General features: G+C 32.5%; 4 protein-coding genes, 1 long non-coding RNA gene and 1 pseudogene across 21 annotated transcripts; 2 read left to right on the plus strand and 4 right to left on the minus strand.

Moving 5' to 3' along the window:
* Window positions 1-15,863: 15,863 nt before the first annotated feature.
* Window positions 15,864-21,937, minus strand: LOC121219062 (uncharacterized). Of its 3 annotated transcripts, none has more exons than XR_005915647.1 (5): window positions 21,677-21,921; window positions 20,443-20,499; window positions 17,973-19,588; window positions 17,804-17,883; window positions 15,864-16,236 (listed from the first exon to the last, which is right to left on the minus strand). It is a non-coding gene; the product is annotated as an uncharacterized lncRNA (long non-coding RNA). The 3 variants fall into 3 exon arrangements; XR_005915648.1 differs by having other exon boundaries at window positions 15,930-16,236; window positions 17,818-17,883; XR_005915646.1 differs by lacking the exon at window positions 15,864-16,236 and having other exon boundaries at window positions 17,568-17,883; window positions 21,677-21,937.
* Window positions 21,938-40,587: 18,650 nt separating this feature from the next.
* LOC121219063 (protein transport protein SFT2) lies at window positions 40,588-43,457 on the minus strand. Of its 2 annotated transcripts, XM_041096569.1 has the most exons (6): window positions 43,137-43,277; window positions 42,713-42,915; window positions 42,504-42,603; window positions 41,575-41,842; window positions 41,328-41,432; window positions 40,588-40,868 (listed from the first exon to the last, which is right to left on the minus strand). In XM_041096569.1, the coding sequence occupies exons 3-6, from the start codon at window positions 42,527-42,529 to the stop codon at window positions 40,758-40,760; spliced, it is 510 nt and encodes a 169-aa protein (XP_040952503.1). In that variant the 5' UTR covers window positions 42,530-42,603; window positions 42,713-42,915; window positions 43,137-43,277; the 3' UTR covers window positions 40,588-40,757. The 2 variants fall into 2 exon arrangements, with proteins under 2 accessions (XP_040952503.1, XP_040952502.1); XM_041096568.1 differs by lacking the exons at window positions 42,504-42,603; window positions 42,713-42,915 and having other exon boundaries at window positions 43,137-43,457.
* Window positions 43,458-63,865: 20,408 nt separating this feature from the next.
* On the plus strand, window positions 63,866-68,889 carry LOC107954736 (zinc finger protein CONSTANS-LIKE 9). Of its 5 annotated transcripts, XR_005915650.1 has the most exons (7): window positions 63,870-64,004; window positions 64,722-65,441; window positions 66,200-66,403; window positions 67,306-67,610; window positions 67,742-67,818; window positions 68,018-68,149; window positions 68,313-68,889. XR_005915650.1 is itself a non-coding variant. In XM_016890386.2 (6 exons), exons 2-5 carry the CDS (start codon window positions 64,854-64,856, stop codon window positions 68,145-68,147), a joined length of 1,227 nt encoding a protein of 408 aa, XP_016745875.1. In that variant the 5' UTR covers window positions 63,866-64,004; window positions 64,722-64,853; the 3' UTR covers window positions 68,148-68,149; window positions 68,313-68,889. The 5 variants fall into 5 exon arrangements, 3 of the variants coding, with proteins under 3 accessions (XP_016745875.1, XP_016745876.1, XP_040952504.1); XM_016890386.2 differs by lacking the exon at window positions 67,742-67,818 and having other exon boundaries at window positions 63,866-64,004; XR_005915649.1 differs by lacking the exon at window positions 67,742-67,818 and having other exon boundaries at window positions 67,820-68,149; window positions 68,313-68,350.
* An 830-nt stretch (window positions 68,890-69,719) lies between these two features.
* LOC107954735 (RRP15-like protein) lies at window positions 69,720-72,380 on the minus strand. Its single transcript, XM_016890385.2, has 8 exons — window positions 71,811-72,380; window positions 71,603-71,704; window positions 71,433-71,514; window positions 71,310-71,329; window positions 71,108-71,168; window positions 70,497-70,567; window positions 70,163-70,270; window positions 69,720-70,031 (listed from the first exon to the last, which is right to left on the minus strand). Exons 1-8 carry the CDS (start codon window positions 72,192-72,194, stop codon window positions 69,969-69,971), a joined length of 891 nt encoding a protein of 296 aa, XP_016745874.1. The 5' UTR covers window positions 72,195-72,380; the 3' UTR covers window positions 69,720-69,968.
* A 3,053-nt stretch (window positions 72,381-75,433) lies between these two features.
* LOC107956187 (LRR receptor-like serine/threonine-protein kinase RGI5) lies at window positions 75,434-84,421 on the minus strand (annotated as a pseudogene).
* A 10,435-nt stretch (window positions 84,422-94,856) lies between these two features.
* On the plus strand, window positions 94,857-97,896 carry LOC107954733 (ubiquitin carboxyl-terminal hydrolase 20). Of its 10 annotated transcripts, XR_001699665.2 has the most exons (7): window positions 94,857-95,018; window positions 95,159-95,347; window positions 95,705-95,805; window positions 96,192-96,453; window positions 96,595-96,817; window positions 97,097-97,219; window positions 97,547-97,896. XR_001699665.2 is itself a non-coding variant. In XM_016890384.2 (3 exons), exons 2-3 carry the CDS (start codon window positions 97,193-97,195, stop codon window positions 97,817-97,819), a joined length of 300 nt encoding a protein of 99 aa, XP_016745873.1. In that variant the 5' UTR covers window positions 96,595-96,817; window positions 97,097-97,192; the 3' UTR covers window positions 97,820-97,896. The 10 variants fall into 10 exon arrangements, 1 of the variants encoding a protein (XP_016745873.1); XR_001699664.2 differs by having other exon boundaries at window positions 95,159-95,805; XR_001699670.2 differs by having other exon boundaries at window positions 95,159-95,805; window positions 97,125-97,219.
* Window positions 97,897-131,648: the final 33,752 nt, after the last annotated feature.

The raw sequence follows: 131,648 nt of genomic DNA on the forward strand, positions 1-131,648 counted from the left end.
ATGTTTTATGATAGAATATGAAGCTTGAAATTATGTTAAATAACTTTTTCTAGCCGATTTTAAGTGAAAACGAGTAAATTGACATAATCGGTAAAAATACCTAATGTTCATAAGTAACTGTTAGAGTGAGAATTTGATGTTTCCATAGAAGGAAAAAATGTTCAGCATGTTATAAAACATAAGAAAAAGGAATAAAGTTTAATTTCCGAGCCTAGGGGCAAAATCATAATTTTGTGAAACTTTAAGGGCAAAAATGTAATTTTTCCAAAATGTGATTTTTGGACTGGATTGAATAATGTGAGTGTTAAATAAGTTAAATGTGTTATTATAAGTCAAGAAAGACAAGGAATTGACTTTGATTAGTGAAAAAGGAAAAAATGAGAAAAAGTGATAAATTTCCCAATTGAACATTCGAAATAAAAAGGGATACGAATGAAGTGACAGAAATGATCACATGTGTGGCATGGACTGTGTGTAGGCCACTATGTAAAAGTGAAAGTGATGGTCACGTGTGTAGTACTATGTGCAGGCTACTATGCGTACTGGATAGCTTTGATCACGTGTGTAGTACTATGTGCAGGCTACTACGTGTATCGGATAGTGATGGTCACATGTGTAGTACTATGTGCAGGCTACTATGTGAACTGATATCATTAATTATAAGGTGTTTGCTATGTGCTAAACCTACCGGATATCATTGATTACAAAGGGTGGTTGACGTGTGCTGAATCCACCTTGTATCTATTATTATTCCGAAGTGTTCATCGGAAAATTGACTAAGTGAAAAGACATGAGATCATGTAACGATTAAGTGTGATTGAATGATGAATATATGTGTGGAATTGAATTGAATAATGATTGAAAGTGAAAAAGTGAAATTATGAAAAAGTAAAATTAGCAACAAAACAGTTTTGGACAGTAACAATAGTGTGACTTTGAAAAACCACAAAAAATGGTAGAAATTTAATTAGAGAGTTAATAAGATATGAAATGAAATCTTAATGAGTTTATTTTTACATAAAAGAAACAGAGAAAGCAAAAGAGTTATATATTTTGAGATATTTGAATTTTAGTGAGGTAGGGTCGGATTGATTTCGGAATCCCCTGTTCTGACTTTGAAAAATAATTAAAAATTTTAAAAAAATAATTATGAGTTATAATTTATATTATTAGAATCCTTAATGAATCTATTTTCAAAGGAAATAAACAGAAATATCATCTAAATTTTGTACAATGAGATAATTCATTTTTAGTGAAGAGATGTCAGAGATGTTGAGAAGTGAAACAGGGGTGACTTTAAAGAATAAACTGTACTAATTTGATAATCCAAAAATTCTGAAAATTTTATGGTAAGAAGATATGTGAGTATATTTTCAGGGAAAATTAACAAAACTTAATTTGGAGCTCTATAGCTCCAGATAAAAATAATTTAGTGACTGTAACTTGACTGGACAGCTTTGAATTTAAATATAAGTGAATAGTGAAATTATGTATAATGCTATTTAAGCATGTTATATACATAAAGGATGTGGGATGGAGAGGGGGAGGAGGATAATAAAGTATATGAATGAATTGTGTATAATTAGCTAAATTTTTTATTATAATCGATAAATGTTGAAATAGGAGTGATGCTTATATTGGTGCATTACTAGTCATGGTAAGCTCATGAGAGAAAATAAAGTTTCATAGCATATGCGTGCGGTATATTTGGCATGAAATGATGTCATGAGTGACTCATGAATTAACTCATATTGGTAAGTTGATGCATAATTATAGTATTCAAATAAATACATATTTGTAATATTTTGCTATGCGATTCGGAAAAAGGGGAATAAATAGCATACTGAAAATTCGGCCATAATGCTAGTTTATGTAAAGAAGTGTTTTATGGCATATCTTAAGTAATGGAATGTTATGAATTTTGAGATTAATTTGCTAGTCAAATAAATGACAAATGAATTGATTACGTATTCGTAATTTTGACATATGTTTGGTATATGAAACGTAATAATATATGCTTAAATAAACTTTAAGTATTCGAATGACATAGATTTGATGGTGATAAGATTCGAACATTAATTCATGAAGCACAGGTGATGTATTATTGTTGTGTGATAGCTTGGTTTGAGAAATTTGTTAGGTAAATGGTAAGTGAAAGCATTTATAGATATAGAAGAAAATTTGGAGTGAATATGAAATTTAGCTCAATTAAATGATTTCATCAATTAAACATTGTTTATACCAGAATGTGTTAGTGAATTACATATTTGTAAATTGGCAATCAAAGTTCAGTTAGTGATATATGAAAATAACATGAAAAGATTTATGGTTGTGATTAATATTGATTCTGACTTAAAGTGGATTCTTCAATATTGGATTGATTTAACGGATATATTGAGCATATAAATAGGTATGTATTGGACCTCGTAAACCCTAATTAGCGACTCGAAGGTAATAATTTGAAAGTTTTTAATTTGGATGAAATTTTATAACTCGGTTTAATATGTTTATAAGTGTATTTATTCTGGTAATGCCTTGTACCCTATTCCAGCGTAGAATACGGGTAAGGGGTGTTACAATGTGACATCACCAGATTCGGCCCTAATGTTTAGGTCGGGTTTGGGGTGTTACATTCTCCATGTTAGAATAAAAAAATATGATATAAATTTTAATAAATTAAGATATCTCATATCAAATCACTAAAAACAAAAATTAAATACGAAAGTGTACCTAAATTCATTGATGTGTTTAAATCTTTGAGTCTTGAAGTTTGATCTTCCAAATTAATACACAAGTATTTTAAAAAAGGTAACTCTCTAGTTTTTGAAGATGGGATATCAAAAAAATTACATATGTGTAATTTGAAAATCATAACCTTAATATATAAATTGTGCACATTAATTTCTAATCAACCCATCATCAATTATAAATTAGTTGCTAGAGCACCTAAACATATTTAACTCATGATTTATTGAAGGCTAAATTCTACTATTAGTCATTGTACTTTTTAAAAGTTGTGGATTTAATTCTTGTACATTTATTTGGTCATTTTTAGTCCATGTACTTTTCAAATTTTAAAATTTCAATCCTCACCAAACACTAATTGTTAAATTCATTAAGTAAAATTCTTCTATTTCTGAAATCTAATGCACCAAACATATTATCATGTGTAATGTCATGTCAGATTATTATTTCCACATATTACACACAAAACATTTAGTTAATCGATTATTGATTGTCATTTGCATTAAAACTAAAATTTCAAAATTCAAAAAGTATGGGGACTTAAAATGATCTTATTGGAGAAAATGGACTATATCTACAATTGTATGCATAGCATAGGACTAGTACTTGAATTTAACCAAACGGATTTAATTGCTACTATTTGGGTAAAGACTAAAATTTTAATTTTTGAAAAGTAAAGGGACTAAAATTTATCAATTCAAAAAGTACAAGGACTAAAATTGATCAAATAAAAGTACAGGGACTAAATTTGTAACTTTTGCAAAGTATAGGGACTAATAGCACAATTTAACCTTTATTTAATAACTGAAGCCCAATAAGCCTTAACCAAATTAGATCACTTTTAATTTGGGCCTACCTTTTATAATAATAAATAATATGTAATTATTTTTATTATATATGTAATGTTCAAATTATTCAACAATCTCTCGTGTGAATCATATATATGTATATATACTAATTACATTATAATCACATGTCATTATATAATTTTATGAGCTCAAAATTTTACAATCATATCCAAAAGGTATTCCAAACAATCTCGTCCATTAATTATGTTAACATAGTACCAAGACGACTTTTGTTACATATATCGTAACTAAAATTCATCCCTCACATATATTAGTACAACCAAATGATATAGATCAAGTATGGACTTGTAGCATAGAAATCACATGTAATGTGATCTAAACATGTCTATTTCCAATTGGTCCTCTTTAAACTTGAGAGAAATCAAATCTTACCAAAATCAAAGTGCGAGTAAACCAAATAAACCTTATTTCTACCAAAAAAAACCTTAATTTTCATAAACTAAAATAATTGAAAATGCATCTATAACAAAAACGTAATTAAAATTACAAATTTCCACTAAAACTAAGTACCCTGAAAAGGTATTCCACCCATCTAAGCAGTGTGCTCATAAAAACCTTGGGTGGTAGTCCTTTAGTAAGCAGATCTGCAACTATGAAGTTCGTCCCAATATGTTTTATAAACACCTAACCACTATAAACTCTAAACTCTTACTTTAACAACCATGAATTTAAAGTCTATGTGCTTTGACTTTGATGTGCTCCTATTGTTATTGGAATAAAATATTTCCATTTATTGTCACAATTTGCTCCATAGTGACAAAATTTGGCATCCATATTTCATCAAAATTGGAGTTTGTATACTGGACAATCTCTAACTTATCAGACATCTGATATGTGAGTATGTAATGTTTTGTTTTCTAAAGATAAAATATAAAACAATTGGTTGCTTTCCAATAAACCATAACTGAATTGTTCAAATATCTGCACATCCTAACAATGTACACAATATTCTAATGCGTACATACCTGAACATACATTAGACGCCCCACTACTAAAGCATAGGGAATCTTTTGCATTTCCTTAATCTCAAAATAATTTTTGGGCCATTGATTAAGACTTGACTTATTATTGGTAAACAATATGTCATCAATATATAAAACCAAATATAGAACCTTACTCCCACTAAACTTGTAGTATAAACAATTATCAACCAGATTCATCTCAAAACTGAATGAGATAATCACTTGGTAAAATTTATAATACCATCGACAAAAAGCCTATTTAAGCTCATTAATGTATTTATTTAATTTGCAAACCATTGACTTTGCATCGCTAGATACAAATGTCTCGTCAATGTCACTATTGAGAAATGCAGTCTATGTTGGAAAAATTCGGTTAAGAAAATGGTTTACAATTATTACAGAAGTTTAAATTTTTTTTCAAAATCGATTAGGTTTGTGATATTTATAGCAATAAAATTTTATTAAACGTACTTGTGCTTTGTGTGAAACAGATTCAAGTCAAACTTGACTTTCAATTGAACAACCTTCTTCGATATCCTCGTACCACGAATTACGCCGAGTGTGGGCTTGAGCAACATGAACCAAACACAAAACAAGAAACAATACTAGTACTTTCAGTAGAAAAGTGATTCTCTCAATAGAAACTGATAAAGAACGTAATTCCTAGAAAATAGAACTTTTTTTAAGTAAATAAATTACCACTCTTTTCTGGCAGAATAACGATAACTAAATACTCAAGAAGTTTATTTTTTAGGTTAGCTGGTGTCATCTATTTATAGGATAGAAGAATTCTTGTTGAATAAGACTTAAACAAATGATATTATTTTAACAGAAAAAGAACTCTTACTCTAAGTCGAGTAGGGGTGGGTGGCACACCCTAGATAATAATAGGGTCACCACCCCTCTCGTCTATTATAAGAAGTTTTGGGCATCTCATGTATTGAGTCCAATTATATGTGCTTCATAAACTTTTGACCCAACAGTTTATAATTTAATCAAACACAATATTTTTTCTATTTTCCAAAATATATATTATTTATTTTGTTTAATTTAATTTAATTAATCTTCCAATTAAATAATTGTCTAAACCCAATTCTAATTCTGTTAAAATCATGAAAACTTTATTGTATAGAATCTATGAGGAAATATATTTAATTTTTTTATTCAACGGATTCATAATGACTAATTAATTTCATTTTATTTTTGAACTCTAATTTTTTAATTATAATTAATTAAATAATAAATCAAAAACCTTAAATTAATTCTCAAGTCATTTCTATACTTAGTGAGAAAACACATTCATTTGTGAATACGACCCATTTCTCTAACTTCATCATTTCAATTAAATTATGTTCATTTGGTTCTACAAGCAACTAATTTTTTGTTTTAATGAGCTAGTGGATGGACCGATTGGACATATATAATTAGGGCTTGAATAATTTATAATTAAGTTTCAGTTTTTTTCCTATTAATTATAAACTTATTTAGTCACAAAATCATTCCATTACAAAATCATTCCTTTATTATATATCATTACCAAAGCAACTTAATAAGTGTTCGTCCAATGACTTTGTCATAAGTGTGTTACCCTCATAGGATATCCTTAATCTCTTGTTCACAATGCCCATTTTCAAAATCGTAATAAAATTTGTCTTTCATCTTCTTCTTTTTCTTTTCTTTACCTTATTCTTCTCTCAATTGTTCCTACTTTCTTTTGTTTGCACCACCGCAATCTTCACCATCTTTAAACCATCAATTTTCTATTGCATTGTCGAATCATAATCCAATCATCCGTTATCTTTGTCGAAGGTCGGTAAGTACACTTAGTTTCAATAATTAGATATTGTATTTCTGTAATATCATTATCCCATATTAATCTTTTGGTTTGATTAATTAATCTTGTTCGAATCTTATCAAAATCTTTGATACCAATCATAATTTGTGTGTATTTGTCTTTTAATGATCGAATCTAGGTGAATTAGATCAAACTTGTTTGTGAATAGCGTCAATCAAACTTGTGGTGAAAGGTATGTGCCTTTTCCAAGTGAATCGGTGGCAATCGTGCGCGTTTTTAGGGCCACACGGTCTCCCACATGAGCGTGTGGACCACACGGTAATGTGCACTTGTAAATCGTAGGATAGTTCATGATCCACATGGCCACAGCCTGTTACACGGTCGTGTCCTTATCGTAGGGAATTTTATCATTTTTCACACTACCTCAGGTTGTTCCACGATTGTGTACCCCCTTCCACAAGGCCTCAGCCTCTCACACGACCTAGCCACATGGCCGTATGACCTCTATTTTGTCATTTTTCCCACAATTTTGTGATATGATCAATTTAGTCCTTATATCAACCCCAACCTGTTTCCCAAGATTTCCTTAATTCAATTAAGCCTCTGATAATATGACTGTTTGGAAATTTAAGATCCTATAGACTAAATTAAGACTATATTGTCTGTATGATTTGGGAAACTACTCATGCCTGCTGTCACTATATTTTTTATAAACTATTATTGTTATTACTATTTCTATATTACTGATTGTGTGTTTAGCATACCTACTGTTACTATTAAATTGATTGCATGATAAACATGAATATTATTTCTATATTGTACTATTATGAGCATGTCATATTGCATAGCATAGGGATTGAGACGATATGAAAGGAGGAAGTACTGGAAGTCTTAAATCTACAAACATTAGTGGTTTATCCATAACTTACTAGCAATTTATCTGCAATCTTTTTATCTAAAAATTTTGGTTTAGCAACTATTTTTACTGGCAGTTTATCTACAATTACTAATGGTTCATCCATAATGTGGTGTGTAGGGATGGATGAGTTCTAAGGAACTCTTACTGTGGTGTGTAGCGGAATATGGGTAGGAACTTTTCTCCTAAACATGAATTACATTGACATTCTTAAGCATGCTCAAATAAACTGTCAAATTCGGTTTTACTATACAATTGTGTTTACTTCGTGGACTGTTATTTTGAATAACATGTCTATTATTTTACACTGATTTTCTTTTGTTTAGACTCACACTGAGCTCTTTAAGCTCACCCCTAGTATTTCAATCTTCACAGACAACCCGCAGGGTTATTACACAAACTTGGCATTCGAAGGTCTCAGCTCGAATTATTTTTGTTAAAAGTATTTTAGACATAATATTATAACTTTTTTTATTTGGGAACTGTATTGTTTTATTTGAACTATGCTATGGGATAAGTTTTGGGTTAATTTTGGCATACATGGCACTTAAGTTAGTTAGGCTATTGAATTTCAGAATTTAATTAAAGATGCATGAAATTTGGTTTTAAAATCAAAACCCTGTCGAGTATCACTTTTTTGCTACAGTATCATGGATGAATGTTAGAGTAGAAAATAAATCAGAAACCAACTAAGTTTTCAAAAATAGTCACCATTAGATAGAAAATGTTAAAATCAATCGGTTTTCGAAACTCATATGTTTTAGTGAAAAAGAGATAACATGTTAAGTTTTCTTCTAAGGTTAAGATATGTTTTAAAAGGAATATTTTAGAAACTTTGATAATTTTACTAGGTCATTTCGGTGGCTAATGTAGCCTTTAGAATCCAGCCATAACGTCTAAGTTGGATCAGGGAGATTACATGCCTTATCTTACTTTTTCCTCTTGGATTGTACATTATTTTCTCATCTAAATCCTCTTGAATGTAACTTGAGGTTTCTTTATATTCAATGTAATTAGTTACATCAAAATTTAAACTAAGATTAGATAGGAATTTTTTTTGTAAACTCGAGATGAAGTAATAAGAAGTGAGGTGTCTTGAAAAAAGAGGATGTTACAAGAAGATTTGCGAAAACTTGCTTGTAATTACCTAGGACTTGACCATATAATTTTCTTTGGTGGCTCAAGGAAATTAGATTAGTTAGATAGTCCATAACCAGCTCAGAGTAGTATGCATGATAGTAGATTTATTTTATGTGATATTAGCAATGTTATGCATGCAAATTCGATAAGACCTTAATGGAAATCCCTCATAACCATTGAGTCTATACTTTCAACCATGATAAGTTACCATACATTTCTATAAAAAGATACATTGGTATTTATATCATTGGGGTTTATTAAGTCACTCAAGACTACATGATTTTAGAGACAAAGATTAGGTGAAGCACATATATTGTGCTTAGGCAAGGAGTTACCACTTAACTAATTTGAGAGTTGCATTGGATGCAATTGGTAAGCTTTGTTACCTACCCAAATAGACTTATTGCAATTTGTTGAGTCATTCAAGGTTGTAACATGTTGAAAGGGGTCTCAGCCCATTAGAGGTACTTAGTAAAGACCTCTGTATAATAGTGATTATTATGAAAATATAGTGGGAGTACTAATTTAAAATTTTAATATCTCATCTTAAATTAGTATTAACAATGCAATCAAATATTGATTATCATTTTTCATACTTAGGTTGTTGTGAGATGTTAAACATATTTCTTATTATTCTGTGATATTTGTTAATTCCAAAATGTTAGAAATGGCATAATTTGATAAATGTCTCAAAGAAAGGAAGGTAGTTAATATTAGTGTATTTATGATTGAGCTAAACCTATCCGTTGTTGGTACTGCAACTTGGATAATTGATTCAGGTTGAGGAGCACACCTATGTGGTGACATTAGGTTGTTAGCAACAATAGACATTTAGGAAAGGATGAAGCAATTCTTCAAATAGCAAACGATGCAAAAGCTGATGTTGAGGCTATTGGGACTTGCATGTTATATTTTCCTACATGTTTAAAGATGGAACTAAAATAATGTCTTTATGTTCCAAGGTTTTCAAGAAACATTATTTTGGTTTCATACCTTATCGAGAATAATGGTTTTGAGTTTAAGATGAAGGGAAATAGTAGCTTTTTTTCATTTTGAACGGAATGCATTACAGATCAACCTCATTGCATAATAGGTTATATGTATTGTATCTGCAAAAACATATGCTCAACATGATAACCAAGAAAGTTAAAAGAGATGATTCATCTAAGACCTACATTTTGACATTGTAGACTTGGTAATGTCAATAACACTCAGATAGCCAAGTTACATAAACAAGGTTATCTAGATACACTTGATTATGAATCATTAGGAACATGTGAATTTTGTCTCCTTGGTAAAATGACTAAGACACCCTTTACTGGAAAAAGTGAAAGGCCTAGGGATTTATTAGGCCTAATACATTCCGATGTATGAGGCTTAATGAACACAATGACTAGAAATGGGTATTCCTACTTTATAACCTTTATCAGTAATCATTCTAGATATGGTTATGTATACCTTATGAGGTATAAGCTTGAAGCATTTGAAAAGTTCAAGGAATTGAAGGTTGAAGTAGTAAAACAAACTGTAAGAAAATTTTGACACTTCGATCAGGCCAAGGAGAATATCATAGCCAAGAATTTTTGGATAATCTGACATAAAATGGAATTTTGCCTCAATGGACTCCACCTAGAACTCCACAGCACAATGGAGTGTCTGAGAGGATAAACAAAACCTTGTTGGAAATGGTTTGTTCCATGATGTCTAGGGCAACCTTCTAATATCCTTTTGTGGATATGTCTTAGAAACTGCGGACTATCTTCTAAATAGGGCCAAACTAAAATTTTTAATGAAACTAACATTCCACAAGAACCTGAGCTTGAGGCATGTAGAGTCTAGTAAGAAGTTCAAGAGGCACTACCACTTTAAAGGTCAAGTATGATACGTTTGGAACCAGAGAGATATGGATTCCTTTTAGATAGAAATAAATTATCTTTAGATTTTGAACCCACTACCTATAAGAAACAATATGTGACATTGACTCCAAAAAATGGCTTGAAGCCATGAAATATGATATGGAGGACATAAAGATCAACCAAGGATGGACTTTGGTTGATCCACCTAAAGGGATAAAACCCATTGGGTGTAAATGGGTCATTAAAAGAAAGATCAAAAAAATGGCAACGTGCAAAAGTATAAGGCTAGAATTGTGGAAAAATGTTATAATAAAGTTCAAGGCATTGATTATGAGGACACCTTTTCACTAGTCTCTATGGTTAAACCCATTCAGATTATGCTTGCTATTACGATATGCTATGATTATGAGATTTGGCAAATGGATGTAAAGATTTCTTTCATTAAAGGGAATTTGTAGGAACAGGTGTATATGATGCAACCTGAAGGCTTTAAATCCACTACATATCCTAATCAAGTATACAAACTACAGAAATCCATTTATGGATTAAAATAAGCATCTCGTAGTTAGAATATAATATTTAGTGAAACAGTTAGATATTTTAGTTTCATTAAAAATCCTGATGACTCATGTGTCTATAAGAAGAAAAATGATGATGCAAATCTTTTCCTACTATTATATGTCGATAGCTTAATAATGATGGGAAATGACATTATTTGTGCTACATGCTACTAAGATCTAGCTTTCCAAGCAATTCTCCATGAAGGATTTGGGAGAAGCAACCTATGTTGTAAGAATTAGGATCTAAAGGGGTAGATAAAAAAAAGATTGTTTGGGCTTCCTTAATCTATTTACAAAGACAATATGCTAAAAAGGTTTAGCATGACTTCTTCCAAGAGAGGAAACTTGTCTTTGGTGCATGGTGTACATCTTTTGAAAGAGATGAGTTTTAAAAATTGAGAAGATAAGACAATAATAGAGAACGTGTCATATGCTATGGTAGTGGGATCTATCATGTACGTCATATTATGCATAAGACTAGATGTATCTTATGCTCTAAGTATCATGAGCCGATACCAAAATAATCCTAGTGATGGTCACTGGACTGTTGTGAAAAATATCCTAAAGTACCTAGGAAGAACTAAAGACATTTTCCTAGTTTGAAGAGGGACTGAACTCCAAGTTAAGGGTTATAGAAATGTTTCATTCCAATCAAATAAGGATGATAAAAAATTAGAAGATGAATTTGTGTTTACATAAATGGCACTACAATCAATTGGAAAATTTCCAAACAAGTGACGACGGTATACTCAACAACTGAAGTTGAATACATCTCTACATATGAGATTACAAAAGAGGTTGTTTAGATTAAAAATTTTATCACTGAACCAGATATGGTTCCAAGCATTGTTAATCTACTACCATTGTATTGTGATAATAATGGACCCATAGCACATGCTATGGAACCAATATCTCATCACAAATCCAAACATGTATTATAGTGATATCACTTGATTCGAGATACTATTGAGAGACGTCATATAAGTATGGAAAAGATACCTATGGATGATAATCTAGTTGATCCACTCACTAAGGTTTTGACACAACAGAAACACAATTGTCACATGGAAGGACTAGGGCTTAAGCATATGGGCGATTAGCTTAGTGCTAGTGAGAGGTTATTAGTGTAAGTGTCACGACCCAATCTTTGATGGCGTCAAAAAATATGGTATCAGAACTCAATTTTGTAAATCGAGTCAATGAAAATATGATTAGGAGGATTTAAAGAGCTAGTATGAAAATATATTAAAGAATGGTTAATAAATTAAATTAAGAAAATCGTTAATTAAAGTTCGGGGACTAAATTGTAAAAGTTCAATCACTATAGATTTTTAATTTAAAAATGCATAAGGACCCACTTAACAATTAAAAAATGAACAAATGGTTATTTAACCATTAATGTGAAATGAATTAGTGGAGTTTCATGTACATCCACTTGCCTTTAATTAATTAAGGTTAATTATTAAGTAAACATGATTAATAGTTAATAAACTAAGTTAATTAAGCTTAATGACACCATTAATTAAGTATATATAGAATATCTTAGTGGAAAAGATGAAGCATTCATATTTCTTTTCTTCATTGTTGTCGTCTAAGTGAAAAAGAAAGAAGGAAAACTTTTCTTTTTGCTTTCTTTACAAATTGGTCGAAAATCTTAAGGTAGGCATGCTTTTTCTTTGAATTTTTTATGTTTTCATGATCACCTAAGCTTGATTAAGCTTACCTATGTCTTAGATTTCTCAATTTATAAATATTTATCAAGTTTCTATTAAAGGGTATTTAATGAAATTGAACTTCCTTTTAATGAGAAATTGAAGGGTTTTGAGCATGTTAAGACTAAGTTAGAAAGCAATAAAAAGTGAGGGAATTGTTTAGAAATTTAACTAGGATTGATAGTTAGCTTTGTGACATTAGGGACTAAATGGAATAAAATAAAACCTATTTAGAAATTATGTTATTAAAATTACAAGGTCATTAATGAAAGGATATGAAATCGAATTTTGATCAGGTGATAAATATTGAAAATACGAGTATGTCGAATATAGGGACTAAAATGAATACAATGCAAAATATGTTTGATTTTATGTTTTTCATGTGCTTGGGTGGAAACTAATTCCATTTTTATAATTGAATTATCGAACATAACTAAAGAGAATGTCAAGTCGTCCCAAGAGAAAGGAAAGGCGAGAGCTGTAAACGAGTAGCTAATCTAGTTTGTGCTTCCATAATTTGAATCCAATTCATATCCATATATTTATATGAATTGTATCAAACTATGTTGATTGAGGTAATATCCCTACTTGTCTTATGAATTTGGTAAGTAATTCATGATTAGTAACTTGTGAAAGATACGGTGATATGTATGTGATGATATGAATTGATTTGAATTGAGCTTGATATAAATTGGTATTATATGAAACTGTGATATGTGGTCATGAGTGTATATATATATGAGCTTGAAACATTGGTTACCCTATTAATTATCTCAGGCAAAGTCGAGTATAGTTGGCATGCCATAGGATTAGTGTACAGGATTATACTTCAGTTTATACTGATGACGCACGGAGCGCATATTATACTTTGGACATTCTGATGAGGTGCGGAGCAAATACTACTTCGGTTTATGTCAATGAGACGTAGAGCGCAAATTATACTTCAGACGTTCCAATGAAGCACTGGGTGCCAGATATATTGGTATGATGGTTGGATGATCCCCATATTCATTTTGAATCTATGTTCGGTTAATAGGGATAATAAACATATACTTTATCAAATGGCATATGATATGTAAAGCTAATAGAAAATGGTGTATCTTGTATTTAAGAGTCTAAATGACAAAACATAGCATGTGAAAGATCATGTGATCAGGTTAAAAAATCCCTGAGGACCGATATGGATATAAAATAAATAAGTGGATTCAAGATAGAGATGAGAAAATGAAATGAATGTTGTAACATTCTATTACATGTATGTAATTAAGATATGATGATAAAGGGATTATATGGAATATGATATGAAGTTAGGCACATGAGACATGAAATGGTAACTTGATTATTAACTCAAATCATGTTAGCACCAACTAAGCCCTATTACTCTACATACAGTTTGTTTATTTCTGCTTGCAAGTACTATTAGATCTCAAGGATTTTAGGAGTATACAACATCCAAAACTCAGCTCTCGACTCAACAAAGTTTGTATAGATTTGTTTTTGTTTATAGTAAGTGGCATGTACCTAAGGTCATGAGTTGGTAATAAGGTCCATTTTGGATGTTTTGGTTCAAATGGTAGGAATGTTACATTTTGAAAATATCAATATATACTTAATGGTATGTTCATCCTCAAAGTTAGTAAATCAACGGTAAATATGTTTATTTTGTATGTGGATGCTTGGAATTGGGGTATGGCTTATATGCTAAGTGATAGAGAATGATGTAGATAACTAGAATGAATACACCATGCTTGTAACCACATATTGGTGAATGTTGATATGCTACGAATTTTAATTTGATACTTGTAATAATGCTATAGTGTGATAAGTTGAGTTTTGGGTCACAAACACCATTTGGTATTGAAATTTCGCAGGTAGAGTTGAATGATGCAAGATTGGGGGAAACCATTTTCAAGGTCACGACACTCCCCTATTAGTGTCATGACACGGCATCGAGCTTTTGTTTCCATAGTCTTGATTCTACCTTGCTGAAGTCGCAACACTGATCCCCCTTATCCTCAAGGTCGCGACGTTCCCCTGGTAAAGTCTAAAGTCACGACATCAGCTTCTTTTTATTCAAGTTCACGACATGCCTCCTGGATGGTCACGACACTACTCTCGTATTTTGAGAATTTTAGGTTTTATCCCTTCGATTTTCACCGATGTTGCATAATAGCTTTCGTAAGCTCGCTTATAACCTGGATTTAAATTGATTGTGTATTTTATTAAGTATTGGCACTTTAATGGCTTGTTTACAGGATTTTGAAATGAAACTGTAGTTGCTTCGGCAACGAATGTAGCATCTCACATTTGGATCCAGCGATCGGGTTACATTAAGCCCTACAAGCCAACCCTAATTTGCTTATAAGCACTAAATAATATTTAGTTATATTGACATTATTATAGTTTTATAGTAATAAATTGAGATAGTTCTTTATCCATGAGTAAAATATATTATATTTAACACTTGTGTAGATAAAGTCCATGGAACACATTAGGCTATGCAACGGAATTATAAAGAGTTACAATTATGAGGTCTCTATGCATCAAAGTTGAGATTCCTAAATTGTTCCTGGCCATTTTATTATCAAGATAGGGCATTGAAAATTCTCAAAGGTCAACATATGTTAAGACTTCATGCAAAGGATGCATGCAACTAATTTCATAAGTTAAAGTATAGGATACTTGAGCATAAAATGTGCGTGCTTCTTATAAGAATAAATACACTGAACTTGACCTGCTATGAGAGTTCCATTTGGTATTTCACTCAATTGTTTATGGAAATACTCTCATATGTCAATAATGTAAATAATACTTAGACTTGTGACACTGACTCACCTTGTATGTTGAGTGTCATACTTTCATTCATCACGAAGTGAGTCTATATTGATAAATGCTTATGGTAAGATGTTTTGGGTTTGACATAAGGCATACAAAGGTGGTAGAGTGGTCTAAGGATATCCATTACCCCAAGTGATATGAGGGGACATATCATACATGCTCTTGACACGTATTAACCACGATTCCTTGGCCAAGGCAAAGCCTAACATGGATAAGCAAAGGTAGATACTGTGCCACAACTTTCAGCTTATTCGGGATATATGATGCAATGATTGAATTACACATACATACCGAACACAGAAAGGTTTTGTCAGAAATATATTTTAACTCTTTCAATAATTGAGGGTCATTATGGGTTGTTAGATCCTACTCATGATATGAAAATATAATTATTTCTTGATTGAAATAAATTATATTTGTTGCCAACATAATTGGAAGACTAATGAGTCATACACAATAATGGAATTTGGAAATTAAAAAAAGAAAAGACTAAATTGAATAGATCAACAAAGTCCAAGGGGGTAAAGTGTAATTAATCAAAAGTTGATTAAAACCCTAGACTATATATTCAAACTTAGCCTCACATCTTGTGTAGTTGTTTTTGTTTTTGTTCTCTCCTTTCATGAACAAATAAAAAAATAAAATAAAAATATTATTTGAATTTTTACTTCTAGTTTTCTTTTAGAATTGAGATTGATACTAAAAGGGGTGTGGATCTGCATGATTAGATAGTGATAAGGAATGAGGCGGATGAACGTGGAAAAGGATCGTCAAGTTTGTTCAAGTCACGAATTTGACTTAGCGCTCGAGACGTTTGAGAAGAAACTTGGATATTCAAACAACCTGAAACACAATCGAATCCAAGTTAGATAAAAATAATTAAAATAACTAAGATAAATAAAAAATAACAATAACTCAAAGAATAGAATAATAAATAATATGGATGGAAAAGATGGAACGTGGCATGTAGAAATCGTAAGAAGCCTTGGAAACAAGAAGGATCCACAACTCTCTTCAAGGGGCTTTAATTTCCCCTTCAAGAAAGAAAACATGGCAAGAAAAAGTCCAAAGATAATCTCTACAATATGCAAAGATTGTTAAAATTCTTCTAAAAGAAAACTCAAGAACAATTCTCGAAAAGAAAAACTCAAAGAGAATTTGAATAATAATTAATTATCTGAATTGTGTACAATGCAAATGCCTATATTTAGGCTAGCTAAATAAATCTAAATAAAACTCTTAAGTATACTATAACTCTAATTAATCTAAACAAGTAGTTTTAAACTAAACTTTCTTATTGACATAAAACTCCTACATAACTTAAACTACTTAATAATTATTAAAAATTCAGAATAATAAAATAATAGAAAAATAATAGCTGATAAAAAAATATTGCGCTCATATATAATAAAAATTAAGTCTAAAACCCAAACCCAATTAGAGGTGCACATGGGTCGGGCCGGGCCAAAAAAAATTTCAGCCCGCTTACTAGGCCTAAGCCCGGCCCAGCTCAAAATATGGGCCTGATATGTAGCCCAGGCCCAGCCCGTGGAAAAAATATGAACCCCGGGCTCGACTCGGCCCGACCCGACCCGACCCGTTTTTCTTTTTATTTTATTTTATTTTTTACTTAAAAGTTAAAACTAATTGTTATTAAAATTAAATCAAATATCAAATTATATTTTTTATATAATGAAAAAAAATTAAAATAATAGCTTTCATCATGTTATCTATAAAATTTATGTTAGAATTGATGTAGTATTACACTAATACACTCTAAGTTTTGATTCTTAATAAATAATGAACCTCATGTCCACTAGAGGTGTTTAAAAAATTACCAACTAATTGAATTTAAATGTTATTTAATTGTATATAATTACACATTTGTGACGTAACAATCAATTCTTAAAAAAAGAGAATAAAAATAAAAATGATTATACAAGTAATAAGGACTAGCAGCATATTATCATAAGGGCAATAAGCAGCCTATTATCTATGCATATTGCATAATAACATAATTAATCTAAATATTATGTTATTGCTTTTAAGTTTTAAGCTGCAAAAAAAAACTGTTAAATTTAATTAATTTAAATTAATAACATAATAACATAATTAATTTAAATATTATCTATGCATAATATCATTGCTTTTAAATCATATTAGATCAATTTGAGTTTTATCATTTACTAAATCTCTAATTTTTCTTCAAACTATCTTTGAGATAAGAAAACATAAGTTAAACCCCACAAGTACACATACCTCCAAAGTCCAAAATGACTTTGGAAAATTAAGCAACAAAACATAATATTCATACATTAATCCATTAACATATTTAATTTCATAACAAAATATAAATTGTAAGCTAAATTAAATTTTAAACATTTAGAAAGAAAGTATCTTAAAAAGCTACCAAAGAAACATCACCATCCTCATTGTCCTCATCGTCGTCGTCGGCCTCACCGTCCTCATCGTCCTTTTTGCAACCAATTTCTAACATGAAATAAGAATAAATAATTAGATAATCAAATTGATGAAAAAATAAGAAAAAATTTGAACAATAAAACGAGAATAATAATTACCTGCTGAAAATCCCTTAGCTCGCATCCAATCATCCAAGCAAACAACGGCTTGAACCGTTTTTGGCTTAAGTGAACTCCTCAGGTGTGATAACTTTCTTACCCATGCTAAAAGTCGATTTGAAAGCTATAGTCGATATTGGAATTGCCAAAAGATCACGTGCCAATAATGAACTCATTGTATCGAACTGAACTTTTGCTCCAATAATCTAAAACATCTATTTGACTATTCAACTCAAGCTCCGGTTCTTCCAAATAAATGTCTAACTGTGACTTCTCACTCCTCGTGCTAGATTCATTTAAATACCGTTTATAATAATCACTCTCATCAAAATATCCCACAAAATCAACACTACTATCATTGTGTCCATCCAAACCAGAATCAACAGGATTTTTATCCGAAACATTAGAACTCCCAGCCAAAGAGGAAGACGTGGATTTGGATTTCTTAACATACTCATCAAACAAGAGTCTAAGATTGCAAAGAATGGTCTCAACAAAATCTGAAGCATGAATACCATAGATTGTATTAAAGCAATACTGCACATAATTCAACTTGTAACGAGGATTTAAAATTGCAACACATGACAATATCAACGAATACTCAACCCAATACTTATTAAATTTCTCTTACATTTGCTTAACCATTGGATTTAAATGCGAATACAGACCTTTAACTGTATCAAGCAAGACCTTGTGAACCTTCCAAACCCCTCTAAATAAAGATTGGCCGTTGGATAATTAGAACCAGAAAAAATACAAGTCACATCATAAAAGACTTTCAAAAATTTGCAGAGAATAGCAAAATTTCTCCACTCCTCATTAGAAAGTGCAAACATTTGATAATCTTTATCCCGTTGGCCCCAATAATCTAGCACATCTTTATAGTAAAGAGAAAATTCAAGCATCAAATAATTAGAATTTCATCTCTCACACACATCTTGACGTAAATTTTTGGTCACATTCAAATGAAAACTTTTGTCGGTCACATCACAAAATCTTTTCCTACGAATTCCTGACTTTTTTATATACCTAATTCCATTTCGAATCTTACCAACAACATCATCAGCTGTATGTCTACTTAGGACATCCCTTCTTTAACATGATCTCTCTCTTTTGCATAATACATTAGGACATCCCTAGCAGCTGTATGTCTACATATATTCTTAAAATTAGGACTAACAATTCTCATCATGTATCTAAATCCCGGTTCTTCAACTGTCCTAAATGAATGCTTGCCACACACAAGAAAAGTAGAAATAGCTTTACGGCACTCATCAGCATCAAACTTGTACTTTTTTATAGATGGAACACCTTCGGGTGATGGCTGAGTGGCTATGGTGTATTGAGTGATGTCCTTATTAACTTTTTTCAAACAGCTATTTAGATGACGCCTTAAATGAGAGGTTCCACTAGAAGATTTAGCAGAGAAGATAGTCTTACATTGATTACATTGTGCCTTCAATTCATTTTTGTTGTCGCATTCAAGCTTTGTCATTTCATCCCACACCTTTAAAGTGATAGACTTTTGACGTTTGAGAGAACTTTCATACTTATTAAACCCATCGTCCACAGGTATAGGAGTGTTTGAACTAGCCATAGTCATAAAAACTCAAGTCCTGCAATCCAAAAATAATCTTATTTATAACTCGGTTATTGAATATATAATTATATATATACATGTATTAAAATTAATTAATCTTAAATTAAATCAATGCCATGCACCTTCAAAATGGCACTACATTTGTGGGTAAATTACGATTTACGACATCTAAGCATAAAAATATTGGATTTTAAATTTCATTTTGGGCAATTAAAGACATAGTTTTCTAGTATTTTATTAAAAACGGTAAGTAATTATTTTAGATTTAAATATTTTTAATATTTGACAAGTAACACTATAATACATTAAGACATCAACATTTAATGTGTTACAAATTAAATGTATATTTATAACAATATATTAAAAGTCAAAACATTATATTAAAACAGTATATTTATAACAGTATATTAAAACAATATATTAAAAAAGTATATTTATAATAGTATATTAAAACAGTATATTACATTAAAAATTATTGTTTTAATCAAAAAATTAACAATATTAATTATTTAGTTAAAAACATTATAAAAATATAAGCACCAATTTATGTTAAAAAATAAAGTATAGAAACTAAAATTTAATCATTTTGGTATAAGGATATAAAGATTAAAGTTTAGTTGTAACTTGTAAGCATAATAGAGGGATAAAATGATATTCGACCATTTTCATATAAAAATAAATACATATTACATAATAGTATAATACCGAACTCATATATTGCACGAGATAATAAACTAGTTATTTAACTATGATAGCCTTGTGATACAAGATCAAACTTGTCACATGTCTTTAAGTAATACTAAAAAAACACACATCATTTATGAAAAGATCTGAGTTTGATTGTTTCGAAGGAAAGGGTGTGATAGCAACCTCTAAGTGATAGCAACCTGACTGGGCCTACTGTTTTTCTGCCTCAATAGCTTGTTTCTGCAATAAAACAAAGCAAAAACAAAAAAGATGAGATTAAAATTATGAATAACATGTACAAAATACAATGGCAAATGTTACTACTGCAAGAAGTGAAGTATTAATGGAATGAGCAAAGAGTTGTCAGCATCTACGCCCCTAGAAGATATAATGTAGCTCTCATTTCTCCTGCTGTCGGATTGGTGTTCCATAGGATAGGAGACAAGACAAAATTAGACCCATGTGAATACCAGTTAAACGACCTTTGCTGCAATAAAAGACTCGATTTTTCAAAGAGCTGGTACTGGGATTGTCATGACAGCTACAGAGGGTTAGTTTTTTGTTTTTTTGGACCACTAGTGAACATGTTCTTAGACGTATCAAAATCATTTCATTATCAAAGTCCTATTTCTCTTATGTTCATTAAAACTTGTTTGGTCTGTTTTCATACAAGAAGAAAGAACATATGGATATAAATGTAGATAGGCTCCTTATGTTTGGTATAAGTCTTGTACCTAATAAGAGAATTTAAAACAGTGTCTCTTTCTTTTTTGGAAGTGTTGGTTTGAGCCACATATTTTGTAATTTTTTGACAGCTCAAAGGAACTGAGACATGTGTTGAGATCTCAATAAAAAGAACATGTACGGAATCACAGATTTGAACTCCACGTCTACTACTGTGATCATCAGTTTGTTGATCCAAAGGAAAAATAACAAGTGAAAACAATGCATCAATATTCAATGGTAGTAAGTTAATAATGGCATAAACAAGAAAAGAAAAGAAAAGCAGAAAAGCCTATTAAATCAACTGATGTTAAGTGAAGGCAGCTCAGAAGTCAGAAGAAAGTGAAGGCCACACCCAGAAAAGATTTTATCAAGAAATGGAAGGTCAAAGGCCTGCTTATTATGTAAGTAGCTACGTCTATTTTGTCTTTTGAGGCTACTGAATGGAATAATAATCTAAGTCCAAAGCTGAGTTTCATACTTCGGGTGAGCCCAATTTTTACAGAAAAGCTCTAGCAAATGACTTCAAAGTTCAAAGACAACATGGCAACAGTATATTAAAAATCAAAGCATGTCACCGTCACTAAACTCAGCAATAAAGAGCAGCCTTCTCTTAAGTACATGATTAAAATGTAAAGCTTGAAAATTTCAATTGAAATGAAAACTAAAGTGAAGAAGAATCGAAGCATGTTACCTTGAACTTGTTGATTTGAAGGGTTTGGGTTAGAAGTTGTAGAAGAATCAAAGTGAAGAGAACAACAACGCCACCTAGTGTTGTGGAGTGGAAGTGGAGTCGTGGAGGACCGGACACCGGAGGTGGGATGGTGGATCGGTGGAGGACTGGAGGTGGGTTTTCGATTTGGGGAAAAAAAGGAGGAGGGAAAGGGTTAGGGATTTTTATCTGAAGTTTAACGGGGTCGGGGAAATGGGGAGGGGAAATGGGAAATGTAAAATGTAAATGTAATAATAAATTAAAAATATATATTATTTATATCCGAGCCGGGCCCGGGCCAAAAAAATTTTGCCCGAGGCCCGGCCTGTTTTCTAAACATGCTTCTTTTTCTGCCTGAGCCCATATTTCGGGCCTATATTTTTACCCAAACCCTCCATGATTTATACTCGAATTAAAAGCCCGAAACTAGTAATTCTAGTCATAATCCCGTCTAGAAATTCTTCTTGCGCAGTCTTCACTAAAACAATCATAACTTGATCTCCGGAACTCAAAATCGAGTGATTCAAAGTATATTTCAAAGCTAAAAGATAGATCTTTGAACTCCATGTGGAAATCTCAACCTAGAAATTCCAGGATCCCATCCAAAAATTTTTTGCAAGTTTGTTGATTTTCCAAGCTAGAAAATTGGCAGCTTTGGTGAATGAAATTTAATAAATTTCACCCTATCCATGCATAAATCATTCCTATTTTCCTCGAAAAGATTCATCCTTGAATATTGTATTTAATCAAATCTTGGTTTGATTTGCTTGGCCTTTGACATTGTTGTTGGACATTGAGGTAGTATGAGTCCATCAAATTCATGGGTCTGAAATTGGGCTTTTAGACTGCACCATTCCCCCTTCCTCATAAAGATTCGTCTCTGAATCTTTAGGTGCACAAAAAGAAAAAGGATTGGAATAAATAATAATAAAATGAAAAAAATACTTACCTAAGTTTTCTTGTACGCAAAAACTATATACAGGATCAAAGACAATATTTTGATCCTTCAAATCAACTTCGATCATGTATGTATCCTTTAAAAACAATGTATCAACACTAAAAAAGGAAGTGTTAGGTACATGAGTCTTCAAGTAAAAAAAACATGTAACTTTCTTTGAATATGCATCTTTCACGGGCCGCAGTTCAAAACCATGACCATCGCACACAATGCATCCTATAGAGGTCTATCATTGATATGGGGGTCATTTAGCCCACAAGAGCTAACTCAGTTCAAAGAGCTGTTGGAGAAGCCTGTCAGATTGAAGCTTGGGTGGCCCAATCATATTAATATGGAAAAGATAAGCTACCTTGGTAAATATGGGAACTAATCTTAAAAGATTGAGGGGAATCATATCTTATCAGATTAGATTAGATTAGATTATATAATCTTGTAAATCCCTTGATTTAAGGGATAGGCTAATCTCATTCGTCGATATAACTTGACCTAGACCGTCAATTTTGGGGGAGCTCAACTATAAATAAAGAGTCTCCCCTTCACTTGTAACTGACTCCATTATTTCATTATTTCTTGTATTCTTTTAGAGAAATTAACAGAATTGAGAGCATTTACTCAAACACCTCTCGTGCATAGTTTTCTTTGGCTTTCCGTTCCTTTGTGCCTTCTTTTGGCTAAGTTTCTTCTGCTATATAAATTGATGTATTGGAGGAATTCTATGTGAATCCTCACTTTGTGGTGGTTAGACTGACTTAGGCATGTTTGCATCGAAAGGATCGTCTAAGGTTGCATGAAATGCGAGACTAAAGTTCTAGCCATGAGAAAAGTTATATCAAAGCTTTGGTTGTGAAGGCACCGTTAATATGTCAAAAGAAGTTGCTAAATATATTGAGCCAGTGGAGACCCATGGAAGGGCCAGAAAAGAAAATCGATCGAGGGACATGCTATCAGCTTTAGAGCAACGAGTCGTCAATCTCGAAGAGTCCATAGGTGATGTGAAGGATAATATCGGGATGATCGAGGGACGCACTGTAGATTTGGACTCAAAAGAAGATCATCTCAAAGAAATGGTGTTGGAGTCTCTTAATTCTGATGTGGAAGATATGCAAGGGGTGCTCAATTCTACTTTGGATAAGCTAACAGAGAGAGATGATGCTCTCGAGGCCATGGCAATGGCTTTGAAGGAGGAAATAATGGCCACAATAAGGGCTTTAAGTGCAGGATTTGAGGAGCTCGTGGGAGAGCTAGCTTTGTGCTGAGCTGCCATGGGTAAAGGAGTGTTGGGTGTGACATTCAACCGCAATATGGATGTCCCCAAACTAGAGACGTTTAAGGGGGGAAAGGTCCGCAAGTGAGGTGGACAACTTCATATGAGAGATGGAATAGTACTTTCGTACTATGGGCATCAAGGATGATGATGCTAAGCTAAATAATGTTGCTCGATATTTTACTGACTTTGCTCTTTTATGGTGGAGACGTAGATCCACAAGTGAAAAGCGCAGTTAGGCTATGATTGGAACTTGGGAGGAGTTCCAGAATGAGTTTAAGCAACAGTTTTACCCTCAATATGTCGAGAAAGAGGCTCACTCTAAGTTGCATTGGTTCTCTCAACAAGGCATAATCCGGGAGTATGTAAAAGATTTTAGCGAGTTAATGCTTTAGATCTCCAATCTGAGTGAGGAGGAAGCAATCTTCTATTTTATGGATGGGCTGAAACCGTGGGTTATACAGGAATTGGAATTTTAAGGTGTCCAAGAATTGTCAAAATCCATGATTTTAGTTGAGTCATTGCTTGAGATTGTTCGAAGGAAAGACAAATTTTGGTCTTCCAAGCCCAACAGGAAGGACAATGGTAGGGGAGACCATGAAGAAGAGGAACATAGCGATGACAGCAGCAACAGCGACGGTAGTAATGGGAAACCACGAAATGGGAAGTGGAGATCCAACAACCCGAAAGAGAAGGGAGCAAGATGAGATACTTCCTTTGCAAAGGACCACATATGAAGAAGAACTGCCCAAAGATATATTCATTTTCGGCTACCAAGAGAAATGATGAGCTAGAAGAAGCGAAGCCCGTTGAGAAAAAAAACATCGATGATTAATTCGATGGTACTCACTCCTGCAAAGAGGAATGGCTGGGAAGGGTTGATATTTGTAGACATCAACATTGAAGGCCAGAAAAGTAGTGTTCTTGTCGATATGGGAGCATCAGACTTTTTCATATCGAAAAAAGTTGCAAGGAAACTTGGTCTCTCAATTAGGAAATCAAATAAGAAGATTAAGACGGTAAATTCTGAGAAGGCCCCAACTGTGGGAGTAGCTCGAGACGTGGAGCTACAAATCAGTGAATTGAAAAGAAAGGAAGAATTTGAGGTAATCCAGTGAATTCCTCGAGAAAATTCAGACGGTTATGTTTCCATGGGCTAATCAAATTCATATTGTTTTCGGTCCTTTATCATGAAATGTTATGTCGATGCATCAAGATATGAAGGTTGGGACCAAGGTGTTTTAGTCAATCTAACTAGTCCAAGATGTTCCGTATAGAAGGAACATTAACTCGATAGAACGAAGTGCTACGAAAGCCCCTCTAGAAATGTTAGTGGCGCATGAGACTGATATGAGGCTTGTAGAGTCGACTGTGGAGCTACCACCTTTAGGTAAGAAAGGTTGTGCACCGAACTTCGAAGGAAAAGTAGTGATGCAAACACAGTCGAGACGAGTAAATACTATGAGTGAGGTACATTTCGAGCACTTTGGTAGTGTTTTGAATTCTGACTTGTTGTCTTGGCAAGATCGTAGGGATTTTTTCAAAGTTCTTTAGTAAGGAAGCCGAGGGACTATGGCGAATTCGAAGCCAAGTTGTGAGAACCAAGGGGATTCCAATCGGAGCAAGTCAAAATTAGGCAAGTTAGAGCAGGGACTTCTTGCCAACGAGATGTACCAACGAGTGTAACCGTATAAGTTAAGAGACGACGAAAGTCGAGCGGATAGTTTCAAAGGAAGGAACAGCCTAATTTTGAGACTAGTTGAGAAAATGCTAAAACATCAAGATGAGACTGAGACGAATCAAGTCAATGTCATTCCGAAGATGCAACGAGGTCTTTGTGAGAATAGGTGGGGGAGAATGTCATGGGCCGTAGTTCAAAGCCCGTGACCATTGCACATAATGCATCCCATGGTGGTCTACCATTGACATGGGGGTCATTTATCCCACGAGAGCTGACCCGATTCAAAGAGCTATTGGAGAAGCCTGTCAAATTGAAGCGTAGGTGGCCCAATCCTGCTGATATGGAATGATAAGCTACCTTGGTCAATATGGGAAATAATCTTAGAAGATTTAGGGGAATCATATCTTGTAAGGTTTGATTTGATTTGATTATGTAAATTGATTATGTAATCTTGTAAATCCCTTGATTTAAGGGATAGGCTAATCTCGTTCGTCGATATAACTTGATTTAGGCCGTCGATTTTAGGGGAGCTCAACTATAAATAGAGAGCCTCCCCCTCACTTGTAACTCGCTCTATTCTTTCATTGTTTCTTTTATTCTTTGAGATAAATTAATACAATTAAGAGCATTTACTCAAACACCTCTCGTGCATAGTTTTCTTTGGCTTTCTGTTCTTTCTTGCCTTCTTTTGGCTAAGTTGCTTTCGATAAATAAATTAGTGCCTTGGAGGAATTCTTTGTGAATCCTCACTTTTTGGTGGTTAGGCTGACTTAGGTGTGTTTGCATCGAAAGGATCGCCTAAGGTTGCACAAAACGCGAGACTAAAGTTCTAGCCCCATGACATGTGGTCATCCCTAAGAATTTCCAACGATGAGTCAAGAATTTCACATAATTATAAAAATCAAGAAGTTAATATTATTATGTAAAAACTCATCATTAAAGGTTAAGATAGAAAATTTTGTTGCAAGAGAAAATCTATAAAATGCTTTAAAAAACCTATTTAATGCAACAGAATTACTATTTTTAACCTTTACAAATTTAGATAAACTCATAAAATCAGTTGAACTGTCAAACCAAGGTTTAATAAAATTTGACCAACGAGAAAGCATGTTGTAAGGAAATATTTTACAAACAAAATCAGTAGCATGCTTATCAAAAACATTCAAGGCGCCTTCTTAAATCAATTTTTATTGTTTCCTTACTTTTCTTAATTTGTAGCACTTGTAGAGAATTATCAATGTTCAACTTACCTCTTTCCCACAAATAAAATTGTCTATCAATGGTAGAATAATGTAATTGAAAGTCTGTCAATAAATCCTTGAAATCCTGTACAAAGGAAACACCACTAAACAAATTTGAGTTATGGTTAGTTAAAACATAATCATTCCTCACTTTTGCATGAATATTTTCTTGTTTTTCATTTTCTTTTCCCACTTGAGAACTCTACAATTTTACCTCATATATATTTTCATTCACCAAAAGTGGACCATCAAGTAGACTTTTATCACTCAATGTCTCTTTTCTCTCTGTCTTTTTTATTTTTTCTTTCCCTTTAACCCCTTTACAAAATTTTTTCATTTTCAATTGGTCCTTATACATATCTTTGGGCTCCAAAGGGGCTAAAGTGTATTTTTTTTCTTTTAAACACAAGGAAGTAACAATTCAATTTGTCATGTTGTATCACATCATGACCATATTTCCATGGTCTTCCAAGAAGCAAATGGGCGGCATGCATGAGAACTACATCACACCAAACCTCGTTAAAATAACTCCTCATTTTGAATGCAATTAAGGACTATTTAGTTACCTTAATTTTCGAACCTTCGTTAAGCTATTGAAAGTGATATGGCTTAGGATGGTCGTGACAAGGTAAAGATAAAGTATCCACTAAAAAAATTCTCACCACGTTGCCACAACTACCACTATCAACAATAAGAGAACACAACTTTCCTTGAATTAAGCACCATGATTGGAAGATGTTAGACCTTTGCACTTCGTCAGCATCATCTCTTACTTGAATGTTAAAGGATTGTCGCAGTATAAAACAATTGGACTCAATCAAACCATTCCCATCAATAGAAGGTTCCAAAACCGCTTACATACCATAATCACGTACCATTATTAAAGGCTGAAATAAAAACACTCAAAAAGAAAAACAAAAAAGAGCGAACCTTATTGTTATACACTCAAAAATAAAATGAAATTCTCGTTGAGGTAAGAATTAATCTTGTGAATCTTTTAAAAGTGTTTATATCAATTGATCAGAATGTATTAGAATCAAACTAACAAAGCAAACCTAATAGCATTATGAGTCAAAAATCGACTAAACACCAAAGAATTGTGTTGCACAAAGGAATGAATGTTCAACACGCTTTAACCTACTAATACAAGAAACAATAAAGTGTTAGAATGCGAATAGGAAAAATAAAAAGCAAAAACAAATGAAAACCTAAGGCTAAGAGTCAATGAAAATTATTGAAACCCGAAAACCTAAAAAATTGTGAAGCAACTTCACAAACTTCATTCGAGGTCCTCCCAATTTCCAAAAATCACGAAATTTAAACTAAAGCCTCCTTAAATAATATATATTTGATCTAAAAATTTTTGGCACAAAATTCAACTCATTGAATATTTTTTTCTTATTTTTTGTACTTTTTCAATCACTTTTTTTGTGGTAAATATTTTTTATATTCTAAAATAGTTCCAAGAAACAGTATGTAAAATTTCAGATCGTTTGAAAAGCGTTTACTCACTGAAAAATATTTTTTTTCTTGAAAACTACTTGGGTAAAAAATTTTGTTTTGAGTCTGTTTGCTAGAAATAAAATTTATAAGAACATAAAGAACACTTAAAAACCCCTAATATGATACCAAATGATAAATAATGAGAGTGGTAGGATGGAAGTAGATAGTAAAGTTTGTTCAAGTCGCGGATTTGACTTAGGGCTCTTGACGTTCGGGAAGAAACTTGAATTTTGAAACAACCTGAAACACAATCGAATCCAAGTTAGATAAAAAAATTAAAATAAATAAGATAAATAAAATAGAATAATAACTCAAAGAATAGAACAATAAAGAAGAAAATAAAGAAGATAGATGGAAAAGATAGAACATGGCGTGTAGAAGTCCAAAGAAGCCTTGAAAACAAGAAGAATCCACAAAGCAGCTCTAATTTCCCCTCCAAGAAAGAAAACTTCGTAAGAAAAAGTTTGAAGATAATCCCCACAATCTGAAAAGATTGTTAAAACTCTTCTAAAAGAAAACTCAAGAACAATTCTTAAAAGGAAAAACTCAGAGAATTTGAATAATAATCAATTGTTTGAAATGTGTACAATGCAAATGCCTCTATATAGGGCAGCTAAATAAATCTAAATAAAACTCTTAAGTATACTAGAACTCTAATTAATTTAAACAAGAAGTAGTTTTAAACTAAACTTTCTTGTTGACATAAAACTCCTAAATAACTTAAACTACTTAATAATTATTAAAAATTTAGAATAATAAAATAATAAGAGCAGATAAAAACAATATTAGGTTCATATATAATAAAAATTAAGCCTAAAACCCGAACCCATTATGATTTAAACTCGAATTAAAAGCCCGAAACTCGTAATTCCTGTCATAATCCCGTCCAGAAATTCAACTTACGCAGTCTTCACTAGAATGATCATAACTTGAGCTCCTGAACTCAAAATCAAGTTATTCAAAGTGAATTTTGAAGCTAAAAGATAGATATTCGAACTCTATGAAGACATCTCAACCCAGAAATGTCAAGATCCCATCCAAAACGTCATCACAATTCTACTGATTTTCCAAGCTTAAAGTCTTCACTAGAATGATCATAACTTGAGCTCCTGAACTCAAAATCAAGTTATTCAAAGTGAATTTTGAAGCTAAAAGATAGACCTTCGAACTCCATGAAGACATTTCAACCCAAAAATGTCAAGATCCCATCCAAAACGTCATCACAATTCTACTAATTTTCTAAGCTTAAAAATTGGTAGCTTCGGTGAATGGAATTTAATAAATTTTACCCCATCTGTGCATGTATCAGATAGCTAGCATTATCTTGGCAAAGTGGATCTCAACCTTACAAAGGTTTTCTAAATTCCTAGTTTGGGTTCCCGCTAGAGGTTAGACGTTTAGACGGCTATCGATTTTCGACAAACGAGTTTGGTGTTCATACAAAAACGGAGAAAGTGTTGAATGAGGATGGAATCTACCCTTGCTTAAGGTATAAATTCTTCCATTCATTTTCATGTTGGATGATGTGATAAAATCGTTGAAACTGATCCTTAATGGAATTCGATTCGTTGTATGTTTTTATTTTTCAATACGTTTATTTTGATGTTTGTTTCGATTTTCTTTTTTTTCTATAATTGAATTCCAATAGTGTCTAGATAGAAAGTGGAACAAACCAAGGAGAGGAAGAGTAGACCAGTTCAGATGAAGGGACCAAAACATAGGTAAACTCAACAGCTAGCTTCTATATAGTCGAGGCCGATGAGACCTTGGTTGAGCTTCGAGCAAAAAAAAAAGACAAACAGCCTATGGAAAAGTACACGAGACTTACTACTCGTGGAAAATGCAAGAGAAAGGCTCGATCCAAACATGAACATGACTTTATCAATGTAAAATACCAAGACTTCGTGAATAATGATGCAAAGAAAAGATGAAAGTTTATGTCCAAAAAGAATCTAGATATAAAGCATGTCATTGATGAATAATAGTTTGAAAAATATGGCTTGCTACACTTGCTTGGTGCTACCCATCTTTTAAAGTCAGGCACTTTTTCAAAGCATTTTTCTTCTGATATTGTTCATGAATTTTATTTCAATCTTTAAAAGAGTATTGCGGACAAGAAATCTAGCCATTATATTCAAGTCTACTTGAGGGGTCATGAGTTTATAAATGCCTTTCTTGGTCATTCTAGGGGTAAAGGCAAGTGCACAAGAAGTTTGACAAAATTGCTTCTATTATCACTGGTGGTTTAGTTAATTTTTTGCTGCAAGAAGGGAAATTGTCACCCTCTAGACTAAAAATGAAATATGTCATGTCACACAAGCTTGCTCTTAGAAACTAGATGCCCTCTGAGCATATATCTTCTATGAATAAGGAACTTGGGAGACTACTATACAAAGTTAGGAGAGAAATCTCCTTCAATCTAGGTAAGTCGGTGTTTAAACATATCATAGCACATGTTAAGTCTTTGGCTACAAGGGAATTTTTTTCCTTTCCCTTCTCTTATTTACCACATTCTCATGAGCCAACACAATGTGTTTCTAACCAAGGATGACATGACTGCAACTCTCCATTCCTTCAAAATCCTCAACAAGTTGTTTTCGACCAACAAGGTAAATGGCCTTACACATCAACTTTTGACCCCTCTATTGTGGTTACTCAAAAAGGTCAAATTTTGGAGTACTTAAAGAGTGAGTTGAATTCTATTTCAGTGGAGATATAGTGGCTAGCTGCCAATGTAATACCCCACCCAGCGTAGTTGTGTGGATGAATAGTGAGCTAAAGTTAAGTTAAGATTTACGTTAATGTAAGATTGGTTTATGTTGTAAACACCAGTGTGGTTTGTAATAGTTATTCGCCATGAGTGGCGGATTGTATGATTTATAAGTCTATTAAGATGTATTGTTTGGGCGAAGCCTAAGTTGTAATTTTTATGTTCTGGCATAGTCGTGGTGAGGAACTCACGAAACAGTGTTTCTCTTAAAAAGTTTGTGTGTTAAGACTTTTTTCTTATGTACGCCAGTAAAGGATTTTTAGGATGGTGGATCTAAATATTTTCTATTTGTGCACGTGTTGTAACACCCCTAACACCCCTAACCCGTGTCCGTCGCCGAATTGGGGTTACAAGGCATTACCAGACATAACGCATATTTCAAGTTTAACATAACATATGAAACCTTTATAATAATACAAAGTCGAATACACACCAAATTCATACATTCATTACCCATACCTAATTTACTTAAGTTAAATCATATCAAATCACCATAGCAAAACATACGAAACATATCATAAATATACATATATATAACAAGCAAATTATGCACTTAAACTATGAAACATGATGCCTAACATGAACTCATATTATAGTCGAATATGCATAATCCCAAACATCATTTCAACCAAATTTATCAAAAGCATAAAGACCAAACTTAACTAAAATGAATAAACCATTGTTAGACAAACCGAACACAAGCATGGAGATTAGGCCATTTTCACATGGCTATTTATATGTACATGATTCAAAACTAATCAAAAACATAAACAAACCTATACACATTCAATTCAATAACATCTAATCCATGCACATTTGAACATATAACTAACCTCATAGCCAAATCAACAAGTCCAAATCCATATGCATCACATTTATTTACCTATCACAAGCTTATACCGTAATCAAATATGCATAAGCATAAACTCCATTTTTTTTTACCATTAAAGCCACATGCATATATACCAAACTCAATCAAAAGAAGATAAGCCATTTTCGCATGGCTATTAATTACATATACATATAATTGTTCCAAAATCAATATTCTAGTTATGCTATACATGTCATATACTCAAAATTTACTTAGTAAAATACCGAAAGAAACTGTCGATAGTGTGATAGGCTTTGCTAACGATCCCTAAGCTCGTAACGGCTTCAAAATATATAAAACAGAGGTAAACAAGTACACACACACAGTAAGCTATTTAAAGCTTAGTAAGTCATAAGCATAAGCATGCATATTAATTATGGCAATAAACATTTAACTATTAAGGTTAAATTCACATAATTTACAATATAAAGATATCATTTACTACTAGGTCATACTTTGATCACATATAAAAGTTATATAGCCGAATATAACCTTTCATAAATACATATAAATCTTTCACCTTTGACATCATAATTAACACTATAGGCCGAATCATATATATATGTCCAAACATGTTAATTCAAAATTTATATTCATATACCTTAAATAATTCCAAGGAAAAAACTTACCTTGTTTCTATATATACATTTAACAACACATATCTAAACATATAGACCAATTTCACATCCGGTTTTCGCTTAACATTGCCCGTTGAACCGTTCGAAATTAAAAAGGATACGCGGATAGTCAGAAGGCTCGTACAATGCAAACGTCCCAGACGTGGTCTTACATGTAATCACAGATCGATGCCACTGTCCCAAACAGGGTCTTACACGAAAACACAAATTGATGCCAACGTCCCAGACGTGGTCTTACACAAAAACACATATTGGAAATCCTATGTCATGACATATGTATCCTATCTATTCCTAGGGTTCGTACGGGGCTTTCAGATATTAAATATCGATCGAATCGAACTTGAAACATAATCCCTATCTCAATATTCACATTCGACCAAGGCATATATTTAGTTTATCACATATCGTTTGTATATTCTCGAATTTAACAACATTTAAATGCTTATCGACTTACCTCGGATATCGACGGACGAAATTGACTAATCAACTACTTTCGACTTCCCCCAATCTAATTTTGTTTTCTTCGGTTCTTGATCTAAATAAGTTTAAATTTAACTAATTTAATCACACATTCATTCAATTTAATCCAAAAACACAAAAATGGGCAAATTACCATTTTGCCCCTGACATTTTACAATTTATGCAATTTTGTCCCTATTGCATAAAACACAAAATACACAAAATTTACACATACTATGCTTAGGCCGAATATCACCGTAGTCCATACAAATCCATATATTTCATTTATTTCACATTTTAGTCCCCCACAATTTTATTTTCACAATTTAGTCCAATTTACTCAAATTCATCAAAAATTCAAAAACAAACTATGTTAATCTAACACATATATTTCATATTTCACCTTCAACTATCACAAAACTCATGAATTTACCAATGGCATATTTCAAAATCATCACCAATTCACAAAATTGAAGCATGGGTTTTGAAGAACACGAAGTAACGATTACAAAAATGTAAAAATTATCAAAAACCGAACAAAGAACTAACCTTAATCAAGCTTTCAACAATGGCCGAATCAAGCTAGGTTTCTCCCTTTTTATTTCTTTAGTTTCGGCAAGTGAGAAAAGATGATAATGGCTTCCATTTTTTTTGTTTTATTTTAACATATATTATCATTATTATTAGTTTACTAAATTAACCTTTATATTAATAAACGAAACACATATATATTACGGTTACATTAGTCTTTTACCGCCCACTAACTTGCATAGTAGGCTATTTGCATCATAAAACCTCCTATTTATAAAGACAACCACTATTCGGCCCTTTTAAAAATAACCACCTAATTTTCATTTTACGCGATTTAATCCTTTTATTTAATCGGACACTCAAACAACAAAATTAAAGCATGAAATTTTCACATAAGTACATTCACACATAATAAAAACAGAAAATAATTTTAAAATATTTTTTCTAACTCGGATTCATGGTCCCGAAACCACTGTGTTCGATTAGGGTCAAAATCGGGCTGTTACACATGTGATTTCTGTTCAGTTTTAGTTGTGCTTTAAATGAGATCCATTTGAAAATGTACCAAAGTGTTACGATTATTCTTGATGTATTATAGCCTGTAATGATTGTGTTGGCCATGATAGAACTAAGTTAGCTTTGCATGTTAGCCATGTGTTAACCTTGAGTATGAGGAAGTTGTGAGATATAAATATCAGTGAAAAACCTTTGCAGCGAGGTTTTTCCTTCTCTTTTCTTTTCCTCTATTACACTTTTAAATCTTGTTAAGAGTTCGTGACTAGAGAGAAATAGAAAATGATTGATTAGATAGAAAAAGTTGTGCATGCAACAGTAAAGATAGAATAGCTAACTTCCTTGAAATCATCTGTGAGTATCCAGACTGTGTGATTCTTCTCTGGGTTGTATTTTGTGTTGTGTAACAAAGTATGGGTGTCATAGATAGAGTCCAAGTGAGAACATGAAATTTGAACTTTGAAAATATGTTATGTAATTATTTGTATGTATATGTATGATCATGGCATGAACAGAAATGACTTCCTTAGGGATATGAACTTGGTATTCGAATAAGATGAGCCACTAGTAGGGCATGTTAATTGCAAACCAGAATGGCAGAAATGTGTGACCACTGGTAGGGCATGTTATTTGCTAACTAGATAGAGGATATATGATGGGCATTGGTAAGACATGTTAGTTGTTAACCAATTGCGACCACTGGTAGAGTATGTTAGTTACTAGCCAGTTGGCTTGAGTGTTAGGTTTTGGTAGGGCATGCGAGTTTCTAATCAACCTAACATTATAGGTGTTGCCTACGGTAGGACATGTTAGTTGTTAACCATAGCAAAGAGCCTTGTACTCATAGGAATATGTAGGTGTTCAAAATGATATGATATGAAAATATATGTTCTGATATGTGAAATCTGAGGTTCAACCCAAGGAAGGTTATGAAAGAGTAAGCTAATATGTCTCTGTATGTGTTATATGATATGTTTTGCATTGAAAGGAATAAGTTAATACGATACTATGTATGTTACGTGATACATATATCAGTTGAGATGAAAAGAAAGACTAATGACTAAGAAGGTATGTTCTGATTCCTGTTGATACGTTGAAATCATAAGGTATTTGTCAAGAATTGATGATTGATATACTGAACCCGCCCAAGTAAGTTTTGGAAGCAAGTATGAGTTCACCTGAAGAAAGGTGGTAAAACAAAAGGTACTTATGAGAAATGACTGTCTATGGAGAAGCATCAATTTTTTTAAAGTTATAGTACTATATGGAGGAAAGGGATAAATGTATGCCCAATGTCATAAATGATGGTATGCACCAGATATGTGAGTACACTTGGAATATCGTATGCCAAAGTTAAGTGTTCGTCCATATGTCTCGGCGTATAGAGTCTAATGTATAAGTCTGTGTTATGAATTTGCCTATACCTATTCTTATTTTAAGTGTTGAGTTTTCATTCCTGGAACTCACTAAGTTCTTTCGAACCTACCTCATTTTCTTTCCCTCATTTTAGGTGGTCTTGAGTTGTAAACTTGTTAAGGAGGACTAAGCCAGAAGAAACAATCTCTATAGTAAGTTTCATCTATTTCTGTTTTGTAACATGCATATGTTTTAGGGGTGGCATGTAATTCTGTTCTAAAAATGAATATGTAAAAGTAGCCTTCTTATTCAGCTACAATTTTTTTATAAGAATGATACCCTTGAGGGATTTGTTAAAGTTTGTTAAGTTTTGATTTATGAAATGCTTTCTACTCATATACACCAAACTATTTTATAAGTAATCATTACTTCTAGTATTATATTTCACAGAAGATTTTTCTCTTAAAAATATTTAAACCTATTTACTTTTATTCTATGGCGTATACTGTTAAATAAACTTGTGTTCTGAGAAGTTTTCTGAGGCCCCGCCTAGACAAGTTAATATGTATCACAACTTATTTGAGTATCGAATTATGCATATGTTTATTTTAAGGGGAGCTGGTTGTTGTGTTGCTGCTATGGAGTTGTTGTTTTTTATTTTTTGAATATTTTTATTTGAATGAAAAAAGGGGTAACCTCCAAGTCATTTTACACCTTCACAAGTTTAGAAATCCAAAAGTTCTCTAAAGGGAAGATTTTGCATACTTGAAGTTATCTCCAAAATCTCAAGGAATTTCTAAAAGAAGTAGAAGAACTTGAAGAAATCCAAAAGAACACCATATCATTTTTTAAGAAAGCTCCATTCCGATCTTGTTCGATCAAAGAAAAGATGACAAAACTTATTTCTAAAGAAAATCGCCTTTTGTTTCTAAAGAAAACAACTTTTCAATCTTTTTCAACTGAAGGAAGGAGGTCCAAACTCATTTTAAGAACTAGTCACCATTACAATTGAGGTAATTCACATCTATCCAAATTCAAGTCTAGACAATCTTCAAATCGAAACTTCACTAAAGAGAAGAATCAAAGGAATTTCTTTTGTAATCAAGAAATACAAAGATTACCTTCTTTTCAAAGTTATAAGTAACATTTATGTCCTAATTTTTGAAATTGATTCAAAGTCAATTTTCAACTTGGAATTCGTGTGTACATAAGATGTGCATTTAAATTGTAGATTTTTTAGTGACAAATTAAGTGGTTTGGATTTCCCCTTATATACTAATAGAATTGGATTCACTAATTTTTAAGGGTGATTATTTTCGGTTTTAACTCAATTAACCAACTGACTTGAATTAGTTTGATTAATCATTAGGTCACGAACCTAATTTGGTCAAGGGTCAGTTTAATGTTTTTGTAAATTTTGATTATTAGTTAATTTAATTGAAAACTGGGTATTTAAATGAATTAACTGATTAACCGAAATTATTAATAATACGTTATAAGCCCAATATATTATTGATAGATCTAGTATATTAGAGATTGGTCCTATACATTATATAAGCCTAATATATAAAACTAATGGATTTATAAATATTCTTATGAAAACTAAAAAGTTTTTTAAAAACAAAACGAAAATTAAACTAAAAAGTCAACAAAAATAAAAATAATAAACAAAGTAAATAATAATGTTTTTAATTTAGTGTTGTTATTTGTTGTTATTTTTCTAATTAAAAGTAAAGAAAAAAAGTACAAATTTCAATTAATTTGATTAATCAAAATTAATTCGACCGATTAATAAGTTTTAAAATTTTGGTTAATCAAATTAATATTCCACCATTCAGAATTAATACCTTTTAGAGTTAACCTTTGGTAAGTTGCTGCATAAACTGATCTTACCCAGGCAGAGAGGGTGTGTGAATTGGATAGCCCCGGGGAATGGTGTTGTTGACACCATTTTTTTGATGAAACGGGGTCGACTTGGATTTTGAAAATAAAACAAAAATGGGAGTCGCGACCGATCTGTTATTGAGGTGTGATCGGTTCACCATTAAAAAATGATTTTAGGTCTGCGAATTTTGAGAAAACAGGTTCGGGAGTCGATTACGTACGAGGAAGGGTTAGCACTCTCGTGGCGCCCAAAATTGGTACCGAATTGATTGTTTAATGTCTTAATGTCAAAATTTTGAAAAGATTTTAAAATACGATCCTTTTATCTTGAATAAAATGGATTGAATGATAAGGCTCACTTATTTCAAAGGAATAAATTGTCACACTCAATAAGTTAGAGTGCAACATTTCAAATCCTCAAAATTAAGTTTATCTTTTGACTTTTAAAAGCTATGCATTTTGAGAAGGATATTTGATTATTTTGATCAAATGAGAAAATCAAAACCCAGTAAGTTAGGGTTCGATTTCCTCGAAATTCCTAAACACCAAATATTGACTATTTTTTTAAATCGAGATACAAAATGTCATATCTAGTAAGTTAGGATCCAACATTTTGAAATCTTAAAAATTTTATTTTTAAAAGTGATATGGTTTTGATAAAATGAACACTTGATTACCTAAATTCATCGAGAAGAATTGAAGCCCAGTAAGTTAGGGCACAATTCTCTCAAGAACTTATGAACACCAAGCCTTTTTAGGAATTATGAAATAAAATGATCATAATGCTTTAATAAAATACAACTCTTACAAAGGAAACATGATTGAATAACAATATATAATGTAAAAGATACAATTCGTAATCTAAATACAAACTGAGGGATAATAAACAATGGATGAATTCAAACAAAAATGGCTACAACAATTCTTATCATGTTATGCAAATATCAGTCCTAATTGCCAAATATCAAATGAATTAAATACCACAACATTTATTGATAACAACATTTATAAGCTAAAATATTCATACATGAACTCAAAATGGACGTGAAACAATATGATACAACATTGGATAATAGTATTTAAAATAGATTTGAAACAAATAATATATTTATTAATTTACCCTAAATAATGCCTATAAAATAACCATGTAAAAGTCTCAATACATATATAATTTAAAATAAGTAATCACCTAAATAGGTTTTGAAAGAAGTAAATTATGAATGAAATCGACTTAACATACATATATAGATATAAAAATACTTAAAATTTATAATCATAATAATATCAAACATCAAAACAAAAAAAAATATTTTTTAAAATAATTTAATAACACATATAATGGCATTTAAAAATGTTATATATAAAAAAAATTAAGTTATAAAACAAAATAAATTATTAAAATATGCACAAAGCATATCAAATTATTATGAAAGCATTTTTTATATATATAGACGATGAAACATATAATGATATAGGGTTTGAAAATAAAAATGATAAATTTTAAAACAATGCATGATAAACTCAAAACATGTTAATAATAATTTGAAATAACAATATGTTGCATCTTAAAATTATATTAAATAATAAATTTGAAAACAATGTTAATCCTAATATTTAAAACTTACCATAAATAAACATATTAAAATAGATACTAAGTTAATTTTAAACCAACAAATCATATTTATAAAATTAAACAGAATATTATGATTAATAAGAATAAAAATTTTAAAAAAGAGATAATTAAATCGAAATTACAGCATTTAAAAGACTAAATTTACAATCAATCGAAATCCTGAGGACTAAAGCAACAATTAAACGCATAAGTTCAAGAATTCAAATCAAAAACGTCGCCGTTTGACCATGAACTAAATTGAAACCAGAATAAACTATATAGTATAAATCGAAAACTATAGAAAGCCATATTAGAACGATATAAAACAAAGGAGGACTGGTTGCGCAAATAAACCAGAAAGACGGGACGCGCGGATCCTTCCCCGGGTCGAGTCACCGCGCGGGTCAGGTTATTTAAGCCAAAATTTTCTGTTAACCCTAATTTCAACCACCCCTTTTTTTAAAAAAAAATTCAAAATAAAAAAAACCTTTCTTCTTCCCTAAACCGTCCGGCCTTTAGGGTCTCCTCAACGCTGCCATAGCGCCACCTTGAACGGTGGCCAGCGTTGCGCAAAAGGGGCGTTCCAGTCCCCGTTTCAAGACCCGATCAAAGACCAGATTCATTTGGTGCAAGGATCAATAGGAAGAATCCCCTAACTCCACCTTTCGGGGCCGATTTCACCGATGGGCAAATCCCGACGGCGGCGCAACCGAATGATGAATCGGGTAAATCTTCCCCCCTTTTTTGTGTGTATATGTATGATTAAAAATGAACGAACAAAAAAGAAAAACCGAAAGTAAAAAAAAAAAGCGAAAGATGCAGAAAAAAAGAAAACCCAATCACCTTCTTTCAATTTTTTTGTATTTAGTATGTGTGTATGCTTACAAATGCTGAAAAATGGCTTTATATAGCCGAAAGTAAAATGAAAATTACAAAAAATGTATTTCGTTTTTCTCTTATTTTCTTTTTCTTTTTGCTGCTATTTCTCTTTTTTCGTTCGTTCGTTCGTCCTTTGTCGCTTTGTGTGTTGCAGGTGTTTGTTGCATTGCAGGTACGGGTACGGAGGCCGTACGGTGACGTGGAGGGCAGTGCACATGCCAGGGAAGGTCCTGGTGGCTGCGGCGCTGGAGGCTCGCGTGTGGGGAAACGGCGCTGGGAGCTTCTAGGGTTCCCAGCTTCTGATTTTGCGTTGGGCCGCTTCGTGGTTGGGCTAGGGTCTTGGCAAATTGGGTTTAGATTTTAATGGGCCTTAGTGGGTTAGCATTATAATTTTGGACTAGCTGAAATTTGTAAATGGACTGCTATTTCATTGGACTCTTTTTTTAATTGGGTTTATTTTATTGTGTGAGCCCGGGTCAAAATTGGGCATTTGAGGTGTTATTAAGGTTGGGGTTGCCATTATTACCCCTGACCATGAGGATTTGCTCGGTGCTTAAGATTACCATGAAATAATTAGGTATACGCATGGGGTTCCAGAGGATAATTGTTGAAAGGGATGCGAAAGTTTTAGATCTCTCCCATATCGCCTTGAAATCGTTATTTGATCACATTTCTGTCTCAAATGCTATACGCTAAGGATATAGTTTAGCTACTTTGGGTAGTAAACAGACTATTTCTTAATAACATTCTTCATTATATATATCTCATTATTTCATCACAAAGTTACTGCAATGATACTTATACACAAACTTACTAAATGTTGCACAAAGAATTGATATCAGCATGAATCTTGTAATAGCTGCAACAACAGAGTTACTAAACCCAAAATATCCGACTCCCATATCACCTTCCAAAGCATCTCAAGACCGATGAGGCAATTGTAGAAGATATAAATTTCAAGCCAGAAGATCCTCCTGGGAAGTAAGATATTGCATAGTATGATAGTGAAACGACCTAAATCAGATTGAAGAGGAGACATCAGTTTCTACTAACTGTGTTCCAAAACTTTCATGCAGAATTTAGTAGTACAACATGCAGCTAACAATTACTTTTCGTAACATAACATATCATACTACTTTCACATCTTTGAAAAAAAAATTATGATGGCAAAACACTAGATCTTGGAAGATCACTAACAAAATTGTGTTTGTACAAGGCATTGTATGAATAACATAATTTACTTGAAAATAGGGCATTCAATTTGTTAGTGAAACAGCTAGCACATAAAGAATGCATTTGACAATTTTATAAACCAGCCAACAATCAGCTGTCAGACCAGTAATTTATGCATAACAGCACTTTAGGCTCTTTATGGATATAGAAGAACTCTACTCAAAACTGCATTGGCTGCCATCCCAGTACCCCCATTTCCCTAATAAACCAAAGAAATTATAGATGATATGGTGGTAATACCTGTAACAAGGAGAACAGCACGGAAAGAACATAACTGTGAAGCCACATGGAAACATAAATGGTTCCCACCATACTGCCAACAAAACCCAATGTAAAAGGCAGCCTCTGAAAATACAAAATACGTAAGGAGATTGTAAGAAGGAAATAAATAAAAAATTACTTCGAATTCAGGGGTGATCTTTAAATGGCAAGTTTCAAGTGGTAAAACTAAAATATGATTACACATAAAAGAAGTGAACAAATATACCTCTCTGGAGGACATATGCACAAGTTGATATCTAGGACCTTTCAAAGCAAAGAATGAACCAACAATTAATGCACAACCTATTGTAAAGCAGATCCCAAACTTCTGAGGCACCAACACGATCACTGGAAGGAACATGGTGAATGCGATGAAGATGAAGAACACTCCAGAAGCAAGGAGCACACCAAAGTACAATAAGGATTTAGCAGAAGGTACATTCCTGCTTGCAGACTGAAAACTGCCAGGTAAGCCTCTGACTCCTTTTGAGACCCTGAAGAGGTAAATCAGCATCATCATTGAAATATATGATATAATACTTACGAAGAAAATAGTGACAAAAGCTCAAATAAATAAATAAAATAACCCAGACTTTCTCATAATAAGGCTTTGGCCTCTTATGCTCTACGGAAACCAGAATTTGATTATGATAATCATATAATCAAGGTAACCCTTAATATTATTCACATAAGCTGTATCAAGGCAAGCACACATATTATCCTTTCCTCACATTCACAAGAAATCTATTGAACCCACATGATCATACTACTAATCCTCATAAAATACATAAAATCATAACTAATTATCAGCAGCACCACAGGTAGAATGGACAGGGAGAAACTTTGAAAACTATGGATGCAAGGAGAGCAGGTAGCCAGAATAAATGGGGCCAATGACTAAACTGTAGTAGAGCTAATGGTAGTGACATGAAAAACCTATCTACTTTGCTTGGAAAGCTCACTCAGTGAATCATAACAAGTACTTGCAAATGAGGCAACCTAGATTGAAACATCCATGAACGTTTGTTTTGATACATTTGCAATTACAGCCTAACAATATCTTAAATATGAAACTTGTCAATGCCATGCTCTGTAACCACACTACAAGGAAAGAACTGCAAACATACGGAAGTTAAAGAATCCAAACATTGCTACCTTAAGGAATGACAACTTATCAACATTGATCCACCTAAACCATGCACAATGGCATGCTCCAAAAGCTGACATCTTTGCCTCTCTTTAGATCATTATTGCTCTGTATCAACCATCCAATAAACCAAAAATGATTGCAAAGCCAAATTTTTCTAATATTTTGGAGAATAACGAAGTTGAGAGGTTCGTTTATTACATCTAACAAATCTTACCCTCCTTTCACAAGGTCGAAACCTGACTAGTGGTCGTGTAAATATGTCAAGCTACACTCAATTCGTTCACTATCAAACATTTCCTGGTTATTGAATTTGGGATCAAGCTCCTTGCTTGAAAAAATAACATATTTGAGCCAAATTGAGCAAAATTTAAGCTTGGCGCTAAACCTTCTCAGGGTGGCTTGATTGCACTCCTAAACCTGACACCTCCAACAAGAGAGTCTGAAATTCAATCCTTGCTTATATGACCTGAATAAATTGCATTTAAGCCTCCCCCCCCCTCCGTCCTTTTTTAAAGGGTAGAATTTATCTGATTAAATAAACCCACATCCAAACTAGTTGCCAAGGAAAACAAGATAAACTCGAACAACAAACAGTTGTTTATCAAAAATCAAATAGAAAGGCCACAAGAAATACGTACACGTTAAAGGTGCCACTGACTTTATCACCGGTGGTACGCATGGCGGATTCGATATCGAAGCCGAGAGCGGAAGCATCAGGGTCTTGGGAAGAGGCGTAAGCGTTCCAATCAGCCAGCAAAGACGCCGATTTCTGTTTATCGAGACCGCCGCTGCTGGGTCCGCCTAGGAACCAAGATTGAGCCGTCTTCTTCATTTTGTTTTCGCCTTCGGGCTAAAGAAACTAAAGCTTGGAAATCGTTGGGTTTAGATTAGATTAGATCCATGGCGTTTTTGAGATCTTGGCAGAGGCTTTCGCGCCAGCTTTTGTCGTTAATATTATTACCACACATGTACCGACGGTTTATTTTTACTCTCCCACTTTGGAGGGATTAGGGGCTGTTTAGAAGTAGAGGTAAAATTAATTGCAAATTTAATTACTGTTTACTACTTTAGTAATTTTTTATATAATTAATATTTTTATCTATTCAAGTCAAATATATTATTCTCTATTCAATTATATCTTTAACTATTCGTTTTATATATAAAAAAATTTAACCGTTAAATATATATTAATTAATTTTTTTACTTGACGAGATATGAATTGTATATATCAATTAAACTATATTAAATTTATTTTATAATTTTATATAAATTTACTTTTATGATTAATATTATAACTAAATTTAAATTTTTTTTATTTTTTATTTTTTATTTTTTATTTTATTTGATAAAATATTGTCTTAAATTATTATTATATAATTTCCTAGATTAAACATAGATGAAAATGTGTTTATGTAATCTATTAAATTTTTATTTATAAAACTGATTTATAGTCAATATTTTTAAATATTAATATAAAATCCATATAATAAATCATAATTAAAATAAAAGTATTATTATAATAATATTATAAATATATTACATCATTACTTGCAATGGTTTACAATTAGAATAAAAAATTTATTTATAATAAGATCAATTTTTTATTTATTATTCAAAAAATATTTTTATTTTTAAAAATTAAATTGTGAAATAAATTCGAGGATTAAAATTGGTTTCAAAATCTATTAAAAATAAAAATTTTACTGTATTTAATACAATCATACACAATTAATAAAACTATCTTCATTAAAAGGAAGAAAGTAGAATATATATTTTTGCTCCTTTTAAAATTGTATAATAACCATGCATACGTGTTGATAATAATACTTAAAAGTTTTAAAACATTTTTAATTCTAATCACAATAAAACTTCGAAAAACTTATGCATTGCATAGATTGATTGTGTGTATTTATTAAAAATACGTTATATTTCTTTGTTAAATTTTTTGTACAAATTTCTCACCATTTCATAAATAAAATGATTTTGAAAAGTGGGAAAAAAAGAACTTCTAATGAGAAGTTTATATTTAAAAAAAAGTAACTTATTTCATAAATATTTGATAAATAGATCTGTCCATTACTTGAGCCGAAGCCTAAATTAAAAAAATTTCTAGGTCCAGGCTTAGGCTCGACCCAACTTAACGCATTCAAGTAACTCATATCGCTAATTTAAAAGTGGTAAATCTTAAAAATATGCATAAACTTTGGTCTAATGTGTAATTTTATACATGAATTTTGGTTTTATGTAATTATATATATGATATTTGATTTGATCCAATTCTTGTAAATTATTAACAAAATTATTGATATAACATCATTTTATGTTTATATATTGCATACATAAATAATTATATTTATCCAATATAAAAATAAATTGATGCATTTATTTCTTTAAATGCATATGATTAAATCAAAATTAAAGTTTCAAGTATACATTTGAACCACAATTAGACTTTCATGTGTATAATTGCACCAATTTAAAGTCCGTGTATACAATTGCACTTTAAACCAAAATTCATATATAATTTTGAGATTTATTCCCATAATTATTTATATAACATCATTTTATTCTTATATATTACATACACAAGTAGTTATATTTATTTAATATAAAAATAAATTGATATATTTATTTCTTTTCTTTTTTTTTTATCAAGATATCTACCGAAGCGAGCCAAGTAACTAATCCTATGTATTCTGTAGGCCCATTAAGGGGTTAGTGTTGGCCACGAGTTTTAGATGTGTATGATTGAATCAAAATTAAAATTTTATATATATATATTTGAATTACAATCATGGTTTTATATGTATAACTCCACCAAATCAAAGGTAATGTTTAAAATGCATAAAAATATTAAAATATTTTAATTTATAGTAATATTTATATTTTTTACAATTAAATTTTAAATAAAAATATTTAAAATTTTATTTAATTTAGGCCCAAGGGAAAAAAATTTTACTCAAGTCCGGCTTGATGAAAAAAAGTTTATTTAATATTGTCATCCATTATTTTAGCTGAAAATAGTATTATCTATAATTAGCTGAAATATTTAAATTTATTCAAATTTATTAAAGTTAATTTTAAAATTTGCCCTAAAAGTTTTTAGCATATTTTAATTTAAAAATTATATTACTGTAAAAAATTCTAATTTAAGTAAAAAAAAGGGCTAAAAAATCAAGTAAATTTTAAACATTTTTAATTTATTAACAATATCTTAAGCTTCTAAATATGTTTCTAAATTATTAAATACATTTTAACACTATTTTTATTTTAAAATTATTATTTAAATAATTTTAATTAACTATTTAAAATTTTATTTTATTTTATTTTTAATATTTATAACTTTTCAAGTTATATTTTTAAGAAATTAAATTTTGTTTACTTTAATAGACGTGAGGTTGACGTTATAAAAAATGTTTTTGATTTTTATAGTGTATTTTTTGAATAAGTAGAAAAAGTTTTTTTTTTAATTTTAAATTCAAAATATAATATTTAAAAATATTAAAATTAAATATCAAAATTATCCTTAAAATGTAAAAATTAAATAAGAAACACAAATGCGCCACTTGTAGTATATATAGCTTATGTACCTTATTATATTATATATACTAATTCTTTATCTCATGCAATTAGGACTGTTTAAATGGTTAACCGAATGGTTAATTAAATTGAATTAGTATTAATTAAATTAATTGAACTTTTTAATCCTTTAACTGTTAACCGAACTGAAATTTTTCAAAAAAAAAACTGAACCAAAATATTTTGGTTTATTCGATCGGTTAACCGAATTAACCAAAATTTATATTTTTTTTGTTAAAACATATAAAAAAATTGATAATATTCATTTGACCGAATTATCTGAATTAACCAAATTAAAACTACATATAATTTGTATTATTAATTATGAAGTTCGGTTAATTACCCAATTTCGAACCAAATTAACCAATAACCAAACTTCCAAAAAATCATTAACCAACCTCCGACTGAATTAGATTGGTTCAGTCGGTTAATTCGGTTTTAATCGAAATTTAAACACCCCTACATGCAATGCATGGTTTAATTGTATTTAAATTGGATAAAATATAATCATCTTTGATATTATTTATTGAAATATGTAGAGTATTATTAAAGCAATAAATTTGTGTTTTAATAAATATGTATAGTATTATGACAATATTTTTAGTTGGTTTTTATATTATAAATTTAATTAAAATATTTATGTAAAAGGAAAAAATATTTTTTATTATAAATAATATGCTTTTTTATAATAATTTTAGTGTATAATATTATTAGAAAATATACGTTAAAATTTTCCCAATGTTTACATAACTTAAGTAAAAAGATAATAAATTAGGTAATATGGGAAATTAAAATGCTGAGATTAAATTCGATAGGATGTTTTTGGAAAAATTTTTAAAAAAAATGTTACTATAATAAAATATATTTTTTAAAAATATTAATAAAAATTTATTTAAAAAATAAACACCACATAAAACTACCTTGAGACTTTTTTTTTAACAAAAGTTGGAAATCTTTATTGAAGCAATACGACAACATTTTACAAATGGAAATAAAAAATAAAAAATCCAAATAAAATACAAACCCTTGAACTTAAAAAGAAAACATCAAAAGAAAAGCAAGATTTCAACCGCATTTGAGCTTTCCTCGTCTAAAAACCATAATACAAAGAAATTGAAAAGCTCCCAAAGTTACCTCTGTCCACATCCATTGCTAGTTGCAAACGGTGGCAGAAGTATTCGGTAGTAAACAAGCCGATGGTAAGTACCCCGACCGTCGCGATCCATTCCAATCCTCCGTCTCCCGCCACCATCACCCTCAGGCCTGACCCATCCACCACATCACCTCCCTGGACACTTTTTGTCGTTCGTCTTCTACAAGAAGAAAAAGATTGGGGTCCCCTTCGCTGACTAGCATCTTGTCAAACGGAAGACCCATGCACATCCAACCGTTGTTTGAGTTGCCCCTCGTGCAAACTGACATTTTCACATTGATACGTACAAAGCTCTCTTGATACCACATGTCTCCCATGAAAAATGAATGATGAGAAACCCTGACTCCGACAAGATCCACCACCATCTATTCACCCCCAATCTGCCCCCATTCCTCTCTAAGCCTATAGCATCTAGTTCATATCCACTCCTCGATCTAGTGGCAACATCTTTGACGATTTGAAGTCCACTCGACCCACCATGGCACTTAACGGCAAGGCTTTTCCTGCAATCTATCCCCTCTTTTCATTCGCCATTGCCTCTCATCTCCTTACCCCTCGCCCGATTTCCTCCTCCCCCTCGTCGGAATTGATATGCCACTCTTCAACTTCCCCACCTTCTACGGATAGCGCTGCCAAAATCGCCACCATAACCACTCAACAAATCGTCAAACCGCAACTTTACCCTCTTTCTTCCAGACGCTTGGAAAACCAAAAAAACAAAACAGAAGCTCAAACTACTGTGCTATAGAAGTAGACATAACCATGCCATAAAAGCAGACAAAATCGTTGTAAGAAAACTCTAATGGAGAAACGTTTCTTCCATGGATGAAAAGTTCATGAAACCCTAAAAATATAAATGGAAAGAACAAATTCTTCGTTTGAAAACGCATAAAGGAACTATAAACAAAACCGAATGGACTTCTCCACTATTTTTGAATCTGAATTACTTTGATGTGGGATCAAACAACACGAACCAAGTGCATAGAATGAAAATTTTTATTAACTTTCAGTGGGAACATTAATTCTCTCTATAACTACAAACTATGTGTTTTTTTTTTCCAGAAAATAAAATTTATTCTGTAAAATAAATGTCCACTATTTTCTGACAAAGTAACAACGCTCAATAATGTATATTAATAGATCAACACATAGTTCTTATATAGAGAGAAACGGTACAAGAATTTATTGCCCTAGATAATAATATTTTATCTACTTAATAATATTTTAATAAAAATATTTTAATAGAAAATAGATTTTCTTCTCTAACTAGAATATATAGGGGCAGCAACATGCCCTAGAGATTACTAGGGTTTGTTGCCCCTTGCATTTACCGGGTCTATTTGGGCCTTTCATGCATTGAGTATAATTATGTGTTGTTCGAACTTTTATCCAACCCAATAACTATTTTCTATTTCCTAAAATATTATTTATTTAATTTAATTAATTAAATTAACTAACTTAATTTTCCAATCAAAACTTTATCATATTAAAATCTATGAGGAAATATATTTAATTTCCATATTCAACAAATCCACAATGACTAATTAATTTAATTCTTACTTTGAACTTCAATTATTTAATTAAATAATAATTCAAATAAATGAAATTAATTTCTAAGCCATCTTTTGTACTTAGTGAGAATATACATTCCCTACGAAAAGTGATACATGCGATCTATTTATCTTACTTCATCGTTTTCATTCATTTCATATTATTGGTTCTACATGCAATTCATTTTTGGTTATCTCGAGCTAACGGAAGGACCAATTGGACATATATAATTAGAGCTCAAATAATATGTAATTAAGTTTCAGCTTTTCACCTATTAATTACAATATTATTTAATCATGGAGTCATTCCACTAAAATACCATGATTAAACTCTCTATTGTTTTATACCATTACAAAAGGCACTCATTAAGTGATTGGCCAATGACATTATCATAAGTGTGTTACTATCATATGATATCCTTAATCTCTTTACGATAAATTCATTCTCACAATATGATTCTATCTTATCTCACGGTAACTGTGACATCTTCCTTCTTGAAATGTTAATTACTAACAAATAGTAATTAAATCATTTATCTTCAAGAAAAATGACATGTGGTCATTTTAATTTTCATCTATCATGTAATGCCGATGAGAGGATATTATTTACCCTTAATTAGACTATGAATTCCACTATTGTGAAAATGATGGTACATCATGCAAAAGTCGTATTCCCAATGTACTAGCTTTTGGTTCCTTATTTATTTGAACTCAGGCTTTCATTTACATCAAAATATACGAGTCACACATACATAGTCCATCATCCGCTTAGGATTAAGGTATGCCACACTATGAATGTCACAAGTGAAAAAAATCCATAAACGAATTTAGGATCTATTCTACTTGGGGAGTCATTCGCTCCGATACCCAAGACAAGGTATCTCCCTATGTGGACATGATAGACGACATATTAGTATTTTAATCAATTTGCTTAATATCGATTAGACTAAGGACATGTTTAGATTATCTACCGATATAAGTTATCTTTTCGCATTATAATCTGATCATGTACTGTTGCTTAATATTAGTTTAAACGTTAGTTAATCGGTGAGCCAATATTTACTTTCATTTTTCTTTGTGTGCAAATACCATTGAGGACATTATACAAAAGGTATTAATGATAATGATGGATTTCTATCAAACCAATTTGTTCAAAAAATTAAAAATACATAGACAAAATCACTACACTAAAGATACTAGATCCCAACATAGAGATGATTAACAATGTAAGGATTGGTAAATGTCATTAATTGCTTATAAGTTTGACTAAGGATTGGATCATGTTTGATTGATCTTTAATTAGAAAGGGGTAAAATGGAATTTATTGGAGCACAGCATCCATCTTCTATATACTAACTACTTAAACAACAAAAACAAGTGATATATACCTTACCTTGAACTCAACCTATAAAGTTTACTTAAACCCTAATGTTCCCACCAATTGAGCTTAAGCAACAATTTAAATATTCCATAAACATTACTTTGTATATGCTATTGTTCATAACTTTAACTTGCTATTACCAAAGTAGTTTCAAAGATTATATACTTGAAGTGGAATTCTTTCCCCAACAAGAAAATCGCCAACTCAACAAAGGCAAAGACAACCTGCAACAATAGCTGAGCTACTTAACATTCAACCCAACCCAACCAGGTACACCTCCTAAATGTTGTTTTTAAATTATGGTAAATCTAATTCTGCTGATATATATACTTGAAGATTAATTTTATAACAATGGTTACAGAATCCACTTATGATTACTATGATCTTTTGAAATTATAATTTTGTTAGTCCAGATCTTGGGATTTCATTATGAGTTAAACATGGTTAGTGAGCCTTGTTGGATATATAGAGTGGAGAAGATATATCCGGAGACGATATTGAAATAAATAGTAGACTTCGGGGAGCGGGTGATGCTTTCCAAAGAGAACTATTTGTCCCCACACAAAGTTGCTGGAGGGTTAAGACAAAGGTCTTCCCAGGATGCAACAAAGCTTGTGAATTTCCTTTGATTAGCAAAATCGAGGAATTCCTTAAATCTTACTTTAATTTCTGAAAAATAGGATTGATTGTAATTGTAATTTGTGAACACTATAGACCCTTTATTTATTTACACTCAATATACACTATTTTGAAGAGTCGCAATCCTTTATGTTTGATTTCCATTGGACATACTTCTTAGAAAAACATGTCTCATGGAGTCAAATGCATCTTTTGAATAAATCATCACCTTCTAATAAGTGCTCATGAATAATTATGAATTTGCAATCTACAGTTTCCAGCAAGCCTTTACTTCTTTTACAATTAATTAAAGAACTCTTATGTTAAAAATTTAGCATTTTTTAAGTTAAATGGTGCACATCATGTTATTCTCTTTTAATTGATGGGAAAATTTTCCATCTAGAAATAACTTTTAGATTCGGAAATGTCATATGACTAACTTATGTTGTGCAAGTAACACATAATAGCTTTTAACAAATAAGACTTAAACACCATTATGATGCCAAAATTCAAAGTTATGGCTTTTTTAGTTCATAAATTTAAAGACTACTTCTTTGCATGAAAAAAATCACTTCTTTGATTTGAACTAATTTAAAATTTCAGAAATTTTGACCTGTAGAATTTTTACCTTTTAAAGATGCATTTAAATCAATATGCGATTATTGAGAGTGATTGTATGTCTGCTTTGGAGATGGTTAAGGAGTTGTTAGAAAATACTCCATCGATGACTCTCATTCGAAAGATACAAAAAGTATGTAGGCACTTTTAGGCAATTAAATTCCAACATGTGCTAAGGGAATGTAATAAGGTGACTGATTGGTTAGTTCGTTATTGTCCTTGCATCAATTCTGAAAATAAATTATTAGAAGAATATTATTGATTTTCCTGTATTTCAGGTTATGTGATTATTATTAGTACTCCTTATGTAAGAATAAATTGATTTAAGGCACTAAGTTGCTTTTTTTATTATAAAAAAATCAAGACATGATTGTGATAACTAATAAACTTTGGGGTTTTTGGTTGCTCGCCAATTAGTGGTTTTTTCCATTATAAGGTAGCTCTTCTACATGCATAACTAAATTTTAGAATCCCATCTATCAATTTACTTTAGTATAAAAAGTTCATTAATTAACTAAAACTCTTCTTACCTTTGTATTTAAATATACTATGCTACTTCCATCCGTCAACATAACCTTTTATTATTTACTATATTTAATAGCCTTCAATTTTTTTCGTACTACCAACTTCTAATCTACATATCTAATACGCACACATGATATAGTACGATATCTACTACTTGCAATGCTACATGTATAACATGAAATAACATCTATTTCAAGACATTATATTCCCATTAAATACAACTATTGTTGATGTTGTGCAAAAAAAAATACAGTGAAAAGAACCCAATCTTATTGTAAGTCAAGTTATATAACCAATAAGTTTCTACTTATGCATTGAAGTGCACTTCTAAAGCAAAAATATTATTCCTATGTATGCCTAAAGTCCAACTGCTCATTGAAGACTATACGAAACAAATGAAATTAATGGTATTTACACTATTGTTAGAATCAGACCGATGAGTCAGACTAGTTGGACTGGGAATTAGTTAGGGCACTAGTCTAGAATAATAGGTTAGATTGATTAACCAGTGAATTGATTTTTTTAATTTTTAATAATTTATTTAATTGAACTAGACAGACCGGTGATCTGACTGATTTGACCATCAATTTGATTTTAAAAACCTTGAGTATTTAGGTGAACCATTGAGACATTTACTTAGCTTTTGCAACTCAACCAAATGGATAAAATGACACTTCCCAGTTCAATTCATTCTCTCAAAACAAAAATAGAGAATTCAAAGTTGTTCTCACCACATGAGCTCCAAAAACAAGAATTACAAATCACAATTTTTTTTTTAATTGTGATGAAACAAAGCTCAAAAGAGAAACCAACAAACAAAGTGACCCAACTACAATGGAAAGAAAGATGACAATAACACTTGAAAAATAGATAGCTTTCCAGTGAAGAAACTCAACATCAAGTAAAAATCTTTACGATTATCTCATCTAAAAATATTTCTATTTTAAATACAATTCTTACATTGCAAGTAACCCAATCTTCTTTGTTTGTTTCCATTATGTATTTGAAGTGCTTCTCTAACAAAAAAAAAACAGAAGATCAAGCAAAACATTCACCCACACTCGCACCCATAGTAGCTCTAAAGCAAGATGAAAAAAAAATCTTGGACAGAAAATATACAAATCTAAACACAACACCAATAGTAACACTTTCTCCATCCATTTACTCATATTTGGTGTTTCTACTATCATTTCCATCCTTATACCATCATCTTCATTCCCTATTTGTCTCGTACAATTATCTACACTTGTGTTATTATTTTTATCGGCACCAAAATTGCCTACACTTGATGTCATCTTAATATTAGTAGCTTGAACTTTTCCAATAACTCGTTGCTTAAAAAACTTTTCTCGGAGAACTAAGTTGGCTTAATTTGCAAAATAACTAGGTTTTTAGGGAATCCAGGACTATGCCCTCACTGTGACATCTTCAACCATTGATAGAAGAAGCATGTACAACAAAGTTTGAAGTTTTTGTCACACTACAGCTAAAAATGATGATGTATGTAAATAACTACAATGCCCTTCTTTTTGCAATGCTGCTGCTTCTTTTTCCAACAACGATTGTAATTTATTTTTAGCACAATATGACGATCACTTCCCTTTAGCTATAAAGTAATTCTTGAATGAGATGCCACTTATTTTGGATTTATTATTTAATTTTTTATTAGGTGCAAAAGTAAGACTGGAACGTCAAAAAATTTCATTGATTCGGATTGTCGTAAAAATTTAGGTCGAAGAACCAGTTGAAGTGCCATGATATAATTTTGATAACTTTATTTTGAGGATTAATTTCTACAAATATTGTTTTTAAATTTCTTGATTAGAATTATATACTTTATTTTAAAGTTAATTTAAATAACTCTTTAATATCAGATTTTTATTTTTATTTTCTTTCTTTATTGCGCAGGCAACAACACGTGTACAGCACGTTTGGTTCACTGTATTGGAATAGAGGCATAATAGTAAATCAATTGTTTGGTTGAATGTAATGGAATAAAGGCGTAATAGTATTCTTGTGTTTGGTTGAATGGAATGGAGGTGTAATAGCATAAGGAAAAAACTAAAATGACTAAAATACCCTTAGCAGAAATTTGTTTAGATAAATGATTATTGTTATTGTTATTAAATTTTAATACGATTATTAATATCAGTAATAAATAATTTAATCATATTTTAACATAATTATTATTAAATATATTTTAGTTAAAATATATAATTTAATAAAATTCTTAATAATCAATATTCTTATATGAATTTACTCAAATCATAATATATGATACTATAAAATATAATTTAATATAATTATTATTAAATATATTTTAATTAAAATATATGATTTAATAAAATTCTTAATAATCAATATTCTTATATGAATTTACTAAAATCATAATATATGATAGTATAAAATATAATTTGAAATAATAATTATTAAATATAATTTAATAATAATATATAATTTCATAAAATTCTTGATAATAAATTTTCTTATATGAATTTATATAATTTAAAATAATTAATATTAAATATAATTTAATAATGATATATAATTTCATAAAATTCTTGATAATAAATTTTCTTATATGAATTTATATAATTTAAAATAATTAATATTAAATATAATTTAATAATGATATATAATTTCATAAAATTCTTAATAATAAATATTCTTATATGAATTTACTAAAATCATAATATAACTTGAGAATTATATTCTGCATAAACATACTTAACTTATATTAAGAAAAGGTTAGATGAAAATAAAATTCTACATCATAATCCATATGTTATATAGTTTTACAACATCAAAAAGTTTGAACATTGATTTTTAATGGTCAGAAAGAAATCTTCTGACCCATTCCAATCGCGCAGCAGAAGGTAAACTAAAGAAAACGAGCATTTGAGTTGGATGATATGGAATTTTACTCAAAGCTCGATACCGCTCATCGTCGGTTAAACCTTCAATTTCCCATAAGGTTGAATATAAATTTGTAGCTTTCTCTTGATGATCTGGAATTCTTCTAATTTCTGCTGAACTACCACATCGGAGGCAATACTCCTACTGATTTGATCGCCAATGGCCCGAATGTTTTCGGCCAATAAAGTGGCAGCCTCATTAAATGAAGAAGACATATTATCACGAGCATCAGATTTCTTCTTTTTCTTGTTTGAAGATGAGGAACCCCCTTGGTCTCTATCTCCTCGCGGCTCCGTAGTAGAAACATCCATGTCATCCAAAGAGACGTCAGCTTCGCAGTCATAGAATGAGTTTCTCTCTTCATTCATATCTGTAGTAGGTACATCCTCAACATTTATTTCTTTAAGAACATCAGCAGCTGTTTGAGCATCTTTCCCAGTCACTCGATCTCTTACGTATATGGCAGTAAGCTGGTCGTAGTAAGGGAAAGTACGATGTCTGAATTGAGCGGCTTCTTTGTGACTCTAAAAAAAATGAGGAAATCATATTAGTTATAAGTTTGGTAAAAATAAGATAATAAAGACTTGAAATACATTTTACATTTAAATAGAAGTCCCAAACCGCATCTTCAACAACAACGAGCTGCCTATGCTTGTCCCAACCAAAACCGCTATTGTTTTGGCCATTAAGCATGTCATAGACGATTCACCACTCCCTTTATAGTAACCTAATCCTCGATTTAATATTAGGTTTCACCTTCAACATTGCATTTGGTAAAGCCTTGTCTAGCATTTTTTCCAACTCGTTTAAATAACCGGCTTTGAACCCGGTATCAGCATTAAATGTTCCAACATTGTGCAAGTCCACCATGCAGGAAACCAATGCTGCATCTTCTTCTGGAACCCATTTTCTTTTGGTTCCTCGAGAAGCTTGAGAAGAAGCATTTGATTGTGGAACACCTGACATAATTATATTAAGAAAAAAAAAACTATTTTTAATATCATGAATCAAAAGGTGAACACTTTATAAAGTTATAATTAAGTTCAATATCATGAATCAAAAGCTCAATATATAAAATAAAACAAATAAAATAAAGAATGAGGATTTGGTTTAATAATGAAATTGAAGTTTTAAAACTTTTATACCATTTTAAATTTAAATTTCATTTCGTATAAATATATATAACCGTTTTTTGTAAATTTAATATCATTTACATCTACAAATAATTATTAAAATGTAGTATTGTATTTGCAATTATGATTGTGAAAGAAACAATAATTACACTTTTTTCGATAGTTAAAATTTGTTAATTATAGTTAATTATAATTAATTATTAAAATGTAGTATTGTATTTGCAATTATAGTTAAAATTCGTTAATGTGATATTTTGAAATTAAAAAAAAATCACTTCATAATTATATAAAAATAATATTATAATGAATTCGAATTAAACAAAAAAAAATTTAATATTATTATCAAGTTTAAAAATTAACGTTAGCATTTTAATCGGTTAAAGTATCTAGGCTAATATTGGTGTACCAAATTATATTAAAAATTAAAATATAAAGATTTAATCTTAAATTTGAACATTATATAAGCATCGAAATTTAAATTTGATTGTTTTTACATAATTTAAAAATAGAGAGCTTATTAATATATAAAAATCCTTGTAAAATAATTCAATAATTATTTGAGTCTTTAATAGAAAACAACATAATTAACCCTTAATTGAATATAAATAATACCTCAAGTAACTCGTTTACAGCATTTGATTTCAAAATCTAAATCATAACAGAACTATATCCTACTATACTTGCAATTAATAATCCCCAAAACAAGCATGAACCGGAACAAATCAAGAACAATATCAAAACAAATGCAACAATTTCTAGTTTCATCTTCTACTCACTAACAAACAAGAAGCCATTCATTCAAACTTGTGCTTTAAAATTGTAGTGCACACTCAGCTTCATAAAGGAAAAAAAAGAAAAGGGAAAATCTTGAAAATAATACCTTTTCCTTTCTAATAAGCTTGCAACCTTCAACAGGATCAAAATCAGGAGGCAGATTTCCACTTGGGATTGGCTCTATCTGCGGAATAGAAAAGAGGAAGATGATGTAACTATTGACAAGAAATTTAAGCTGCATTTGAAAAAGAGGAGACATCGAAGGAGATCTAAACAGGTTTTATGGTCAATTCCATTTTGTTTTTCTTCTTTTGCTGCCCTAGATTAGTTCATGTGTCTATATGGGGACACCTTGTTATTGACTTAAAGTAACAAAACTCTCATGCGCTAAGGCTAAAGATTGATGAAATTTAAGATCCCTTTGATATAGTATTCAATTAGTTTAACAGTAAATGAAATAGACTTGATAGGATTTGCTTTTTGTGCAAACCCCTTTAATATTAAACGTGCCTATCCATAGCTTGATTCATTTTGCAGCCAAAGCCAAGCTATCATTCAATTAGAGAGCTCTATGGGAGAAACAAAACAAAAAACTTAAAGAATGCAATATTTCAACACAAATCCTCATGAGCATATACCCAAAGGTTACTCTAAGAATTTGCTCTGCTCTGTCCTCATAAGTTAGACTTCAAAACATATGTCAAATTATAATTGAATTGTTTAACATAATGCATCCCACTCCATGATTTCTTCACCTATGTCTAGAGGAATGCCAAAGGAAAAATAACCAAGTGGATGACATAATGATTATTTTCATGTTTAGAAGAACAATTTTTATCACTAGCAGGTCCAATCCTTTTCTATTCAGGGATGAAGAAGAGAGAGCAATGGCAATAAAAAGACTTGCTATTCGGTAATCACATCAATGAAAACTATATTTGCTTCATTTTTTTTTAAGAATTATGTTCATCATTGTTGAAACTTAAATATAATGGTTGGACCATTTCCTATATGTTTAAGCTTTTAGGACTATCATCACCTTATTTAACATGGTATTAGACCCAAGGCGTGATCTATTCTTCCCGCCTAACCCCATGTGGGGTCAACCACCCCTTGTGAGGTTGTCCACGTATAAGCCCTTGTTGAGAAACACATAAAGGGGAGTGTTATTTGGTATTATATCACATCTAATAAATCTCGGGTTTCTTGTGACCTTATATCCAAGTCGAGCCCCTCACTTATTGGCAATTGGTTTTTAGGTTGGATGCTTAACAATCACACAAGAAACTTTCCTTTTTCTTTTATTTCTTCAATTCAAGAGCAGGAGAGGACCATGGTCATATTAATACTTGCCTTTGGAAATCATATTTTTAAATGACAACAGAAGCAGCAACAAGACTACTCAAATAATAGGGCACTTTACCTTACGTTAAGGCCCTAGATTTAAATTATACTTAAAAGATAAAAGATATTAGCATAAACCATGCACATGGTGACAAATGGAAATAATTTAGCATAAAAGAAGAAAGTTTCTTTGCATATTCATCTATGCTAGTTGATCAAATGGAAATAATTTAGCATGTCAGAGGACTTAACATTCTTTAGGGCCTAAGATAAAACTTAAATGATATATGACTATGCATGCCAGGACTTTTAACATTCTTTCTCCTTTTATGTTACTAAAACCTTGTCCCTTAGAGGATTTTGCTCTTTTGATCAGGTGACAGAAAGAAAATTAGATCAGTCCCAGCCTTTAGAAGACAATTCTAACTCAATTTCAAATAATGGAATGCACTAATTTCTCGTCCCACTGTTGTTTTCCTCTTTCTTATTATTTAACTAATGAAAACAACAAGCAATAGAGTTTTATTTAGGCAAAAAAATTCTTGTCTTCAACTGAAATTATATCATTCAATTTTCAAAGAATCCAAAGTAGGGTCTGATTTTTTCTGGTAGAAATTATGCCTATGCAAGCAAATATTTTTATGGCCAAAACATTAAAACCATCGGATACTCTGTGTTAAACAAGCAACTTCTTTTGTGTTTTGCAATGTTATTTACAATACAAAACTATCGTACATTCTTATACTTGATATAATAAAGGCAAACCCAGTTCAGTCTATCACAAATCAAACACCTAAAAACCAACCAAAATAAGAAATTCACAACAGTATCATACTGTACCAAAATCAGCAGCAGCACAATGAAAGCAGCCATAATCCAAGGCAAAGACAGACAAAGAAATGAAAAGTTCAAGATTCATACCTCAAAATCAGTCTCCAATGAAGCAGTGGATTTCAAAAACCACAACAAATGATAGGGAAAAAATGAAAAAAGAGACCGAGAGAGATCAAAAACCACAAAAAATGACAGGGAAAAAATGAAAAAAGAGACCGAGAAAGAGAATCGGTAAAGAAATGGGAGGAGAAATCGACGAGGACAGAAAAAGGAGAGGGTGGAGGTCGATTTGGGAGGGAGGGTAAAACAGAAACTGATTTGGGAAGACGGACGTAATAGGGCTAATTGTCGATTTGGGAAGGGAATAGAAAAGTAGAGAATTTGGGGAATAGGTCGGTAATGTAATAGGCGCGTAATATCGATTACAACGAACCAAACGCCAGAATAGGTCGGTAATGTAATAGGCGCGTAATCGGGGCGTAATGGAATACCTATTACACTGAACCAAACACGCTGAAGTTTGTTGGTTTTTCAATTGAATTGAAATCTTCCTTCATTGTTGCTATTCTGTTGCTCTTCTCATTTGCACAATATTGCCCAATCACCCCCATCTTCTTTTCCTTTATTTTTTTAATTAAAATTTGTTAAAAACCTCCTCTAATTATGCTCAATTTCATGAGTAGCTAAAATTTCCATCTACCTTTAGACCGGTAAATAATTTGGTAAAAAGTCAACTTGTGCTTAAAAATCTTCAATTCGATATTTTTGGTTTCTTTAGTTTAGGCATAGATATTGTCTGTCTCATAAAGTTGTATTGGCACCAAGTCAAAAAGAGCTTGTTGATTCAATATTAATAGGCTTATAGTAGGAAGTACCAAATTGATTGTATGTCGTATTACGTCTACCGAATAACACATTGGCATGTCCAATTAAGTAGTTGGTTGGATTCGTAAAGGGAAATGGCAATCAAATCTAAGTTATTCACATGGTTGAGGTTGTTGGTTCGAGTTGGGCCCATTTAGCTCGCAAGGCTACCGGAGAGTTAAATCATGGATGCATGTTCTGTAATTATACGCTTGGTAAGTGTTAGTTATTGGGCATTACAGCAATTAATTTATACATGGAAGGATTGGTGATTTGAGGCGCACTCGATCACTATAACTGAGTTATCGGTTGAAGGAGAAGACTTGCTATCAAGGATTGATTCCAAATCGAAGCAAAAATTGAGCCTGAAGTTAGAATTTCATATTATCGGTTTATTTAATTTCATTTCATTTTTCCTGTTTTCACTATTATTTCGATTTCAATTATTTTTATTGTTTTGACCTTCATTTTTGCGTAAACTGTCACATGTTGTCGGCACAACAACTGCCCAAACGTGCAACCTGGTTGGATTGAACACCAATTTAGATATTGTAGTCTCTGTGGGATTGAAACTACTCTTTATACAACTATTTATTTACTATTTAAGCGTAGGAATATTATTTTTGGTGAGTTCGACACCCATTATCTAGTGTTATATTTCTAATGGTACTTATAGAATATAAAAAAAATTATTGATAAATAATACAACAGCATTTTATTAGGATAATGGAATATTTTCCTCTACTTTACTAAATCTTTCGATGTGGTACCTATATTTTTTAAATGTCCAATGTGCCCCATTCACTTTTATTTCGTCCTTTAATATGGTACTTGGGTCTAACAATATTAAATTATGACATGTCAAGACACATGGACCACTCTTACGATGGCACATGTCAAAAAAAATACATTAAATCAAGTTAAGGGACTTTAAAACAATTTTACCCTTTTTTAAAGACAAAAAAACCTTCATTAATAACGTGAATTTCTTTTTGATATTCACAATTCTTCTCTTTATATTTTCATTTATCTTTATCATCTTAAAGCTAATGTATTAATGATAAACCTTTAATGTTCTTTTCTTTTTTGTTTTGTCCTCTATTTTTTTTACATTAAAAAAATCAAATATAGACGAGTGAAGCCAGGTTTGTGTTTACTTTCTTAAATTAGTTTAAGTTTGGGCAAAATGGTAAACTCATATTTCGGACAGGGTCAGGCTTCAACTTGAAATTTTGGTTTAGATACCTTACATGAGTTCAATCCAAACTCATGTCATAAACCCTTCTAGTTGGAAAAGAAAAAAAGGTCAAATTGTTTAATTTTTCTCTTTTTTTTGCATAAAAGTGACATGTAATATGATAAGAGTGATCCATGTGTCTTGACATGTCAGGCCTTAACACCGTAAGCTCAGGTATCGGATCAGAAGACGGAATAAAAATGCAGAGGGTACATTGAACATTTAGAAGCTATAAGTGCTATATTGAAAGATTTGGTAAAGTACAGAGCCAAATAGGTCATTACCCGTTTTCTGAAAGTACCATTATACTTTTTTTTAGTTATAGAAGAATTGGGAATATAGAAAATTACAGTGAAGACGTGTGGGTATCCTAAAGAAAAATAGTAGAGTGACAAGTGTCAACAATTGAGAGATATAAGGGCAGTTTGGACATTGGGGATATAAAAAAGAAAGAGAAAAGGCAAAAAGCGAAGCACTTTTGTAGTGTTTGTGGGGTTTGAATCTCACGTGTCTTGCCCTTTTCTGATGCATCAATCAAATTGTCTCATTACGTACAAAAATGCCTTATGCCTCCTTATCTCAACAAATAGTTATCTTACACCTCATGCTATTATTTAAATTAAAAATATTATCTAATTATGAAAACTATGTATTTGAAATATCATATAATAAATAATAAAATTTGAAGCTATTTTTAAAAAATTTAGTCAATAATTATTATTAGTGTAATGATAAAACTTTGTTTATAAATCAATTAAACATGCATGATTTAATTCTAGGTCCGTCATTGACATTTTTGAGACCCTAAACAAAACAATAAATTTAATCTCTTTTAAAAAAATTATAAAATGTAAAATAATAAAAGCTGAAAAATTTTGGGAGCCCTAAGAGATGAAGCATTTATGGTGAAAAATCTAAAAATAATTCTCACATTAAAAGCTGAAAAAATAATTTTTTTCGAGTCTTTTCAGCCCTGGGAACTGGGCTACTGCACTCTCAAATAACCTTCAAAGTTGGGCCTGTTCAATCCTTAGATATGTTAATTTTAATTTTATTCTAAAATTATATAAAAAGTATAAAAAGAAAAAAATTCAAAATAATAATAACAGTCATATAAAAAGGGTATAATAATTATTTCCTAATCGAGTTGATACCTAGTTAACACGTAATATTAACCCAATTAGAGATTTTATTAATAATATAGATTTCGACTCTAAATGTTTATTATTTTTTTATAAATTAATTTAATAATATTTTTTATTATGAAATTTAAACTTAGAATATCATAATATTTAAAACTTGAAGTTGATTTTTTCAAGTAAAACCTCATGATTTCGTTGAGTGTTTTTCTCTGTCCCTTGGAAAGTATTATTTGTCTATTTATATGATATGAGTACTGTTCATTGATTCGACGTGCTAGATAGATTCCATGCATATCAACATGTATGCTACCCTAGACTTAACACGTGTTTATGTAGTTTCATAGGTGACCTCGCAGGAGAACATATGTACCTAATCTGTAAGGTTAATATGCAATCTCGATGGAAACCAGCCATTTCGACCCGAACTCATTCGAGCCTTGGGCCGGTGATAACAAGTATCATAATAGATTTATTTATTTATTTTATAAATATATCTTTTATATAAAATTTTCTGATATAAAATATTATACACATTAATCAATATTTATTACATTGAGTAATGAATAAATTGATATCTTTTAAATAAAATAATTAATTTAAAAATATAATTGTACTTAAAATTATAAACTAAGAAACCGTATGGGAAGTGAACCGAACCGAAGGTAACCTAGGTAGAATCAAAGTAGCACTTTTCTACAATAATTATCTTAAAAGCAGATTTGTCAACTACACAAGTGGCGTAATTAAGAATAAAAATATATTATACACACTATTTGAAACATATAAATTGCATTTATTTACACAAGCGTAAAGTTAAATAATTTAAATAATTTAATTAAAAATGAAAAAAAATCCAATTTTGATGTATATTTTTTCAATTGTTTCTGAGCAAATATTATATATGGGTTTTGTTCTTAAATTTATCTCGGGTTTTGTGTTTCATTATACGGTTTTGTTTAGATTTATTTGACTCTATAATTTCATAAAAAAAATCATTTTAGTTTTTTATTTAATTTTTCAATTTTTTTATCCTTGAACTTGCTTTATTTATCAAATCACCCTAAAATAGATAGAAAAGTTAACGTTTGTTAACTTTGCTGACATGGCATCTACGTCCACCTTAGCAATTAATTAATTTTTTTAAAAATAAAAAATATTAAAATATATATTTTATAATTTTATACTTTTTAAAATTTTTAATACTTTTGTAGTTGTTTATATTTAAAAATGATTAATTGCTAATATGCTAGTAAAGTTAACAAATGCTAAGTTTTCTATCTATTTTTGAGTGATTTGAGAGACAAAAAATTAAAATGTCAAATAAATCATTATAACTATTCTATTTTCCGGTTTATGCTTTATACTAAATTAATTCTATTTATATATGTAACAAAAAAATATTCCAACATATTTTGCCTGTGATTTTACTATACTTAATTATACAAATATAGTATTAGAATGAGGAAATTAAAGTAGAGACTAAATCCATAACTTATTAATAGTAGAAGGACTAATAGTAAAATTTAACCAAGTTAAATGTTAAAAACATTTTAAAAATATTACTTTTCCTCTCAAGTACGGCCTTTTTCAGAAAAGGCACCAAGAAAAAGGACCGGGCCCAACTCTGCTTTACTCCCTATTTTGCCCTTATTATTATTATTTTAAAATATATTTTTAATTTTTGGTTTTTTGCATCATCGGAATGTCTATCACATTTCCCATATAACACTCACCAGTTCCCTATTACTTTGCATAAACTAAAAACAGAGGCAAAAAAACAGAGCAATAAGAACAGTTCAAAAGAAGAAAAAAATAAAAAAAAGGAGAGAAATCTGACGGTAAAATTTCTTATTCTCTTCTGCTTTAGCTGTGAAAATTTTGGTTTTCCTTTCTGGATCTTTTCTTGATCCTTCACCTAATTTTGATTTTATTCCTGGGTTTTAGATTTACTTTTTTTTCTTTTATTATTTTTAAAAATGTTGCTACTGTTTCTGGGTCTCTTCCTCTGGTTCATTTGGCTTCATCTGTTTGTGTAGTTTTGATTATCTGGATTTCAGTTTGGTAAATCTTTTTCTCTATTTCCCTTCATTTAATCATTTTATTTACGCATTTTGAAATGGAATTAATTTTGCTTAAAATTCTGTTATTGAAATTCTTACTCCCCTGCTTCTTCATTTTTCAGTTAAAATAAAATAAGCTATTTTTTCTCTTTATTTTATCTTCTTATTCTATTTTGACTGTTTCAGTCATTATTGATGTGATGAGCTTTTTCCTTTTCTCTTCATATTCTATGTGAGTGTCTCTATGTGTTCTTATTTTAGTTTCTCGTTTACTTTTTAGGTGCTTAACGTATGAAGAAAATAGAGTCTACCCTTAGACATTGCTGATCCTATGAATCTTCCATGATTACAGTGTTTTTAGAATTTGACCTGTTACTTTTATCATTATTGTATGAAAAAAATTGAAGTAAATTAAGATAGAAATTCTAGATTTATTATTGATTAGCTTGTTCTTACATCAAACATGAACTGAATTATCTTGTAAACAATGGGCAGCTATTGAAGAGGCAGAAGAAATAGCTGAATTGGGGATCATCTGAGAAGCTACCTGCCCTGGTCGATATATGGCTTGATTAGAATTCTGTGAAGAGCAATTTTTTTTTAACTAGGAATAGTGTGATTGGAAAGATGGGTTACATTTGTGATTTCTGTGGGGATCAACTGTCGATGGTATATTGTCGATCTGATGCTGCCTGTTTATGTTTGTCATGTGATCGAAATGTTCATTCTGCTAATGCACTTTCGAGACGCCATTCAAGAACACTGTTGTGTGAAAGATGCAATTCTCAACCTGCTTTTGTTAGATGTGCAGAAGAAAGAGTTTCCCTCTGTCAGAACTGTGATTGGATAGGTCATGGTGCCTCAACCTCGAATTCAACACATAAGAGGCAAACTATTAATTGTTACTCTGGTTGCCCATCATCTTCGGAACTTTCTTCCATGTGGTCATTTTTCCCGCAGTCCCCTCCAGCAGGTGAATCGAGTTGTGAGCAAGAATTAGGTCTAATGTGCATCACAGAAAACATAGAGAGGACTTCCTGGGGCGCTATAGAAAATACCATAAATCAGAATAGTGCTGGTGTTGCTGAAGTTAATCATGACTCCAATACCGATAAGGGAACCGGCTGGGGTGGGACTTCTTCAATTCCTGATCTCAGATCTATGCCTCGAGTTCTGGATCAGCCGCCTGGACCAACAGGTGCATCATTACCCAAGGTAATTGATTAACTTGGAATATTTTATCTTTAAAGAATATAGATAAATTGTTCTTGAGGAAATTTTAGGCCCTTGCTATCTCAGTTACCATGGGAAAATACTAAAGAATTATGGTAAGCATCTCGAGAAAAGTGGGTATGAATTTGCAAACATATTCTGCAATCTGTACTTAATGCTGGAAAGCATACACTGGCTGTTCTGTGGTAACTGCTCTTTCTGGCCATAATACCAGCTTGAGTTTAAAGTAACAACTTTCTTTCACGGGGAGAATTTCCATTCCTTGTTTATCTTGATTACTTCTTATGATGGAAATCTTCAGAATATCTTTTTACTTGAAATTATTTTGGATTTTCATGTAAATGTAAACGATGTCCTTATTTAGTAAACCTACCGTATACTGTGAACTTGTATTCCACTTTACTTGTGGGGATAATATGTTTCTTGGCCCATCTACATTTTTGAAGTTTTAGAACTGAGAGGGACTAGGGTAGTGTAAAAGTTATGGATACATGGGACAGAGACTATTGGTTCAGTTTTTTCATTTTAATCATAGTAGAATAGCCTTCCATTGTTGGTAATTCCATAGAATTTTAGCATTAGACGGTCCATGGTCATTGTTGACATATTTGTGAAAGTTTCATCATGGAAAACTTTCTGCTGATTTCCTTTAGTTATTAGTGGAGATAATATGTTCTCTTTTGGGAATTTTTGCTGATTTTATACTTACTAATTTGCTGTTATTTTGCCCTCAAACAAAGTGTCCTGGAATATGTGAAGATGCTCTGTATGATGACTTCAACATGGATGAAGTTGATTTGAACCTTGAAAAGTATGAAGAGCTCTTTGGTGTAACTCTCAATCATTCAGAAGAACTGCTAGGGAATGGTGGAATTGATAGCTTATTTGGGACGAAGGACATGGCTGCTGCTGATTCCAACTGCCAGGGTGCATTGGCTGCTGAGGTTCTCTCCTCTTTTTTGATCTTGCTTTTTTGGTATCTGTACTATCTTTTTTCTGATGATAGTATTTTCATTTTCTAGATGTTATCCTTTTTCTTTTCCGGTGTTTTTAAATTCTGTAGCATATTTAAGCTATTAGTTATTTGCTTAATGTGCAAAAGGAGGCATTGTTTGCCAAAATGAAAATAGAGAAAAAAAATTGACAGTTGTGAGAATCTCTAAGTTGATGAATGGATTTTAAGTTCTAGTTTCTGTAAAGTACAAGTTTATTGGGTTGTAAGTTCTAGTTCTTGGTCAAGTACAAGTTCAGTATAATTTTGATTGTTCTTATGCTAGATTTTCCATTCTGTTACTCAAAAACAAACCATTGATTTTGTCAACTATGAAATAGCATCAATTAACCTTGATTTTCAGACATGACTAGTGTAGCAAAATGAAGTTTACTGTCCATCCATTTTGTGGGTCTTTGTTGTCTTTATCTTTGGACAACGACCAAAAGAAAATATCCCTCAGTTACTTGGGACAGTACTCAGTAGTACATTGATGTTCAGAGATAACCAATTTACCTAATGGAAGTTTACTGCCCTTCCACATGGGGAAAATATCCCTATCTTGACGTATTGGTTGTGAGCCGTTATCAGTGATGAGATTAAGGAGTAAGTATACAAATATGTTGTAGTTATATTTCTGTGTCTTGTATTATGCATGTGTCATTAATGGTTTGCTTATAGACGTTGGTACTTCAATGTTTGTTTTTATCTCCCTTGTGAGTTATACTGTAAAGAATCATTTCATAATTCCTATATTCTTGTCCCAGGATCATCTGTTGGACTTGGAAAATATAATTCCGATAAAGTTTGTACTTAGAAAATATCCTTATGGTTTGGAACTATATTCTTGTCCAGGGATCATCTGTTGGACTGATCAATGCAATCCAGCCAGATTGCAGCAATGCAGCATCTGCTGATTCCATGATGAGCAGCAAAACCGATTCAATTCTGTGTTTTACAGCAAGGCAAGCCCATTCAAGCGTATCATTTTCTGGCCTTACTGGAGAGAGTAGTGCAGGAGATTACCAAGATTGTGGGTCTTCGTCAATGCTTCTCATGGGAGAACCTTCTTGGTGTCCTCCATGTGCTGAGAGCTCTTTTCAATCAGCAACTCGAAGCAATGCGGTCATGCGTTACAAGGAAAAGAAGAAGACACGGAAGTAAGTATATGCTAATAACCCGAATAAAATGTTCATATGTTTTATTTAGACCTCTTTTTAGAACAGAATTCACATGCCCCCGAATGAAAATATATCATGTCTATATCATTTTAACATTTGTGTTCTTGCAGCTCAGTATCATAATCCATAAACTGTGTATTTTAGTCAATCCTGCCATTGAAGGAGTTCTTTTCACTTTGCTTCTCTAGTAAGGAAACATGGACTTGCGTCGTGTGCCTGCATCTGTGTATATTTATCAACAATCAATTGGAAAGTCGCTAAACGTTTTATTTTACTGCTGGTCTTTGTTTTCACCTAATTTTTCTAAAAATAAATAAATAAATCATTGTTCCATTCTACATGTTGAAGGAATTTATGTATTTAACTTTGTCCTTGTTTCATGATAGGTTTGATAAGCAAGTGAGATATGCCTCTCGCAAGGCAACAGCTGATGTGAGAAAGCGCGTAAAGGGACGCTTTGTCAAAGCCGGTGATGCCTATGATTATGATCCATTGAACCATACCAGAAGCTGCTGAGAGTACAGTTTTCTTAACCATGTTTAAAACAATGCAAAGGAAAGAAAAACAAGATGTTAATTAGAAAGAAATGGTTTTCCTTACCTAAAAATAAAGATTGATGCTTAATACTCTTTCTTTCAACTAGTTAAAGATTAAATGACAAGCTGTATGGTTTGATCACAGGACTCCAGGTTTCTATCAGAAGTTGGATGCAAAAACCTGAAAAAAAATTGCCATGAATAAATCGCAGTGGCATGGTCCCCCGTAGAAAGATCGATGGATCACATGACATCTGGTGGCAAGATCTTCCCAGATTGTCTTTGCTGTCAAACCAAGCTGTGGGTTTCCAGCACCTGCGATAAAACGTACAAGCAAGCTCACCTCAGTTCTTTTTAGTACAAAATGAGAATGCTAATTGATCCTCCCAAGTCTTATTTTATGTTCCAGTGTTGGTTTATGCTAACAAGTTTTAACCTTAAGCTGTTCTCTGCGCTTCTATAAAAGCAGCGGCGGCTGCTGCCGCCATGACATGCTAACTTAAAATGTCCAATCACAGCTGAATTTCATGCAGCTGTAATTTTGTTCTTCTTGCTTCCTATTCATAAATGCATAGCTTAGATCCTTTGAATGTACAGTATAGGATTTAACTGTTTTGCACTTAGGATGAAATCTTGTTACCTGTACAAAGTAGAAAAAAAGCAAAAATTCGTTACATTCTTTTGTTCCCCCTAACTGAATGCGAACAGAGATTATTTTTATATTTTATATATGTATGTTTTAAAATATTCACTTTACAATGTTACCAATGCTGCTGCAATTTGACGGGGAGAATATGGGTTAGTTTAATATTGAATCTGAAAAATTTTTCGAGTTAACGAGTCTTATTTTAATATTCTAACTTGATTTAAATATTTATTGAATAAAGTTAAATTAAAAAAATTAAACATGTCAAAATATTATCTTGTTACAATATAACTAGTTTCTTAAAAAAAAGTATACTTTAGCACGATAAACTTAAATTTATAATTTACTTGTTTAAGTCTTCAAAATTATTGTCTTTAAATTTTTTTTTAATTTTTAAACATTTTTTATATATTTTTTAGATTATTTTTAAGTTTAAAAATTATATATAATTTTGGAACTTTAATAGATATTTTGCATTTTTGAGAAACACTTTATTGAAAAGCTAATTTGCTCATTTTCAAAATTAGTAGAGAGACCAAAAAATATTTATATCAATCTATTATTTGAGTTATTCAGATTATTCAAATAATTCAAATTGTAAAATTCAACCAAACTCAAAACTTAGAAAATTAAATTACATATTCAAATGGACTCAAATAATTCAATTTAATTAATTCAAATTAAATTTTGCTCACCCTCGGCAGAGATGTTATAGCTCTTGCCTCCTTCGATTCTACCAAGGATTTCATCAGATTCTACCAATGCCATGTAGCATTAATTATGAATTTTTCTATGTACTTCCGTGTTAAGTTAATATATATATAGCATTGAAATATGGCAACGCCTGCTGGGATTTCGAATATTTGATGAGCTTTCAGCTGAGTGCTATCTACAGATATACACATCAAAGCGAAAAGGGGAGATGGTTTGAAATTTGAAGTTCAAAGGTAGTCTTAAATCTCATACAGCGGACAGGCCTGACTTGCAGACAAAATCATAGGAATGGAGAATGGAGTATCCAAACACATCATCAGCCAAAATAGAACCATTTGCCTCTGATTTTAACTCATTTATAATGTTAGATGATAAATAGACCATTATATCTATGACCGAACTATAAGAGATAACCTTTAAGCTTCTTAAATTCGGATGAAATTAATCATCATCTGACCCACTATCTTCAGACATCCTTCCAGCATCATCAGCTATGCCTGCTTCCTGTGAATCACACACAACTTTGTCAGTCTCTCTGCTTATGGTTAAATACACATGTGCATCTAATGTCTGTTTCTGTGAAAGAACGAGGGGGACATGACTAGTCAACATTCAAGAGAATTGAATATTCTTACAGCTGTTTTATCCCAGTTCTTCAACTTAGGATTTGTTAGCATGTAATTATCACGCAATGGTGCCCAAGCAGGTTCTTCCTCGTTCCTAGGATCAGAAGATGTATTACCCTGCATGTCATAAAACTCGTAATAAACATTTTGAGCAAAAGTTAGCTCAGACAAGATAATAAACATATTTTTTTATGCAGTTACCTTAGACAAGATAATAAACATACACTAAGTTTTAGTAGATCACCAACAATCTCCAAAAGTGCTTGCCAAAAAGAGAGGAGGATAAATGGAATGGTATAGGAGAATGCAATAAAACCTGTAAAATAGTTAAGAGGTAACCAACCTTACTGGAAGAGTCGCGTGATGTCTTGCCTAGTTCTGAAAAGAAGGCTTCCTTCCTTCGCCTCCTTATCACTAGCAGGGTGCACAAAATACAAAATCAGATGGCGGCAACGGGAGGAGGATTTACATTAAATATGTAGAGAAAATGTTTGGTCAAAAATTCATTCACGAGGAATCTCTATAAGTAATAGAGATGACAATAATGAAAACGACCTAGATAAAATTTCAGTCTCATGAGTATTGGGTTTCAAAAGCATAACATATTTGAAAATTTGAATCAATCATGACAAGGTCCATTCATCTTTGTAACTTTATGCCATGCATAGCACTGGAAAGGCAAATATAAGAGAAAGATGTGTGTTTACTCTTCACTCTAGAACTAATGATTATGCTATTGGCTTCAAAGCTGAAAGCACAGAGTATTCACCATTTGATGAGAAAAAAAGTGGAAATACTGTGCATACATAGATACATATACATATGTACAACGGGCTTGCAGCCCTAGTGAGGAAAATCACTGCGTACATACGAATGAGATGATCATATTGTTATAACCTTGCAAATTTCCAGTGATGTATTAAACTTATATAGCCATAGAGATTATCAGCATACCTTTTGCATCTTTAGACCTTGAAGGGTCCAGTCCTTTCTGAGCCTTTTGTGCTTTGTTCACCTACATGATATATGAAAGAACAAAGTTCACACCCAACTTGGTCGTAATAAAAATCAACCTAATATCTATCAAGACAAAATCAAATCCTAATATGTTTATGGTAAAAAAGAAATTGGGTAAGGCTTCCCTAAAACAACTTACAGCATTGAATAACTTCACCACTGAAATCCCAACAAAACATAAACAACAAAACTTAATTAGTATGAGAAAGAAATTGCAATGAACTAAACATCATATATACATTTGAAGAAAAATATATATTACCTCCTTTTGTAGCAATACCAATGAGAAACTTTTCATGTGAATCCAAGTAATTAGCAGGCTTGAAATGCCCCTTCTCTGCAACCTGTAACATTAATAACACATGAATAAAATGGCATAAACAGCAAAAGTCATGGTAAAAACCTTAAGTATAATTATTATAGGAAAAATACCAAATGTTTTTCTTTTTTAGCCTCTCCCTTAACTTTCCTTTCAGCTTCCTCCTCAGCTAACTTCTTTGCCACAAGCTGCTTATGCCCTGATAATACTGGACCCTATGAGAAAATTTCAGAAAAAAATCAGTCTTTGGGGGGAGGAAAACAATTTTTTTATTTATTTATAGTAAAATGAGAAACACCCAAGTAGATAAACTAGCTTTACCAATGAATCATCAGCAACATTCCTCTTTATAATGTTCTTAAATGCCAACCTGAAAGCTCTAACACCGTCAGTAAACTTCATAACCCCAGGTTGAATTTCAACTTCTTCTGAACCATCATTTTCTTCAGAAGAATTATCACCGCCGCGGCCGATCCGGGTATCACCGAGGGCTTCCTCCCCCTCCTCACGCTCCTCCTCGTCATCGTCGGAATTATATTGACGGGCACGTTTTTCAAACAGATTCCTCATTTTCTTACTTAATCTAAGCTTTTTCCCTTTGCCCTCTAACATCTTAAGCTTCTTATTCTTAGGCTTCTTACCTTTCTTTTTACCCATATTTCTTTTCCTTTTCCCAACTGCAGTGCTGCCTTCCTCCATCACCATCTTCTTCCTTTCCACACAAAATACCCAAACAAAAGGAAGAGAGATTTGCAATCAAAACCCTTACTAAACCCTAGTTAGACAGAGAACAAAAGCGGAGAAGACGAGGTTTTTTTCAATGTGCTCTTGTATGGGTTCTTTTCTCTCCTTTGGTTTAGGGGTCTATTAACCATTTTTCATGGTTTCTGCTTTTCTTTGCTTTGGGTTTATTCACCATTTTATGGGCCTTTTTCATTTGCAGCTATTTTATGGGCTTTTCCTTAACCTCATTTTTTTTGTAAGCTTTTTAATTTTAGAATTAAAGAATTACTATATATTCTTTTTATTTTCAAAATTATTTTATTTTTATAATATATTTCAAATAAGACATGGTATCTTGCTAATTTCGTTTAGGCATAATGACTTATTTCGCCATTCAACTTTATAAAAAAAGTCATTTTAGCATTCATTTAATTTTTCGTCTCTTTTAGTTTTTAAACTTGCATTGTTTGTCAAATCTCTTTAAAATGAATAGAAAAATTAACATTTGTTAACTTTACTAACGTGATATACACGGATGCCACATCAACAACTAATCATTTATTTTTATTTGAAAAAAATTAAAAATTATTAAATAATATAAAACTTATTTTTTTTATAGTAAAAAATTTAATTAATTGCTAACATAGCATATACATGGACTGCTACATGGATGCCATGACAATAAAGTTAATGAATATTAACTCTTCCATCCATTTTGAGGTGATTTGATAAACAATACAAATTCAAAAACTAAAAAGGGTGAAAAATAAAATAAGAGTTAAAGATAATTGTTTTTTTGTAAAGATAGAGAACCAAATAAATTATCATGTCTTTCATTTTTGACTCGAGACTAAGGTTTTCTATATGGGGATAGTTATGAAAGTGTTAATCATTTAAATTCTAGCGAAATTGTTGAGGTATTTATTTTTATTTTTTTAAAATTTAAAATTACATTCGATAAATAAAAAATTTGTTTTTAATAATGAAAACATGAGAAATAAAACATTTTTTTACATTTATATTAATTCGAATCAGGATACCAAATTTAATATTTGAAAAGTTGTTAAAAAGAATATTTTTGTATTTATATAGGTTTGATCCGTTCTTTTAAAGTTAAAAACCCTTAAGCTTAATATATCATTTGGTATTTGAATTTGAAACTTTTTTTAATGTAGTATTTATGTTATTTTTTGGTCCAATTTTGTACTTGTATTTGACAAAGTTATATATTTTGGCACTCAAAGGTGGTGGTGCTAGTTTTTTATTCTTTGATTCGACTTTTAAGGTTGAAAGTTAATTGTTAATATTATTAGGTTTGAATTCTTCGTGATTTTGTTAATAGAATAAATTTAGCATTGATTGTGGATTTTTTCAGTTTTACGTTTAATTTATCAAAAATAATCTGACGAATGTGATTTAATTCAGGTTTTAGAATTGATTTGATAAAAGTTAATTATTAATAGTATTAGCTAATTATGAATTTTCATTAACTCGACTCTAAAACCTAGATTAAACACTAAAAAGTTAACAGAGTCATTTTTTAGTATCAAAATATATAATTTTTGTCAAATACAAGTACGAGATTGAATCAAAAATAAATCCAGATATCAAATTATGTATTAGCCAAATCCCTTACTTTCATAATTTTGCTTTTATAAAAACATTTTTAGAAAACAAAAATGAAAATGAAAATAGTCTCTGGAGGCTTAGATTGTTAATTCAATTTTATGTTAATTCGTGTTCATATGATTTTTAGTTGTATTGACTTATAAAATAATCGAATTTAAAATATATTGAATTATGACACATATGAAATATATAATTTAATGAATAATAATTTTTAACAAATAAAAAAAATTTAAAATAATTTTTTAAAAATATTATGTGACTAATTAAAAGGCTGAAATACTTTTATTATATATACTAATAATTTAAAAATGATTTTAAAGTTATATTTAGTGAATTTAATTCAAACTCAGTAAAAAAATTATATAAGTCTAATTAAAAACTAAAATTATGATACGCTCATTATACAAATAAAGAAATATATAAAAATAAATTTCAAGTTGTGACCTACTAGTTGACTATTCATCTATCTAAAGAATAACCTAAGTTCAAATCATTGTTGTATGAAAAATAAATATAAAAATTTAATTAGACTTTGGTTCAAATGATAAAATTAATATTTTGGAGGCCTTATTTTAGATTCAACTCCCACTTTCTGAATTTATTCTTTTACCCATAATCTTTCTCCACTTTTAAATTGGAGGAAAAAATGCGACAAATAAATAATATTTGTTATTTTAAAAAAACTATATTCAATTAATTCATGCACTTAATCAATAATTTAATAATAATACAAACATAGATATGACTAAATACCAAATAAATATATTTTTGAATCTTGTCAGATCAATAAATATAATCTAATTTTTTTTAACCATTGAAATGAAATTTAATAAACTCTTGAGAATGAGGCTTTGGTACTATTGGAAAAGGGTTAAATATAAAATTAGTACGCAAACTTGTCCACTTCTCTCAGATTAGTATTTATGATTTTTTTGTCCCAAATTGGTACCCAAATTTTTTCTTCTTCTTCTTTTTCTTCTTCACTCAACCCAAGTTTCTTCTTCTTGTTTGGCAGTGACAGAATTACTCCACACTAGACGAGGACCTTTTTCTTTGGAATGTTGTAATAAAGTTGTATTCCCATGGACGTGAGGTGCGAAAAGCTTTTATCATTCTTTGTTTGATGCTTGAGAATGGGATTCCTTTTGATAAATTCTCACTATCTTTGGTGCTTAGAGCCTGCTCTCGATTGGGTTCATGGTTTGCCGAGAAAGTTGAATTTTGGGTTTGATTTTTTTTTTTTGCAAAATTGTTTGATTTCTTATTATTTATGTTGTTGGTTTATTGGATATGCACATCAATTATTTGATAGAATGTCTATGAGGGATTCTGTTTCATATAATTCAATGATTGATGGGTATATTAAAAGGGAGATGATTGATTTAACAAGGGAGTTGTTTGACGTTATGCCACTAGAGGATAAGAATTTGATAACTTGGAATTCTTAGTGGTTACACGCAATTGAAAGATGGGATGAGTTTGGCTTTGGGACTCTTTGAGAAAATGCTTAATAGAGATTTGATTTCTTGGAATTCAATAATTAGTAGGTTTGTAAAGTCTGGGAACATAGAAGATGCCCAAATTTTGTTCTATTAGATGCCAAGATACTTAGACAAGTTTCCCTTAGAAGCAAAGTCATAAATGAGAAAACATTCACCTTTGCCCTTTGAACAACAAAACCCTCGAAGCCTAACGAGGTTTTCATGTATCAATGAGGTTAATAAGTACAAGCCTTTAACAAACTCTGCTTCTTTTAATTTGCAGTTGGTCACATTTATGCTTCTAATGGCTACAACAGAACCATCTCTTAGTACTCCTTTGTACATTGATGAGAAATTGGGCTTTCCTAGTAAGTTTAACTCGAAAAATCACCGAGTTGCGGACTTGACTTCTTCTAGATTGAATATGAACTTATCTAAATGTTCCTTGGAAAATCCAATGTTGTCCCGTCCATCACCTAATGGATCCCATCCATATGAATATTCAAGTGTTACAAGCAGAGAAACATTTCCATTCCTTTGAAGTTTCTTTCTTGGTGGTCAATGCTAAGACGCCCATCAAAAGATTCACATGTGTTTCCAATCTTTTGTTTCTTCCTACTATAGTGGAAAATTGCAAGAAATACAACAACATAAAAATGAAACTGACTGTAATAACCCCTGTAATAATAGGTAATTTTAGGAATCTCAGTGAATTCAAGCAATGAGTGTGGTTGCAATGTCTTTGTTATGTACTATATGCGAGTTAACCCCTTGAACCGTGTAATTTAGATCAAATCGGAAAGGTTCAAGCTGGTTGATGTTCTGTTTGTCACTAAACTAACTATAAATACGACAAAGACAAGTGCACCTATCAAACAATAGTATAGCTATGGTGAGTAGGGAATATCATATCCATGGGGACTAAAAGTACTAGTAATTACCGTCTTCTTATTATCTAGCCAAAAAATTAGGGTGAATGTGTTTTAATCTAAAATTACTAAACTAATTTATCTAAGAATGCAACAGAGAATGAATCGAGGAAATAATCGAATATTAACCAATGAGATAGATAATACCCAGGAAAGAATCCACCTAGACTTTACCTTTTATTATGAATCTGAATTAAATGATTTATTCACTTGTGTCTTGATTCGTAGAAATCCCTAAATTATGTTAATATCTCTTTCAAGAGTAAGAACATCTGACTCTAGGTATTGAAATCTCTTTCTAATTAAAACCCCTATCGTCGTATTAACTTGATCTATAGATTCCCCTATTAGATTTGACTCTAATTCGGTAGATTTATGTCGTCCTATTTCTAGGATTGCATGCAACTCCACTCAATTATGCTAGATCTACTCTTAAACAGGGACTTTTGCTCCATGAATTAATATCCTGGAAATATTAAAACAAGAAATAAGCATACATAATTGAGAACAAGAATCAAGTATTTATCGCGTAAAAACAGAAATTGGATAAAAGAATTCATCATAGGTTTCATCCCCCCTAGGAATCTAGGGAATTTAGTTTATGATCCCGAATAGAAACATCTCAAAGTTAAAATAACCAAAAGGCATAAAGAAACTCAATTAAACTTCAAAATAAATTAAAAGAAGGTCTTTAATCTTGAAGGCGATCTGCTTCCGAGTTGATTCTGATGGTGTTCTTCGAGTGTTTTCTTCGATCTTCTTTGATTACCCACTTATGTCTTCTTCTAATAGGTATTTATAGACTTTAGAATGCTCAGAAAACCTAAAAATTGGGTTTTTCCGCGTATTTGGGAAACATGATGCGAAATTAACACAGGTTGGCACATGGGCGTGTGTCCAGCCCATGTGAAAATGCCCAGGCCGTGTGGATCCTGAAAATAACTCTATTTGTCTGATTTTAGCTCTTTTTTTCTCCTTTCACTCCCAAATACTCTCCTAAGTATAGAAACATGAATTTAAAGGATTAGGAGCATCAAATTCACTAATTTTCATAATTAATCATCCAAAAATGCATTAAGAATGAGATTAAGATATGTTACTTTTATAGCTTATCATGTTCATATTGTCAAAATGTGTACAGACTCTCAATGTTGGAAAGCCTGTTCCACATAAACCTCTATTATTCTCACCAAGGAACCCTCCATTTAATCTCTTAAAACCTTGGTTTTCATTCATTATAGATTACAAATCAATATAAGTTTACATGAAGAGCATGAATTATTATATATGAACAATATTTAATCAATGTTACCTGAAGGGACATTTCCATATAGCGTATTCTTTTGAACATCCAGAGTTTCCAATTGTAGAATATTAGCTAATATTATAGGAATTTCACAAAAGAGACTATTGTAGCTCAAATAAAGTCTTCTTAACATTACCAAGTTCTCTAAGCTAGCTAGAATTTTACCATCTAGCCTATTTCACTACAAAGAAATAACACTTAATCCCTTCAAATCCCCTATCTCTGTAGGTATATTCCCTGTCAACTGATTGCAACATAAATCCACAACTACAAGGTAAAAGATTTACTGTTACTACTATGAAAACTAAAAATAAACGAAAATTCAGAAGCCAAATGATGAATTAACCTTGTAAAGTAGCCATGTTACCAGTATGAGGAGGAATGGTACTAGACAATTATTATCATTAAGATAAAGATCAATTAACTCTTGAAGATTGGAGAGTTCTTTAGGTATCTCCCCAGACAGAGAATTGTAATGCAGGTACAAACTAGAGAGACATTTTAGCCCCACAATAGTAGGCGAGACTTGACCGGAAAGACCCTATCCCTATAACGAAATGTATGCCCAATCGAGAGCAGGCTTTAAGCACCAAAGGCAACGAGAATTTATCAAAAAGAACCTTATTCTCAAGCATCAAATAAAGAATAATAAAAGCTTGGCGTGCCTCATGTCCATGAGAATACGACTTTATTACAACATTTCAAAGAAAAAGATCCTCGTCTAGTGTGGAGCAATTCTGTCATTGCCAAAGAAGAAGAAGAAGAAGAAACGACAGAAAAAATTGGGGGAGGAGAAAAAGTCAAAAGAATTTTTTTTTTAAGATTATAACATCAGCATGACGTTATTTATACCACGTGTCACAATCTTATTCTGCCACATGTCCTAGACTTAACGGCATTAGACTCAGGTATCGATTTAGTTGATAGAAGAAAAAGTTTGAATACCAATCTGGGACAAAAAAACTATAAGTACCTGTCGAAACCATTTTTTTGAAAAACAAAAAATTTAGGTTGTCGACTTTAAAAAATGAAAATTGGGAGTCGCCACCAATCTTTTATTAAGGTGTGATTGGATCACCTAAAAAAATGGATTTGGTCTACGAGTTTTAGAAAAATGGATCCGGGAGTCAGTTACGTTCGAGGAAGGATTAGCACCCTCGTAACGCCCAAAAATTGGTACCTAGTTAATTAATTAATGCCTTAATGTCGAAAATTTGAAAAATATAATCCTTAGCAAAAACTCTCAAACGTTACGTATTAAGACTCTTATCATTTCAGAGAAAGAAAATGCCACACCCAATGCGTTAGGGCACGACATTCTAATTTCCTCAAAAATGAATTAGGCCAGAATACTTGTGTAATAAAAATTTAAAAGAATATCCATTTATTCAAGATTTAACAAATCGCGGCCCAATACGTTAGGGCACAATTCCTCCAAAATCCCAAACTCGGAATATTTCCTTTATTATTTTTTAGAAAAAATCTTCATTTCGAGAAATCAATGCGTCACATCCAATACGTTAGGACACAACGTGTTGAATTCCCAATAATGAGTTCTTATTTTTTTGATTAAAGAGAAATGCTCGATTGTTAGATTTAACGAAGAAAATCGGAACCCAATACGTTAGGGCTCAATTTCCTTGAAAATCCTATATACAAGCATTATCTCAATTTTGAAAATTTAGAAATCGAGTGAAAAATGATGTGATGCTACATTAAATATACAATGCAATAATAAATATTACGATGGCATAGAAATAATATGAATAAATGAATAAACAAAATCGATAACAATAATCCATGACATGCAAAATATTAAATGTAAACTCAATTATATAACGAAAGGAGGAAAGCCAACCAAATAAATGAAGAAAAGAATATATATAATATGAACATAGAAATTATGAAGATTAAAATATACATATGATTTACAAATAAATTTTTGGGTTATGGAACGTATATATATATGCAATACATAATATTTATGAATATAAAGAAAAATAGATAAACATATATAGATTATAAAATAGGTATTTAAAAATATATATATTTGAGCCCCTTTTTTAAAAAAAGAATAAATATCCATAAGGATATAAACAAAACATTTGTTAAAAATATATATACATATATACATATAAAAAATAATGATAATAATAATTACATTATAAAAAATATACATATATATAGGAAGATAAATGGATACATAAAGAGTATATATATAAAAATATTAAATAATAATTACAATATTAAAAATAAATATACGTACATATAAAAATATTTGTTTTAAATAAATAAATAAATAAAAACAACAAATATATATAAATAAAAACTAATTAAAAAATAAAAGAAATAATTACATTATGGAAGTTAATTAATTTAAAAAAAGAAAAAAAACTAAATTGAACTGAATATGAAAAATCTGGGGGAAAATCTGCAAATAAATAAAACCCAAAGGATTAAATTGAACACGTGAATTACATAGAGGGGCTGGAAGGGAAATTTTCTCCTCTCCTCTAAAACGGCGTCGTTCCAGCGGGGCTAAATTGAAATTGAAAGCAAATTAAAGGGCTAATTCTAAAAAGATAAAAAAACTAATTGTAAAACATTAAAAAGGTGCGAATAACTCATAGGGCTCGAATGGGAAAATATCTCCATCCTTTGAAACGCGTCACTTTATTAGGGCTAAATAAAATAAATAAATAAAATTCGCAGCGGTATCACCTTCTCCCTTTTTTAAAATCGTAAATAAGTAAAAAATAATCGAAAAAGAAAAAAAACAGTAAGCCACCTATAAAAAACTGCCAATCGTTCTCCCCTTTTTTATTGATTCCCTCTTTTCCTCCTCTACAATGAAGGGAGAGGCCTCTATTTATAGTTGAGCCTCCCAAAATCCAACGGTACAGATCAATTACATCAACGACTAAGATTAAAGGGTATCTACAAATTAAATATCTAAGATTACAAAATCATATCTTCTAAGATTACATATCATATCTAAGATTGCATATCATATCTAAGATTGCATATCCTCGAAGATTATGTTTCCATATGTGAGCCTGGGCTAAAATTGGGTATTACAGCTGCCCCTTTTTGCTCGTTGTTGTGTAACAGGAACGGAGCAAAGACTTTAGAAATGGCCAATTTTTGCCCGGTCACGCTGGATCTTGGTGCTCTTCTTCTTCAAGCAGCCATATCCATCTTACTGCATCTTTAGAGGTATAGGAATTGGTTTCTCGATCCTCTCCACCGCAACATCGGAGAGATAGGATTGGTGACTCGTAACTTTTAATCTGCTTAACTGTAATTTCAGAGAGATAAAATCCACCACTCTAATCTACTCCACTACAACTTAGGGAGACATGATTTGTTTATTTAGTATGCCCCACTGCAATTTGAGGGGGATAAGACTTGCTTTCTTGAGTCTGCTCCACTGCAACTTCAGGAAGATAAGACTCGATGTGATCTACTCTACTGCAACTTCAGAGAGATAAGATCTGTGGTTTTAATCCGCTCCACTGCAACTTCAGGGAGACAGGATTTGTTTATTTAATATGCCCCACTGCAACTTCAGGGAGATAAGATTCGCCATCTTTAGTCTTCCTCACTGCAACTTTAGGAGGATAAGACTTGATTACTTAGTCTACTCCACTGCAACTTCAGGGAGATAAGACTAGATGCGATCTGCTCTCTGCAACTTTAGAGAGATAAGATCTAAGGTTTTAATCCACTCCACTGTAACTTCAGGAAGATAGGATTATCGGCTTTAACCTGCTCCACTGCAACTTCAGGGAGATAAGATTTGCCATCTTCAGTCTACCTCACTGCAACTTCAGGAGGATAAGACTTGATGCGATCTGCTCTCTGCAACTCCGGAGAGATAAGATCCAGGGTTTTAATCCACTCCACTGCAACTTCAGGAAGATAGGATTATCGGCTTTAACCTGCTCCACTGCAACTTCAGGGAGATAAGATTTGCTATCTTCAGTCTGCCTCACTGCAACTTCAGGAGGATAAGACTTGCTTGCTTAGTCTGCTCCATTGCAACTTCAGGGAGATAAGACTAGATGTGATCTGCTCTCTACAACTTCAAAGAGATAAGATCTGTGATTTTAATCCGCTCCACTGCAACTTCAGGGAGATAGGATTGTCGGCTTTAATCTGCTCCACTACAACCTCAGGGAGATAAGATTTACCATCTTCAGTCTGGCTCACTGCAACTTCAGGAGGATAAGACTTGCTTACTTAGTCTGCTCCACTGCAACTTCAGGGAGATAAGACTAGATGCAATCTGCTCTCTGCAACTTCAGAGAGATAAGATCCAAGGTTTTAATCCGTTCACTGCAACTTCAGCGAGATAGGATTACCAGCTTTAATCTGCTCCACTGTGACTTAGGGAGATAAGATTTGCCATCTTCAGTCTGCCTCACTGCAACTTCAGGAGGATAAGACTTGATGCAATCTGCTCTCTGTAACTTAAGAGAGATAAGATCCAAGGTTTTAATCCACTTTACTACAAATTCAGGAAGATAGGATTGTCGGCTTTAATCTGCTCCATTGCAACCTTAGGGAGATAAGATTTGCCATCTTCAGTCTGCCTCACTGCAACTTCAGGAGGATAAGACTTGCTTACTTAGTCTGCTCCACTGCAACTTCAAGGAGATAATACTAGATGCGATCTGCTCTCCATATCTTCAGAGAGATAAGATCCAAGGTTTTAATCCGCTCCACTGCAACTTCAGGGAGACAAGGTTTGGTGGCTTAAATCTACTTCCCACTATCTTGGAAAGATATGATTTGCCGTCTTCGATCTGATCCACTACTGCTTAGGGAGATAAGATCTACAATCTTCAACCTACTTCGCTGCTGCTTAGGGAGACAAGGCTTGGTGGCTTAAATCTGCTTCCCACTATCTTGGAAAGATAAGATTTGTCGTCTTCAATCTTCTCCACTACTGCTTAGGGAGATAAGATCTACAATCTTCAACCTACTCCGCTGCTGCTCAGGGAGACAAGGCTTGGTGGCTTAAATCTGCTTCCCAGTATCTTGGAAAGATAAGATTTGCCGTCCTCGATCTACTCCACTACTGCTTAGGGAGATAAGATCTACGATTCTTAACCTACTCTGCTGTTGCTCAGGGAGACAAGGCTTAGTGTTTCACCGGTTTGTTCTCTGGGGAACATGACCTGTATAATTCATTTTATGAACCTAATCATGCCTAGTGATTAGGATGTCATGATCAGAATGAGTCAAATGCTCCTAACTAGGTATGTATGAATGATGTTTGCATGAATGCAGAATGCCATTTTTTTTACAGCGATCTTTCTTTATCGCTTAAGTTATCATTTTTCGACATTTATTAAGGTTTTATCACTGACGCGTCATAACGCCTTCGCTCAGCTGGTGTTTCCATTTAGTCAGATTGCCCCTACTGTAAACTTCAAAGTTCAATCCACTAGGACGTAAAAATTTGTACCATCATTCTCTCACTACAACCCGAGGGTAGAAATATATGGCTTTTCTCCATCCACTCCTATCACAATTCAAGGATACAGAATGTGAAATTCTTTGGTCCTTTACACCATGCCTAAGGTGTTGCACCAAAGGCTCATGTGTAAATGAAGGCTTTCTTCTCCGAGAAAACCTCTTCTTATTGCCTAGTGATCATTGCTCGCTTGTTTATTTTAGCTTTTTCACCAACCTGACATCTTATCATTTGGTTCAACCAATGTTTTTGACAACAAAATCCAAAGAGAAAGTCCTAGTTTAGACTCTTCCTTTTCAGATTTCCAACCTTTAAACCTGGTGCGTTCTAAATAATAGTCATGTTTCAGGCTCATGTATTATTTAGAAACTTATAGAGTAATACGAAAAACTTCCCTTGTGAAAGTTTTATTAGTCCATTAATCATTATTCCAATGCAACATGCTTGCAAAAAAGGTCATAACAATGGATAAGAATAAAGTTAGTTCTGAGCATAGCTCGAAAGGAATAAATTATCAAAAATAGTAAAAAATGATAAAGAAATTGATTGGGAATGCGTATCTTTGAAAATAATGAAGTATTCCAAGAACAACAAATTCAAAATAAATAGTATGGAGACGAGGTGCCCCAGATATCGCAACTTGAACTTCTCTGTACAAACTTTTTGAAGACCCTTCTAAGTTTGACATGTGTTTAAGAGATCTACAGTACTCTGTCGATGCCTCAAGATGTTATCTACTATTTCCTGATAATTCAGGTATAGCAAGGTCGCCACATGCCCCAATCTGGTTAAAATTTGAGTTGCTCTAATCACCTCGTGCCCCATTCCGATCAATATTTGAGTCGCCCTTTTCGGGTTTTCAACTCAAATCCCCTTTGGTCTCAAGGTGCCCTTTGCGGGTTTTCACTTTGGCCTCTCCATTTTCCTTTTCTTTTTCTTTTTATCACTTTTTGTTCTTTTTTCTTTTTTTTTTATATTTTGATTTTGACCCTTTTTTTTTGAATTTGAACTCATAGGATTAGGCAAGTCCTCGTTATCCCTTTCGATCAGAACCAAATTTCTTTCATAAAGCCTTTTGGGGTGAAATTTAACTATGACGCAAACTTTGGATCTTCCCCTTTAATTAAGATGAAATCCAACAATGGACAAATGGCAACTTGACTTCGACGGGCTAAACCATGATGAGCCAAAAAAGAAGGCATTGTCCTGGCAAAGAATCCTAAATGCATCGTTCATGATGTTAATCTTGAACATACTGTAAATTTTTGATATCGTATTGTTGTTCAGATTACAATGTCAGTGCTTACCCAAGCATATCCTGATATGACCATACGAAGACATCTTTGAACTCTTTGAAGTAACTCAACAAGGTTCTGCTTCATTTCTTCGGTTATGCACGTTCCCTTAAGGTCACAATCTCTATTGTCTCCTCATGAGGTAAGATTTCATTCCTGTTCTACCATCCTCAAAAAGTCTGAAAATAGGCTACAATCTATGTTATCTTTAAAGTCATGAGATCCCTCTAAACACAGATCCCACTCAAAAGGAACTTTTGAGTCCGTAACAGCATCACTCATGTCATTGATATCTGGGGACCCATAGTAGGTAACAAAGAATATACAAAAGAATGTATGAATAATCATTTGTACAATTATGAATGAAATAAAAGAATAATATGGAAGAAGATTCGAAAGAATGAAAGTATAATTATTCGAAAAGAATGAAAGAATATTGGCTTAAAAAAATGAATGCAAAGATGTATTTTATTAGAATAACGACGTTCAGACATGAGCCTATTTCATAAAGGAATTCTTATTGCCTCTAGGCTGAAGGCAACAAGTGTGTTTTGAACATTACTCTGAGTAATCTCTAAATACTACAAGGGTTTCTTCTGCAGTCTAATTATTTAGAACACTCTCAAGTCTATAAGGGCGAAAATCTGACAAGGTCCCTTCTTCAGTTGCTTCATCGTGAACACTTCTTGACACCCCTTCATATATTGCATTCAATCATGTCTGGGTACTAGATGAGCCATCCATCTTGACAATACCTATGTTGATGAATTTTTCAACTAGCTTTTTGAAGGTAATGCAATTCTCTATAGAGTGTCCCGTAATTCTCGCATGATAATCGCATTGTGCACTTGTGTCGTACCATTTGGGATACGGAGGTTGTGGAGGCTTCACATGTAAAGGTGAAACAACATGTGCATGGAATAAGCTTTGATACAGCTCCTTGTATGACATTGGAATTGGCATGAACTGGAGTTTTTCAGTACCTTGCTTCACATATGATTCTTTTCTTGATGAACCCTGCTGTTTAGTAATCGATTTACTATACGTGTTCACGCTGTTCACCTCATTTTCTTTTTCTTTCGAGGCTTGCCTTCTATTTTTTCCTCCAGCATCAATCTTTCCACTCCTTATGGCGCTTTCAATCATTTCACCATTCATGATTATGTCAGAAAAGCTTTTTGTGGCACTCCCTAACATATGTGTGATGAATGGAGCTTTCAATGTATTTATGAATAGCATTGTCATTTCCCTTTCCAGGAGCGGTGGCTGAACTTGGACGGCGACCTCCCTCCATCTCTGTGAGTACTACCTAAAGCTTTCATTTGATTTCTTTTCCAAATTCTGCAAGGTGATTCTATCAGAAACCATATCTGACACATGACTGTATTGTTTTATGAATGCCTACGCTAAATCCCTCCATGAACCAATCATGGTACGGCTCAATTGATTGTACCATTTAGATGCTGCCCCTATGAGGCTATATTGGAAACAATGTATTAGCAGCTGGTCATTATTAACATACCCAGTCATCCGCCTACAAAACATAGTTATATGAGCTTCAAGGCTACTAGTTCTATTGTACTTCTCAAACTCAGGCATTTTGAACTTGTAAAGGAGCACTAAATCAGGAACCAAGCTCAATTCTTTAGCATCAACCCCATAATAGCTTTCAGTATTTTCCATCGCTCTAATTTTTTCTTCCAGCCATTTATACTTTTCTTCGAGCTGTTTTGGCAATTCACCATTAATTTTCTCCTTTCTAGCCGTTTCATCGAAGTCAGGGATAGCAGGATTAACAAGGTTGGCTCTGGGGTTAGAGCCTGATCTTGCCTGAAGATTCATTAGTGTTGCAGCGTCGTCTTGAAATTGCTGAGGATTAATGGTAACAGAGGACCTACGCGGGTATATCTCAACTTACTGGCGGGTAAAGTTTGGAGGATAGACAGGTTTCTCATTGTCTCCCTCTTCAACATTGAGCACAGAGCCTTTTCCTTTATCAGTTCCCTTGTTCAACCATTGAGTTAACTGAGCCATCATACTCCCTTGAGATTCCATCATTTTGTCTATCATTTTTTGCTGCTCATTCATTTGCTGTTGAAGCTGCTCCTGCATTTCCTTTTGGAACTGTTCTAGCCTTTCCATCCTTTGATCCATATCCCTAGTTTTTGATCGAGTACCGTAGCGGTGTATGGTGGGTTGGTTGGTTTCCAAATTAACTGAGGAATGATTTATATCAATTAGAGTCTTTTAGTGGACTTTAATGCTATGATATCATGTAATGCGAATGCATGAAATGAATGCATAAAGAGACGTTGATTCTGATTCAATTCCATTTAGAGAACTTTACTAGAAAACAAATCTCTTTACATAAAATGAATATTTATACGGCCTTGCCCTCATAGGCGAAGACATTCGATCCTCTTCTTCATTCGAACGTTAAGATAAATCTCACGAACTTTTCAAAAAGGACGTCTCTTCTATCTCCTTTTTGCTCGATCCAAGCCGTAACTCATTGCTCACTTATCCTCATGATGCTCATTGGCTTCTCTTTAAGAAAGTTCAGCGGCTCTCGAATAATCTGTCTTCTTAAATCTTTGGGCAACAAGCCATAATCGTGTAGTCCTCTATTAAATTATCATCCTTCTCTTATCATATGTTCTTGGACCATATTCGGACAACCATATTGTCATCCACTTTATCAAGAAACCTATTTTCTTATAACAAGCTCTCTATTTAGCAATTGAGCGTGAATCAACACCTCTTTTTTTATGATGAAATGAAATGTCATGTCGTGTAATCAAAATATAAAACAAAAAGTCAGTATCATAAAATATAATCAATAAATAGTAAAACGGCTAATCGGATATCTACTAGGGTTCAGTATAGTTCTACTTAAGGTGGATTCCTAAGGTTCATTATATGAGGTTTGGCTTTTAGAGCAAGGGTACCTGAACTAGGAGATTCCTCAATCCTCACCCATTATAGGCTCATATGAACCAAGTTTAGTTCAGGGGAATACATTTCCCTATGGCTGCACGGAGATGAAAATCTCACGAAGACATAGGTACGGATGTATCCTGGAAGCAATCCACTATCCTGCACCGAGGTGAAAACCTCATGAAGGACTTGTTTCTCGCTCCCACTTAAAGGGTAAAATCATTCAACTCATGTAATGTGTAGTGCAAACAATACTTAAATACATTAAGCAAGAAGATAATGAATACAAAAAAAAGAAATCATGAATTTTTTTTAAAAAATATTTTCTCAACCATAAGACAAAAATTAATCAACTTTGTGGCTCGACTCTCTTATTTTTTTAAAAAAAATCCCCAGCGGAGTCGCCAAGCTGTCGAAACTATTTTTTTCAAAAACAAAAAATTTAGGTTGTCGACTTTAAAAAATGAAAATTGGGAGTCGCCACCAATATTTTATTAAGGTGTGATTGGATCACCTAAAAAACGGCTTTGGTCTACGAGTTTTAGAAAAACGGATCCGGGAGTCAGTTACGTTCGAAGAAGGATTAGCACCCTCGTAACGCCCAAAAATTGGTACCTAGTTAATTAATTAATGTCTTAATGTCGAAAATTTGAAAAATATAATTCTTAGCAAAAACTCTTAAACGTTACGTATTAAGACCCTTATCATTTCAGAGAAAGAAAATGCCACACCCAATGCGTTAGGGTATGACATTCTAATTTCCTCAAAAATGAATTAAGCCAGAATACTTGTGTAATAAAAATTTAAAAGAATATCCATTTATTCAAGATTTAAGAAATTGTATCTTCTAAGATTACAAAATCGTATCTTCTAAGATTACATATCATATCTAAGATTGCATATATCATATCTAAGATTGCATATCCTCGAAGATTATGTTTCCATATGTGAGCTCGGGCTAAAATTGGGTATTACAGTACCAATCTGGGATAAATTGACAAGTTTGAGTACTAATTTTATATTTAACCCATTGAAAAAAGTTGGGGTTCGGACCTTCAAGTTTCATCATTTGTAATTTTGGTTTTTGAGTCTCCATCTCATCTTGTAAATATGCCTTGTGTGGGTTTTGTTTGATTTTTTTTTCTAGATTAGTTCAAATTTTGTCTGATTCTTCGTTTGTTGTGCATTGTATTGATTGAACTTTACATTGTAACTGATTGATAATATATTTGTACTTGACATATACTGTATTTGTACTAGTGAAACTTTCAAAAGAAAAAACCTGTTATAGATTATATTAGTTAAATTCTGATTGTAATTGATCGAAAATATACTTATATCTATATTGTATTAACTTTGTACCAGTGAAAAAAAAAAGTGAACTCCATTGATTTTGAGCTAAAACCGTGGTGCTTTACTTGCAATATCTTCATACTCAAGTAGGTAGTCATGACATCATCATCTTACAGCTTTCATTTTCTTCATCTATAAACTCTTGGATTTTTCTTTTACTCATATCTAATAAAAGAATCTAAAACATCCCTGAATTCATCTTTAAACCAATTTGGTTACTTGATTTTTTTTATTTCTCAATGTATTTATCGGAACGAGCCCAGTAACTAATCATTCGCGTTTTGTAGGCCTATTAAGGGGTAGATGTCGGCCACGAGTTTTAAAGCTGTGCTCCATATCCAGGGCGAGGATCGATGTAACACCCCTATACCCGGTTCGATCGTATGGACCCAGTATAAGACTATTACATTTGGTGCCAAAGCAATTTTGGTTATACACTATGATACGATCCCGCCCGAGAACACCCTTGGGTCAGCTTCCCAAGCGAGGCTTGTCATCTTTTGCAAGCTGATTTTAGCTCAATTCCAGCTTCCCAAGTTTATTTCAGCTCTAATTAGTTCATTTGAGCTTAAATCAGCTCGTTTAAGCTCAAATTAGCTTACTTTCAGCTTGTTTCTTTTATCATTTAAATAAATTAAGTATTGGCTTTAATTTATTCACTTTCATACAGCTCATGACCGAATTTCCTAGCTCAACTTAGTTCATTAATTATTTCACATCTTTTTGAGCTGCCGAATTTAATTACTAGCTAGACATTTATTTAAGTGTTTTTAATTTATCCTAGCATATTATTTAGTTTGTTTACATGTTTTGTCCAAGATCAGCTGAATCTATAACAATTTAAATTGTTTGAATCCCTTGCAGGTTCAGCCGAATGTGAAAGGGAGCAATTAAGGTTGATTCATGCACGGTTCGGTTCAATGGATGGCATTTAAAGGAGCACATGTATTTGGGCTGTTCATGCAAGAGGGAGCTGCTGAATGTTCATGTATTTAAAGATTCATGGATCGTATTTATGGAGGAAAATACATTGGGACGTTTCATGCCTGATTCATGCATTTTCAAGATGACCATTCAAGTATTTCAGCCACATTAAGGCTTCATTCGGCCAAGGGAGATGAATGAGCATTAAGGGGCTGCACATTCATAGAATTATGGCTATTCTTCAAGACTAAAAATGCATGAATGCATCAAGTGAAACAACATGGTGGTTCGTCCAATTCATGCACCATCTTCAAGCATGAACCGATTTTAAATGCCTTTGTGTGAACATGTTAAAAACGAATGTGAACAGAATTTAAGTTAGTGTGAACAACATAAATGCCGAATATGAATAGGCATTTTAGGTCTATGAATAGTTTACTCATATTTGTTAAGAAAGGTTAGCCATTTTTTATTATTAAACGTGATTGTGAGGTTACCTCCTATCTTATTTCGTTTGAGTCTCGTTCTGACTTATCTAGCTTGCTAGTGGCATCAATCCAAACTCCATTGAACTTATCACCAAACCGGTGTGGTGTTCAACCATATTATTATACCTTTGGTTCTTACCTCCATATAGGTAACGGGTCAAGGTCCGCTTCTATCCTTCATCAAAATTAACCTTAAGCAATATAAGATTCGGGGCAATACTTTTTAGTATTGAAACATTCTTGAAGCTTGAGTTCAACTTCCATTCCATTTTATCTATCAATTTATAAATTATTTCTTTATTAAACCGAACCTATAAAAAAATCAATCCAAGCCATCTTTTGAACCCAAATTGTCTGCTTCCGCTTATACATCTCCATAACTCAATTTTCATATGACATCAAAACGAAGACTTCTCGTCGACGATCGGGCAACTACGTGAAACGACTCGATTAACCCGAGCCGGATCGTATCACACTATATGATTTAAACATTTACCCATCATATATTAACTTAGTTAACCCAAAAATTATTAATATAAATGTGTGGGGTCATTATTGGATGTTAGATTATGTTTGACAATGATTTTAACGTTGTTTTTACTCAAAACATGGGAAAAGTATCGATACCAAAACAAGAGGTATCGATACCTTTTAAAAAAGTATCTATACCACTGCACAGAATTAATACCAAAATAGCATTCTGGAACTCCGAAAATTTAAATTTTGATGAAAGTACTGATACCTTAGGCCTAGGTATCGATACCTAGCCTTCAATATCAATATTGATGTTAAAAACGATACCAAAATCACATTCTGTTTTGGAAATTTTAAGTTTTAAAGCCTAGGTATCAATACCTATACCCTTGGTATCAATACCTTTGGTAAATTTTTGTAAAAATCAGTTAAAAGTTCACTAAAACCCCCTGCAATATATTGGATTCAACTCAACACTTAAGACCAATTCAAGATGTATTTAAACTACTTAATAATAATAATAATAATAATATATTATTATTATTATTATTATGAGAGTGCTATAAACCCATTGCGTCATCTTGTAATTTGATTAAGGATTTATAACTAGAACTTAATTTTAAGGGGTTAAATAGTAATTATACCCAAAATATATATATGGCCGGTTATTGAAGTATGTATGTTATATTATAAAACATTAGTAATGAAAATTAAAAAAGGAAATTTTAATTAAATAGAACATAAGTGATAATGGGAATAGTAGGCAAAAACAAAAACATTTCCATCTTTTCTTCGTGCAAACCGAACCAAGGGAGAAAGAAGAGACGAACATTCGACTTTAAGGGTGTAACGCCCCAAAAAATTTTCTTTTTGCAAATGTTAAAACATGTCAATGGTGTAACGTTTGACTTTGTAAATATTTTTTTATAGGAGAAACTGCCGCCTGATTCGACGGTTTCATCCATTATGTTGTCTTATTATAAAAATATTATTATTTTTATCATGATATTGTTTCGGAGGCAATTTTAACAAAAAAAAACTAATACAACAGTTTCACCCATTGTGTCATCTTGTTATAAAATATTATTATTTTTATCATGAAACTGTTGTAAACCCATTGTGCCATCTTATAATTTGCTTAAGGATTTATAATTAGATCTTAATTGAAAGGGGCTAAATAGTAATTATACCTAATATATATATGGCTGGTTATTGAAGTAAGTAAGTATGTTATATTATAAAACGTTAGTAATTAAAATTATAAAATGAAATTTTAATTAAATAGAACATAAGTGATAATGGGAATAGCTGGGAAAAACAAAAACATTTCCATCCTTTTTTCGTGCAAACCGAACAAAGGGAGAAAGAAGAAACGAACATTCATCTTTAAAGGTGTAACGCCCTAAAAAATTTTGTTCTTGGAATTGTTAAAACTTGTCAAGAGTGTAATGTTTGGCTTTGAAAATATTTTTTTATGTAAGAAACTGCTGCCTGATTTGACGGTTTCACCCATTGTGTCGTTTTATTATAAAAATATTATTATTATTATTATTATGAAATTGTTGCAGAGGCAATTTTAACAAAAAAAAATTGATACGACGCTTTCACCGATTTTGTCATTTTGTTATAAAATATTATTATTTTTATCATGGAACTCTTGTAATCTCATTGTGTCATCTTGTAATTTGCTTAAGAATGTATAATTAGAACTTAATTTAAAGGGGTTAAATAGAAATTATACCTAGAATATATAACTGGCCGGTTAATGAAGTTAGTATTAGTAATTAAAATTATAAAATGAAAATTTAATTAAATAGAACATAAGTGATAATGGGAATAGGTGGTAAAAACAAAAATATTTCCATCTTTTCTTCGTGCAAACCGAACCAAGGGAGAAAGAAGAGAGAAACATTCGACTTTTAGGGTGTAACGCCCCTAAAGTTTTTATTTTTGAAATTGTTAAAATATGTCAAGGGTGTAACGTTCGGCTTTGAAAATATTTTTTTATATGAGAAACTGCCACCTGATACGACGGTTTCACCCATTTTGTCGTCTTATTATAAAAATATTATTCATTTTATCATGAAATTCTTGTTGAGGCAATTTTAACAAAAAAAAATTGATACGACGATTTCACCCATTGTATCATCTTGTTATAAAATATTATTATTTTATCATGAAACTGTTGTAAACCTATTGTGCCATCTTGTAATCACTACACCAAAACAGGTTCTTAGCGGCACTTTTAGCGGCATTTGGAGAAAAAATGCCGATAAAAATTGAGCATTAGCGGCGCTTTACGGAAATTGCCGCTAAAGATCGAGCATTAGCGACATTTTTTAGAAAACGTCGCAAAAAACCTAAGCCTAACGGCAGCGTCCTTTTTGGGCTTTAGCGGGGTTTTTGGAAAAGCGCCACTAATGCTCGGGGCTTTAGCGGCGTTTTTTAGAAAGTGCCGCTAATGCTCTGGGCTTTAGCGGCCTTTTTGGAAATACGCCGCTAATGCTCGGGGCTTTAGCGGCGTTTTTGGGAAAGCGTCGCTAATGCTCGGGGCTTTAGCGGCGTTTTTAGAAAAGCATCGCTAATGCTCGGGGCTTTAGCGGCGTTTTTGGGAAAGCGCCACTAATGCTCGGGGCTTTAGCGACGTTTTTGGGAAAGCGCTGCTAATGCTCTGGGATTTAGCAGCGTGTTTATAAAAGTGCCGAAAAAACATTTTATCTTAATTGGTTTATTATTTATATTAATTCAATTCAATTCAATTCAATTTATTTCTAATTGAATATTTAAAATCTTCAGAAAAAATAATGACACGTAGAAATAATTTGAAATAAAACACATGGAAAAATTAAAATACTATTATTTAAAATAATTTTAAAGTTTTTTGGGTACATGATTACTGATTGTTTTTTAATTTATATATTAAAAAATTTCTTATATAATCGTAAAAGAGATAGTATTAATTTTAAAATATTGAATTAATTATCACTATAGTTTAGGGTTTTTGGTTTAGGGTATATGATTAATTTAAGATTTAAGGCCAGTTTAGGAGTTACTATTTTAAGGTTAATTTAGGGAGTATATATGGATTTAGGGATTATGGTTTAAGTGTTGAGATTTAACGTTTAGGGGTTAGGGGTTAGACGTTAGGGGTTAAGAGTTAGGGATTGAGGATTTAGAGATTCAGGGGTCAGGTTAAGGTTTTGGGTTTAGATTAATTATTTTTTAATTTATATTTTAAATATGTTCTTATATAATTGTAAAAGAGATAATAATAAAATTTTTTAGGGTTTTTAATTTAGGGTATATGATTAATTTAAGATTTAAGGCCGGTTTAGGAATTACTATTTTAAGGTTTAGGGGGTATGGATTTAGGGATTATGGATTAGGGATTATGGTTTAAGGGTTGGGATTTAAGGTTTGGGGGTTAGGGGTTATAGGTTAGACTTTAGGGGTTAAGAGTTAAAGAATTAGGGTTTAGGGATTTATGGGTTGGGTTAGGGTTAATGTTTTGGGTTTAGATTAAATAGTTTTTTTAATTTATATTTTAAATATGTTCTAATATAATTGTAAATTTACAATTAATTTTAATATATTAAAATTATGATTATAGTTTAAATTATTTAAGAGATAATAGATAAACTTTATATATATTAAATGGTTTAGGATTTAAGGTTTACTTGATATTTGTTAAATGATAAAATTTTATACAATCAATTAATGCTTTTATATTTAAAAATATTTAATCTAAACCATTTGATATATTTAAATATTAGAGTTTAAAAAAATTGATAAATAAATAAAAAAAGTAACAGATTGACATGGATAGGTAACTATCTATTTTGGATAGGACCAAATTATAATAAATAAAAATAAAATACAAAAACTAAAATCATTCCACATCGAACATCATGGATAATTCTAATAAAATGAAGATTAGATCAGAAAAGAATAATATAAAATCATGATTAACGTCTCAATCTTTAACAGAAATTTGATTTGTGAGAGATTGATTGCTTACATTAGATAATTCTAACTTAATAATTAATTACAACCATTTAATAATTTGTTTTCTTATTAAAATATACGATATTTATTTTGAGAGTACTTGGTTTTTTTTAATAAAAATCCAGTTTATAAAAAATAGTTATAAAAAATATTTTATAAAATCACAGAACTAATAAATATTTTAGCAGACAAAATAAAAGAAGTTTAGCAGAGTAAAACGACGTCGTATTGATCAAAATGAAATAATTTTTTGCGATATTTTTTATAAAAACGCCACAAAAAATCAATTTTCTTTAAAAAAAATGGCGCCATTTTATCCCTAAATCTAATTTTCCCCCTAAAAATGATCACCTTAGCACACTATTACTCCCTCAGTTCTGCTCGAAACCCTAAAGCAATGCCTCCCAAAGCAGCTAAATGCAAGGTCCCTCCTTCCTTTCTCAATTTCCTCTGATCCAAACAAGAAACAACGAACTCGCCTTCAACCTTCTTCTTCAAACTAGGTCCCCCTTTCTCTCTTGCTCTCTCTTTGCTTTTTTGCCTGCTTTTTTTTTGTTTTTTCTTAGAAAAAATTGTTTGCGTTTATTTGCATTTTTCACTTTCTCTTCTGCATTTCAGTTATGTTTTCTGTTCGTTTACTCAGAAAATGATACCACTTTTTTCAACGAGGCAAGTGGGTGTTCCAGATCCATCATCGAAGCTGAAAATACATATTTCCAGGATTTTAGGCAGTTTTTCTTGGTTGTTTTATGGGCTTAAATCGAAGCCGTTTAAGATCTTCTACTCCGTTTCACTCCAAGCCTTTGTTTCGTAGACATCTTCAATCCATGAAGTAAGTTCCTTTTTCCAAATCTCTATCCTTTTTTCTTTTTTCCTGATTTTTGAGGCACTTATTGTTTGATTATTTGTTGATTATGGGATCTGGGTACTCGGATCTATATAGCAAAGTCAAAAAGCTTTTTTAAAGGGCCATTTTATGCTCTTAGATAAGCAAATGAAGCATTAGCAAATTTTGAGTTTATTTATGTCTTTAAGCCCAAAGTTTTTCATAGACCAGTTTCTACCTATTCGTTAAACCTATTCGTTGCTACCTTTAGAACTAATAGAATGTATCATGTTATTTTTGTTTTCTTTATTTTTCTCTTAAACAAAATTGGGTTGACTGTACCTCTTTCAATCTTTCATCGAGAAATACGAAAACCAGAAAGCAAGAGCTGAAGGCTTCAGTGCCAGACCTTGCTTCTCGTGCCTGGGACTCATGCCAGTTTATTATTTTATGCCATTTTTCAGGTAAATGAAGTCTTTCACCTACAGAATAAAATAATGAAATTATAAATTAATACATAATAAACTTATATTTTGATTTATGAAAAAATTATAATTAAATTTCAATCTGGATAGATTTTACTTTGTAGTGATTAGTATTGTACATGTTGCCGGCGAACGGTACATGTTATTATTCTATCTATACTAACTTTGGAAATTTGGGATATATTGGAATCTGCCTTATCTTTGTTTTGTTGTATATTTTTCAACCATATACCTATCAGGCTGACATGTTTTAAGTGAAATTATATATAGCTCAAGTGTCATTATCTATTCGGGTTTCTAAAATAGCGGCTCTTGATAAGCTATGGGGTTAATTAGTTGTTTTTCTAATACAATTTCTTGTGCAGAAAGTATTTGGCATCGTTTGAAGCAAATGGGGTTTCAGTCACTGTGCATGAATGCAGTTTGCTAAAAAGCTTTTCCACTTCATTGACAATAGCAAAACTGTATGTAGTTATATGTCCCTGTGTGTACTTCCAGTTCCAGAAAATCCGCGATTCTTTTTCTAGTTTTAGGGAAATATAGCTATTTGTACACGACCAAGATACCAATCAGTTCCATAAACTCTGCATTCTGCTGCCCTTGTCCACCATGGATATTTGTTGACAGGTGACCTGTAATGGAACCATGAACTTTCTATAAAGCATTTTCATAATTGCTCGACTTTTCTGTGTCACTTGCAATGCAAACTAAAGGTCTACATTATCATCACTGATGGTACTTACCTCTGGAAAATTCTTCTGTTCACAGATCATGAAGAACAATATTTCCCATGGGGACATAGAAGAAGTTTAATCAATTTGCAATATGCACAAACAATAATCGAATATCAAAAAATTCGAACATAGAAGAAGTTTAATCAATTTGCTTGCAAAAACTCTTCAAGGTCTATCTCTTTTCATCTTCTTAATTAATTGTTAATCTTCCCAATGGTCGCCTACCAAAGAAAACGACGTTTTGCCAATCAAACTAGGTATGTGTTTTCTTGGTTTTTTATATATATTCTTTTCTTTTGACAAAGAACTTGATGTTTAATTAAATTTGACTAAGGACTTGGAGTTGAACTAATTTGATTCTTGGTTTTTTATTTTATTTTGTTTTATTGGCAAGAAAGAAAATATTTTATTTATCAAATAATCTAAAAGATTTTGAATTCATGATTATTGGTTTTGTGAGCATATTAGACAAGACAAAATTTATGTTTAATGCATGATTATTGAACTTGTTTCATTTGCTATCCTGTTTGCAATAGGAGGAACGGAGGTATCAACTATTTGCAGTTGTGAAACATTCCGGATTCAGACCTACTTCTGGACACTATGTTTGCTACATTCGATCCTCTCCTAATATGTGGCATAAGATGAATGATTCAAGGGTAAGCGTTGATGAATTTGTTCACATTTTAATGTGCATTCTGGTTTTTACTAAGGATAGTTACTAACATATCCAATTTCTGAACTGGATACAATGTGTTTCTTGTTGAAAGTTTCTTGCTTATGAAGGATACCTTACAGAGGGTTCTGTTTCTCCACTGCTTTAAATATTTTGCTTGTTCTTCAAGCATTTGGATCTGATAATTTCACTGATATTGCAAATTTCCATCCTAAGTTTGAAATTTAAGTGTCAACTTGTAATATACTCGGTAACATTTTGATGGTACTTAGAATAATAGTGCATAATGGTCATGTTTTGTCTTTTGTAGGTTACTTGTCTTGAAGAAGAAGCTGTGCTGTCCCAGGAAGCCTACATTTTGCTCTATGCTAAACAAGGTATACCTTGGTTTTCAACTGCAATAAAAGTGCAAAAGCCTTGTGCAGACCCTGGAATTTCTGATTCTTCACCAAAGTCTGTTCTAAATGACATAGACTTTGCCTCCAATCTTGAGGTGGAAAAGAGTGCCAATTGTAGTGCCAATGAAACTAAAGATGTTGCTGATAGAGCTTCAACTCAATTCTCTTGTGATGTGTTCAACTAGTCAGTCTGTTTCTCATATGTATTATTTATTTTAGTTTTGATTCTAAATTTTTATTTTTACTTTAATATTTACAACAACTTGAGTTCTAACTTTTGGATTTTAATTGTGTTATTAATTTATTATTTTAAATTTTAAAACTAAATTCATTAATTTTTATATTTAGTTTTAAAGTTAAAATTTTCATAGAAAATTTAATTTAAATAATATTTTTTTATTTATCCTTAAAAGTATATTTAAAGTTCAAATTAAAAAAATAAAACATAATATAATATTTATCATAAAAATAAATATTATTTGATTAAAATAATTTTTTAAAGTTTATGTTTTTAGCGACATTTTTGCGAGAAGCGTTGCTAAAGGTTTGTTCTATAGCGGCGTTTGTGATAAAAAGCGCTGCTAAAGGTCATTTTTTTAGCGGCGTTTGTGGTAAAAGCGCTGCTAAAGGTCATGACCTTTAGCGGCGTTTGTGATAAAAGCGCCGCTAAAGGCCATGATCTTTAACGGCGTTGTCTATAGCGGCACTTTTTGCGGCGCTTTCTAAGGGCCTAAAAAAACGCTGCTAAAAGTCTATTTTGCTATAGTGAATTTGCTTAAGGATTTATAATTAGGACTTAATTTAAAAGGGTTAAATAGAAATTATACCTAGAATATATATATGGTGGGCTATTGAAGTATGTTATATTATAAAACATTAGTAATTAAAATTATAAAATGAAAATTTATTTAAATAGAACACATGTGATAATGGGAATAGTTGGCAAAAACAAAAAAAATATTTCCATCTTTTCTTCCTGCAAACCGAACCAATAGGGAAAGAAGAGAGGAATGTTCGGCTTTAAGAGTGTAACATCAAAAAATTTTTTGTTTTTGGAAATGTTAAAACATGTCAAGGGAGTAATGTTCGGTTTTGAAAATATTTTTTTATATGAGAAACTGCCATGGTTTCACCCATTGTGTCGTCTTATTATAAAAATATTATTAGTTTCATCATGAAATTATTGCGGAGGCAATTTTAACAAAAAAATAATTGATATGATGGTTTCACCCATTGTATCATCTTGTAATTTGCTTAAGGATTTATAAATAGAACTTAATTAAAGGGGTTAAAGAATAATTATACCTAGAATATATATACAATTGGTTATTGAAGTATGTATGCTATATTATAAAACATTAGTAATTAAAATTATAAAATAAAAATTTAATTAAATAGAACATAAGTGATAATGGGAATAGGAGGCAAAAACAAAATCATTTCCATCTTTTCTTCGTACAATCCGAACCAAGGGAGAAAGAAGAGAGGAACGTTGGGCTTTAAGGGAGTAACGTCACAAAAGCTTTTGTTTTTGGAATTGTTAAAACATGTCAAGGGTGTAACGTTTGGCTTTGAAAATATTTTTTTTATATGGGAAATTGCCGCCTAATGCGACAGTTACACCCATTGTGTCATCTTGTAATTTGCTTAAGAATTTATAATTAGAACTGAATTTTAAGGGGTTAAATAGTAATTATACCTAGAATATTTATGGCCGGTTATTGAAGTATGTATGTTATATTGTAAAACACTAGTAATGAAAATTATAAAATGAAAATTTAATTAAATAGAACATAAGTGATAATGGGAATAGTAGTAAAAAACAAAAACATTTCCATCTTTTCTTCGTGCAAACCAAACCAAGCGAGAAATAAGAGAGGAACGTTTGGCTTTCAGGGTGTAACGCAATAATTTTTATTTTTTTGCAAATGTTAAAACATGTCAAAGGTGTAACGTTTGGCTTTGAAAATATATTTTTATATGAGAAACTGCCACTTGATTTGACGGTTTCTCCCATTGTGTCGTCCTATTATAAAATTATTATTATTATTATTTTCATGAACTTGCTACGGAGGCAATTTTAACAAAAAAAATTGATACAACGGTTTCACCCATTGTGTCATCTTGTTATAAAATATTATTTTTATCATAAAACTGCTGTAAACCCATTGTCTCATCTTGTGATTTGATTAAGGATTTATATCTAGAACTTAATTTAAAGGGGTTAAATAGTAATTATACCAAGAATATATGGCCTGTTATTGAAGAAAGTATGTATGTTATATTAAAAAACATTATTAATTTAAATTATAAAATGAAAATTTAATTAAATAGAACATAAGTAGTAATGGGAATACATCGCAAAAACAAAAACATTTCCATCTTTTCTTCGTGCAAACCAAACCAAAGGAGAAATAAGAGAGGAACGTTTGGCTTTAAGGGTGTAACTCCCCCAAAATTTTTGTTTTTGGAAATGTTAAAACTTGTCAAGGGTGTAATGTTTGACTTTGAAAATATTTTTTTATATGAGAAACTGCCACCTGATACGATGATGTCACCTATTCTGTCGTCTTATTATAAAAATATTATTATTTTTATCATGATATTATTTTGGAGACAATTTTAACAAAAAAAAAACTAATACGATAGTTTCACCCGTTGTGTCATCTTGTTATAAAATATTATTATTTTTATCATGAAATTTTGTAAACCCATTGTGCCATCTTGTAATTTGCTTAAGGATTTATAATTAGATTTTAATTGAAAGGGGCTAAATAGTAATTATACCTAGAATATATATGGCGGATTATTGAAGTAAGTATGTATGTTATATTATAAAATGTTAGTAATTAAAATTATAAAATGAAATTTTAATTAAATAGAACATAAGTGATAATGGGAATAGATGTCAAAAGCAAAAACATTTCCATCTTTTTTTTGTGTAAACCGAATAAAAGGAGAAAGAAGAGACGAACATTCGGCTTTAAGGGTGTAACACCCCAAAAGTTTTTGTTCTTGTAATTGTTAAAACTTGTTAAGGGTGTAACATTCGGGTTTGAAAATATTTTTTTATATGAGAATCTACCACTTCATACGATGGTTACACCCACTGTGTCGTCTTATTATAAAAATATTATTCTTTTTATCATGAAATTGTTGCGGAGGAAATTTTAATAAAAAAAATTTGATACAACGATTTCACCCATTGTATCATCTTATTATAAAATATTGTTATTTTTATCATGGAACTACTGTAAACCCATTGCGTCATCTTATAATTTACTTAAGGATTTAAAATTAGAACTTAAGTTAAAAGGGGTTAAATAGTCATTCTACCTAGAATATATATATGGCTGATTGCTGAAGTAAGTATGTATGCTATATTATAAAACATTAGTAATAAAATTATAATATGAAAATTTAATTAAATAGAACATAAGTAATAATGGGAATAGGTGGCAAAAACAAAAACATTTCCATCTTTTCTTGGTGCAAACAAAACCAAGTGAGAAATAAGAGAGGAACGTTGGGCTTTAAGGGTGTAACGCCGCAAAAATTCTTGTTTTAGGAAATGTTAAAACATGTCAAAGGTGTAATGTTCAGCTTTGAAAATATTTTTTTTATAAGAGAAACTGCCACCTAATTCGACGGTTTCACCCATTGCGTCGTCTTATTATAAAAATATTATTATTATTATCATGAAATTGTTGTGGAGGAAATTTTAACAAAAAAAATTGATACGACGGTTTCACCCATTGTGTCATCTTGTAATTTACTTAAGGATTTATATCTATAACTTAATTTAAAGGGGTTAAATAGTAATTATACCTAGAATATATATACGATCAGTTATTGAAGTATGTATGCTATATTATAAAACATTAGCAATTAAAATTATAAATTGAAAATTTATTTAAATAGAAGATAAGTGATAATGGGAATAGCTTGTAAAGACAAAAACATTTCCATCTTTTCTTCGTGCAAACCGAACCAAGGGAGAAAGAAGAGAGAAACGTTGGGCTTTAAGGGTGTAACGCCGCAAAAATTTTTGTTTCTGGAATTGTTAAAACTTGTCAAGGGTGTAACGTTCGGCTTTGAAAATATTTTTTTTTATATGGGAAACTGTTTCCTGATGCGATAGTTACACCCATTGTGTCATCTTGTAATTTTGCTTAAGAATTTATAATTAGAACTTAATTTTAAGGGGTTAAATAGTAATTATACCTAGAATTTTTATGGCCGTTTATTGAAGCATGTATGTTATATTACAACATTAGTAATGAAAATTATAAAATGAAAATTTAATTAAATAGAACATAAGTGATAATGGGAGTAGCTGGCAAAAACAAAACCATTTTCGTCTTTTCTTTGTGCAAACCGAACCAAGGGAGAAAGAAGAGACGAATGTTCGGCTTTAAGGGTGTAATGCCCCAAAATTTTTGTTTTTGGAAATGTTAAAACATGTCAATGGTGTAACCTTAAGCTTTGTAAATTTTTTATAGGAGAAACAGTTGCCTAATTCGACGGTTTCACCTATTGTGTCGTCTTAATATAAAAAATTATTATTATTATTATCATGAAATTGTTGCGGAGGTAATTTTAACAAAAAAACCTTATACGACGGTTTCACCCATTGTGTCATCTTGTTATAAAATATTTTCATTTTTATCATGAAAGTGTATTAAACTCATTGTGTCATCTTGTAATTTGCTTAAGGATGTATAATTAGAACTTAATTTAAAGGGGTTAAATTTTAATTATACCAAGAATATATATATATATATATATATGGCAGGCTATTGAAGAGTAAGTATGTATGTTATATTATAAACCATTAGTAATTAAAATGATAAAATGAAATTTTAATTAAATAGAACATAAGTGATGGGAAGAGGTGGCAAAAAAAATACATTTCCATCTTTTCTTCGAGCAGCTAGGGGCGAAGCTAGAACAATTGTTATAATTTTAATTTTTTTATAAAAAACCATTAGTAATTAAAATGATAAAAAAATTTAATTTTTTATAGTCTATATCTTTATAATTTTTAAAGGATTAAATCAAAATTTTATAATTTTATGGGGGCCAAAGGGAAATTTTACCTTTACTAATTTAAAATTTTTAAAAAAATTAGAGGGCCTAAATGGTGATTTTTCATTTTAGGGGGGTCGGGGCCCATGTCAGCCCCCCTAGAATCGCCTCTGCGGGTAGCGAACCAAGGGTGTAATGCCCCAAAATTTTTTGTTTTTGGAACTGTTAAAACATGTTAAGGTGTAATGTTTAGCATTGAAAATATTTTTTTATATGAGAAACTGTCACGATTTCACCCATTGTGTTGTCTTATTATAAAAATATTATTATTTTTATCATGATATTGTCGCGGAGGCAATTTTAACAAAAAAAAAAAACACTGATATGATGGTTTCACCCATTGTGTCAACTTGTTCTAAAATATTATTTTTTATCATGAAACTGTTGTAAATCCATTGTGTCATCTTGTAATTTGCTTAAGGATGTACAATTAGAACATAATTTAAAGGGGTTAAATAGTAATTATACCAAAAATATATATATGGTCTGTTATTGAAGTAAGTATGTATGGTTATTATAAAACATTAGTAATTAAAATTATAAAATGAAAATTTGGGAATAGGTGGCAAAAACCAAAACATTTCCACCTTTTCTTTGTGCAAACCGAACCAAGGGACAAAGAAGAGAGGAACATTTAGCTTTAAGAGTGTAACGCCCTAAAAATTTTTGTTTTTGGAAATGTTAAAACATGTAAAGGGTGTAATGTTTGGCTTTAAAAATATTTTTTTTATATGAGAAACTACCACATGATACGACGGTTTCACCCATTATGTCGTCTTATTATAAAAATATTATTTTTATCATGAAATTGTTGCGGAGGCAATTTTAACAAAAAAAACTAATACGACAATTTCACCCGTTGTGTCAGCTTGTTATAAATTATTATTTTTATCATGAAACTACTGTAAACCCGTTGTGTCATCTTGTAATTTGCTTAAGAATTAATATCTAGAACTTAATTTAAAGGGGTTAAATAGTAATTATACCTAGAATATATATGGCCATGAAGTAAGTATGTATGTTATATTATAAAACATTAGTAATTAAAATTATAAAATAAAAATTTAATTAAATAGAACATAAGTGAGAATGGGAATAGTTGGCAAAAACAAAAACATTTCCATATTTTCTTCGGGCAAATCAAATCAAGGGACAAAGAAGAGAGGAACGTTCGACTTTATAGGTGTAACGCCCCAAAAAATTTTGTTTTCGAAATGTTAAAACATGTTAAGGGTGTAATGTTCGTCTTTGAAAATATTTTTTTATATGAGAAATTGTCACCTTTTGTGTCGTCTTATTATAAAAATATTATTCCTTTTATAATGAAATTATTGTAACAGCCCGATTTTAGGCCTAGTCGGAACAGTGGTTTTGGGACTACAAATTTGACGAGGAAAGTTTTATTTTTTATTATATTTTTATGGTCTACAATTTCACGGAATAATTTCGTAAAAATTTCTTTCAAAAATTTCGACGTTTGGGCACTCAATTTAGCCAAAAAGACTAAATTGTAAAAAGTGCAAAAGTTGAGTTCTACATGTTAGAAGTGTCCAATTGTTATGAAATTTTAAATTGGAGGTGCTTAAATGGTAATTAGACAATTGGTTAACTTGCTGGACAAAAATGGACAAGACATAAGTGAAATAGGATATTTTTAAGTTGGGGGCATTTTGGTCATTTAGTAATTAAAAGAATTAAAAAGGCCAAAATAGCCAAAACTTTGTCCATCTTCTCCATGATGAACGAAAATAGCAAGGGGAAGCCATGATTAGGGTTTTCAAGCTTCCAAGCTCCATGGTAAGTGATTCCAAGCCCCATTTTTAACGTTCTTTACGTTTTTGAAGTCCCGGTAGCTTAATTTAGCTTATTCTAGCAATAACTTAACCTAGGGTTTATATTTGGAAAAATACCCATAGGTGAAAATGTGTTTATTTTGATGTTTTATGGTAGAATATGAAGCTTAAAATTATGTTAAATCTTCTGCTAGCCGATTTTAAGTGAAAACGAGTAAATTGACATAATTGGTAAAAATACCTAATGTTCATAAGTAAGTGTTAGAGTGAGAATTTGATGTTGCCATAGAAGGGAAAATGTTTAGCATGTCATAAAACATAAGAAAAAGGAATAAATTTTAATTTTCGAGCTTAGGGGTAAAATCGTAATTTTGTAAAACTTTAGGGGCAAAAATATAATTTTTCCAAAATGTGATTTTTGGACTGGATTGAATAATGTGAGTGTTAAATAAGTTAAATGTGTTATTATAAGTCAAGAAAGACAAGGAATTGATTTTAATTAGTGAAAAAGAAAAAAAAATGAGAAAAAGTGAGAAATTTCCCGATTGAATATTCGGGATAAAAAGGGATACAAACAAAGTGACAGAAATGATCACATGTGTGGCATGGATTGTGTGTAGGCCACTATGTGAAAGTGAAAGTGATGGTCACGTGTGTAGTACTATGTGCAGGCTACTACGTGTACCAGGATGATAGGTCGCATGTGTAGTACTATGTGCAGGCTACTACGTGTATTGGATAGTGATGGTCACATGTGTAGTACAATGTGAAGGCTACTATGTGAACCGATATCATTAATTATAAGGTGGTTGATATGTGCTGATCCCACCGAATATCATTGATTACAAAGGGTGGTTGTTGTGTGCTGAATCCACCGTGTATCTGTTATTATTCCGAAGTGTTCATTGGGAAATTGACTAAGTGAAAATACATGAGATCATGTAATGATTAAGTGTGATTGAATGATGAATATATGTGTGGAATTGAATTGAATAATGATTGAAAGAGAAAAAATGAAATTATGAAAAAGTAAAATTAGCAACAAAATAGTTTTGGACAGTAACAATAATGTGACTTTGAAAAATCACCAAAAATGGTGGAAATTGAATTAGAGAGTGAATAAGATATGAAATGAAAGCTTAATGAGTATATTTGCTAAGCCAAAAATTCTGAAAATTTTATGGTAAGAAGATATGTGAGTCTAGTTTCAAGGAAAATTAACAGAACTTAATTTGGAGCTCTGTAGCTCCAAATAAAAATAATTTAGTGACTTTAACTCGACTAGACAACGTTGAATTTAAATATATGTGAATAGTGAAATTATGTATAATGCTATTTAAGCATGTTATATACATAAATGATGTGGGATGGAGAGGAGGAGGAGGACAATAAAGTATATGAATGAATTGCGTATAATTGGTTAAATGTCTGATTATAATCGATAAATGTTGAAATAGGAGTGATGCTTATATTGGTGCATTACTGGTCATAGTAAGCTCATGAGAGAAAATAAAGTTTCATAGCATATGCGTGTGGTATATTTGGCATGAAATGATGTCATGAGTGGCTCCTGAATTAACTCATGTTGGTAAGTTGATGCATGATTATAGTATTCAAATATATACATATTTGTAATATTTTGCTATGTGATTCGGAAAAAGGGGAACAAATAGCATACTGAGAATTCGGCCATGGTGCTAGTTTATGTTAAAGGAGTGTTTTATGGCATATCTTAAGTAATGGAATGTTATGAATTTTGAGATTAATTTGCTAGTCAAATAAATGACAAATGAATTGATTGCGTATTCGTAATTTTGGCATATGCTTGGTATATGAAACGTAATAATATATGCTTGAATAAACTTTAAGTATTTGAATGACATGGATTTGATGGTGATAAGATTCGAACATTGAATTCATGAAGCACAGGTGATGTATTATTGTTGTGTGGTAGCTTGGTTCGAGAAATTGGTCAGGTAAATGGTAAGTGAAAGCATTTATGGATATAGAAGAAAATTTGGAGTGAACATGAAATTTAGCTCAATTAAATGATTTCATCAATTAAACATTGTGTATACCAGAATGTGTTAGTGAATTACATATTTGTAAATTAACATTCGAAGTTCGGTAAGTGATATATGAAATTAACATGAAAAGATTTATAATTGTTATTAATATTGATTCTGACATAAAGTGGATTCTTCAATATTGGATTGATTTAACGAATATATTGAGCATATGAATGGGTATGTATTGGGCCTTGTATACCCTAATTAGCGACTCGAAGATAATAATTTAAAAGTTTTTAATTTGGATGAAATTTTATACCTCGGTTTAATATGTCTATAAGTGTATTTATTCTACTAATGCCTCGTACCTTATTCCAGAGTTGAATACGGGTAAGAGGTGTTACAATGTGACATCACCAGATTCGGCCCTAATGTTTAGGCCGGGTTTGGGGTGTTACAATTATTATGAAGACAATTTCAACCAAAAAAAAAACTAATACGATGGTTTCACCCATGGTATCATCTTGTAATTTGCTTAAGGATTTATAATTAGAACTTAATTTAAAAGGGTTAAATAGTAATTATACCTAGAATATATATGGCCGGTTATTGAAGTATGTATGCTATATTATAAAACATTAGTACTTAAAATTATAAAATGAAAATTTAATTAAACAAAACATAAGTGACAATGGAAATAACTGGCAAAAACAAAAACATTTCCATCTTTTCCGCATGCAAACCGAACTAAGCGAGAAATAAGAGAGGAACGTTTGGCTTTAAGGGTGTAACGCAACAAAAAAATTTGTTTTTGGAAATGTTAAAAGATGTCAAAGGTGTAAAGTTCGGCTTTGAAAATATTTTTTTTATATGAGAAACTACTGCCTAATTCGACGGTTTCACCTATTGTGTCATCTTATTATAAAAATATTATTACTGTAGCAACCTAAAATTTGCACGGGCGCTAGTCGAGGCGATTATTGAAAATTTGAAAACAGAGTTTCAATTTTTTTAAAAAAGAGAGGAGTCGCCGCAAATCCTTTTTCTAGATGTGATTGGACACCTACTAAATTCTCTTTTTAGAAGAAAATTTATTTTTAAAATTTTCTAAAAAAAGTCAATTTTAGGTCCACGTCAAAATCTAGAGAAAATTAAGGTTCGAGAGTCAGTTACGCACGAGGAAGGTATTAGCACCCTCGCGACGCCCAAAATTGGTATCCCGTTAAACGCGTGTTGTCTTAATTTTCAAAAATACAAGTTCAATTTAATATTTAATCGTGACCCGATTGAAAAACAAGAATTGTGTTGAATTAAATATTATTTTATATATATATTAAAATTAAATTTCGATGATTTACAAGTAAAAAATAAAGATTTTTTATTTTTATTTTTTGAGAAAATTCTGAAATTTTCAATTTTTAGAAGGGTGTTTCGTATTTAACAAAAATCACTGATGTCCACCCAACATAGCAATGAAATAAATAATGTGATGCTAAATCGGTTCGTTGCCTAATATTAAAAATTATTTAAATTTAAAATTGTAAATAAAATAAACATAATAATATTTCAAAAAAATTAAAAAAATGCCAATAATATTAAAAACGATATGTCATCAAAATAAATGGACTAAATTAAAAGTGGGTAAAAAGAAATTACCGAAAGACCAAAATTATGGGCTGGATCCTATGCCGAATGAGCCTTCTTCCCCTTCTTTTTTTCCTTTTTAGGCTGCCTGTTGTTGGGCCTTTTCCCTTTTTTTTCTTCTTTTTTTTGGGCTGCCTGCTGTTGGGCTTGGGTTGCTAGGCGTGTCGGTATTGGTGCGGGTCGGGTCAGTTTGGGTCGGTTCAGATCCGACTGATCCTTTTTATTTTTTTTATTTTTTTTCTTTTTTTGGGCTTCCTCAGGTTGGGCTGCTGCTGGGCCGAAGTGTTGGGCTGTTGCTATTGGGCCTATTGTTGGGCTTGGAGTGGACCGGCCTGTTGGGTGCTGTTGGGTTGCTGGTTGCATGGGTCAGGTCTGGGTCGGATAGCACGGGTCAGGTCGGTGGTTGGGTCGAGTCAACCCGACTGTTATATTTTCTATTTTTTTTTATTTTTTTCTTTCTTTCTTCTTCCTTTATTTCTTTTTTCTTCTTCTTCTCAAACCCTAGCCTCTTTGGCCGCCGCCGAATGCTCCCTTTGCCCGGTGGTGTGACGACCGCAATAGCGACGGGGGAAATGGCCAAGTCTTTTTGCTCTTTTTTTTCTTGACTGTTTTTTTTCTTTTTTCTTGGCTGTCGTTTGTGATTTTTTTTGCTTGTTGCTTAGGTTTTGGCGAAGGTGGAAGAGGGAAGGTGGTGGTGCGGCGGTGGGCACGGTGGCGGTGGAAAAATGACCAAATTTTGGAGTCTTTTTTGCTATTTTTTTGCTTCTTGGCTCTTATTTTTGGGAGGAAAACCCCCTTTTATTGTTCATTTTCTTTTCAGGGAGCATGTAGCTTGGGAGGAAGGCCACCACCCTAGGTTGGCCACCGAAAATCGTGGAGGACAGGTGCGCAAATTACGCCTGACGGTTGAGGATTTTGTGCCAGAAGGACCAGATTGTAAAGGGTGAAAAACTTTTGGGGTCAAAGTATAATTTTAGGAAAATTTAGGGTCGATATATAATTTTAGGAAAGTTAGAGGGTCAAAATGTAATTTTAAGAAAGTTTGGAGGGTCAAAATATAATTTTAGGAAAAATAGAGGGTCAAAATGTAATTTTAAATTTTGTATTTTTATTATTTTATTATTATTATTAAAATTAAAAAAAAAACAAAAACACTAATGGGCTAAAGCCCAAACAAGTCCAAAATCAAATTATTAAAAGTCGAATTATCCAATCCCCACAGGCCCAATCATTGGGCCCATATGAGACAAGCCCAAATCCGTAATTAAAACACGAAACTCGAACATGACAAAATTCAGTGATTACAGCTGCCCCTATTTGCTCATCACTGTGAAACAGGGACAGAGTAAAGACTTAAAAGCATTGAATTTTGTTCGATTATCCAATTTTTTTTTGAAAAACAAAAATAAAAAATAGCTCGCCGTGTGACCCGAAGCTCAACTCACCTATTGAATTATGAGTTGATCTTTGAAAAACATAAATTGAAAATACCTCAGCGTGCGACCTGAGGCTCAACTCACTTCTCGGATTATGAGTTGATTTTTGAAAAACAGAAATTAAAAATACCTCAGCGTGCGCCTCAGGCTCAACTCACCTATCGAAATATGAGTTGATTTTTGAAAAACAGAAATTGAAAGTACCTCAGCGTACGACCCGAGGCTCAACTCACCTCCCGAAATATGAGTTGATTTTTGAAAAACAAAATAGGAAATGGTTCTTGAAAGAATCAAGGTTTCGAAAAAAATCATCAGGTGAAACTCAAAAGCCTTCTTTTTCATTGATTCAGTGCAGTTGCCACAAAAATCTCTTGCTTTATTGGAATACCTGTATATGTCATGTATGATGTTATTATGATATGCATGTGTTTGTCCTAAATGCTTTTATGCCTACATGATCATGCCATGCACCTGGGCTATTTTTCCCGTGCCCCCATTTTGTTGTTGTGATTTTCGTGAAGGCCCGCACCCGCATTCATTGTCTCAGTCCTTGACTTTTCTCTCAGGTTTTGTACTTTTCCTCAAGTTCTTGTGATTAACCCACATTTCTTCATATATCACCCTCCTACTCCTTGTTGAACTTTGTCCTTGCTTCGAGGCCCTTGTACTTATCAAATTCTCATTCGGACAATGCTCAACATTCCTTTTGTTTAGAGTATTTCACTTTACTATTTATTATTTAAATGAACCAAACATGAGATGCTTGAAAATGGAAAAGTGGACATGAAGGGAATACCTCACGTTCATATTTTATTTCAAAAGCAACAGACAAAGAAAATTGACAAGGAAGAGTTTAATAAAGAAAATTTCACAAAGAAAAGAAACGGATTTAATGACCACGAATGCTCTAGATATCCAATGCATGAACTTCTCCACATTTCTTCATCAAGAATCTTTTCGAGCATGGCTTCTTGTGTAGAAGATTTCGTGCTTCTGAGAATGCTTCAAATGCTGTAACTTCGTCATTCGACTCCCCGTTCAAGTTGTCTTGCTTCTTAAGTCTGAACCTGCTTCATTAGGACGCCCTTTCGGGTTTTCATCTTGATTTTTTAGGCATAATATTTCTTCGCAGCATCTGAGTTCATTGAATTAGGTAATTCTTTCCCATCCATCTCAGTGAGAACCAAAGCCCCTCCCGAGAAGACCTTTTTTACAACGTACGACCCTTCCTAATTTGGTGCTCATTTTCCTCGAAGGTCCTTTTGTATTGTAAGGATCTTTCTTAGTACAAGCTCTCCTTAGTGGAATTCTCTTGGTCACACCTTTTTATCATGGACCGTGATCATTCTCTTCTGGTACATCTGTCTATTACAAATTACCTTCAAGCGTTTTCCTTCAATAAGGTTTAGTTGATCATATCGAGCTCGAACCCATTCTGATTCTTATAGTTTTAACTCTATCAAGACACGTTGGGATGAGATCTCCACTTCGTAGGCAGAACGGCTTCCATCCTGTAGACCAAGGAGAAAGGAGTTGCTCCCGTAGATGTCCGTATAGAGGTTCAGTATGCGTATAAAGCGAATGGTAACTTTTCGTGCCAATCTTTATATGTCTCAGTCATCTTCCCGATAATCCTCTTAATGTTTTTGTTAGCCGTTTCTACTACTCCTGTGACAGCCCAAAATTGACCCTAGTCGGGAAGTGGTTTCGGGACCACAAAACCGAGTCATAAAAATAATTAATTTCCATATTCTATGCTTATTATGTGTGTACATGAGTATGTGGAAGTTTCATTCTCCAAATTTGCCAATTGCATGAGAAATTATTAAATAGGGATCGATATGAGACATGGTGAAAATATGATAGGCTAATTTAAAATGGTCTATTAATGCATGTTATGAAAATGATGGGTTTGCATGTCAAATTACCCAAAATTTGAGCTAGTGGTTGGCCATGCTATGGGTGGAAACATGTTGGGAACATGTTGGCTTAGTGAGGTATGTTAGAAAAAAATAAAATAAGGAATAAGGTTAATAAAATACTAGTTAATAGGAGGAGAAACCAAAGTTTCTCCATCCTTGCTCCTCATTGCCGTACCTAGAAGAGAAAAGCTTTGAAAAATTCAGCTATGGTGGTTAGCTAAATCAAGGTAAGTTCAAGGATGATTCTTGGATTTTTAGCATTTTTTTTTGTTAGTCATCAAGTTCCTTGCTTAACCCATGACCAAAATTTGAAATGGTGTGGTGTCTTGAGCATTCGGTTTTAGTTATTAAAGGATGAGATTGGGTTATAGTCTTTATGTTTTATGAAAATTGTTGAAGAGAAAATGTTCAAGAAATGGTTGTTGTTCATGTTATTTGGATGAAAAAGAAAATGGTAGTTAGGTGAAGTAGAGTCTAACAAATGAGCACATATGTGCATTAGTTGCTAAATGGAGAAAAATCGGCTAACAAGATGTGTACTAAGGCCGAATATGATTTTGGATACTATTGGGCAATGTATGTGTTTTGAATTGATGGAATGGAGAGGATGCTTTAATTGTGTTATGAACAATTATATGTTAAATTAAGGTTTGCTAAGCTAGCTACTAAGGTGAAATGCAAATGTTAGCATATGATTTGGTAATAATCTGCTTGGGGACAGCAGCAGTAAGGTGATTTTGGAAAATCGCCATAATTTGTAGGAGTTGAATTAGAAGCTGAGTAAATTATGTCATTAAAGCTTGAAGAGTCTATTTTCTTACAAAATAAACTATAAAAACAAAAGAGTTACCGATCTTGAGATATTTGAAGTATTGTGGGGCTGAGTCAAAATGACTACTAGATTCCCTGTTCTGTTTTTAGAAAATCATTATAAATTGTACAAAAATGATTATAAGATACAATTTATATGCTTAAACTCCTTAATGAGTCTAGTTTCAAATGAAATCAAATACAACACATTTTGAATTCTGTAAAATGAGAAATTTGATTCGTAGTGAAGAGTGGTCAGATTAGTCAAACAGTGAAACAGGGGAAACTTTAAGAAAAATCTGGTATTGATTGGCCAAGCCTAAAATTCTGAAAATTTTATGGATGGAAGATATACAAGTCTATATTCAGGGAAAATTAACGGCAAGTGATTTGGAGTTTTTTAGCTCCAGTTATAAATAATTTAGTGACTACTGCTCAGGAAAACAGCTCGTAGTGAATATGTGATTTTGTTGTAAACATTAATGAAAATTTGCTAATGAATTATTTATTGATTTTTATAAAGCTTACTATAATCTATGTGTGTGAAAGTCAAACCAATATATATATTATTCTGAAAGTAATACTTGAATAGTCGATTAATGACTATTTTAAAATTTGTTGAACTTAAGCTCAAGAGCAAAGGGGAACTAAATCCGATAAAGGGAAGGAAAAAGTAATTGAATAGCCATTGAAGTCGTTCGACAACATCCGAGGTAAGTCTTCGAGTAATGACCCTACTTGAATTATATTGAAATGATTAGTCATACTATGACGGATAGTCGAATGTGCATAGAGACTATGTTATAAAGCCAATCGAAATCATGCTCTTTGTGTGTGGCTATTGAGCCGAAATTGGAAAGGTTTAATAAATGTTTTGTGTTTGAGCCTTAGTAACGAAAATAAGATATGGATGTGTTATGATTATTGATATATGTGTGCATGAGCATTTGAATACATCCGGGCTAAGACCCGAAGGCATTTGTGCAAGTTGATATATCCGGGCTAAGACCCGAAGGCATTTGTGCAAGTTGATATATCCGGGCTAAGACCCGAAGGCATTTGTGCGAGTTGACATATATCCGGGCTAAGACCCGAAGGCATTTGTGCAAGTTGATATATCCGGGCTAAGACCCGAAGGCATTTGTGCGAGTTGACATATATCCGGGCTAAGACCCGAAGGCAATTGTGCAAGTTGATATATCCGGGCTAAGACCCGAAGGCATTCGTGCGAGTTGCTATACCCGGGTTAAGACCCGAAGGCAATTGTGCTTGTGGTTATATCCGGCTAAATTCCGAAGAAACTTGGGTTTGAATGTGAGCGTTTTGTGCTGTAATAAATTCAATTAATACGCTCGACAAACCCAAACGATAAGGTATGTTTGCATGTGCTTCGGAAAAGTCGATTCGTTTTAAATAGTATTCGTTCAATCGACTAACGAACTTTCGGCTTTTAGATAGGTTGATACCTTGTGTGTGTATATGTTGATGAAGTGTGAAGTAAGTATGATTATGAGAATGTGAATTAATAAAGTGATTCATTTAGCTATGTGAATGTAATACTTTAGTCAAAGCCGATTTCATTACTTGAAACTTACTAAGCTTTAAAATGCTTACCCCGTTGCTTTGGCTCTCTGTTTTATAGATTTTGTTCGTTAGCTATCGGATTCGGGATCATCGAAGTCGAAGTCATCCACACTATCAAAGCTCTTTTGGTACTCTTTTAGTTGAACTCTGGATATGGCATGTATAGGACTACCCCTTGTTGTTTTAAGCACTTTTTGTGATGTACGTGTGTACAGCCATGCGAAAATGGCTTGTAGAAGTGGAGTATGGCATTAGACCATTTGTGTTTATGTATGTATATATGGTTTCATGATGTGACTATGGTTTGGAATGGAAGTGTTGGGCAAATGATCAGCCATTGGAATGGCTAAATATGATCATATGTGGACCTATGTATGACAAAACCCTAGTTGGTCCATGGTAACCACGAAATAGGTAAAGTTTACCTTGAAAACAGATGCTGACAGCAGCAGTGGTGTGGATTTGAAAAATCACAAAAATTTGTAGGAATGGAATTAAATAGTGAATAAATTATGTAATCGAACCTTGATAAATCTATTTTCATATGAAAGTAACGAAACAATCATATGAACAGTATATTAAGAGATATTAACGTTCTCGTGAAACAGGGCCAGAACGGTTTCTGGATCTCCTGTTTCGACTTTGATAATTCACCATAAATTATCCAGAGATAATTAGAAGTCATTCCTTATATGTATGGATTCCCCTTTGAGTCTAGTTTCATTAGAAACAAACGGTATGAGTATTGAAGCTCTGTACAGGGAGATATCCAAGTCAGAATACATGAAGGTCAGAGTAGTCGAACCCAGAATCCGGGGAGACTTTAACTAATAAATGTACAAATTTGCCCTACCAAAAATTCTAGAAATAAATCCACAGATGGATATATGAGTCTAATTTCGGGGAAATTTTACGGAATCAGTTTTCGAGTTTTTGAACTCGAGATATGATTTTTAAGGCGACAGTGACGCGGTTACCCAGCTTGTCTGGAATTTTTTTATGGACTGTGAAAACAAAGTAATTAAGTCTGTTAGCACCTCGCGTTCGACTCCGGCAACGGTCTCGGGTACGGGGTGTTACAATTTTATTGGTATCAGAGCTACGGTTTAGTCGATTCTAGGACTACCGTAATGCGTTGGGTCTAGCTATACATGCCATTTTATGTGATTATTTGATAGTGGGGTGATTTCTGACATTTGCAAATGTGTTTATTTATAGTAATGAATCCCGATCCCGACCGAGCGGTAGCTGATGATCTTGAGAGTTTAGCGCCTGCTCCCGCACAAGGGACAGCACCGGCGGACTCTCAACCTAATGCTAGTAACCCGAATGATGAAGCTAGACAAGCTTTCTATAGCGTGATGAATGATTGGTTCAACCAATACATTCAAACTAATACGGCTGTTCCACAACCTCCATTCCCGACAAATACCACCCCCACACCTACAATACCTCCGGTAACTGACCAAATAAGGTCAAATAAGCCCCCAGTTGACAGAATCCGAAAACATGGGGCTACTGAATTTAAGGCTACGGATAGCGACGATGCCGAGCAAGCTGAATTTTGGTTGGACAACACTATCTGGGTACTCGATGAGCTATCTTGTACACCCGATGAATGCCTAAAGTGTACTATCTCCTTGCTACGCGATTCTGCCTACTATTGGTGGAGTACTCTGACTTCTGTTGTGCCCGAGAGCAAGTAACTTGGGAGTTTTTCCAAACTGAATTTCAGAAAAAGTATATCAATCAGAGATTTGTTGATCAAAAACGGAAGGAATTTCTTGAGCTTAAACAAGGTTCTATGTCAGTTACTGATTACGAGCGAAAATTTGTTAGACTTAGTAGATACGCTCGGGAATGTGTTTCGTCCGAGGCTATCATGTGTAAACGCTTCGAGGATGGGCTGAATGAAGATATAAAAATGTTCGTTGGCATTCTTGAAATACGAGAGTTCGTAGTACTTGTCGAGCGAGCTTGTAAAGCCGAAGAGCTTAGAAAAGAAAAACAAAAAGTCGATGTGAGAACTGAAGAGTTTCGTAAAAGATCCTCGGGAAAGTCTCTTCAACAGGCATCGAAGAAATTTTGAGATGATGTGGGCCGGTCCAGAGGCACTTCGGGCCTTTTTAGACGAGATCGTGATCGACCCCCTGTGGGTACACGAGGCACTTCGGTCGCCAGTGTTGGGAATGAACGTCGAGACAGAACGGAATGCCGATATTACGGTAAATGGCATTCGGGGAGTTGTAGATGCCATGACCGCTCCTGTTACAAGTGCGGATCAGTTGACCACTTCATTAAAGATTGCCCGAGGTTGTCTGAACAGAATGTAAATCAGAGTGGGAAACCGGGTGCTACCACTGCTCGAGGTAGACCATCTAGAAATACGGGCAATGCTAGTGGTGGTCAGAGAGGATCTAGAGATGCTACGACCAGATCCGAGGCTCGTGCGCCTGCTAGAGCTTATGCTATACGTGCCCGCGAGGATGCTTCTTCGCCTGATGTTATTACCGGTACTTTTACTCTCTTTGATACTAATGTAATTGCTTTGATTGACCCCGGTTCTACTCATTCTTACATATGTGAAACCTTAGCATCCAGTAAGACTCTACCTATTGAGTCTACTGAGTTCGTAATTCGGGTGTCAAATCCCTTGGGTCGTTACGTGCTTGTCGACAAAGTGTGTAAGAAATGTCCCCTAGTAATTCGAGGTTCATATTTTCCGGCGGACTTGATGCTTTTGCCGTTTGATGAATTTGATGTTATTCTTGGTTTGGATTGGCTGACCGCGCATGATGCAGTTGTGAATTGCAAAAGCAAGACTATTGATCTGAGGTGCGCAAATAACGAGATAATCCGAGTTGAGTCTACGGACTTAAAGGGGTTGCCAGCTGTAATATCCTCAATGTTGGCACAGAAATATGTAAGAAAAGGGTGCGAAGCATACCTTGCGTATGTACTTGATGACAAAGAATTAGAAAAGAAACCCGAATCTATGCCGGTGGTTTGTGAATACCCGGACGTTTTTCCTGAAGAATTACCGGGTTTACCACCTGTTCGGGAGGTAGAGTTTGGTATTGAGCTTGTACCTGGAACTACGCCAATTTCGATAGCTCCGTATCGTATGGCACCAACCGAGTTAAAGGAATTGAAAGCTCAATTGCAAGAGTTGACGGATAGAGGTTTCGCTCGACCAAGTTTCTCACCTTGGGGTGCACCAGTATTGTTCGTGAAAAAGAAGGACGGAACCATGAGGTTGTGCATTGACTATCGTCAACTGAATAAAGTGACGATAAAGAATAAATATCCGTTACCGTGTATTGATGATTTGTTTGATCAATTAAAGGGAGCATCAGTGTTTTCAAAGATAGATTTGAGATCAGGTTATTATCAGTTGCGGATTCGAGATTCGGACGTACCCAAAACTACTTTCAGAACGAGGTACGGTCACTACGAGTTCTTGGTGATGCCGTTCGAGCTCACTAATGCCCCTGCGGTATTTATGGATTTGATGAATCAGATCTTCAGACATATTTGGATCGGTTCGTAGTTGTGTTCATTGATGACATCTTGGTCTATTCAAGAGATGAGATCGAACATACTGAACACTTGAGATTAGTGTTGCAAATTTTGCGGGATAAGCAGTTATATGCGAAGTTCAGTAAGTGTGAGTTCTGGTTAAGAGCGGTTAGCTTCTTGGGTCATGTGGTATCCGCATCGGGTATTCGCGTTGACCCGAACAAAATCTCAGCCATACTTAACTGGAAACCTCCGAGAAATATTACTGAGGTTCGAGCTTTTTGGGACTCGCCGGTTATTACCGACGATTTGTCAAAGGTTTCTCGATGATAGCCACACCGATGACGAAGCTACTTCAAAAGGATGTTAAGTTCAATGGACGGAGAAATGTCAGAAAAGTTTCGATCAACTGAAAACTTATTTGACTGAAGCTCCAATTTTAGTGCAACCCGAATCAGGCAAGGAGTTTGTCATTTATAGTGACGCATCCCTACTTGGGTTGGGTTGCGTATTGATGCAAGAAGGTCGAGTTGTGGCCTATGCGTCGAGACAATTGAAGCCACACGAGAGAAATTATCTGACCCATGATCTCGAACTAGCTGCCATCGTATTTGCTTTGAAAATATGGCGACATTATTTGTTTGGTGAGAAGTGCCATGTATTTTCGGATCACAAAAGTCCAAATATTTGATGACCCAGCGAGACTTGAATCTGCGACAAAGGCGTTGGCTTGAGTTGTTGAAAGATTATGAGCTGGTCATTAATTATCACCCGGGAAAGGCTAATGTGGTTGCGGACGCCTTAAGCCGAAAATCACTATTTTCTTTGCGAGCGATGAATGTACACTTGTCTGTTCTACCCGACAATGTGTTAGTAGCTAATTAAAAGCCAAACCATTATTGATTCATCAAATTCGTGAAGCTCAGAAAGTCGATGATGAATTGGTTGCAAAACGGGCTGAGTGTGTTCCGAACAAGGAATCGGAGTTTCAAATTGATGATGATGATTGTTTGAGGTTCAGAAGTCGTTTGTGTGTTCCAAGAATTCGGAACTCATTTCGATGATTCTGAACGAAGCCCATTGTAGCCGAATGTCAATTCACCCGGGTAGTACTAAAATGTACAACGATCTGAAACGTCAATTTTGGTGGCCGGGCATGAAACGAGACATTTCTGAATTTGTTTCAAGGTGTTTAATATGTCAACAAGTGAAAGCAGAACATCAAGTGCCTTCAGGATTACTTCAGCCGATCATGATACCCGAGTGGAAATGGGATCGAGTCACAATAGACTTTGTGTCTGGGTTACCTTTGACTCAGAGTAAGAAAGACTCGGTCTGGGTTATTGTCGATAGACTGACTAAGTCGGCTCACTTTATCCCTGTGCGTACGGATTTTCATTGGATAAACTAGCTAATTGTACGTTTTCAGATTGTGAGATTACACGGGGTACCTATTTCTATCGTGTCAGATAGAGACCCAAGATTTACATCGCGATTTTGGAAGAAATTGCAAGAAGCTTTGGGTACCAAGCTGCATTTTAGCACTGCTTTTCACCCCCAAACCGATGGTCAATCTGAACGAACAATTCAGATACTCGAGGATATGTTGAGATGTTGCGTCTTAGAGTTCTGTGGTTCATGGGAAAGGTATTTACCTTTGATTGAATTCGCTTACAACAATAGTTTTCAATCAAGTATTAAGATGGCACCTTACGAGGCTTTGTACGGTCGTAAATGCCGTACACCATTGTTTTGGACCGAGCTCGGTGAAAGTAAAATTTTCGGAGTTGATTTGATTAAAGATGCCGAACAGAAAGTAAAGGTAATCCGTGAAAGTCTGAAGGCAGCCACAGATCGTCAGAAATCGTATGCGGATTTGAAACGAAAGGACATTGAATATCAGGTGGGAGATAAAGTGTTCCTTAAAGTTTCGCCTTGGAAAAGGTACTCAGGTTTGGCTGTAAGGGCAAGTTGAGCCCGAGATTCATTGGGCCGTACGAAATCTCCGAACGAGTTGGTCCGGTTGCGTATAGATTGATTTTGCCCCCTGAGCTTGAAAAGATTCACGATGTCTTTCATGTTTCGATGCTTCGACGCTATCGATCTGATCCATCGCACATAATCAGCCCATCGGAGGTTGAAATTCAAGCCGATATGAGTTATGAAGAAGAGCCGATGCGTATCCTAGCTCGTGAAGTGAAGGAGTTGCGAAACAAAAGGGTTCCGTTAGTAAAGGTGTTATGCTCAAACACGGATCGAGGAAGCTACTTGGGAAACCGAGAGCTCGATGAAAGAACAATACCCAAACCTATTCACCGGTAAGATTTTCGGGGACGAAAATTTCTTAAGTGGGGAGAGTTGTGACAGCCCAAAATTGACCCTAGTCGGGAAGTGGTTTCGGGACCACAAAACCGAGTCATAAAAATAATTAATTTCCATATTCTATGCTTATTATGTGTGTACATGAGTATGTGGAAGTTTCATTCTCCAATTTTGCCAATTGCATGAGAAATTATTAAATAGGGATCGATATGAGACATGGTGAAAATATGATAGGCTAATTTAAAAGGGTCTATTAATGCATGTTATGAAAATGATGGGTTTGCATGTCAAATTACCCAAAATTTGAGCTAGTGGTTGGCCATGCTATGGGTGGAAACATGTTGGGAACATGTTGGCTTAGTGAGGTATGTTAGAAAAAAATAAAATAAGGAATAAGGTTAATAAAATACTAGTTAATAGGAGGAGAAACCAAAGTTTCTCCATCCTTGCTCCTCATTGCCGTACCTAGAAGAGAAAAGCTTTGAAAAATTCAGCTATGGTGGTTAGCTAAATCAAGGTAAGTTCAAGGATGATTCTTGGATTTTTAGCATTTTTTTTTGTTAGTCATCAAGTTCCTTGCTTAACCCATGACCAAAATTTGAAATGGTGTGGTGTCTTGAGCATTCGGTTTTAGTTATTAAAGGATGAGATTGGGTTATAGTCTTTATGTTTTATGAAGAATTGTTGAAGAGAAAATGTTCAAGAAATGGTTGTTGTTCATGTTATTTGGATGAAAAAGAAAATGGTAGTTAGGTGAAGTAGAGTCTAACAAATGAGCACATATGTGCATTAGTTGCTAAATGGAGAAGAATCGGCTAACAAGATGTGTACTAAGGCCGAATATGATTTTGGATACTATTGGGCAAAGTATGTGTTTTGAATTGATGGAATGGAGAGGATGCTTTAATTGTGTTATGAACAATTATATGTTAAATTAAGGTTTGCTAAGCTAGCTACTAAGGTGAAATGCAAATGTTAGCATATGATTTGGTAATAATCTGCTTGGGGACAGCAGCAGTAAGGTGATTTTGGAAAATCGCCATAATTTGTAGGAGTTAATTAGAAGCTGAGTAAATTATGTCATTAAAGCTTGAAGAGTCTATTTTCTTACAAAAGAAACTATAAAAACAAAAGAGTTACCGATCTTGAGATATTTGAAGTATTGTGGGGCTGAGTCAAAATGACTACTAGATTCCCTGTTCTGTTTTTAGAAAATCATTATAAATTGTACAAAAATGATTATAAGATAAAATTTATATGCTTAAACTCCTTAATTAGTATAGTTTCAAATGAAATCAAATACAACACATTTTGAATTCTGTAAAATGAGAAATTTGATTCGTAGTGAAGAGTGGTCAGATTAGTCAAACAGTGAAACAGGGGAAACTTTAAGAAAAATCTGGTATTGATTGGCCAAGCCTAAAATTCTAAAATTTTATGGATGGAAGATATACGAGTCTATATTCAGGGAAAATTAACGGCAAGTGATTTGGAGTTTTGTAGCTCCAGTTATAAATAACTTAGTGACTACTGCTCAGGAAAACAGCTCGTAGTGAATATGTGATTTTGTTGTAAACATTAATGAAAATTTGCTAATGAATTATTTATTGATTTTTATAAAGCTTACTATAATCTATGTGTGTGAAAGTCGAATCAATATATATTATTCTGAAAGTAATACTTGAATAGTCGATTAATGACTATTTTAAAATTTGTTGAACTTAAGCTCAAGAGCAAAGGGGAACTAAATCCGATAAAGGGAAGGAAAAAGTAATTGAATAGCCATTGAAGTCGTTCGACAACATCCGAGGTAAGTCTTCGAGTAATGACCCTACTTGAATTATATTGAAATGATTAGTCATACTATGACGGATAGTCGAATGTGCATAGAGACTATGTTATAAAGCCAATCGAAATCATGCTCTTTGTGTGTGGCTATTGAGCCGAAATTGGAAAGGTTTAATAAATGTTTTGTGTTTGAGCCTTAGTAACGAAAATAAGATATGGATGTGTTATGATTATTGATATATGTGTGCATGAGCATTTGAATACATCCGGGCTAAGACCCGAAGGCATTTGTGCAAGTTGATATATCCGGGCTAAGACCCGAAGGCATTTGTGCGAGTTGATATATCCGGGCTAAGACCCGAAGGCATTTGTGCGAGTTGACATATATCCGGGCTAAGACCCGAAGGCATTTGTGCGAGTTGATATATCCGGGCTAAGACCCGAAGGCAATTGTGCAAGTTGATTTATCCGGGCTAAGACCCGAAGGCATTCGTGCGAGTTGCTATACCCGGGTTAAGACCCAAAGGCAATTGTGCTTGTGGTTATATCCGGCTAAATTCCGAAGAAACTTGGGTTTGAATGTGAGCGTTTTGTGCTGTAATAAATTCAATTAATACGCTCGACAAACCCAAACGATAAGGTATGTTTGCATGTGCTTCGGAAAAGTCGATTCGTTTTAAATAGTATTCGTTCAATCGACTAACGAACTTTCGTCTTTTAGATAGGTTGATACCTTGTGTGTGTATATGTTGATGAAGTGTGAAGTAAGTATGATTATGAGAATGTGAATTAATAAAGTGATTCATTTAGCTATGTGAATGTAATACTTTAGTCAAAGCCGACTTCATTACTTGAAACTTACTAAGCTTTAAAATGCTTACCCCGTTGCTTTGGCTCTCTGTTTTATAGATTTTGTTCGTTACCTATCGGATTCGGGATCATCGAAGTCGAAGTCATCCACACTATCAAAGCTCTTTTGGTACTCTTTTAGTTGAACTCCGGATATGGCATGTATAGGACTACCCCTTGTTGTTTTAAGCATTTTTGTGATGTACGTGTGTACAGCCATGCGAAAATGGCTTGTAGAAGTGGAGTATGGCATTAGACCATTTGTGTTTATGTATGTATATATGGTTTCATGATGTGACTATGGTTTGGAATGGAAGTGTTGGGGAAATGATCAGCCATTGGAATGGCTAAATATGATCATATGTGGACCTATGTATGACAAAACCCTAGTTGGTCCATGGTAACCTCGAAATAGGTAAAGTTTACCTTGAAAATAGATGCTGACAGCAGCAGTGGTGTGGATTTGAAAAATTACAAAAATTTGAAGGAATGGAATTAAATAGTGAATAATTATGTAATCGAACCTTAATGAATCTATTTTCATATGAAAGTAACGAAACAATCATATGAACAGTATATTAAGAGATATTAAAGTTCTCGTGAAACAGGGCCAGAACGGTTTCTGGATCTCCTGTTTCGAATTTGATAATTCACCATAAATTATCCAGAGATAATTAGAAGTCATGCCTTATATGTATGGATTCCCCTTTGAGTCTAGTTTCATTAGAAACAAACGGTATGAGTATTGAAGCTCTGTACAGGGAGATATCCAAGTCAGAATACATGAAGGTCAGAGTAGTCGAACCCAGAATCAGGGAGACTTTAACTAATAAATTGTACAAATTGGCCTGACCAAAAATTCTAGAAATAAATCCACAGATGGATATATGAGTCTAATTTCGGGTAAAATTATGGAATCAGTTTTCGATTTTTTGAACTCGAGATATGATTTTTAAGCCGACAGTGACGCGGTTAGCCAGCTTGTCTGGAATTTTTTATGGACTGTGAAAACAAAGTAATAAGTCTGTTAGCACCTCGCGTTCGACTCCGGCAACGGTCTCGGGTACGGGGTGTTACAGTTGGGGGTGTATTATGCATTTTGGTTGCACTTTATATAATATAGATGTTTTGCCATTGGACTTTATCCATTGAAGTACTATTTTGCCTATAAGAAGGATAATCTATATTTATGATGTTTGATGACGAGTTTACATTTCTTGATCTACCAAAAACATGTGGGAGTGCATTGCGTGAATTTAGCTTAGGTTAAGATGCTTGAAAATTATTTCCTAAAAATAGGATGTCTTATACTCAATGTGTTTTTTTTTTTGGGATATAGTAAGTATTTTTGAATGAACTTAGGGATTTTTAAAGCCAAGCATTAGTATATTGCCAAAACATTATTTAAATAAAGAACAGTAGGCACTCCAATGTTTAGAATTGCCAAGTAGGTTAGCATCATTTTGTTTGCTCCATCATGTTGTTGATTAGAAAGGTGAGTCTAAGCAAGAGTGTGTTTCATGGAAATAAAATTAGGCGCACTCTACTGTAGCAAAAAGGACTGAGTAGCTAAGGAGGTAGTTGTATGCTCTATCCATCTTCTTAGTCAAAAGTTTGAGTTTTATGGGTGAATTTTTGTTTAAATTGTAACATGATTGAGTAATAGGCAATTCGGTGTATGCTCCACTCTCATTGTCAAGTCAAAGAATTTTTGGCATTGTAAATCCCCTAATAATAGTAATGCTATTAAAAGAAAGAGAGCATAAATTTGATTAATATATTCTTAGTGGGCTTAAAGCAAGTAACTTATGTTTTGGTAATAAATGAACTAAGTAAATTAGAAGATGGTTGTTATAGGCCAAAAGAGAGAATAAATGAGTATTTAGGACATTCTGTGTTTAGGGAGAAATTTTTGCACTGCCTTTGTTAAATAACCCTTTGTTACTCAAACGAAGTTTAGGAAAAAGGAGATTGTTGAGAACTGATGTACTTGTTGTTCTTCAAATAGGCTAGCAGTATGAATTGGTTTGGTGTGTTGACAAAAATGTTGTCATTTATGCATGCATGCATATTTTGCTTGATGACAAGCAAAAACTCAAGTTGGGGGTGTGATAACTCTTACAAAGAGTTATATACTATACCTTTGGACCTAGTTAGTTACATGTACTTTAGTACATCTAGTTGCATTTTAGGACATTTCATTAGTATATTTAGCATTGTATTAGAACTTGAGCTTCATTTAAATATTGGGTAATTTAATTGCTTGTGGAATTTTTGTATTTTGTGGTATTGGCAGATGTAGGGTGAGGAATAAGAAATAAAGGAGTGAAGTTTTGCTGGGGCAAAAGGGTGGTCAGATTGCCAACTCGATACTGTGGCAATGCCAAGAAGGTATCTAGTCAGCATTCAATGCACATTAGTTTCAGCCCAACCTACTATACAGATAAATCTACTAGAAAAAAGGAGAAGATATATCTTGGGCTGTGGAATTATCCTAAAAAACAAAAGTAAAACAATGTAAAATGGAAAAAAAATGAGGAAACCCTAAAGAGTGAACAAGGGTGCAAATCCTTAGGCGAAATAAGAAGTTAGCAACTAAATAGAGAGAGAAGGGAAAAATAAAGGCAGTCTCCTCAGCCACTTACATATCTGGACGGGGATGGCAAGTGAATGTGTCATCCGAGTTCTTCCATATTTGAATATGTTCCTTCATGAATTACAGTGATGAAAATGATGTTTGATGTAACAACCCGTTTTCTGTGAAACCAAAACAATGGTTTTGGAACCACAAATCTAACATCCAAAAATTTATTTTAAATTATTTTAATATTTACAGCATGTTAGTAGTGTCGTATAAAAATTTTGTGAAGAAATTTTACAGTTTGCATGCTTAATTTGGTAAAAGGACTAAATCGCGTAAAGTGCAAAACTTGTGTGCTATTATTAAAAGGTGTTAAATTACTATGGAGTTTAAATATGAGTGGCCTTAAATGGTAATCAGGCCATTGATTGTTTAAATGGACAAATATGGGCATTAAGTTAATTGATTTGAATGTAAATTAAAAAGGCTAAAAGTGTAAATTAATAAAACAATTTGTAATAAACTAAAGGAATGAAAGATATAATCTTTCTTCATCTTCTTTACCAACCGAAACTAGGGTTTAAGGAAGCCATAACCAAGCTTCAACATTTGACTAGCAATAAATCCTTGCATGTGAGTATTTTTCATCTTGTTTTTAATGATTTCTATGTTTCTAAAGTTGTTGTAGCTTAATCTAGCTAGCCCGGGACTAATTTGTAAAACTGCTAAAAGTATAGGGCTTTATCATGAATGTATATTGGTTTTAATGATTTCTATGTTTCTGAAGTTGTTGTAGCTTAATCTAGCTAGCCCGGGGACTAATTTGTAAAACTGTTAAAAGTATAGGGTTTTATCATGAATGTATATATGTTGTTTTTGATGTTTAAAGGATGAAAAGGAATATTTGATGATAGTTGAACAAGTTTTGTAAAAGAATTTTTGATGAATTTGTCATTTAAGTATTTAATTGGAACATAGAAAAATGTTCATGGTAAAAATTTGAAATAAATGAAATATGGGGATTGCTAAGGACTAAATTAATATTCGGCTAACATGGGTGTGGACTAAATTGCATGAGTTTTCATTTTTATGAGCTAAAAACTAATTGAAATGAATTTAAAATTATAGGGGCAAAAGTGTAATTTTTTTAAATATGTTTCGGATTAAATTGAATAGAATGAAGTTGAAATGAGTTAAATTTGATTATATAGATCAAGAAAGTAATACACGGAATTAGTTTAGGGAAAGAAAAAGTATTAGATTAATCAATCGTAATTCTCCGTTCGTGTTTGAGGTAAGTTTGTTAATTTAAATAGCATTGAATTATGTTCGAATTAAAATACTTTTGTGTTATATATTTAATATTATGACTGTACGAAATATCCAGCAATGTTTCGGCAACTTTTAGATCTCGTTTGAACCTTAGAATATATAGGATACAAATGACATGTCATTAGGGGTAACCATGTTGGGGTGTAGGTCTTGTACGTCCTACCTGTGGCTGAGTTTTTGGCATGTGTTGTAGTTACTTGATAGCTTGTGTGAGCAACACTGTGTAGCTACGACCTAGCTGACAGCTTGTGTAAGCAGACCCATTTATGGCTCAAGAGAGAGCATTGATATGAGATATAAGATAGTAGTGGTTTCGACCACATGTTGGCACATAGTGTGTGAGATTCCCATGTATTTGATATTATTCGATTGATTGAACAGGTGTGAAAAAGGGAAGATTCAACAAATGCTTTAATAAGTGATGCTATGAAAGTATGAAAAGGCATGAGTTGATGATGTTGGAAATATGCTAAGCCATATCTTGGAAATATGAATGCTTATAAGTAGTATGTATAATAGATATGATGTTTTGAGATGATTTGCTAAGCTATGTGATTATCTAACTTGAAAGATTGTTGTTGCTTAGCCTAATGCCAAGTCTTGTTGGATTGTCTGAAATTGATTTTATGCTTATAAATTGAAATGGTAAGCTTTGTTTATGAATTATGAACTTACTAAGAATTATATGCTTACTTCTTATTTCCTTTTTGTTTCTAGATAAGAAGCTTGTTTGGATTGGAAGTTGTCGAAGATCCATCACACTATCTATCAATTATACCAGTATATTGTGATGATTTTGAGTCTTTGTTATAATGGCATGTATAGGTGTTTTGTTTAATGAATTAGCCATTATGTGTGGCTTGTATATATGTTATCTTGGCTGAGGAACTAGTTGGTATGGTATTAAAATATATGGTTTTTTGTGTGGTTGTGTTGGTTAAGATGATGGTGAGGAAATGTTGATGGAAATGGTATGGGAATAATAAATGGTAGGTCTAGAATGAATGTAGCATAATGTTGAAAATGGCTAGTTTTGGTAGTTTGGAAGTGACCATCTTTTGGTCAAATTGGTATGGTATATGTTAGTTGGGAAAATGATCATTTTGTGTTGGATGTACATAAGTTTTGGTTTATGATCATTATGGAAAATGTGATACTGAATTTGATCAATTGATAGTTTAATTAGTGAAGGAATTGGTTATGTGTTGGATAAGTTTGTTGAGATTGTGGTGCCATTACGGCATATTAGTTGAATAGATAGTTTCTATGTTGTGTAAGCTCGGATATGCATTGTGAAAAGTGTGTTTTGAATGCTTTATTTTAGGTGTAAATGGCTTTTGCATGATTTTTGAATTGGGTGAAAAAAATGGCCAGATAATGGCCTATTTTCGTCCACACGGGTAGAGACACGAGCATGTGTCTCACCGTGTATGACACATGCCAAGTGACTTGGCCGTGTGTCCCATGTAGCTTTCAAAGGGTTGCAAGTCAGGCTGTTACATGGCCTGGCACACGGTATGTGAGGTTATCTCAAAGGGTACACGGGCGTGTGGCATGGCCGTATGGCCCAAGTCAGTGAGTTACACAGGTAAGGACACGGACTATTTCGAATGCCCACACGGCCTAAGACATGGGCATATCTTTTGGCCGTGTGACCCCTGCAGTTTGAAAAATTTAACTTCTCCTGAAATATTTTATATGTTTTTGGATTTATTCCCTATTCATTTCTAATGTCTTTTAGGGCCTCGAGGGCTCATAAAAGTGACTGTATGCATTGACAATAGTCGATGTGCTATGATTTTATGTGATAAATTGTTAATGCTAGCTAAAATGTTCATTGTATGATGTTATGCTTTGGTAACACTCCGTAGCCCTAATCCGGCGACGGATATGGGCTAAGGGTGTTACATTTGAGTTGAATTTATTTGCCAACCTATGAGCTAAATCTCATAGGGTTGGTATTACTTTGATGAAACTTTGACTATCTGTAATGGCTGTAGTATAAATTTGAACTATTTTATTGTTTCATTCAATTATTTTATTCTTTAAAATGTATGTGAGTAATCCCTAGATATAGTCGACCATGCAACATACCCTTAAATTAATCTAAATTATGAAAAGGCTAGATTAGTTAGACCGTGGTTGAATGATATAAGCAAGTATTCGACAGACTCTTGTAGTAGACTCTAGACATGGAGCAACATTCATACAGAAGGAAACAATTCAGGGTATATATTAAAGGCGTATAGACACAAGCAAGGTAACTTGAGGGTTCTACTCTCGAAAGAAGCAGGCCACTTTAGAACTCTTCTGAGTAGTAGGATAAGTATGATTTTGTTGAGGCATTGCTGACAGGAAAAGTAGATTCTTAGTAATCCCGACCTTCCCACTCAACATCGAGTAACCCTTATCTTTAGCCATAGAATCTTTTCCATAGCATACTTAGCTGTTTATCTGTTTATTTACTTATTAATAGTCACATCATCATTCTTGTAATTGCCATTGCATTTTTTTAGTGTTGCTTTGCCTTAGCTTTTTCCAATATTAGTCAGTATACATTTCACACTCATCCTTATTATTTTAATTTATTACTGCATACTTAACTCAGTTTTTCCATAACATTAATCATTATCATAACTTACCATTTCTATACCTAATCTGATCCATGTGGAGACGATCTCACTTACCACATTATTACTTGATCCGACGTGTATTCTTGCACAATTAACATATCATTTCACACGCGACACAATCCATGGGCGAATACTTACTATCTGGATTCACGTTTGTAGATCCCATGCTAAGTTTGATACTACAATCTGTCAATCAAATCATATCCCATTCAAAACCCAATACATGCTCATACTAATAATGAACGATCCAAACCATTTAGAAGATTCCACACATCTTTGTCACAATCACAAGAATTCCTAATATGATAAACAACTAGGATTCCATAAAATCCAATAATGAAACATGATACTTTCAGTATGGCGGAAGCAACAACTCATATTTCAACCCTACTTATCATAGACAAACCTAGACCGATAATACTATATCTCATAGCTACGGATATGCCCACATCCAGAACTTACCACACAAACATTACTAGACATGCCAATGAGATGATACAGAACTTGCCACAATTCCATATGGAATACACCAAAAGCTAGCGATCAGTCCACACATGCAACACCAAAAATCAAATGTTTACTACATCAACACACAAAATCACATGTTTACTATCTTGTGGACTTACAAAGGGTACTGTGATTTTCTCTCTCATGGATTTATGCATACTTCATGTTGTGATCTATCAGTCCGGTTTACATATTACTGAAGGCATCACCATGAATATTCTTACAATCATATCATGCAATGGGTGCAGCCACATGGACTTACACGTCCCCATGTCATGATCTACCAATCTAGTTTCATCTTCTTAGAAACAAAATCATGAGTGGTTTCATATCACACAATGCCATGGGTCTCGGCCACATAGTCTTGTACTTATTTTCATATTGTGATTTACCAATCTGGTTAGCAATTAAACTGCCATGCCAGAGACATCACAAGGATGTTTCACTCAGAAGTTACTTACCCAAGTTATTCGCATACTGGACTAATTTTTACTCTCTAATATTAGACTTTTCTTGCATATTTAACACTCAACTTCCTATTTAGACAATACTTTATTCTTATCATTATTCTATAAGCAACATTTTTACTAGCTTCACACGCTTACTAGTTATCATCATGCATATATTTACTTAACAGTGTACAGGTAGGAGCCAAAATGGAGATTCACCTATTACTACACTAAATAATAACTCTGGAACTCCAAACTCAAACATTCTACTCTATCTAGTGGTAACAACTACTTAAAGGAACATAGAATACCACCATAAAACCATTTACATACAAACCGCCTAACATCTCAATCCATAGACCAACCCCCCATACAAGGCCTTGTATTCATAACCTATTATTCATAAGCTTCTTAAATAGCTTATTCCTTCAAAAACTTAACCATGCATAGCTTATTTGACTACTAGAAGGGTGGAAAATACCAATTAGTTAACTCAAAAAAACCTTAGGCTCCCATCTTACTAAAGGGAAGAAGAGAACATACCAAGTTAGGAAGAATAACTCGAGAATAAGTATTTTTCATAAGATAAAAACCCTCCTAACAAACTCTTCTCACTACATATATAAACCTTGGTTTCCCTTAGTGGAAACTTGGAATAAGTGTCAATGGTGACGACAAACTTTTCTCAAATAAATGGCCTACAAGATTTGAGGAACCATAATGAAAATTCTGTACAATGATTGGCCAATGAATCTTATTGTTCCTAACCATATACAACAAAACAATTAGCAAGTGCTCAGGCAATTGGGTGCACTATACATTTGGCAATAACTCTTTCTAGGCTTACTTTGCTGTACATTCCTTTAAAATAAAAAATAAATAGATAGAACTTTAATTACTTATAGACGATTACCATATGTCAAATTCTTATTCATGAAAAAACGCAAATGGCGGACTACACTAACGCTAACAGGTATCTTCAATCTAACCATAAATAGGTCCTCAGATTTGCAGTGTAACAAATTAAATGTTTGTGCTGCTTTTGTGAATCTGTTGTAATAATAAACACTTCTTTCAAAGCTTGCTAGAAAAGAATATAAATAAAAAGAGGTATGTTCATAATTTTTCTAGTGTAAAATTGTGTAAGTATTTAAGTATTGTGACATCCCATATCCAGGTTCAGTAAACTGGGTCGAGTATAGGGTTTTACAGAAACAATCATTAAAACATTCATAATTGAGGGTTACACAATTGTATGGCCAAGCTGTGTGATAGGCTGAAGCTTGTGGTGCTAAACCACATAGTAGTGTACTCTAACCATGTACAAGACTAATGCCCTATAATGTAGGGTCACACGGCCGTGGAACCAACTATGACCATGTGGATCTAATTGTAAAACTTTGGAAATATTCACACAGCCGCGTGGCTCGGCCTGTATGAGAGGCTGAGATAGTGTCAACATTCATGCATCTAAATTCCTAGTGCACATTGCCGTGTCAACACACACGACCATTTGACAAGCTCTGTATGCCCAAAAGGCACCTAATGTACAATTTGGCTAACCCTTACACAAAGATCTATAATGCATTCCTTTACTAACATCAACAGATGCTCAAATATGTGCATTTCATGCCCAAAATAACTTATAAATCATTCCTAAAATGTCTAACAAAAATGCCACAATTGGGCACAATCAACTAATTATTTCAATCCATTCACTTATAATTTATGCATTCATCTAACTATCA

This window comes from Gossypium hirsutum, chromosome D07 (assembly GCF_007990345.1).
Source record: "Gossypium hirsutum isolate 1008001.06 chromosome D07, Gossypium_hirsutum_v2.1, whole genome shotgun sequence".
Classification (NCBI taxonomy): Eukaryota; Viridiplantae; Streptophyta; class Magnoliopsida; order Malvales; family Malvaceae; genus Gossypium; species Gossypium hirsutum.

Coding starts and splice junctions, on each gene's coding strand:
- LOC121219063 (XM_041096568.1), bottom strand. CDS start 43,330: ATGAAGAAGACGGCTCAATCTTGGTTCCTAGGCGGACCCAGCAGCGGC. Junction 41,433..41,574: donor TGCATATGTCCTCCAGAGAG/GTATATTTGTTC, acceptor TTGTATTTTCAG/AGGCTGCCTTTTACATTGGG. Junction 40,869..41,327: donor TGCTGTTCTCCTTGTTACAG/GTATTACCACCA, acceptor AATCTGATTTAG/GTCGTTTCACTATCATACTA.
- LOC107954736 (XM_016890386.2), top strand. CDS start 64,854: ATGGGTTACATTTGTGATTTCTGTGGGGATCAACTGTCGATGGTATAT. Junction 66,404..67,305: donor AGGGTGCATTGGCTGCTGAG/GTTCTCTCCTCT, acceptor ATTCTTGTCCAG/GGATCATCTGTTGGACTGAT. Junction 67,611..68,017: donor GAAAAGAAGAAGACACGGAA/GTAAGTATATGC, acceptor GTTTCATGATAG/GTTTGATAAGCAAGTGAGAT.
- LOC107954735 (XM_016890385.2), bottom strand. CDS start 72,194: ATGGTGATGGAGGAAGGCAGCACTGCAGTTGGGAAAAGGAAAAGAAAT. Junction 71,705..71,810: donor ATGTTGCTGATGATTCATTG/GTAAAGCTAGTT, acceptor ATTTTCTCATAG/GGTCCAGTATTATCAGGGCA. Junction 71,330..71,432: donor TGGTATTGCTACAAAAGGAG/GTAATATATATT, acceptor TTGGGATTTCAG/TGGTGAAGTTATTCAATGCT.
- LOC107954733 (XM_016890384.2), top strand. CDS start 97,193: ATGTGGCATAAGATGAATGATTCAAGG. Junction 97,220..97,546: donor ATAAGATGAATGATTCAAGG/GTAAGCGTTGAT, acceptor TGTCTTTTGTAG/GTTACTTGTCTTGAAGAAGA.